The sequence below is a fragment of the Rhinolophus ferrumequinum genome, chromosome 6, assembly GCF_004115265.2.
Source record: "Rhinolophus ferrumequinum isolate MPI-CBG mRhiFer1 chromosome 6, mRhiFer1_v1.p, whole genome shotgun sequence".
NCBI lineage: Eukaryota > Metazoa > Chordata > Mammalia > Chiroptera > Rhinolophidae > Rhinolophus > Rhinolophus ferrumequinum.
In genome coordinates, this window is record NC_046289.1 from 34,564,555 (window position 1) to 34,680,200 (window position 115,646).

The following is a 115,646-nucleotide window of genomic DNA, read 5'->3' on the forward strand; positions in this document are numbered from 1 at the left end:
AAAAAGAGAGCTAAAAGTTTTCTTTTCTTTTTGAACTACAAGGCTTTGCTTTGGCCTACACATGTTAGCAATGTTCTTAGTTTTTATGAAACATCAGTGGAATGTGCTGCCATAATTGTTTTTAATAATTTTTATAGGTATATTCTAAAACTATCTTACTCTGGTTTGGACACCTGTTGGTATTTCAATTACCAAAGAGAAAGATGATTTTCTGAAAGATTGGCTTTCAAGTCCTAAATTTAACTGTACGCTATTAGCCTAGTAATTGGGAGGAGTGGGATGAGGATTGGAACTGCAGTGAGAAGTCTAAAGCTTAGTCCATCAGTAATACTCACTCCTCTTTTCTTCCACAATCATGATTTAAAGAAAAGGTTAACATTCCTGATTCCCGAATTACTACTCTGAATCCACCCAAGAGAGTTACCCCTGAGACAGTCTTGCTTACACCTCTCAAAAGAAATCTCAGCAATTTAAGTGATCCCTCAGGAGAATACCTGAGACTCCCCCTAACCTGAGCCATTCAATCCTTTCACACTGAAGCCAGTCATTACCCAAGAGTTATAAAGCCAAGCAGAACATAGATTCGGCCCCGTCTTCCTCCTCCTCCATCATTACCTATTTCATGTTTTTTTCTCACCAACATCCTCTTCCTCCGTCCTCTTCTCCCTTTTCTTTTAATCACTCTTCGTTCTTTCCTCTGGTCTCTTTTCATCTTCTTTACCCTTTTCCCCATTCTTCTTTTCTCTCTTTTCCTTAGCTTAACCCAAATTACAGTTTCTGCTACCTACTTTCTCTTGAAGCAATACATATGAGTGGATAATGCCCTTAAACTAATTTTGTTGTGGGGGGGGTGTATCCCCCCCACCTCAGTCCTCATTCCCCCCCCCACACACACACCATATCAAGTCATGAAAAACTTAGCTGTCTAAAGGACTGTCACAGAATGAAAAGGATTAGAGAATCCTGTCCTATGTGACATCACTAAGGCAGCCCCATTAGGATGGGGCAGAAGAAAGTCAGCAGTCTTCTGCTGCCATTCGGGCTCACGCTGTTCCCTGAGAGAAATGTGGGTCACCACGAGCATCACAGGCCAAGCCTTGGAGAGTCTTTAGGGTAGACTCTTGCCTCAAGAGAACTGTATATGGCCACAGCCTTAATGTTGGTATGGTTCTTATCAAACAAGTTCATCTGTTCAACAGAGAGTTATATTGGGTGCCAGGTACTGTGCTGGGTGCTGAAGGTAGATAATGACACCAGTAGGGAAAGGCCCAGCATTATAATATCATGTATGTTATAATGAGGGCTACAGACAAAGAAATAAACAAATAAGGAAATTGCTGATTGTGATCAGTGTTGTAAACGAAATAAATAAGGAACTAGATCAGGGAGATGACCTGAAACAAATGTTCAGAGGAGACCTTTCTAAGAAGATAGCATTTGAGGTGAAGGATGAGAGTCAGCTTTGCGAAGAATCAGAGGAGAGCTTTCCAGGCAAAGCAATCAGCACAAGTTTGATGTGGGAAAGAGCCTGTCTATAGACCAAAGAATTGTCTATAGAATTGTCTATAGACCAAAGAGAAGTTCAACAAACTCGAGGCAAATATTTTATAAAGTCGCTCAAGTTTAGAATTCCAACTTAGGATATTTGGGATACTTAATCCAGTTTACAATTAGGAAACCACCTTGAGCAGAAGGGCACAACCCATTCAAAATAACATAGTGAATTGGTCTGGCCCAAAAAGCAAAGCAGCTTGAAAAATAAAAATTAAAAATGAAAGGACCATTATGTAACTACTGAAGTTAAGAAGCATTCCACCACTCCATTGTTCTCTTCAGACAATCCAACAGCAGCTAGAGTTGAGTAAACTATGAGCTTTGAAAAAAATGTGCCCCCCCCCCAATATAGATAGCTGTTCTTAATGAGTAAAGACTAGCAATAGTTTGGACTTCTTGAGAACATATTTTTTTCTGGGTGTTTACTGTCTAATGGGGGTATCAAAGAATATCTCAAACTAAACCACACTTTTGAAAGTTGCAACACATTTTGCATCCTTAACAATGGTGGTCTGGTTGAAAACCAATGATGAAATGACCATCATCATAAAGGCTTTTTTCTATATCTCGCTCTGCACTGCCACATAGGCCAACCGATTTAATACAACAACTCTTGTGGGTAGACAGGGCAAGGACTGTTGTTCTCAACTTTAACAGAAGAGAAAACTCAGTGTCAGAGGGCTAGCAACTATCCAGAATCACCAAAAGTAATGACACGTTCTCCCCTGTATTCTGCTGATCATTCCTAACTCTTACATGCCAGTAAAAAAGCAGCAAAGAGAGTCAAGGAGTGGAAAGTGCATGTTGTGGTGTATGAAGCTTGCTTGTACTAGCTCATGAGAACAGACTTAAATTTTTAGGAATTTGTCAGCTATTTGTTATACACAGCCATTATTAAAAAATTAAATCATGTAAACTTCCAATTAAATAGTTAATCACCAAAACAGATCCTTTGCCTACAGAAAAGCTGCCATGGTCAGATATGAACTGATCTTATCCTTTAAATATTTGAGGGATTTGTTCAGTACTTAAATTTACTTTTAATCTTTATCTTGATTGTTACTTTTAAGAAAGAACAGTAAAAGCAATAATTTATGGTAAAAGCAATAACTGAATAATGAAATCATTTTAAGCTTAGAGCAATTAAATACAGAGATATTAATATGCATTTTATTTTCTTGCAGGAACTAGACAAACTAGAGCTCCATCAGAGAAAAAAGGTAACAAAATCCCTTTGTCTTTTGCTGAGTACAATGAGAACCAATTTATGGGAATTATAGAGAAGATAATTTTATTTATTTATTTATTCATTCATTCATTCATTCATTTGAGAAAAAAGTTCTCCAGTGATTTTTTTTTTCAATTGCAGTTGACATTCAATATTATTTTAGATTAATTTCAGGTGTGCAACATAGTGATTACACATTTATGTAATTTAAGAGTGATCCCCCTGACTAGTCTAGTACTCACCTGGCACTATACATAGTTATTACAATATTATTGACTATATCCCTTGTGCTATACTCTACATCTCCATAACTACTTTGTAACAACCAATTTGTACTTCTTAATCCCTTGCCCTTTTATCACCCTCACCCCAAACCCCCCTCCCATCTGGCAACCATCAAAATGTTTTCTGTACCTGAGTTTGTTTCGTTTTGTTTATTTTGTTCTTTAGATTCCGCATATAAGCAAAATCACATTGTATCTGTCTTTCTTTCTGACACTCCACTCAGCACAATATCCTCCAGGTCCATCCATGCCATCGCAGATGCCAAAAACCCATTCCCTTCCATGGCTGAGCAATATTCCATTGTATATACGGTATGTACCACCTCCTCTGAATCCATTCATCCATCGATGGACAGCCAGGCTGCCTCCACAGCAATAAACAATGCTGCAATGAACATATGGATGCACACATCCTCTCCAAAGTAATGTTTTGGGTTTCTTCAGATAATGCCCACAAATGGGATTATTGGGTCCTTCTTTGTCTCTTGTTATAGCCTTTGTTTTAAAGTCTATTTTGTCTGGTATATGTACTTCTACCCCAGGTTTTTTGTTGTTGTTTGTTTTCATTTTCATTAAATATCTTTTTATCCATTCCTTTACTTTCCATCAGTATGTGTCTTTCAATCTAAAGTGAGTCTCTTATAGGCAGCATATGTAAAGATTTTGTTTTCTTACCCATCAGCCCTATCCCATCCTATGTCTTTTGATTGGAGAAATCAATCCACTTACTTTGAAAATAATTGTTAGATATGTAGCTATAGCTATTGCCATTTTATTACTCATAATTTCCTTCCTTTTTTTTTCATCTTAAAGAAGTCCCTCTAACTTTCTTTGTCATACTGGGTTGGTGGTGATGAACTCCTTTAGCTTTTTCATGTTTGGGCAGCTCTTTATCTGTCCTTCAATTGTAAATGATAGACTTGCTGGGTAGAATACCCCTTGGTTGTATATCCTTGCTTTTCATCACACTGAATATTTTGTGCTAAACCCTTCTGGCCTGCAAAGTTTCTGTTGAGAAATAAGCTGACAGCATTATGGAAGCTCCCTTGTAGGTAACTAACTGATTTCGTCTTGCTCATTTTGGCTACCTCTTTGTTTGTTTCTGTGTATTTGGTAGATTTGTTATGTCTCCCAGTCTTGGCCAGGTGGCTTTATGTAGTAGGGGCCCTGTGGGGTCCTGGCACAGTCTCCAGGTCACCTCCTCCAGATGCTCCAGGGGTGTCCCTTGTGTGGGTTGTGTGTGCCCCCCTGTTAAGTTGAGCCTTGATTGCTATTAGCATGTCAGTGGCTGGGATTGACCCTCTGGCTGACTTGGCTGTGGGGTTTGGCCACATCCACAGCTTACAAGCTGCTGTATGGGGGCCTTACCCCACTGAGTAGAATTTGCCCCAGTGGGCTCAGGTGTCTGTTAAGACCCCCTTTGTGTGTGCCGCTTGTGGGGCTAATTGGGCTGTGCTCTGAAGCCAACCTGCAAGTAGTTGGTTCTGGGGCCTCTTGGGAGGGTCTCCGGTGCAGACCCAGGTCACTCACTGCCTGTGGCTGGCTGGGGACTATCTGGTAGGAGCTACAAAGTGATCTGTGGCGGATCGCTGCTTGTATGAAACCTGGGAGCACGTGGGAGAGGCTAATCTGAGAACCAAGGATGACTGCCATGAGTACCGGGCCTGGGGTAGCTCCACAAAAAGCCAGGACACCTTGAAGCCTGCTGCCACCTGCCAGCTTCCGTATGTTTCAGGCACTGATAAAGTCTCATGCAGTACACATTTGGGTAAGGCAGGGTCTCAGGGAGTCACTAGAGTGGGAAGAGATATGGTCACCAGGTTAATATAGACTCTGGTTTGGTGCAAGTGCTGAGCCTGGAGCTAACTACTCAACAAAAGTCTCAGAGCACCCCTCCCATCTAGCAACACTCAGTTTTTCCTCTATGTTTCTGAGACTGTTTCTGATTAGTTCATTCATTTATTCTTTTCTTTAGGTTCCACATATAAGTGAGATCATATGATATTTGTCTTTGTCTGACTTATTTCTCTTAGCATAATGTTCTCTAGGTCCATCCATATTTTTGCAAATGGTGAGATTTCATTCTTCTTTATGGCTGCGTAATACTCCATTGTATAAATGTACCACAGTTTCTTAATCCAGTCGTCTACCAATGGGCATTTCGGTTGTTTTCATGTCTTAGCTATTGTGTATAGTGCTGCAATAAACATAGGGGTGCATAAATTTTTTTGAATTAGAGTTTTAGATTTCTCCAGATAGATATCTAGGAGTGGAATTGCTGGGTCATAAGGTAGTTCCATTTGCAGTTTTTTGAGATACCTCCATACTGTTTTCCATAGTGGCTGCACCAATCTGCAATCCCACCAACAGTGCACAAGGGTTCCCTTTTCTCCACATCCTCGCCTGACTGGACCTTCTTGATGACTTTCTCTCTCAATGATTTCTCTCTGAATGATTGATTATTATTTCCAATGGTAGGTGCTTATGATTTATACCATCTAGTGCATAGGCTGAATTTGGCACCATAGGCAGAAATTATTGTTTGGCTCATCAATGTAGAAGTTACAGCTTCTATAGTTGTAATAACATATTCCTGAAGCTCCATGTAAAATCATCACTTTTCTTAAGAGTTTTTCTTCTAGCTGTTACCTCCTCCATTCTCCTGCTCTTTCCACTCAAGTAAAATGTATCTCTTCCCTTCTAACACTATCCTGTTGATATACTCCTTAAAAATCCCACTTAGCAAGACAAAAGCGAACACATCACCCATTGACCTGCACCTCACATGTCACTGTGGAGCCTGTCATCCTGCCATTGGTACAAACATGGCAGAGGCCTCTTTGTAGAGAAGCATCAGGTAGTGGGAAGAATTCAGGTTAGCATCTCAGAGACTGAAAACTCAAGAGACTACACTAGAGACCAGGCAGGTCTACTATAAGTGTGAGATCAGGTTGGTTGTGGGAAAAGAGTGTCTCAGGCAAGAGCAAAGGCTCTGTGGTGGGAGTGAGCCTTGCCTGTCAAGAAACAGACAGAACTCTGGGATGTCTGGGGCATAAAGTAAGAGGGGGAGAGTGCTATGTAGGCCGGGTGCCTATTGGCCACAGTACAGATTTTGATTTTAAGTGTTATGGAAAACCACTGGAGGTTTTTATGCAGGAGAGTGATGTGATCTGATTTAGATTTTGCTCTGGCTGAAGTATGGAGAACAGATTTTAGGAAAGCAAAAGTGGAAGTAGAAAAATTGTTTCATGTCAGTTTCATAAATCCTTAAAGAGGAAGCGAAATTGGCTTTCAACTTTAAATGGCATAGAGTGATTACGTTTTCACGGTAGAAATGTGGTCTTTAGAGAGGTCTTGTTACTAGGGCTCATGTTTTCATTATCTGGGAACTATACTTAGATATTTTTGCCAATGACTCATCAAGTAACCTTTCTTGGTAAGTTTAGTAAAATGTAGTAAGGAGTACTTTATAGAAAAAGCCAAGAGTCATTAATACCCATTTAAGCAGTTCAATACAGGTGAATACTTATTGTCCTTAAAAGTATGCTCTGAGAACCTCATTACTCTCTCCCTCACTACTCTCCCAACATACATCTGAAGACTGAAGACTAAAATTCTACTAATTAATTTATATCTTGTATATCCAGTGAAGATGATAGTTTAGGTGTTTTAACCTAAGGCAGACATTTACATCCTAATACGAAGGTCTTTAGATCTTTTTTTTTTTTTAGCTTTTTTTTTTTTTTTAACTAGTTTCAGGTACACAAGACAAAGTAATACTTAGACATTTATCATTTATATCCCTCACACTGTGTGAACACCCTTCCCCCCATCCATTATCCCTCTGACATCGCACTGAGCCATTACATTTCCACTGTCTCTATTCCTAATGCTGTACTCTGCTTCTTGTAAATATATACATACATATATATATATACATATATATATATAAAATTATAGTTGGCATTCATTATTGTTCAGCTTCAGATGTACAATGCAGTGATCATCCCTGAGGTGGTCTCCTAAATGCATCTACATCATCCCTGAGGTGGTCTCCTAAATGGGACACGTGTCCATCGGATGCCCTACAAAATATTTACAACATTATTGATTACATTCCCCAAATTAATTTTCAAAACCCCGTGGCCATCTTGTGGTTACCAACTGTTTTGTAATCCCCTCACCTTCCCCCTTATCCCCACCCTCCCGCCCATCTAGCTACCCTCAGTTTTTCCTCTATGTCTCCAAAACTGTTTCTGATTAGTTCATTCACTTATTCTTTTCTTTAGATTCCACATATAAGTGAGATCATATGGTATTTGTATTTCTCTGTCTGACTTATTTCACTTAACATAATGTTCTCTAGGTCCACCCATGTTGTTGCAAATGGTAAGATTTCTTTCTTCTTTATGGCTGCGTAATACTCCATTGTATAAATGCACCACAGTTTCTTAATCCAGTCATCTACCGATGGGCATTTCGGTTGTTTCCATGTCTTGGCTATTGTGTATAGTGCTGCAATAAACATTGGAATGCATAAAGATTTTTGAATTAGAGTTTTGGATTTCTCCAGATAGATACCTAGGAGTGGAATTGCTGGGTCATAAGTTAGTTCCATTTGCAGTTTTTTGAGATACCTCCATACTGTTTTCCATAGTGGCTGCACCAATCTGCAATCCCACCAACAGTGCACAAGCGTTACCTTTTCTCCACATCCACGCCAGCACTTGTTGTTTGTTGATTTATTGATGATAGCCATTTTGACTGGGGTGAGGTGGTATCTCATTGTGGATTTTATTTGCATTTCACTGATGGTTAGTGAGGTTGAGCATTTCTTCATATGTCTGTTTGCCATCTGTATGTCCTTTTTAGAAAAATGTCTTTTCATGTCCTCTGCCCATTTTTTAATTGGGTTGTTTGTTGTTTTGGAGTTGAGTTGAGTGAGTTTTTTATAAATTTGTGATATTAACCCCTTATCAGATATATCATTGGCAAATACATTTTCCCATTCAGTAGGATCTCTTCTTGTTTTATTTATGGTTTCCTTTGCTGTGAAAAAACTTTTTAGTTTGATGTAATCCCACGTTTATTTTTTCTCTTACTTCCTTCGCGCGAGGGGATATATCAGTAAAAATCTTACTCCGGGTAATGTTTGTGAAGTTTCTGCCTATATTTTCTTCTAGGAATTTTATGGTTTCAGATCTTACATTTAAGTCTTTAAGCCATTTTGAATTTATTTTTGTATATGGTGTAAGGAGGTGGTCCAGCTTCATTTTTTTGCATGTGTCGGTCTTTAGATCTTTTGCACTCAAGCTTTAATACTCGGAAAGCAAGTTGCTTTGACGTGTGTTGGTGAGATAGGGTAAAAGAAATTTAAGAAAGAATTTAGTAAAGACCTCAGTAACACCAAAGATGAATTCTGCTTCTTCCACAACCATGCCTAGGTTCAGTCTTGCTCATGGACCTATGAAAGAAATACATGTGTTTCATATATTTAGTCTTCTTATTGATACTGGGTTTTTTTCATTTACTTTGATGGTCATATATTAGTAGTCTTCAAAGTAAAACTAGAACAGACCTTTGGCAAAGAACCATGACTAATTTTATATTTAATCTTATGACTAGTACATTATAGGTATCCAAATACTATTTCATAGTAAAAATTATATGGCTATTATATTATAACTGTAGAAGCTGTAATTTCTACATTGATGAGCCAAACGATAATTTCTGCCTATGGTACCAAATTCAGACTATGAACTAGATGGTGTAAATCATAAGCACCTACCATTGGAAATAATAATCAATCATTCAGAGCCAAGTACTGAATAAGAAGCTACCATGTGTCAAACACCATTAAATGTAGAGAGGGATGCAAATAATAGCTGCTGTATTATATTGCAGACCTCTTACTTACAGACTCTTATAAATGTCATGTTGGTTCTAGTCAAAATATCTGTTAGAAACAAGTTACACTTTATGGAAATTATAAATTCTTGGAAGATATATTTAATAAACACGTGTATCTGTTCTTTTAAAGAATCATATGTACATCTCTTAGAGGTCAGTAAAAGTACTGACTCTTGTCCAAGTAGGCAAGGCATACAAAATTGTTTTGTGTTGTCAATCACAACAAAAGCATGGAAAGGTTAAAGGGAACATTGTGGGTACTTGAAACATGCAATGCCAAAAGAAAAATTTTGGCTTGATATAAAATACCAGTGATTTATGTGGCCTGATGAGTCATGTGTATCATATCTGGGATATGTACCCATAAACATTGGCTTAAAGGCAGTCAGGCTATTTAGACTGTCATCATTAAACTCATCACATGTCAGTCCTGCCTGAATTTGGAAAGCAAAAAGTAAAATATAGAAACACATGGAATGGACAACATAAAATTTCTGCTGTCCTACTCTTGGATTCCCAAACGCAATGCTGCAAAAGGGTGTTCAAAAGTCAATGAAATGCTCCTTCTAATTCTATATAATTTGGATTAGCTAGTTCCTTTTTGATTATTTAATATTTATTTGAAGACTGTCAAGGGCAAGAACTTTCACTGACTTCTCAATAAATGCTCCGGATGATATAACCCTTAACCCCCCACCTATGAAAAGAATTAAGTAAGTCAAACACCAAGTATGGAGTATGTGTCAAACCCTTTTGAACATGGCAAGATATACAAATAATAGCTACTATTTATTGAGCATTTTGTGTTTGCTAGAATCTTTTTTTCTACAGTATTTAATGTAATCCTGACAATATCCCTTCAAGGTAGCTGTTATTGCTATATTTTGCAGATGCAAAATGGAGGCTCAGGAGGTTAAGTCACCTGTCTGAATTAGTAGAGCAAATGACTGGGTAGAATACAAAGCCCATGTGATTCTAGTTTTGCCTGTTTTTTATAACACAAAACCGAAATTTAAAATATAATCTTGGTGTCTATTAAAACATAAGGCTATACAAAGAGAGAACACAGGGTTTTAGTCTTGGCTCTGATGCTATGCCAAAGTGTACAACTTAGGAAAGTCATATAGGAGGACTTTAGACTTATGGTTATGTCAGATTTATTTTTTGAAAAAAGGCCTTTGTAGTATTTCTTGTTCCAATTCTCTTCTTTCAAACATTGCCATTCTTTCATGAAGAGGTGGGAGAAGACCTAGATCTTTTGGGTGAGTTTTTGGAACTTCCTTAACAAATAGAATGAGATTAAAATGACTCCACATTACTTCAAAGGCTAGGTCATAAAAAGCAATATAGTTTCTACCCGGTTCTCTCTCTTTCAGGACGTTTGCCCTTGGAACCACACTACCATGTTGTGAGGAAGCCCAGGTAATATGAGGAGGCCATGTGTAGGTGTTCTAATTGACAGTATGTGTAATTAAAAAAATTGGCCTTTGTCCCCAATGCCTGGGAAGTAGCCTCTAAAACTCTGTATTTCTCAAATGATAGCAGTGTCTTTGTTATTCCTTATGTTCCCTGATAGTTTACGCTGACGAGGTGACAAATGGTGGGCCCTTAGTTTAAACAAATGGGATGACTCAGGACAGAAGCTGACCACACCATGTGATTATAGGGTTGGGCTTTTGAATTGAGTAATATTAGGGCAACCTATGGGGAGGAAATGGGAACTGGAGATTGAGTCACATGGCCAGTGATTTAATTAGTCATTCCTATGCAATGAGACCCTAATGGAAACTCTGGAGACTGAAGTTTGGTTGAGCTTCCATGGTTGGCAATACTCTGCATATTGTCACACATTGATGTGCTGGGAGGGTAGGCCCAATGTAATCACAGTGTCCTTATAAAAGGGAGGCAGGAAGGGCGGAGTCAGAGGAGATGTGATGATGGAAGTAGAGGTCAGAGTAATAGGAAGAGGTCACAAGCCAAGGAGAGCAGGTGGCCTCTAGAAGGTAGAAAGGGCAAGGAGACTGATTCTTCTCCAGGAGGAACATAGTGCTACAGACAGATCTGACTACTTCTGACCTCCAGAACTGTATGATAATAAATTTGGGTTATTTTAAGCCACACAAGTTTATGGTAATTTTTTACAGCAGCAATAGAAAACTAATGTATATATAGTGGTCCCCACTTATTCATGGGGGATAAATTCCAAGACCCCCAGTGGATGCCTGAAACCATGGATAGTATTGAACCATAATATATATGGGGATGCCAAAAAAAATGTATACAAGTGGACACTTTGGTCAACGTTGCTCAAGCAGTAGTTCGCGGTAGTCAGAAGTGTCTGGATGCTGATGGTAACCACTTCGAGCACCTCTTGTAATTAATTGCAGAAGTCAAATGTGACTTATATTCATCTTTTGTTGTCAGTATATATTATTATAGTTTTAAAAGTTTTTTTCCTTTCTTAAAATGTATATAGATTTTTTTTGGCAGCCTCTGTACATATTATGTTTTTTCTTATATACGCGTACACATACCTTTTCACTTAAAGAAAGAACTTGACGGCTTCTCTTTGGCATATCCAAATTGCCAGAATCATTGCTCTTGTGCTTTGGGGCCATTATCAAGTAAAATAAGGGTACTTGAACACAAAAACTGCAATACTGCAACAGTCAATATGATAATTCAAACAGCTATTAGGGACTGAAGGGCAGGTAGTGTATACAGTGTGGGTACACTGGGCAAAGGGACGAGTCATGTTGAAGGAGGAACTGAGCAGGAAGGTAGGAGATTTCATCACGCTACTCAGGATGACATTCAAGTTAAAACTTATGAATTGTTTATTTCTGAAATATGTATTTAATATTTTGGACTGCTTTTTCTTAGGGCTATCACAACAAAGTACCACAAACTGACTGTCTTAAACAACCAAAACGTACTGTTTCACAGTTTGGGGGCCAAAAGTCCAAAATCAAGGTATCAGCAGGGCCATGCTCCCCTTGGAAGGCAGTAGGAAGGATCTTTCCAGGCCTCTCGCTTAGCTTCTGAAAGATCCTTGGTTTAATGCAGCATAACTAAAACCTTCGCATGGCATTCTCCCTGTGTCTCTCTGTCTTCAAATGTCCCTTCTTCATAGGGACACCAGTCATATTGGGTGAGGGGCTCACCTTACTTCAGTATGATCAGATCTTCACTCATTACATCTGCACAGACCCTATTTTCAAATAAGGTTGCATTCTGACGTTCTGGGGGTTAGGACTTCAACATATGAATTTTGAGAGGACACAATTCAACCCGTAACGGGGATGTAAGTCCTGGGAGACGGAAAACAAGGCTTGTCAAGAAGATGGGGGAAGGTAATAATAACAGCTAACCTTTTATTCTCACAGGGACTCTCTACAGTAGATTTTTAAAATCTCTACCTCAGAGATGAGGAAACTGAGGCTGAGAAGGGCTAGGCAATTTCTCCAAGTTCACACGGTTATATGGGGCTAGAGCAGGGTGCATACTCAGATTTCTCTGGCTCCAAAGCCCAAGCTTTCAATCACTTTGCTCTGCCACCTCCAGGAATCGTCAAAAGAGCAGAAAACCTGGTTTGTAGGTGCAGTTCTGCCACATAATAAGCATGAGACAGTCAATAAATCATTTAACTTCTCTAGGGCTTAATTTTCTCTTTAGTAAAATGAGTCTAATAATAATATCTGGGGAAGTTCAAGTATTTCATAAACTGTAAAGCATCCTGCTACTGTAATAAAAGTTATTAAGAGGAGCAGCAGCATAAGGCAAAGACAATTAACATATTCTCTGTGGAGAATGATAATATATTCTCCGTAGGTTTTTAGAGATTGTGTTGCTTTTATAACCCTCCACCCTCCTTATGTGAGTCTCTCCCTAAGTCCATACCCCTATCTTCAGATCTTTCCCCCGATTCAGACCTGAATTTTCTTTTGTTAACCACCTGCCTTGAGTGTACAAAAGAATTCCAGGCTACTTTAAAAACAAACAAACAAAAAACAAGTTTTGTAAGTTAACACCATTGTTTCACTGAGGCAGTTCTTTGGGTGGTTGTGAAAAAAAAATAGTGTCTTAGTTTGGGCTGTTAAAACAGTACCACAGACTGGGTGGCTTATAAACAAAAGAAATTTATTTCTGTGTTCTGGAAGCTGGAAAGTCCAAGATCAAGACACCAACAAATTAGGTGTCTGGTGAGGGCCTGGTTCCTGGTTCCTGGTTCATAGATGGCCATCTTCTCACTGTGTCCTCAGTGGCAGAAGGATTAAGAGAGCTCTCTGGTTTTTGTGGGTTTTTTTTGTTTTTTTTTTTTTTTATAAGGGCACTAATCCTATTCGTAAGGGATCCACTCTCATGACCTAATCACCTCTCAAACTCCACTTCCGAATACCATCACTTTGGGGCTTAGGATTTCAACGTATGAATTTTGGGAGCATGCAAACATTCAGTCTATAATGTGCAGAAAACAGAGTATTAAATCTCTGCAGAAGCTTGTTAAATCTTCCGTGTCCTTTGCCAGTAGATATATTACCAAACTGCAAAAAGCAAACACACAACCAAACGAAAGACCAATTAACACAGCGGAAAATTGTACATAAATATTTTTTTCTAACTTAGCCCTTACTTTTTTTGATATTGGCAAAAAAATACATCTTCATTATAAAGAATTAAAAGATACCCAATAAGTACAAAGAAAATAAACCTCACCAGTAATCCCATATCCCATGTCTCTTTCCCAAGAGAAAGCAACTGTTAACATTTTGGTTATGAAGAATTGAACTTTTATGAACACTTTGCTTTTTAAATTCATTATATTTGAGTCTTTTCATGTCTTTTAATATTGTTTAAGAACATGATTTTTAATTACTATATAATATTCTATGTTATAGATGTATTACAATCCATTTAACCGATTCTCTATGGTAAAATATGCAGATTGTATCCATGTTTTTGTTGCTCTAATCAGGGTTTACAAGAATATCATTTTACTTAAATGCACACATTTCTCATTATTTCATAGGGCATGTCCTGAGGAGTGAAGATATTAGGTTGGGGAACTTTCTTTACATATTACTATATCAGTCAAGCAAAAGAAGACATTTCAGGAATTGACTGCAGCATGTCGGGCAGCCCACAAGTTTGTCAGGAAAGCTAGAGCCTCACGCTTAGAAAATGGGCAGAAACAGAGGAAGGCTGTGCAGTCAGAGACCCAGTCAAGGCCATGGCACAGATCCAGTGCAGCGAAGACTCCTCGGCCATTGCACTGAGGCTGAATGAGAGCTGTACTTGCTCTGCTGCCACTGCTGGCTCTGGGCCTAGACACTGGACACTGGACATCAGACACCATGCTGGCACGACGGCCCTGCAGCTCCTCGAAACTGGATGGTGCTACTGCAGCCAGAAAGAGTTCTGCTCTCTCCCAGCTTTTCAGTATGACAGGCAACAGATACACAATCTTGGGTCGTCACATCTGAGTGCCCAAGCCTAGGGGCTGGGACCGAGAGTACCTGGTGTGTGTACCTCCCATAGAGATACCTGAACCCTGCCTTCTTCCAACACTCACGAGGTGGGAAAGTCCACTCACTACTAGTTTAATAGGCAAAAATAGTACCTTAGTCTTACTTTAATTTTCATTTAGTTATTTGCTAGAGATGATGGACTTTTTGGATTGACCAATTTGTAGTTTGTGATTTTTTATTTTGTTAACTACCTAATCATATCTTTTGATGACTTTTCTATAGGAAAAGTTAACTTTCTACTGGGACATTTATTTATGTTTTTTGTAAGTGCTCCTTTAACAGTCATCTATGAATACTTTGACAGCTGCATATGTTTCATCTTTTCTCCAAGTTGACCTTTAACTTCATTTAGGAATTTTTAATTTTAGCCTGCAGAAGTTTGTCTATTTTATAAAGTTAAGCCTATCAGCTTTTCTCATATTTTTTTACTCTGCTTTTAAGCTTAGGCCTTCCCTAATCAAAAGTTAGATTCTCATTTACCTGTATTTCTGGCTAATCTAAGTAAATCTAATTTCTAAATCTTTAGGTGAACTAATCAAACTGTCAGGAAGTTGCAGAAGGAAGATCTGATCTGTATCCTGGATTATGGGAAGAATCCACCAAAATTCAGTAGTGACAGCACAGCGGGAGTGTTCTTTTCCCTTCATTACTTCTGAGGGCATGTGAAAGCCCGCTGAAGAAACTGTATGTTAGAAGTAGGTCGGTCAGTTAATAACACATTCTATCATGGCTATACTTTAATCAGTTTAAGTGTTGCCAGGAAGTGAAAAAAAATAATAAAGCGTCTTCTCATTCAAAGTAGTGGAGAGGTTTTTTTTAAAGAAGATATATTACTGTATAACTATCTGACATTTGAATCTCCATAGGAAAAACTCCCTTTCCTCTCAGAATATGTGTGGATAACCCTCAGAGTGGTGGGATAGATACAGTAAAATATTATAGAGAATTTGGAGTATGTTAATGTTCCAGAGAAAGAAAGTGAAACGCTCAATTAGTGCATTTTATTGACATGGAACAAGGTGCTTCTGAATCAGTCCCATGTGGCTGTTGATATTGTAAGAGTTGGTAACTTGCTGAGCATGAAAAACTGAAGGTGGGAAAGTATGGGAAAATGCAGCACATAGCACTTCAGAAGGGCAGCAGAAGGAGTTCAGCCTCTGCAAGGAACAGATGCGGCTTAGGAGTGCTGAGAAAGGGGCACGAGAGCTAATCCCCACAGGATTCACTTTAGGAACGGTGTGGGCATAGATGTTTCAATTGCCTGCTCTTCACCCCCTCGGTGATAGAAGGATTCCTGCTCTAGAATTATAAGGATGGCCAAACACCCAACACCGTATAGATGAGATCAACAGCAGTTTATTAATCATACATACTTACAGCCTGGGGAGGAGGACACATAATGCATGCAGGGCCACATGGGGGTTACACATGGGGACAGAGTGACCAAGCAGGGGCTGTGGAAGGCAGGCTTTGTAATATCAAGAGGGTGCGGTGCCCTCTTTTTCCCGCAGGAGGATGTGATTGGCTTGTCTGAATAACTCTGTGAGCTGGCAGGAACTGAAACCTGCTGCTCAGAGGTTAGCAGGCACTGTGCCTGGTCCATGTGATAAGGAGGGTGGTTTGGCTCAGAGACCGTATCCACAAGAACAGAACAGGGAGAGGAACTTGCAGTCGGGCCATCCAAGACCCTCTGGATTGTATAAGATATCAAGGCAGCACATAATATTGAGCCTGAATTTTAAGACTTACACCACAATAACGCTTCAGGACATTTGGTTGACGGTGGGCTCTGGTGGTTAGAAAAAGAGACAATTCCAGGAGAGGAACTCAGGTCCCAGGCATAAGTTACTTTATACCTTCAGAAATCAGAGACCTTAAAACGGCAGGAGGACGACAACTTACCAAGATAGGTTGGGAGCAGGGGTGTAGGGCGAAATGGGAGAAGGGGGCCAAAAGGTACAATCTTCCGGTTATAAAATAAATGTCATGGGAACGTTATGTACAGCATGGTGATTATAGTTAATAATATGGTATTGCATATTTGAAAGTTGCTAAGAGTAGATCTTAGTAAAAGTTCTCATCACAAGAAAAAATTGTAATTATTATATATATGATGGATGTTAGCTAGACTTATTGTGGTGATCAATATATACAAATATGGGGTCTTTATGTTGTATACCTGAAACTAATGTAATGCTATATCTCAATTATATCTCAATAAAAAAATAGGAGAAGAAAAATAAAAGAAGGGTAGGAGTCAAACGATTGAGCTAAGAAGGAACCCCCCCATGGCAGCAGGCGGGAGACTGCTTATTGCCCCAAATCTGTGCCCAGTGAATTGAGGAATGGAGAGAGTATCTATCTGTAATGTAACCTGCCCTCTAGGCAAAGGAGATGCCCTACAGTCAAGACTGCAATGTGAGGAAAAGGGGAAGAGAAAGTGAATCCCGAAGTCCTGGTCTCTAGAGACCCACATATCCTGTCATTCAGGTGATGACAGCTATAGAAAGCAGCCAGAGAAACTTCTGGGGGCTTCCCAGAGATGTTTTGTCATGTCTGACATGAGGTGCAGGATGGTATTTTCCAAACAAGCCAGACCTCTCTTGGACCCAAGGTCAGCAGCAGTACAAGGTCCCACATTATTCATTATTTCATCAAGTATTTGATGAGCATCTCCCAAACACCCAGAATTCTGTATCAGTTTGCATAGGACAGAATCCCTTCCCTCAAGGAGCTCTTAATCTCCTTGGGAGAATAGCACAATTGTATATAAAATGGCCATGTAAAAATGTGTGTAAATATGTTCCAAAGTGAAAAGCATGGAAAAAGAATGCTATAATAGAATTCAGTATCTTTTCCTGATATTACTTACATTCAATGCTTTAAATAACTTACTATACAAAACACATTAAGTGATGCAACACTTTCTTGACCTGAGATTCATGAGCTGAATCTCTCATGTACCCACAAACTAATAATGGCTAAACTTTCTTATTACTTTAGAATGTGTTCCTTTTAGTCCAAGTACATACAGGCACCAGTAAAGGGGGGTGGAGGACAGTAGAGAAATCTCCTCACTCACGTCTCACTTTGTTCTGAGTACACTGTTTGACAGCCCCTGAGCCTGGCTGTTCAGTTTCTTCAATGCTTTAGCCACCTTCGCTGTGGTCATTCTCCTTGCTCTTTCCCACCCCCACCCCAAATCACTTTGGAGATACCTGGAGGCAGCAATTAGAGGAAGAAATTGAGATTTGGTCTTTTGGAGGATATGTTTGATAAACCCAGAAGGTCTAAGCCAGTTGGAGAGTTTCCACATCTTTTCACACTCTAGCTGACTCCTGCCCAGGGGTAGTTTGAATCATACTGGGTAGTTTCCTGTCCTTGCCATCCACAGAACTTGATCACATCAGCGTTAGCCTGCAAGTTCTGCCCAACTCCAGGTCATTCTTGGTCTCTAGGTTACTGGTGGCTGACCCTCAGTCACCTGTGGGGATTTCAATGATACAAGTCAAGTCCTGTCCTCAGTGATTCTGATTTAGAGAGTCCGGGGCTTCTTCTACAACATCCAAATGTGTCAGAGTTGAGATGAAGAACAGGCATTTACTTAATGTAAAAGGAAAACTTGAAACAATCATAACTGATTGACAATGTAATCATCCTTTCTGTGAACTCATTGTTACCGGAAGTTTTCTAGCAGAGGCCATATTTATGAACCATTACTCGTCTTTCTCCATCATAAAACACAACTATACCCTAAAGCACCTTTTCTACATTATCTCATTAATGTGCACAAATGTCCTGTGGGATAGGTGTCATTATTATTCTCATTTTGCAAATGAGAGAAGTGAGATGTAGGGAGTGTAAATGATTTGCCTAAGATAAAATAGTCAAGAAAAAATGAAGGCAAGACTAGCGTGGGGATAATTCCTGATCTGCTATCCCATGTGACCTCAGTTCTGAAGACATGCCGTGACTCAGGAAGATGGCCAAGAGCTGGGCCTCTTTTCAGTTCATTCAGGGACCCTTAGATGTAATGCAGATCAAAGTAGGAAGGGGTGGGGTAGCCAGAGCCAGAGCCAGAAATTACACTGCTGCAGATTTTCTTTGCTAGTCCTTTCTGCTTACCCGTCTCTCTCTGGCCCTTGACCTCTGCTTGGTAATCACCGAGGAAATACTTGCTACCATTTATTAAAGACTTCCCATGTATCAAGGACTTTGTAAACTGACTTATATGATTTTATGTTATCATTACAACAATCCCAGCAGGAAGATATTAGCTCTATTTTACAGATGCAGAAACTGAGGCTGAATGTCTTGCTCAGGGTCACATAGCAAGCCATGAGTCAAACTCAGATGTATTTATGGTCAAAGCCTGTGCAGCGATGTTCTGAAGGGCAGGTAGGATCTACAGGAATTAGTGGTACCCTTGGAGTCTCCCACTATCTCCCTGTAGAGGCCAGTGGGTATTAGCGTGAGGGAGCACCCTGAGGGCTATTTCCGCCCTAAAGATAACATTTCACTGGGGCGTCTGCAACCAGAACAGTTATTAGATATAAGAGGCTCCAGAATTTCTGAAATTCAACTGGTTGTTAGGGCCACAGCAGGTACAACATGCAATGTGCTGAGATGGAAAGAATTGTGTGTGTGTGTGTGTGTGTGTTCACATGCACACTTACACACATATGCCCACAATTGTATGGTTTAGAGAATGTCAGAAGCATGGGTTCTGGCCCCATCTGCCACTCTACATTTATGAAAGTCCAGAGAAGAAATAGTTAGACCTAGGGCTTTTTGAGGACATGCTTCTACTCTACAGGTGAAACAGGTTACTAGACACTTGGATCTTCTAAAAAGCCTTGAAACCAACTCCCTTTCCCTTCCCCTCCAGCCTCATTGGAAGCTATGAATCTCCTTAGGCCACATCCACATCACCAACCCCTCTTCCAGAAGGGTCTGGTGTCGGCAGTGCTGGCATGGAGGTCCACAGGAAGCCACAAGCTTATTATAGCTCCTAGGATGTCTAAAGACCACGGCCACCTTTCAGGGCTCAGAACTACAGGGAAATCAAGACTTTCAAAGGGCACATTGGTCTTCCCTTCTGCGCGGGGGAGTACAGTTTAGCTTAAAGCATGAAATGGAAAATGGTGTCCACTTTCAGTACTCAGAATTGTACTTTGAGTCCGGAAGAGTGCCTTTTGGTGTCCTACTCTCATGCTTTCTAACACTGACTGTGGCGTCTATATTTGTCATCATCTGCTGCACCTTCCACAGGGACCAGGGTCTATACAGAAGCCTTCAGGAACTAGGTGCTCTAGGGAGGGAATGGGTGATGGCACCAGGCCTTTTGCATAGGTAGCTGCCTTCAGGAGGTTGTGAGTTTGGCACATGACTTTGGACTCAGGCAGACTTGAGTTTAAATCCTGACTCTGCCCCCTGAGTAGCTGTGTGCTCTTGGGAAGGTCACATGATGCTCTGACCTTAGTTTCCTCCCCTGGAAAATGAGGGCGCCAATGTCTGCTGTGCATTATATGCTAATATATATTATATACTAATGAGCATTATGAATATCCAGTAGGAGGATTGTCAAAACCGAACAAGGAGCCGCATTGATCATTTACGCCTTGCTGTGAATGAGTTTAATGAAAACCTTAGCAGGGAGTGAGCGATGGGGAAGTAGAAGCAGTTGTGGGCTCTGAAGGTGAGGAACACTGACTATCTCCAGCCTGCCCCCAAATGCAGAGTCCTGGGCACCTAGGAGCAAAATCAGGTCATGCTTGTATATCTGAGGCAAGTGGGCTGATCACCCATGATTATGACTCATCTTCCACAACTGAATCTTGGCCTAGCAATCTCAACCTGGTGGACCTGAGCTCTCTTCACTGCTATTCTTACCAAAAGACTTCTTTCTTATAGCAGCTGTGGAGGGATCTTATCTGTTTGTCATCTTCAATTAAAAATGACTCTGACAACGCAGTTAAGGTTGACGTGTCCCAAGAAACAGACCTGCTCTCTCTTGGGTTTTTTTTTTTCCTTTTATTGTTTTTGAAATCCAGCATTCCTCTTTTCGTTCCTGGCTTGGACTATAGGGCAGTCGTGGTTTCGCTCAAGTGGTGTATCTATTTGGAGTTGATTGAAAAAACAAAGCAGGCTAAAAGAAGGGTCAGGCTAGTCCTAAAGATAATTGTAACAGAAATAAAAGGGTGACACATAAACCAGCTGGGTTTCCAAACCTGGTTGGTTTCTATGTTTCAAAAATTGACTTCTGAGGAACTATCTGAATGTGAGCATGGGGCAATGCTGAAAACCCCGCAGGGGATGCAGTGTGTAAATGAGGTTGAATCTAAACGTTGACTGTGATTCCTGCTGCTTCCGAGATGTCCCCACAGTACCAGGCATAGTGTTTAGAGGCAGCACAAAACTGCTCAATAGGAAGCGCTTGTCTCTAGTCCTTTTCCACATTCAGCTGGGAACTCAGACTGCCTCCTCCTTAAAGGCACCATTGCTGCCTCTCCCTTCAGTCTGTCTAGGATCTAACTTACCTCCATCCCATTTCTTCAAGTCCTGATGCTACTTTCAAAATGAATGGTTTAAACATGTGACTTCCTCCTACGTAAAGCATTTGACCTTTAATGAGGGTCTTCTGGCTGGAACCAAACAAGTCACCCTAAGGGTGAGAAGTCAGGCAGTAGGATAGATACTTCAGAATAGACTGTCCCCTTCAGGTCCTACACAGAGGCAGCTGTCTGCTCTAGCTTGATAGGACTGGCACAGTTACAGATCTTTGCTGTGGAGTAAAGGTAGGTCAAAGGGCAGCAGCGCACCAAATGGAACCGAGAATAGAAAACAGCGCATAGAGATGGCATTTTGTCCATGGATTGGGGATTACTATCCTAAGCAGCCAGGATTTTTCCAGTAGAGTTTTATACAATAAAACAAATGTGTCCTGTACTTTTAGTGTTTAAATAAACATGGAGGATTTATTTCTAGCCATAATGTAAATTGGTGATGTGGAAAGTTATGACAAAAGAATGCATGCTAAAACTTCAGACCTCCTGGTTTCTGTCAGTGTGCTGCGTGCTTAAACAACACTGATTTTTACATAAATAACTTACCTCTTATACAATATTTGTAAGATATTTTACTTTAAGAATCCACCCCCAAATTTAAAAAAATTAAAGAATTTTCCCCCCTTTTAAAAAGGTACTGTTAATGGTTAATGTTAATAAACTTTTATGGAAACTAACATGAATAAACTAAGGTCAAAGTGCTTTTAATTTCTAATACTTGTGTTTAAAATTACAATTTAACAGGATGAAGCAAATTATCCATTCCTAAAATATACCCTGGAATAATGGCTTTTCAACACGTTTTGATTTTGACCTGCAATAGTTAATCTATTTTACCTTGTGATCCAACACACACACACACACACACACACACACACACACACACACACACACCTGACATAAGTTTCACAAAACAAAGCTTACACTTGTTATATGCAACATACTCTAGTATTTTCCGTTCTATTGTTTATTTATTTTTCTTCTTTTTTTTTTTTTTAAATGATATTACTACCCACCAGCAGGTTGGGACCCACAGTTTGAAAAACACTGCTTTAGAGAAACTCTTGAGCACATATGTAAAAGTGTGCATAGTGACATTGTTTGAAATAGCAAAGAAGTGGGATATGAATATGGCTAATGATAGACGTGCGTATATAGTAATTGTAGAGGTATAACTTGCATTGAGTATTAGGAAAGGACTTTCTTAGGAAATGACATTTAAATTTAGACCAGAAGGCAAAGCCTGGCAAAGAGTATTGTACACTGAGCAGGCCTTGAATTAGCAAAGAACTTGGAACCCTCAAGGAACTGAAGGAGGCTAATGTAGTTGGGTCACAGTAAGCCAAGGGGAAAGACGTGTGATGAGATTGGGATAGTAGGTGGGAGATAAATTAAGCAATTCTTTGAAGGCAATATTAAAGATAGCGGGTTTTTATCCAGATGCAATGGGTGCACACTGAACGGTTTTAAACTGGAAAATGACATGATTAAATTTATCTTTTCAACCATTGAGCTGGGCTTCTGTGTGAAGAATGGATTAGAAAATGGGTGGAGGAAACACAGTTAGGGAACTATTGTAAGAGTCTTCGTTTGGATTTGATTAGAGTGGAAACAGAGAAAAGGGTTGATACAAGAATATTTTACAGGTCTAATCTATAGGACTTGGTGATGACTTATTTGGGATTGAATTTGGGGTTAAAAGAGGGAAATAAGATTGAAGGCCTATGTCAAGGATAAATGTACCTCATATTTTAGCAAAAACATCTGGGTAGATGAAGGTATTTATTGATGTAAAAATCAAAAGGGGAGCACATTTGAGTGGGTAAAGTTTAAGAGTTTGGTTTTGTAAATCTTAAGTCTGAGGTGTCTATGAGCCATTCAAATAGAGAAGTTAAGTTAGCAATGATCTATGCAAAGCTGGAGTTCAGCAAGGAAATCAGACTGGAGATTCCCATCCGAGAGTTAGCAGCCTCTACAGTCAAGACCAGTCTGGGATGACAGAACAGAGCAGAGGAGAAAGACCAAGATAGAGCCACGAGGAGACCCGACTTTTAGAAGTGTCTTGAGAAGCAGAAATCAGACCTGGAGTCTGAGGAACCATGACCACAGGGGTAGCAGTAAATCAAGAGTGTGTGGTCTCATAGGTGCCAAAAGAAGAGAATGGTTTAAGAATTGGTCATTTTAGTAGTTTGGTTTTTAGGTGTTTAGTATAATTTTCTTGTATTTATTCTGCTCATGGTTTTTTTTTTTTAATAAAAAAGTTTCAGTGTTGGAAATTTTTCGTGCATTAGCTATTTATAGATGTATAAAAATTTACACCAAAGGGTACCAGATGAAATTAATAAACATTTATTTTCACACACACACACACACACACACACACACACACACACAAAGAATTGGTCAGTAGTCAACAGTGTCAAATGCTGTTAAGAACTTAAATATGATGAGACTGAGAAGTGTCTTTTGGATTTAGTAACATAAATGTCACGGTGACCTTAACAGGAGCTGTTGTTATAGATTGGTGGGAATAGAAGAATGAAAGGAAGGAGAGACAGCAAGTGTACATAACTCTAGTGAATGTTAGCTGGAAAGGAGAGAAGAGTGATAGGAATAATGTGTCATCAAAGGTGATGTTTTTGTTTGTTGTTTGAGGATAAAAGGTACAAGAGGATGTCTGACTACTGTTTGGAAGGCTTGAGTGGAGAATAAGAGGCTAAAGGTGAAAAATAGAGAGATTAACCACCAGAGCAAGGTCCTCAGATGGAAGGCAGATCATGTGTGGCAGAATGGCTTTCCGTCTGTGGTGGGATATCTCCTATTCTTGAAATGAAGGAGAAAGAGGGCTTGTTGGTTGGGAGTTCCTGTGTGATGAATGAGATATTCGCTGTGAGAGATGAGTTAATAGGGTGAGTCAGTTGGGAAGCTTTGGATGCAAGTAACAGAATATCCAACAAAGAGCAACTTAAAGAAATAAAGTTTTATTTTTCTCCTTTAATATAAAGTCGAGGGCTGAGTAGTTCCAGGGATGGATCAGTAGCTCGGCATCATGATCAAGGGCCCAAGCTTTCCCATCCTTTCATTCCACTGTGCTCAGTATGACAGGGATACCTCCCCCAAACCTGCAGAATGGCTGTATCTGTAAAAACAGTTGTATCATCACAAGAAACATTAAAACAAAAAGAAAGGGAAGAAAGATTCTTTTCTAAGGAAACCTGCTGCCAAATTCCTCTGAGGCCTAATTAGCTAGGGATTGGTCACATGCTTGCCCATAGACCAATCACTGGCAAAGGGAAGTAGGACTATTATGGTTGGCTTACAAGAGCAATAGTCTACCATTTTGCTTCAGTAGTTGTTAGAATCATTTTGAAAATTGGGTACCCCCTTTCATATGTTTAAGTTGACATCTGAACATTTTCAGCCAAAGTGTAAATGGTTAATAAAAATGTAATTTCTGCTACAATATAAAACTGCTATTAAGTAATAAAACTCATATCATTTTTTCAAATGTTATGGTACCACAAGTACCATAGTGATCTGATACTCACTATTATTCATTAAAACATAAACATAAAGCCCTTCTTTAACAGTTGTACATTTGATCAGTTATTTTTTTCTTGAAATCTTATTTTTATTCCAGTTCTATCATAGAATTTTATCCTAATATAATATGTTTATGCTTTAAAATCTTTAACTTGTCACTCTGTCACATGTCCCTGCAGTAACAATATTCTTATGCATTAAATTTATTTTAAAAATTGAATAAATGGGTCAAAATGTTAAAACATTTTTCTGGATTGAGTTATCATCACCATCATTATTAGTATAGCATAGATCAGAACAATATAAATATATATTGTGAATAATGTTTATTAAACATACAAAGAAAAATCTATTAGAATGCATCTTTTGATGAAATGGATAAGATCTTTTCAAAAATTAGTTTCCTTATCCATGGATGAAAATCATTTCTTTTTGAAAGAAACAGGGTTCAGCATCAAGTCTATTCCTAGTTTTTGTATTTATAAAAGTAAATTATTGAAAAACCTTGTTCATACAAATAGGTAGATGGTAATAAAAGGAGTTTTGGCATGCACTACTACACAACTCTTTGAATTCTTTCTGAGTTACATAACAAAATCCCAGCTACTTTATAATCAAAATTATTTTTAGTTATCTATCATGCTTAACTAGGTCCTCTTTCAGTTCTGTTGAAAAAAAAAAGAATTTGAATTCGTCTGATTTGCAAAGAAATTTGTTAACCAGATATTATTCATTCATTTTTCTCAATATCTGAGAAAAATATTAAAAAGGACTTATGAAATGTCTTTTACTAAATGACCATTAATTATACAACTACTCTTTCATTTAGCTTCACCTTGTTTATGGAGCTAAAATTGGCTCAAACCTGTTAAAACACTGTAAAATTGGAAATTGTACATTTAGATTTTTTTTTCCTTTTGACTATAAACAAAAACATATATTCATACCAAATATCAATTTTTTAGGTCCAACCAGAGGAAGGTGAAACAGGTATACCAAGAAGGAATGCTTGGGAATTACAATTTATAGATAAATAATTTTATTTCATAATTGAAAATGATGAAGTTTATAGCTATGCATTTGGCATGGTTAGACTTGAATATCTTCATCTAGAGGGTGAGTCCAGCTTTACACCCTAGGTTGCATTCAACGAACTTATTGTCCTACACTTGTACATAAACAGAAATTCTACTTTTTATAGTGCAGTTTAGTCTTCTTTGTGAAAAGTTGCAGAAAATAGGGAGAAAGAAGGCCTTTGCACAGTTAGGCTTACCAAAGGACTGTGAATGTTTGTTGTTAACAGGGATGCCCAGAAAGGTGGCCCCTGGAGTTGTGTAATTTTGCAGCACTAGTTGTTCAGTGCATAGTGGAATCTACTACATATTCTTGTTGGAATAGTCCAAAACATGTAAGAGGATGGTATGTATAAATAAACCAAAAGAGAAGTGTTTGATGCTGACAGCCAGTAGGAGAAGTTCACTTAAGGAAAAATAAATGTGAACTTATAGTAACCAGTAATGTTTTGGTACATATTAGTGAAAATGTTTTCATATTAGTCTGAAAAAATGAATAAAACATGAACTTTGATCCACAATCCTCTTATTCTGAGCAGTATTGTTTACCTGTCGGAAGTCAGCACAGAATTTTTCATCTCCTTATTACGCTAAGTGAAATAAGTCAGACCGAGAAAGACAATACCATATGATCTCACTTATATGTGGAATCTAAAAAACAGAATAAGCGAATAAACAAAACAGAAACAGACTCATAGATGCAGGGAAGAAGCTGATGGTGGTCAGATGGGAGGGGGATTAAGGGCGCGGGGTGAAAAAGGAGAAGGGATTAAGAAGTAAAATTTGTAGTTATAAAATAGTCATGGGGATGTAAAGTACAGCATAGGGAATATAGTCAATAATATTGTAACAACTATGTATAGTGCCCCATAGGTCCTAGACTAGTCAGGGGATTACTTCTTAAATTATATAAATGTCTAACCACTATGCTCTATACCTGAAATTAATATAAAATAATATGAATGTCAACTATAATTGAAAAGTTTTTTAAAACGGGGGGAGCTGAAGGGGAATGTTAAAATTTGCAGGTATAAAACAAATAAGTCAGTCATCCTGAAACTAAACAACAACAACAACAACAAAACCCCAAATAAGTCATGGGGATGTAATATACAGCATAGGGAATATGGTCAATGATATTGTGATAGCGTGGTACGGTGCCAGATGTTTGCTGGACTTATCATGGTGATCACTTCTTTAGGTATATAAATGCTGAATAACTATGGTTAACAACTTAATTCAAAACATCCCAATATAGAACCAATGCCCCATTGAAAACTATGCTTCATTCTTAATGGAAATATATTATAAACATATGAATCCCTATCATGCGATTATGGTGCCTTCATTAAAGAAAGCTTCTCTGAGAGCAAAATTTGAAATACTAATATTTAAAAAATTAGTACATCAGAGCATACATCACTGTACGGTTTCCTAGAGTAAGATTTAAGAATGGTGAAATGTATTAATTTCTTCCATAAAGTCAAAGAATGGCAATTGTAAGAGGGGCGGTGAGAACAGAGGCCTGGTAGGGCATTTTCAGATGGATCAGTTCAGAAAAACTTACAAAAGATAGTTGAGGGTCTGAGTTCATATCTCCTTGGAAAGTGTTTGTATTCTCCTGAAAGCTCACATAACACAGGTTAAAAACTGCTGGTTTAGCCCAAATGTGATTCAATCTCACTGACATAAAATTAGGATTTTGTAAACAAGGACAAACCTACAATGTATGCAATAGGTGTTCTTCTGAGAGTGAGGGGAGGAGGGGGTTAGAGAATGGGAACTCAGGCTTTCCTAGCGAACAAAAGTAAGATTTCTGGGCTATGTAGTCCACCTGCTGAAATCTGTAGTTAAGATTTTATTGCGATATCAATATGGATTGCTTTGTTATATTTATGACACTTATTTGCTGAGGCACTGACACTACGGTATTCACTACATGTAAACTATTTCCCCAGAATAGGAGAACATAGTTGAAAGAAGAAATCCTTTCCAATGGAGAAAGCCTGAAACAGTTTGTAGGCAAGAGAGAAGGCATTCGTAGAGAGAAAGAAGTGATATAGGTCTCATTTGCCCCTGGATTTTCTGCACCTAGGATAGGAAGAATGAAGGAAGGAAAGGGAGGGAGCCAAAAGGAGAGAGAAAGAGAGGACACAAGAGAACAAAGATGTACAGATTTACACGGTCTGCGGGAGAGAAGAGAAGTTCCAGTTGATGTTAGGCGCGTATTTTTGGGGTTCTCATCAATTGAATTTGTGACTTTCTTCAGCAGCCACACTCCAACACTGGATGTGGATGATGATGGCCCTAATTTGAGAGATTTTGAAGACCATCCTCCTCTGACTCTGCGAATTTTTAATTCTTTTTTCTTTCTCCCATTGATCTTACATCAATGGGCACATGGCCTAATTCTCAGCCCAGTCTAGCTCAGCCTGCAGTCCATGAACTAAGTGTAGTGCAGTGTGATTTGCTCAGACGTTATGCTGCGACTCTTTGAATGGGACCAATAGATCTGCCTTGGTGCCATCCATTTGGTCTTGATCAGGCTTCTCATAATCTCCAGCTCTCATTTATTAAGTTTGGCAAGGTTTGAAGGCACAATAGGAACCAAGGAAGAAAATGCAGCTAAGTGGCCCAGGAAGAGATAACACCCAAGACTTTGATCTTTTTATATAGTGTTCAGCACAAAGGGGAAGGGGCATTAGTTATTGTGCTCAGTAGCTTCTTTCCAGATTCCCTCATGTGGTTCAAGAAAACCAAAACCAAAAAAGTGCACTTTTCTCCCTAACTCATTTTAATCAGAACAATCATAAGGAAGATTTAATTATATGACAATGAATAGTGAGAATATCACTCCTTTTGTGGTAGTCTTTTCAAGTAGACTTTTAATTTTTCAGCAGCTTGATGTCTGATGCTCCTGAAAAGGTCTCTTGAAGATCTAAAGAATAAACGATGCCCCAAATTTGAGAATCTGTGAATTTCCTGTTAACCTAACCAATATTCTACCAATTGTGAAATGGAACAAGGGAACAATAGGACAAGTTTAAAATGATTCTTGAAAAAAGCTGAACACACCACTAAAGGTCATGGCAAAGGATATAAACAAGCAGTGGAGATATGTGGAGAAATATACAGTAAAATTTAATGTATCTGTCAATTGGCTTAGTAATTCTTTCCTTAGGAAATTAATATTGGAGACAATTAGTACAAGAATAATATATAATAGAGATTACAATGACCTAAATATTCATCAACTAGATTTTTTGAATAAATTATAGTACAGAAAACATAGTGGATTACTGTGGAGCCATTGATAAAGATGGTGGAATGCTACATTTATTGACACAAATAGGTGTCCCCAATATTATGTTAAGTAAAAATGCCCATGGCAGAACAGTGTGATACCATTTTGAAAAATCTGAAAGAGACATAATGTGGCATGGTGAGAAGAGAAGCTCGCTTTCTTCTTTTTCTATGTCATTGATTTTTTACAATAAGCATTCATTGCTTTCATAATTGGCAGAACCACTTAAATTATTCCACTCACAACCCTTATAAAAACAAAGAAACAAAAAGTATTTGGATGCGCTAGTAAGAAGAATTTACATAAAAGGTAATGTTATTGGACTGCCCGCCCCTCCCCCCCGCACCATACACACACACACTCCTTTTATACCCTGGTATTGGAATTTAAGGTCAATATCTCCATGGCAGTGACAAATGGGGGAAGGTTTGATAGAGACATGATGAGGTTTCAAGAACTTTGTTGAAGAAATTCACAGGCTTGAGGATTTAAAGAAAGTCTAAAAAGCTATCATCTCCTTTTATGGTGTGTGTGTGTGGTTGCATGTCCTCAGACATAGCTTCCTTCTCATGCATCTTTTCCAGTGAAACTCGGAGCCTCTGGGTGAATGTCAAGGTTTGGGACTCTTCATGTTCCCTTCCCCCCTCCCTGATTCCCCAGAGGAAGTCCTCCTTTTAGAATGCTCAGCTGTACCCAGCGCCAGTCCTGGGAAAACTTCCAGTAGAAGAGACTCTCCCCATGGGACACTCTTATTCTGCCCAACCTCCCTGCTCACCACCCTTTGTCACCTGAGTCTACTCTCCAACTGCCTGTTTTTGTCAGTTGTGTTCTCCCATCATGCATAGGTTCTTCTCACAGCCCTCATTCTCTCCGGGCTCCAGAATAAAGTTGCCTCTATTCCCGTCTTCCTGTTGAACCACAACTATTGTCTCAGGGCTAGTTTCTTAGTTAGGAGGACGTGAAATCACACCATGGTAGACATAATAAATACCCTGACAAGAATTATGTCACCTGAGCTAGTCACATCCTAGAAAGAGGTTAACCTGAAGCAATTAATCTGTAATAGTGGAATTTTAGCCAGAATTACATACTAATATGGAAGATATTTGGAGTGGGGGAAAGCTAGTTAGCACCAATATAAGGACTAAGAACCCTTTTTCCTTGTCGCCCAGTGCAGGACCCTTACAGCACTAATTCACTGCTTCTTGTTTTCTCCTTTATTAAGATTCACCACTTGTTGCACTATTTTATAATGTAAAGAAAAACCCATTTTCATCACTTTAAAGGGAAAAGATATATTGCTATAGAATATGTACACAAAGCTGGTTTGAACAGTATTTTTTGTCATTGTGGTATCTCAAAGGCTTATTATACTATAGGATTTCCAGTTTAAGGCAAAAAAAGTATATATATATATCAAGATCATTTAACCCCAGCTGTACTGTTTGACAGACAGTGAGTTCTGGAGCCAGACTACCTGGATTTAGTGAGCATATTACATGCAACAGGTAGCTTAGTCACATACTAGCTATGTGATTTGGGGCAAGTTTATGTAACCTCTCCATGTTTCCATTCCTTTTCTATAAAACACAGATAGTAAAAGTACCCACTGTATAGGGTCACTAGCATTAAATGAGTTGATGCACATAAAAACAGAACAGTACCTGGCACAAAGCACTCAATAGATGTTCCCTATTAAAATTAGCGGTTGGTGAAATGGAAATATGGGTCATAATCTACATATACATTTAGTTGGATCCTAAAGTCAGCAAGAAATATGTCAAATATATTGGTGAGAATAATCAGGAAAACTTTTTAAAAAACAATAATAAATAAAGGCTTGCATTTCCAGGCATTACAATTTGTAAATACAATCAACAAAATCAGTAAAACAAAGTGAGACTATCGCAACAATGGAACAGAATAGAAATCTTTGCAAGTAATCTTAAAGCACACAAGAATTTAGTATCTTACAAAATTGACATTTAAAATTTGGGAAGAAAAGTTGAGCCACCCTATAACTAGTGGTGAGACAAATGGTGAGCAATTAAGAAAAGTTGTCAGATCTGTTTTTTATAATTTACTCCCAAATCCAGGTGGATTCAAGTTAAATGTAAAAACAAAATGAAAATACACAAAGATGAAAAATAACCATAGATGATAAAGATGACTACTAATCAGTCACTAGGGTGAGAAAGGACTGAATAAGCTTGAAAATATAAAAAGCTCCAATGAAACAGCTTAATTTGAATATACAAAAATGTGAAACTTCTGTACATTAAAAAAAATAATGTAAAGATTTGGGAATAAAATTGCATATGAGGTTAAGAGCCTTAATGTATAAAGCTCATTTACAAATTAATAAGAAAATACAGTACCCACTGAAACAGAAAAATGGATAAAGGACATAGAAGGTCAATTCCTAAAAGAAGAAATTTGATGGCTAATATATCAAAAATTTTAGTTGGACTAATATTTAAAGGATTACAACGATTTAAAATGAGATAGCGTATTTCTCATAAAATTTTATTAAAAATTATTAACTTTTAATAAATTGTAGTCATTATTTGTGAGGGTTTGGGAAATAAATATTTTCAGTTTTTGTTAATGGGAGTGTATTTTGCTACAAACTTTCTTTAGGAGATTTTAGTGATAAGTGTCAAAGGTCTTAAAAATGCTTATACCCTTTAAATAGTAATTCCACTTAAAATTTATCTTGGGGAATAATCAGGGATGGTGGCCAACGTTTATTTGCAAAGATACTTGTTGAACATTTCTCATAATAAAGAAAACTAGAACAAAACAAGGCATTAAGTAAATAGATTGTGCTTTTTCTATATGAAGGGATAATATGTAGTCATTAAAAATAATGTTTTAGATGGGATATGGAGGACAGCACAGGGAATAGAGTCAATGGAATTGTAACAGTTATATACTATGTCAGATGGGTGGTAGGTTGGGGGGGTGGTTATCACTTTGTGAAGGGTGTAAATGTCTAACTATTACATTGTTTTGTACACCTGAAACTAATAAAAAAATAATAATGTTTTAAGAGACTATATAATGATATGGAAAGCTACTCACAATATGTTCAGTTAGAACACTGCAATACCAATATTTTTAATACGAATTTTTTAAAGCCTGGAAGGATATACTTTTTTTTTTCAAAATGTTACATGTCAAATTTATTCAGCAAAATTAAATTTAATGTAATTTTTAAAACGAGAAAAAAAAATAAGATTCCAAATTCATGACATTCAAGGCTTTTGAAAACTTGACCCCAATGTTCTTCCCCAGTCATAAGGAGGGAATCCAGCCACTCCTTATCATGCACCTTTTATTCCAGACTAACTCTCTCCTTCTTTAAAAATAAAAATTCCTGGCCCATATTTAAAATATCCGATATTCAGGAAAGAATGAGCAAGAATGAAATAAGAAAAAACAAACATGAAAGAAAAATCTTGACAAATAATATGCAAGAAGAAAACTAAAATACTACCTGAGGACCCAAAATACAAACAAATGAAATGAAATACCATATTCTTAGAAGGGCTCACATAATAATGCTAACAATTAATACTAAGTTATTCATTCCGGAAACTGAATATGATGTGGAAGGATATACTTTCAAGTCTTAACAGTTGTTTATTTCTAAGTGATGAGATTGAGGATTATTTTATTTTTCATCTTTATACTTTTTCTTTATCTTCTGTATTTTCTATAGAGAGCATGTATTAGTTTAGTTGAAATGTTAATTGAGATAATTATATGCTCACAGGCAATTGTAAGAAGTAAAACAAAGAGAGCCCAGATACCTTCTACCTAGTTTCCCACAATGGTAACATCTTGCAAAACTGTAGTACAATATCACAATGAGGGTACTGACATTGAGACAATCCACTGATCTTGTACAGATTTCTTATTTTATTGTACTCGTGTGTGTGTGTGTGTGTGTGTGTGTGTTTAGTTCTATACAATTTTATTGCATCTGTAGGTTTGTGTACGCATCATCACAGGCAAGACACAGAACAGTTCCTTTACCATAAGAAGCGTTCCTCTTGTTCTCTTTTATACCCACATCTACGTCCCTCTTCTCCCACCCTCCCTCCTGATCCCTCACCCTGGAAACCACTAATTTGTTCTCTATTTCTAAAATTGTATGCTACATAAATGTTTAAATCTGTTCAATAATTTAAAATATGGAATGTTAAATAAATGGACATTAAATGTTAAACATTAAAAGTTAATGTTTTAATGTTTCCATTTGCGGCTATTATGAATAAAGCCGCTATGAACATTTGTGAGCAGATTTTCACTTGGACATAAATATTCATTTCTTTGTGATAAATGTCCAAGAGTGCAATTGCTACATTGTACGATATTTGTGTGTTTAGTTTTCTGAGAAACTACCAAATTGTTTTACAGAGTGACTCTACCATTTATATTCTCACCAGCAATGTAAGAGTGATTCAGTTTTTGTTCATTCCTTGCCATGTTTAGTTTTATCACTAATTTTTATTTTCACCATGCTGAGAGGTGTACAGCGATATTGCATTGTGGTTTAAATTTGAATTTCTCTGGTAGCTAATGATGGTAAACATCTTTTCACTTGTTTATTTACCATCTTCATTGAAATATTGGTTTATGACTCTGACCTATTTTCATATATTTGGGTTTTTTTAAGTGTTGAGTTTTAATTTTTATATATTCTAGATACCAGTCCTTTGTTGGATATGTGGTTTGCAAATATCTTCTCTTGGTCTGTAGTTTGTCTGTTTATCCTGTTCATGTGTGTTTTTTTTTTTCTTTCCCCACAGAGCAAAGGTCTTTTTTTGGCCTATGAATATTTATTTGATTTTTAAAACCTCTCTGAAGAGCGTTTGAGAAAGTAGGTATTTTTGACAGTGCTAGTGTAAAATTGCTGGTTTATATAAAAAGCTAGTTAATGTCCAAATGTCCATACTCTAACCTTTAGGGTTATCTGTTCAACCAGACAGCAATAATCTGCATCTCTACCTGACGAGAATCTGTAAGTTCACCTCCACTCCTACAGAGTTGTAAATAGCCCAGACAATAGAAAGTCAAGCTCAGCACTACACTGCAAGAGCACTGAGTAATAATCTCTTTTGCTTCTTCCCATGTTTAATAGTATGCCAGGAACACAAAATTAAATTAAAGGCAGTGAGAATCCTCAGGTCTTGAGCTTTAAATGATAGATTTCAGGCAGGTAACGATACAAACTTCTGGTTCTTGGTAAAATGTTTAGTTTGAGAGAGACCATTCATGCTGACCAATCAATTGAACAAATTGCTAGGTATTTTGCTTTCCAAGTCAGTTTGAGGAAGGTTCAATAGGCTTAATTTAAATATTCCTGGGCAGTAGTTTATAACCAGGGGAGTAAGTCAGTGGCCTCATTGGTCATGGAAAAATGTATTGACCACACTCTCCTCACTATTCTGTCAATCTAGGTTCCATTTAAAATTGCTGGAGTCCTGCCTCCAGGCTAACAGTCCCTGGAATGCTATCCCCTTCATCTCAGGGCACATTCATGGGCCACCAAACCCTATGGGGATTGGCCAGTTAATAAACATGCCTGCGTTCATGACTCTTCACGACAGTGGTGGACAACTCTAATTTGCATCCAGAAGCTGCAACCTGGAGCTCTCAGTTAGCAAGAGAAAGTGCTGGCATGAGAGGACTCTTTTTGCTGGTGCACCAGCCTCCAGGGTCTGCACAGAGCTCTCATTTCCACCGTTTGGAGCCTTTCAAAAGCACAATTCCTGGTGGTCTAATACCTTGCTTTGAGGAATTCAAAAGAACACGTTTGTTCATTAAGTAGTGCTTGTAAACCCTTCTCCTGGATAACCCAATCCTTCTGGTGACTCTATTTCATTAATCACGGTTTCAACTAACTTCGCTACCCTTCAACTCCTACTGCAATGACCTGAAAGTGGTTTCTGTTTCTAGAAAAGGTGATTTCTCCACCTTCTCCTCAGATAGACCTTTTTATTATTCTCCTCTCTTTCTTTCTGCAAAATATAAACTATAACATCCACAAAGAAAGGAGCATAGAACACAAATGTACCACTGTTTCATGCATAATTATAAAGTGACAATCCGCAAAAGCACCAAAACATAAAGAACATTACCAGGTCAGAAGTCCCAAGTGTGTCCCTTTCCAAACACAACTCCTCCCTCCCTTCCCTCCCCGGAGGTGACTATTTTCTTGACATTTGAGTTAATCATTTCCTTACTTTATAGTTTTACCAATTTTGTATGCATCCCTAAATAGCATAGTTAAATTTTGCCTGTTTTTAAACTTTTTATGAAAGAAGTTGTATATCTTGCTTCTTTCATTAACGATTATGTTTATGAGCTTCATTCATTTTGAGTCTAAATTTAGTTGTATATATTCATTTTTACATAGTGTTATGTGACTACACTATATATTTACCCCCCGCCCCTTTTGTTTAATCCATTCTGTCGATTAACACAAGTTGTTTTCAGTTTTTGGTAAATAGGAATAGTGCTACTATAAATATTCTAGTACATATTTGCTGGTGCAAATGAGCCAATAGTTTCTGCAGGGTAAATACCTAGGAATGGAATTACTGGGTCATAGTGTATGGGTACCTCCAACTTTACTAGATTTAACCAAAGAGGTTGTGGGGACAGAGCCCCAAAAAGCAGTTTCCAGGCTCTCGGCCTCACATAGAAAGGTGCTGGCTCAGGTACCTTTACTCAGGTAGTAAATGGCCATCGACTGTGATCAAATGGCCATCAGCTGTGGCTAGTTGGCCGTCAGCTGTAACCAGTGAGCCATTGGGCACTAATATAACTGCCGTGGCTAGGCTAGCAAAAAAAAGGGGGCTAGCAAGAAGATGGTGGCTGAGCCTGCAAGCGACGCAGTGAGGGTTGAGAACTGTGTGGCTCCTGTTTCCTGTTTCTCCAACCGAGCTGCCAGTGAGAGTATAGTGGTGTGACTCCCCTACCTATGGCTCCGTGGGTGTTCCTTTTTGGCCTAGCCATATCCTGTGTTTTTGTGTGGGGAGCGGGAGCAGAGACCCCGCAGGCTGCCCCGCACGAAACCCCCGCATGACAGAGGTTTTCCAATTTACTCTCTCACCAGCAGTCCCCAACAGGTGTACTTTAGAGTTCTGGTGGAATGGCCTGTGTCTGGTGATTTCATAGAGCGATGCCTTTTTCCTTTGGTTCTGTGATATGTAATGCTAAATCACTTTACCTGTGGATCCGTGCACACCGAAAGTAGCCATGTTACCTAGCGCCCAGGCTGAGTCTAACTCTGCCAAAAGACAATAGGTGTCAAAGTCACCCTTACTGAGCAGATGGCGGTATTGCCATCATATCACTGAGATGTTGCCAAAGAAAAGATATAATTTTGAGCACTTAAGATAATTTTGTAAAACATAACAAGATTTGTTGAATTAAATGACATTAGCAGAAAACAAGAACCAAATCTTTATTGACAATCCTGTCACTCCACAAATCACACAGTTATTCTGTGTTTCCTTCCAGACCTGGCTCAATTTACTTTTTCAATGTTTTACATAACTGTAGTCACAACACAGATTAAATTTTGTGTTTTGCTCTATTCCCTTAACAAGATATCATGAGCATTTTTTACTACCTGCTACATAAGAGTCCTAATAATTATTATATACCGTTTAATATCTTGCCAATAGTGGCAGCTCCAAGGGAGATAGTTTGGGCATATTTTAGTGCCCTCCAATTACATTCTTCATTCATCACAAGGAACCCCAAATAAATATTCAGTCTAAAGAAAAAGAGCATGCACTCTGTTTAAATGCAGCTTTAAGACGCCTGGCCTCCCTCCAACAAAATTGTCTATCCCAACCCCTTACTGTGTAGAAATGCTGGCATTCTCCTGACTACCAAGGGTGTACCATAACTGATTTAATTGTTCCCCTGTTGGGGAGCCTTCAGATAGTTTCTAATCCTTTAAAATTTTAAATCGTGATCATTCATACGGCCATTTTCCTTCCTTTGGACTATTTCCTTAGCATAAATTCTTAGACGAGGGTGAATGGGTCAGGGATGTTTTCTGAATCTTTATATTTAATACTACACCACTTTACAGAAGTGGTGTTCCAACTTATATTTGTACCAATGTGTGAATGTGCACACTATACTCATCAGGGTCCTTAGGTGCAAGCTAAGAAATTTATTGGCCCTTCCAGAGGTCCAGAGAGTAAGGCTTGGAGGCTCCACTGCCATGAAGGATGTCCACACCACATTATGTTCAGAAAAGATAGTGTTGTCATCAGGAGACACCATTGCAACTCACCTGCTATGTCTGGGCACTGGCTGATGCCAGAAACTTCGCTGGCCCCAAAGCTTGGCACCTCTGCTGTCATCATTATCAGAAAATGAATTCTTTGCATCATCTGCTTCCTCTTGTTTCCCTCTTCTATGTGAAACTCTGAATTGGTTGTATTTATAGGTTACATGTTTACATCCCTGGAGCTTGGGAAAAAGAGTTGTGTATTTTCCTTAAGAGGCAGGACTCATGATTTGACAACTTCCCCAAATACAAGAAGGTTGTTCAAAAGATGCTGGGTGGCCACAGACATGATACACGTCTGTCTCACCTTCCATAATTGCTAGCATTAGATAATTAAATTGCTTTTGCTAATCAGTTATACAATAGTTCTTTTCATTTATCTGATTACTATTTACATTTCTTTTCAAGTTTCTATGTACTAATTGTATATCTACTCACTAAACTATCAGTCCACCTTCTTCATCTATTAGAAATATTATAAAGATTTCTATTAGAAATATCTGTGAATATATTTATATTTCTCATAGATGCGTAGGGACTTTTATATACCATAGAGGTTAACTTTGTCAATGTTTTCATCTTTCAACACCTCACTTTCACCATCATTTCTATGCAAGGTGAAGGTCAGGTAGGCTCAGATTGTCTGGCCTTTGTGTCCTTTCACCACCATGATATAATTTATTCTAAGAAGCAGGTAGTCTATTGACGTATGCCCACAGCATTCCAAGTAACTCTAAAAAGGGAATAAAAAAATGAATTCAGAATCACAAATATTTGTTTTATGCCTTTGCACATTTCATAAATCTAGTGATTTGGGGAAGCATAAGAACGTTATGTCTTTAAGTGGCTGAGAGAGATACTCATGTCTCAGATGGTATTTTTTGAACAAGAAAGATAGACTTGACCTTGACATTTTTCTCTCATCTTCATCATGGATTGATGAAACAAGTTAGGTAAATAATATTTGTTCTTTATGTCTAATCTTACATCCAAAGGATCATTAAATTTATAAACACTGACCTCAAACTGAACCCACGCCTAATTCTACATTCTATAAACGTCCATTTTACATATGGGGGAAAAACAGCTAAGTTATTTTATAAGGTTATAAGTACTTTACCAACAGAGTCAGAAGTTGGATATTTCTCAATTTTGGTCCCTTATTGTTACTATCTCATATGCCCTTTATACAGAATTGTACAACTGCCAAGTCACGTTCTCAGGAGCCAGGGCATTAGGCAGCATTCTTTGGGGCACCAAGCCATGTTCTTTTCTCCTCCACCAATAAAAGTACAAAATCTGCAGGTTACCTCACAGACCACTGGGTAAATGCCTAAATTCTTCCGGATCAATTTGCACATGCTTTCTAACACACACAGATTTGCCCTTGCTAATGCTGCCCACGATTGTGAATGTCTATGGAAGGACTTTGATGGATGAATGGCACTTTCCACTACTTGGTGAATTGTGTGCTCCCATGGATAATAAAAATAAATCCACCAACATGATTGCATTTCAGAGAAGGGGTGGCAGAGCAGAAATCAGCCAACCAGAAGTATCTAAAGCACCAAATTATGCCCCAGAGGAGTCATCTTTGCATATCCTTGGTTCTGTTTCCATGGTAGTAAGGATTGCTTGAGTTATTCAAAGGCATTTTACATGCATTTAGGCCACAGCTTACCAGAGGATATTCTTAGAAAAATCAGAAGTGAGTAAACAATAACGGCTAGTAAAATAAGCAATCTTAAAAATCGCACTCCATTTTGCTTGCTTTTTTATGCAGTGAAAAGTAAAATTTTTTTGACATCTGGAAATTATGTCTGCTTCTAACTTGGGCTTAGGATGACTCACTTCAAGACAGTGCCACAATTGCCATATGCTAGAATACAGAAATTTGGGCTGTTTATTTTTTAAATTTAATTTTTAAGCTCAAAGGTATGAATTCACATTACCATTCTCCCCAGGGCAGCCTCAGAAGCGTGCAGACCAGGCATGAAAGGGTCCCCCTACCTGAAAATACAGCTCCTCAATGACATGTCAGTATTGGAGATTCATTTCTTTAAGCTCTGGTGACTTTTCAGCCTTTCAGAGTCTCCAGGGGGGAATTCAAAGGCCCCTGGGAGAAGGCAGCTTAGGTTGGCACTTCAAATACCATTAGTTGTGATCTGCTAACACCCTGATAGGAACCTGGAAAGGGGTTCAACATGAACATAGAGAAAGAAAGAAGGGACAGAACAAAGAAAGTGTGGGTAGGAAAGACAAAAAGCCTATTTCCTAATTTTCTCCTATAGCATTGCTTGTTTACAACAATGGGGCAAAAGCCTCATGCTGCTTTATTTATTTTATAATTTTGTTTCACAAATACTTTCATAGCACTTACTAGATGTTAATAGATACCACTCTCTGCATTTTACAAATATTAACTAACTTATTCCTCATAACAACCTTAAGAAGTAGGCACTTTTATTGTCTCCATCGAATAGATGAGAAAAGAGGCATCCAGAGGTTGAGCTGAGCATCCCAAGGTCACTAGCTAGTAAGTGACAGAACTGAGATTCTGGGGCCATGTCCAGTTGTGGCTCCAGAATCTCACTTTTTAACCACTGCATTCTGCTCATATACAAACCGTGGATATTTGAACTCTCTTTGAAAGCTTTGGTATTAGGGGATGTAGATGAGGAGAGAGTTCAGCTTAACGGTAACTGCCAGTTCATAGAATTCAGCTTTCAGGTGGAGAATATCTAATAACGTCTACAGAAGACTCAGGAGATATGAGAACTGGAATTTGATTCCTTCTTCTGCTTTGTGTAGCATTTGGAAAGCTATACAGCAACTTGCTACCTCTGTATTCATCTTTGAATGGAGATGTTGAAGTTGATCAGATAAGAATTTTAATTTTCCTATAAAAGCAGGTTGAACTCCCCCAGGGGGCAATTGAGCATTAACTTGTTGGCCTGTGAAGGAAACTTCACTTTTTGTTCATTTGCAAGCAGAGAATAGTGGGATAAAAAAAAAAAAAAGTAGGGGACTCAAAGCATTTTGTAGAATCTGAAACTCTTCTATGTGGTTTAGCATCATGGGAATTTTCTTGGCCTGAGCTGTGAAGGTAGCATGACCCTCTGTCAATGAGGGGTGTGAGTTAGTCACTATTTCCAACCATACAATTGCTTCATTATGTCCACACCCACATTTTTCTGTTTATGGCCAAAGAAAAGGCCCATTGTTGATGCCAAATCACCATCTGAAAACAACAGTATCATAATTCACCTAAAATATCTTAGACTGTCCTGGGGAACAGTATATTTTATTTGAGACTGGAATGCAATTTTCAATCATCCCTTATTTAAGAAAATGGTGTTAAATCTTTCTATGTATTAAAAAGACCTAGATTTTTAACGGTATGAAATCTTTAAAGGTATTAAAAATTATTCTTCACAGCCCTCAGAAATTATGTTTTACTTTTTAAATTAGTAGTTTATCCACAGAAACCTGGGTTGCTGGCCTTTGAGAGTTGCAGAAGATGGAAGTGGTTGTAAGCTATTGTTCAGAGACCATTGCATTCCAAAGTCTCAATGGAGAGCAATTTCAGTCCACCAGGGAACCTTTCTTGGGCTATAAACAGAAAACTGGTGGTAGGATGTTGTTACTGGCATCTTGTGGATTGAGGCCAGAGATACTACTAGATATCCTACAATGCACCAAGTAGCCCCCTACAACAAAGATTTATCTGGCCCAAAATGTTAATAGTGATAGGACTGAGGTTTAATAGTGATAGGACTTTTTACACAGACCCTTCATTTTATGTTGCTTGTTTTATAAACCCCTTGTATGCACAGCTAGTCAGTCTATCTTGGAGCTTACCAGCTTGCGAGGATACCCAGTAGGACTCAATGTTCACAAAGGATCAGAGAAGCCCTATTTCAAGGTTTAAGGTTCCAAACCACACTAAAAACAATTTTGTGAGTTAGCCCAAGAACCTAACTTTCATTTAGAACTTAGAAAAAAATATTTGCTAGGTTCTAGTCTTGGAACGCACTTGTTTGAAAACTGGCTGCTACTTTGATAGCGTCTTCAATTCAGATCATTGGGATAGTAGTTTGTGTCTGCATTGTCAAACTTTATGCTCTTTAGCTCCTGGAAATACTAAAGAATAAGTCACTGATAGTAGGACCTTCTGTTGGAAGAGTAGAAAGTGTCAAGGGGTGGTGGTAGAATGATGGGCTTTGGATCCAAATGTCATCACTTTTGGATGAGTGGTCTTTTAGCTCTAATCCTCAGTATACTCATCTGAAGATAGTGATTTTTACAGACTTGTTTGAACGACATGAAATGGTTTATCCAAATCATGTGCTCCAGTGCCTGGCACATAGTTATGTTTTATTAACGGGAAATCTCATCTCCTCACCTATTTTTCTTAAGGAGAACACTTCCCTTCCTCTTCTAGCTCATAAAAATGAAATGTCTACCCTTTTGGAAGGACTGGGAAGGGAGCTTCTGTCCTTGCTCCCATCTGTTATATTCTTCTCCATGGGAGAACTCATAGGAGGAGGGAAGACTCATCTGATTGGTGAGATTTGAGGAAAGTGTATTTGGTAGAGCCCCATGAGTTCACATGGAGATTTTTTACAAATAAGACAAAGGTCCCACTCTGAATGGACACAGCCCTCTGACCACAGGGCTTAGTTAGCAACAGTATTTTTATGCAACGCATACTCACACCAGTGTGCCCAGCTTGGCTAGTGGAGTGTGGACTGGATTTCAGCCCCCACCTGCCCCTCAGCTGACATCCTGTTCAGGGAACAGCGTACACTAGTGTATGCATTTTCACTTTAGAACTGCCCTGCCTGCAAAGAGCATCGTTTTCCTCTGCCCCTGGTTCAGTAGGTAAGCACACCTGGGTCAAGCCCCAAGGACTGGCTTCCAGAGGCAGACCTGTCTCTACGCTGTGCTCGACAGGTATGAAGCAGCTGGCCATTTCCCCTGTGGGAAGGTGGCTGCTCACCAAACCTTGCCTGACTTCCAGGGTCTAGAATTCTAAAGTTGGGGGAAGGAATAGGAAGCCTGATCCTGGCTGCTGGTCCACGCAGCATTCTCCATCTGACTCCTAATTCTATTGCTTCATAGAGGTAAGGGAGGAAATTAGCATTTCAGAAACTCCAACAACATACTCATAAATCTATGCATCCATTTACTCATTTTTTCCAGAAATGTTTTTCAGCATCTTCTTGTGGCATGTACAATACTAGAACCTGGGGATAAAACTTTGAATAAGACACAATTTCTGTTCTAACAGCACTCACAACCGAGTGAGGAAGACAATCAAGTCACAACAACGTAGTACAACCAGTTTCTTAATAGACATATACATGGAGTGCTTTGGGAACATGAATTTAACTCATTCGGAGAGGAGCAGAAAAATCCAAGCTCTTCCCAGGATAGTTGACATCTGAGTTGAAACTTGAAGGCAGAGAAGGAGTTTTTCAAGCACATGTGAGATAAGCAGAATGGCAACTAGGGTAATAATGTTCAAATGTCTGGCTTGGACAACTGGGTGAATAATGGTGGCAGTAATTAGGAAAGAGAATTTAGAGGAAGAAGAGTTTTAGACAGGTTGCTTGGAAATGATGCCCTGTGTATCACCTGGAGTTGTCTAGTAATGGTGAACATAGGAGTTTGGAGGAGAGGGAAAAAAAGAAAACCAAATTTTTATTGAAAAGCTATTATATGCCACATACAGTGTTAAGTAATTTACATGCTTTATCTCATTTAATTTTCCTCAGACTCCATGAGTTACCTATTATTATCTCCACCTTACAGACAAGGAAAACAAAGTGTTTCTCAGGGCCACAACGGCACAGGTAGAATTTAAATCCAGATCGTCTGTGCTAAAGCCCATGTTCTTTCCAGAATCAGAGACTGCTTCTGAGTGAGATGATGCAGGTTAGGGCTGGAGAGTCTGGTATGGGAGTCTTTAAGTCACAAATGATGGCTCATTCTGCATTCGCATTTGTCTTATTAAAATTGCATTCAAGTGTCAGAGTAATTTATATCTTATAGTTTAATTTATATTAGGTATTCCTCTTTGTTCTTTTCTTCTCTCTTTTTTGTTTCTCTCCCTCCCTCCTTTTCTTCCTTTCTTTCTTTCTAAGAGCTATTTATGTAGTAGTATCTTTTAATTACTATTTACTTCTTCTTACCGTATAAGTCAAAATTTGGACTAGCTTTCAGTCATTTTTAATGCTGTTACTGTGTTGGTTACAACAGTTTGCTGGTTAACTATCAACCAACCACAATTTAATTTGTTTTGATAGGAGCATAACATTTTCATAGCAGGAGGACCAATACCTAACCAAGCTCACAGCTTAAATTTTGTCTCAAAGAGATAAAAGGTTTATCCCGTGAGATAGAATTCATATATGCACTATAAAAACTGCAGCTGGTGGTGTCATAAAGAAAGCATTCACTTGAAGTTCTTTTGGAGTTTGCAAAGTTGGAAAGCCATCCCAATTTACTCTGATGAGATTTGACTCTGTATCTCTTTCTCTCCCACTTCCTTATCTATTTTGCTGTATCTCTAACTCTTTCTTTCTCTTTGTTAACACGTTGGAATTTACTTTTTAAACTTGTAATACCTACAACTAGTAAATGAAAGCTTCATTTGAGGAACATTTTGTCTGACCATATTAATAGGCATGGAGGAACATCGAGGCAGCTCGGGTTTCCAAGCATCTTTCATTGAAGTGAAGAAAAAAGTATCAAAAATTCTATTTAAAGCATCGTGGACACAACTATGAGTAATAAACACAGATAATCCAGTAGAGGGCAGTGCTGACTTATTCATGGACATATTTAATAGAAGCAAAATTTGGTAATGAAAGCCTTTTTTTTTTTAAAGATTTTTATTAAAATAATCTAACATACAATATTATATTGGTTTCAGGTGTACACTGTAGTTATTCAACATTTGTATATCTAAAGAAGTGATTACCATGGTAGACCCAGTAACCACTTGATACTGTACCACGCTGTCACAATATTATTGACTATATTCCCTATGTTGTACATTACACCCCCATGACTTATTTGTTATATACCTGGAAACCTGAACCTCTTATTCCCCTTCACCCATTCCCCACTTTCTTAATTTTTCAATTACAGTTGACATTCAGTATGATTTTATATTAATTTCAGGTGTACAGCATAGTGGTTAGACACATGTAATTTAAGAAGGGATCCACCTGCCTAGTTTAGTGCCCACCTGGCACTGTACATAGTTATCACCATTATAGACTATATTCCTTGTGCCTTATTTTACATGCCAATGACTATTTTGAAACTACCAATTTGTACTTTTTAATCCTTTCACCCTTTTCAGTCTGTCCCCCAACTTCTCTCCCATCTATCACCCTGATAAATCTAGTCCCCATCTGATACCATACATAGTTATTATATTATTGATGATGTTCCTTAGGCTATGCCTTACATCCACATGAGTACTTTGTAACAACCAATTAGTTCTTCTTAATCCTTTTCCCTTTTTCACCTACCCCCCGACACCTCTGCCATCAGGCGACCATCAAAATGTTCTCAGTATCTATGAGTTTGTTTCTCTTTTGTCTGTTTATTTATTTTGTTCTTCAGATTCCACATATAAATGAAATCACATGGCGTCTGTCTTTCTCTGTCTGACATACTCCACTCAGCATAATACCCACCAGGTCCATCCATGCTGCAGCAGCTGGCAAGAACCCATTCCCTTCCATGGCCGAGCAATATTGCATTGTATATATGTACCACCTCCTCTTTATCCATTCAACACCCAGGCTGCTTCCACATCTTAGCCATTATAAGCAGTGCTGCAATGACCACATGGATGCACATGTCCTCTTGAAGTAGCATTTTGGGATTTTTTGGATAAATACCCAGAAGTGGGATTACTGGGTCCTTCATTGTCTTATACATTCAGCCACCCTCTCTTTTGATTGGAGAATTTAAAGTAAATGTTCATAGACATGTAGTTATTGCTATTTTATTATTCTTTTCTTTATCATTTTTTTTTTCCGTCTTAAAGAAGTCCCTCTAAGATTCCTTGTAATTAGGGTTTGGTGGTGATAAACTCCTTTAGATTTTTTCTTGTCTGGGAAACTCTTTATCTGCCCTTTGATTCTAAATGATAGCTTTGCTGGGTGGAGTAATCTTGGTTGTAGGTCCTTGCTTATCATCACTTTGAATATTTCCTGCCAATCCCTTCTGACATGCAAAGTTTCTGTTGAGAAATCATCTGACAGTTTTATGGGCGCTCTCTTGTGGGTAACTAACTGCTTTTCTCTTGCTGCTTTTAAGATTCTTTCTTTGTCTTTAACCTTTGCCATTTTAATTATGATGTGTCTTGGTGTGGACCTCTTTGGGTTCACCTTGTTTGGGACTTTCTGTGCTTCCTGGGCTTGTATGTCTATTTCCTTTGCCAGATTATGGAAGTTTTCAATCATTATTTCTTCAAATGGGTTTTCAATTCCTTGTTCTCTCTCTTCTCCCTCTGGTACTCTTATGATGCAAATGTTGGCATGCTTGATGTTGTCCCAGAGGTCCCTTAACTATCTTCATTTATTTTTTGGATTCTTTTTTTCTTTTTGCTGTCCTGTTGGGTCTTTTCTGCTACCTTATCTTCTAAATCATTGACTCTATCCTCTACTTCATTTAGTCTACTGTTGATTCCCTTTAATATATTCTTTTTTAAAAAAATTTACTTTCAGGTTTACAAAACAACAAAGTGATTAGACACCCACTAATATATTTTATTTTTATATTGAAGTTTATTGGAGTGACAATGGTTAGTAAAGTTACATAGCTTTCAGGTGTACAATTTTGTAATACAGAAATACGTCATCTCTATATTGCATCGTGTGTTCACCACGCAGAATCAGTTCTTCTTTCGTCACCATATATTTGATTCCGTTTACCCTCATCTATCATCCACCTCCCCCCTTACTCTCTGGTGTAACTAAACTACTTTCCATGTCTATGAGTTTTTGTTTCTTTGTTTGTTTGTCTTGTTCCTTTGTTGTTTTCAGTTTTATATACCACATGTCAGTAAAACCACATGGTTCTCGACTTTTTCTATCTGACCTATTTTGCTTAGCATAATAATATCAAGATCCATCCATGTTGTCACAAATGGCACTATTTCATCCTTTCTTATGGCAGAATAGTATTCCATTGTGTATATATACCACATCTTCTTTATCCAATCATCTATCGAAGGACACTTTGGTTGTTTCTGTCTTGGCCACCATAAATAAAGCTGCAATGAACATTGGAGCACACATATCTTTACGAAGAAATGTTCCTCTAATGTATTTTTCATTTTAGTTATCATATTCTTTATTTCTGTCTGGCTCTTCTTCATGTTTTTATATCTCCATTTTTATGTTTCCTATTGCTTCGTTGAAGTTCTCCCTGAGATCAATGAGCATCTTTTTTTTTTTCCCAATGAGCATCCTTATAACCAGCGTTTTGAACCCTGAGTCTGGTAGATTGCTTGTCTCCATTGCTTATTTAGCTTTATTTTCTGGCACTCTGTTCTGTTCTTTCATTTGAGACATGTTTCTTTGTCTTCCCAGTTTGCCTGCCTCCCTGTGTTTGTTTCTATGTATTAGGTAGGGCTGCTATGTCTCCTGGTTTTAGTAGAGTGGCCTTATGTAGTAGGTGTCCTGGGGGTCCGAATGGTCCAGTCTCAGTCATCTGAACCAGCTGTTCCATGTCTGTCCTTTGCGTGGGTTGTGTGTGCCCTCCTGTTGTAGTTGAGCCTTGATTTCTGCTTGGATGTTATTGGGAGGAATTGACCCTCAGGTTGATTTGTTGTGAGGCCTGGCCTTGAGTACAGTGTAGGAGCTGTTGTTGTGCAGGGCCTGACCCTATGGAGCAAGTTTCACTATTGCAGGGCTCTGGTGCCTGCTCAGTCTGCCCTTTGGGTCTGCCATCCTTGGAGGTGTCTAAGTGATGCTCTGGCTGCGTCTAAAACTGGCCACCAGGGGTGCAAGCCTCGGGGCCGTGTGGGAGGGGCCCCATCTCAGTCCAAGTTCATCTGCAGCCTGTGCCCTGCCCAGGGTCACCTGGCATGAGCCATGAAGCAATCCAAAGATGGCTGCTACCCGTGCTGGGCTTGGAGGTGCCTTTAGAGGCCTAGCTGCAAACTGAGGCTGGCTGCCATTAGTGCTGGGTTTGGGGCTGCTCAGCAAGAGGTATGGGACATGCCAAAGCCAGATGCTGCTTGTTTGGGTTTTGTGAACATTTGAGAGATTTTAGGAAATTCCGCAGCATAAGCCAAGATAAGCCATTTGTATGGAAAAGCTACTGAAAGTGGCTTGTGTGTGCCCAAATGTTGGGTGCGGTGGGGTCTCAGGGACTCACCAGGGTGGGGCAGACAAACAGTATTAGCAAGGTTGAGGAAGACTCAGATATGGCACTGGCCTGTGTCTGCATGCCTGGACGAGGGAGGACTCAACAAAGAAATAATGCATTCTACCAATACTTCTGTCTGGGGGAAAACTGCCCCTCCAGTTTCATACTGAAGCTAGACAACACAGTTTCTTTCCGTATGTTTCTGTCACCTTTTGAGCTGCTGCCCCAGGGGTGGAGCTCAGAGGAAGTGAGTCCATGAGCAAGTAAGGCCATTGGAGGGCCCTTTAAAAGGAACTCCTGAGATTGCAGCTGCCCTCAATCTCACCAGCCACCATCTCCACTGGTTTTCACAGCCAGAAGTTGTGGGGACTTCTCTCCCTGTCACTGGAACCCTAGGCTGGGGTGCCTGTTGGAGGGCTGGGAATCCTCACTTTTCTGGGGTGGGAACCTCCACAACCAAGATATCCCTCCTGGTTTTTAATGGTCACACACAGGTGTGGGACCAGCCTGTTCTGTGTCTCTGCCCCTCCTACCAGTCTCAAGGTGGCTTCTTCTGTATGTCCTTAAAGGTAGGACTTTGTTTCAGCTAGACTTCAGGTGATTCTCAGGGATGGTTGCTCTGTAGTTTAGTCATAATTTTGATGTGGTCATGAAAGGAGGCAAGTACAGCATTTATTTACTCTGCCATCTATCTTGACTGGAAAAATATTCCTTTTTTTTTTTTAAAGGAAGCCCCTGACAGACAACAGGTAGTTTTACCCAGAATGCTCTGAATTCAGCAAAATTGCCTTTGTTACAAAGGAGAAGTATAGCTATCAGCTTTGCTCTCTGAATATCTAAGTTTCTGTGCTGTTTCACCCCAGGTACTGATAAAAAAGTACATTTCTGACTGCTGAGCTAGACTAAGGTGGTGTAGACACCACATCCCACTCTCCCAGGCCCAATCCCCATCAATATCCCTTCATTGACTTTGGTTGGGAAGTTGTGCTGGGGAAGATGATTCAGGGTATCAATGGTGGGGGCTGTCCCTAACTGGTCCTTGGGCTGGTTTGCAGCTCCTACGGAAAGAAGGGTTTGGGCCTCCCAGGATCTAGTGGATTTACACTTTGTGAGACTGAGCACAGGGAACAGTACATAAGGCATCGAGTAGGGAGGAGATGCTTTCCTTCCTTCTTCAGGAAACCAGTGACAGATGGTCTTGCATCTTGCAAACTGGGAACCTTGGGGACAGGAACTTTGACACCAAACTTGATGTTCTTGTAATGGTGGGTGGAAACAGTGAGGTTTCCACAATTGATTTTGTGGGAATCAGTTATGGACAAGTGGGAGTAGAGGCAAAAGATTAGGGCAGTGAGTTGTAGGTGTTGCTGACACTCTGCCTTGTGGGTCCATTTGAATCTCCTCCTCAGGGACACCCAACTATGGATGGGAGACATTGTGATGAGAAAACAGTTATTCTGAATTGCTGCCTAGGCATTTTATACTATATTGTTCTGCTCAGATCCATGGTCTGGACATTTAGATAAGGACCCGAGCTTGGGATTCCTGCCCAAATTCCCACTTTGCTTTTCCGAGGGCACCTTTTAAAATAACCGTTTAGAGTCAAACCCTCAAAAAGTTACTGATCTCTTCCCCAACCACCTTATAAGTAATAGGTGCTTGTACCCTAATCTCTATTTCCTGCTCATTCATGACCTGGGACACATAACTGTTCCCCCAGCTCACTGTGCCCCTCTTCTGGGATCTGTGACTTTATTTCCTTTGTGTGAGTATATTGAAACTGTGGTTTCAATCAAAACAAGCCTGGGGTTTTCACATCTCCAAAGTGAGAGTTTGGATCCTGAGGGATCTCCCTGCTGACCCTGTAGGGATGGCTTGTGCTTTGTCATTCAGCAAGTAATAATCTGCACGTTCTTCTTTTGGCCATATGCTCAAATATTTATTAACAAACAGGCAAAAAACCGTAATCTTCATATTCTTAATTTAATACATCAGGTATGACAGACATTTTTTTTGATGAGTGCTTCATATTTTTAAAACTGAGATGTAATTGACATATAACATTATATTAGTTCAGGTGTGAAATAGTATGATTCAATATTTGTATATATTGAAATCACTACAGTAAGCCAACATCCATCACCACTTATAGTTATAAACTTTTTTCTTGTGATGAGAACTTTTAATATCTACTCTCTTAGAAACTCTTAAATACACAATACAATATCATTAACTATATTCACCATGCTATACATTACATCAATGACTTATTTATTTTATAACTGAAAGTCTGTACCTTTTGGCCACCTTTACCCATTTCACACACACCCCACCCCCTACCTCTGGAAATCACCAATCTGTTCTCTGTATCTATGAGTTCAAGTTTCCCCCCGCCCTTTTTAGATTCCACATGTGAGATTGCACAGTATTTGTTTTCCTCTGTCTAACTTATTTCACTTAGCATGATGCCCTCAAGATTTATTCATGTTGGTGCAACTGGCAAGATTTCCTTCTTTTTTATGGCTGAATAATATTCCATTGTACACATATATACCACATTTTCTTTATTCAGTCATCCATTGATGGATACTTAGTTGCTTCAATGTCTTGGGTATTGTAAATAATGCTGCAATAAATATGGAGGTGCAGATATCTTTCTGAGTTATTGTTTCCTTTTCCTTTGGATAAATACCTAGAAGTGGAATTGGTGGATCATATGGTAGTTCTATTTTTAATTTTTTTGAGGAACCTCTTGTTCTTGAGGGAGAATATTCTCTCCCTTGACTTCCTCAGTCCCTCTATTCACTCAAAGGGTCTTTCTTCCCTCCCCCCACCAGACACTGCCAACCTGGGAGGATCTGGATTTTTAAAATTATTTTTATATATGTTTTTTATATGTTATTATATATGTTTTTTATTATTATATATGTTTTTTACTATGGAACTTACTTACACACAACTGCTTTCATCCTGGCTGATCTACCCTGATAAGGCCTGGTCCTATACCATCAAAAGTGACCATTACTAAAACGAAGGAAGGTGGGGTACCATTCTTTCACAACTTGAATTAAAAACTAAGGTTACCAAGTATACAAAAGGCCTTGATTGGGACTTTACTCAAAGCATTTCAGCGACACTCTGAGAAGACCGAGTTATTAAATTCTAGTAACTCTCATTCTAATACCAATTGGAGTTGAGAATTTCAAGAGGTTTAACTTTCAAGGAAAGGAGATTCAATTCAATGTGGGCTTATTGTTTGTTATATTAATACTAAGCTAAGTACTGTAGACTTGAAAAGAAGCATCAGCTTTCCTACTTTATCTCAAAAAGCTTAAAGTTCCATTGGGGCAATAATATATTAAACTTCAAAATAATTTAGAGAACAATATGAGACATAGTTCCCATCATAAGTAATTGTAAAAGAGGTGAGACTAGGGAAGAAGTGATTATGTCTCCAGTGATTATGTCTCCGAAAAAGTATTCTAGTGAAGGATGGGAGTGGGGAAGGGGAGTGAAGGTTCGCAATGGAATTGGAAAGAGAAGGAAGAGCTGTTTAAGGAAATTTAATTATTGCAAGTAACATACTTCAAGACATTTCAAGATGAAAAGAAAGGAATGTTTGGTAGACAAGACTAGAAAATAAAATATTGAGGAGGGAAGGCACGATGTTTTTCACTTTCATTACTGTTTTAAAGTTATGTTTGGCTTCTGTCAAGGAGCAGCCTTTGACATCAGAGCATACAAGGTATTCCAGGAATTAGAGAGGATGGGAGTTCTGTTGCATCAACACCTAGAACCTTTTCCGTTTGACAGTTCATAATTTTCGGCCATGACCTACTTTCTGCACACTCTAACTGGGCTCCTATGAGGCTTGTGGATTGAAAACCCCCTTGCTTTTAAATGCTTAAAAATAAGAAAGTCGCTGCTGTTGATGCCTAACACATGTAGGTGTTTAGTAAAAGGCAATTCAATGTTTTGAAGTTCATTTCTGGTGGAAAATTCATCAAGAATAGCATCTTAATATTTTGTATAATTACACCATGGTGTTTTGATTTCATTCTCTGTTTTTATTGTGTTGTTTACTATTAAGATGTGAACCATGGCTTGGGTACGGGAGGATTTAGCACCAAAGTAGGATTTGGTTTGACAAAACAGATACTTCCGCTGAAAGTAAGTTTGTGTGTTGTCGCAGGGTGCTGAAATATAGTACATGGTTTCAGTCTTTTTTCTCTAATTGTGAAAGGACCCCGTCCTGACTGAGGGACCATTGCTTTGGCTTGCGGGGCCTCGCATGATGCCCACGTTCTTCGGCACTGCCCTGGCTTCAGGGAAAGATACCCGTACTTGAGGAGAGGGAGCAGCCAAAGCTCCTTCCAAGGGGAAGTAGAGAAGGGGGGCTCAACGCAACAGTGGTTTTCTCCTTGTCTCCTGGCAGTTGGTTAAGTTTCCCTGTTCATACAGGAAATAATGTAGCTTATGTTTGAATCAGTTTTTTAATTAGAATATTATACTTCAATGGTTAAAATTCTGTCAGCTCATGAGTGGACTGATTCAGGAGAAGCTGAAGTCCCATTGACCCATTGGCTTCAGGAGAGTCCTGCATTTGTTTGTCTGTCTTTTGTTTGCTTTGAGCACTTTGGCTCCAACTTCCGGGATAAATTCTGTGCAAAATGGGATGAGGCAATCCTGACAGCTGCTATTTGTGAAAAGAACTTGACAAATATCTTCCCCAGAGGCAGCAGATTCTGAAGCTGGATTTTCTTCACAGGTGAAGAGAACAAATTGAGGACAATTTTGCACTGCAAAGATATTAGTTACCATAGTTGTTTTTCTGATGATAGTAACTGATTCTTTAAACATATTAACTGAATTCCAAAATTATGCCTCTATTCAGGCAAAATGAAATTTCTGATGTTGAAATTTGTATATTAATTTATTGTTTTCATAGTTTATTAGGATTTAGTTTGTGTATTAAGATTCTCCATAGAAGCAGAACACAAACACACATGTGCACGCGCGCACACACACACACACACACACACACTGATGTTTATTTTAAGGAACTGGCAAGTCTGAAGTTTGCAGGGCAGGCTGGCAGGCTGGAGACTGAAGGGCGAGTTGATGTTGCAGCTTGAGTTGAAAGGTAGTCTGGAGTCAGAATTCCACCTTCTTCAGTGGGACCTCTGTCTTTTTTTACTTAAGGCCTTCAGGTGACTGGATTCGACCCACCCACATTACGGAGGGTAATCTGCTTTACTCAAAGTCCACTAATTTAAATGTTAATCAGGTCTAAAAAAAAATACCTTCACAGCAACATTTAGACTGGTATTTGACCAAAAACTAGGTATCATGGCCTAGCCAAGTCAACACATAAAATTAACCATCACAGCTTGTAAATTAATAAATTTACATATTAATTTACACAAATGTATGTATATAAGTTTACAACAAGTACATACATTGGAATGAATGAGAATTCATACTGGACCAAATCATCAGATTAAAAGACAAACATATTTTTGAGACTTAGATGTTCAGAACTCACCCAGACTTCTTAATCCCTAGGGTTGGATGGATCAGAGATCATAGTCTTTGGGCAAGTTTTTCCCAGTCCTGGGCCTGTTCTCCCTTCTCCCACTCCCATAATTGCCATTTGCAGCTCTGTTCCCCTTTCTCCCTTCCCACAGCTCGAGTTTGTGATGGAGAATTCAGTTTACCCATCCATGGTATGGTCTGGCTTGGGACACTAAATATTTTACAGAAGGGGAAACAGGCACAGAGGAAACTCTTGAATAGAGTTTGTTCATTGTAGTGAGACTCAGTGTGGTATTTTTAATCACCTTATTTTAAAAGTCATTTATCATAAGGAAAATAAAATCCCCGATTGCAAAAGTGACAAGTCAATAAGGGCAACTCTGGAGCAGTATTACCCAAGTTGTAATTAGGGTAAACAATAGAAATAAAATTTAGCTAGCCCCAGCTTCCTTGGGTTATCCAAAACCATATCACAGCAATTTCTGATTCATCCCAATTTAAGTATTTTTTTGCTTTCACACGCAAAGGGAACTCTATAAATACAGAATATAAAAGTTTATAAACAAAGTCGCCTGCCTTTTGGGTTGGAGTTTAAGAAATTATAAGAATGGAAACAATAAATAATTAATGATAATTAATACTAATAATTATAATTACAAAAAAATGAACATGGTTACTGTATGTGAGCCCCTGTGCCCAACACATCTATAGTCTCATTTAAATCTTCCTGCATATTCTTTGTGGGTACAGATAAGGAGATAATTTACTCAGAATCGCCAAAGGTGAAGCTACAAACTCCAGTTGGGTTGGCTCAGGTCCCCAGTCCATGCTCCTAGCACGCGTGCTCACGGGTAATCTTGGCTGAAGCTGCACTTTCTTACCCAACAACAGCGTCAATTGCAACATGCCTCCCAAATTTAAGTTGACACCAGGCCAATTCAACTCAGAGACGGGGTTAATTCGGTGTGTGGGGTTGGATGGGGTGAAAAACCATTTTATCGTTTGTTCCATTCACCCAGTTAAAGAAAGGAAGAAAGATGATGAGGAGGCCGCGTTCGTGGGCTTAACTATTGGTGCTCTTTCTGTTGACAGAACCGGAACTTTGAAAACTATTTGCCCTCATAACAACTGGTAAAGACTCATTCTTGCTATTACAAATCCTATGGCGAATGTACCAAGAGGACTATTACCAAGTAAGTCATCCGTGCCTTTTGTTCCTACTGTAACCCTTTATTAGGCGCACATGCAGGCCGCACTTGTGCTGTTGCCAGGCCGGCTGCACATGGGCGACGTGCGGGCACACCCACGCCCACGCGCGCAGCCCGGGGGGAGCTCCCCGCCCAGTGTGCCCGGCGGGGGCGGAGCCGGGCGGCGCTGCTCGCGGTCGGCTTGGGAGGCGCTCGGGCGGATCCTTGAACGCTGCTGCTACGCGGCTGGGCGAGGGCCGTCTTCCTCCCGCAGATCCCGGCGCGCGCGACCGCGATGAGCTGGGAGCTGCTGCTCTCGCTGCTCGCGCTGTGCGCGCTGCTCGCGTTGGTGGTGCAGCTGTTGCGCTTCCTGCGGGCCGATGGCGACCTGACCCTGCTCTGGGCCGAGTGGCAGGGGCGACGCCCAGGTGAGGACCCGCAGCCGCCCCTCCGGTGTGGGAGGCCGGGCTCCGCTGCGGCCGAGTCGCCGCAACCCCCGTATCTCTCTGGGTGGCGTGGAACTTCCGCGCGACAAGGCTGAGCCTTTCCCAGGGGCTACGGGTAGGGGAGGAAGAGGCGGTTCTGCCCTGTTTGTCTTCTGTCCTGGTCAGCTGGGCTTGCCTGGTGCCAAAGTAAGAGAGTGCCGGAATCGGCGGGGTCCCTCAAGACGCTGAATTCTTACCGAGCTGCCAGGGATTCTGACGCAGTGTCGGAGGATGGTATTTAAGGAAGTAGCGGGCATCCCCCCGGGTTCGTAAGGGAGCCTTCTTTTGAGGACTGGAGCTCGGATTTTCTGCTTCCTGAAGTTGTTTATCCTTCACTTCTCACTCTCCTGGACTTTTGCAAAAGTAAAATTTGACATTAAAAGGGAAAATAAGACCCGAACCTCTGTAAATTTAAGAAGAGAATTTTTTGGGGGGCCACGCTGAGGAGCCTTGAAACAGTGCTCTCTGGCTTGGAAAAGTGAGGGATGCTTATATAGGTAGAGGGATCAGCGAGAAGTACATACATTTCAGCAATGAACAATTTAGAACAAGAGTTTAGAAACATTTATTCTTCAAGGCAAACTTTTATCAGGATGCAGAAAGAACAGGCACTGCTTTCTATAATCATTTATTTCTCATGTTGAAACTGTTGAAAAGTATTCGTGATTATCCCCATGGAATGTGCCTGGTAAGGAATTTGAAAGGTTTTATATTCTCTTTTGGTTACTGACTTTTTAGAGCAGTTAAAATACCCTTTCTCAAAACCTGGAGTTATCCACCTACTTACTTATTAGAATACCCAACAGTATAATCCTAGAAAGAACTGGATTGTCATTTTTCCTGGAACAAAATCATTATTGGCATACTAAGGGGGTATTCTGCCTATCCTACTTGTATCTGTGCTCTACTTACTATTTGATGGTCGTTTACTAAAAACATTCTATGTACTAAGGTGTGCTTGGCCCTTTACACACTTGACTTTTGGCCTTTACAACGACTCTTACAAAGTAGGCTGTATTAATCTTTTCTTCCAGGTAGGAAAACTAATATTCAGAGAAATATAAAGACCTTCGCACTCTAGGCTTTGGATTCATAAGGGCTGGGAAAAGTGGGGTTTCCCTGGACCAAGTCTCCTGTATGAAAAGACTCATGTCAGGAGGTTTGCTTGGAAGTGATAGCTAAGTAGTAGTATGCTTTCAAAATGGGCCAGGAGGGAAGGGGAGTGGTATCGCTTTCATGGGGATGCAAATTGGTTCTTGGGACCGGAACAAAACAAACAACAACAAAAAACTTAGATGGTATAGTGTTTTGTGTTTCTCCAAAGCTCAACCCCACCCGACAAAATCTTATTCCTTAGTATTTCATTTCTTTTGTTGGATTTATTTTTGGGGGGAGGGGATATAACATGTGCAACACTGACATTGTTGAATTCATGGAAAATACACTACACATTTACAAGGTCAGTGCTACAAAACTATGGCAAATGTAGGTGGCTGTGATTGACTGACTGTCTCTTGATCATTTGTTGCATCTCAACAGATGGAATGCACGTGCCTTCTGGCTGCTTTATGGATGTTTGTGATTTATCCCCAGTGCTTTTGTGTTAACTTGGACTTTGAGAATTACATGAGAATAGTTTATATTTTATTATTTAGTTCTATAAAAATTTAGTTCCATTAATTATGTCAGGTGCTGAAAAAGAAAAATGTTGACAATATCTAGCACCTAGTTAAATTATTTTCACATACCAAGCAAAAGTTAAAAGTTAAGGTGACTCAACAGATTTTAAGATATTTATTTAATTTTTTCCAAGCTTTTCATTTTGCTGGAAAAATCAAATTTTGAAGAATTTTTAAATACATTTAATTACATTGCTATTATTATATAGTTATATAATTTGCTAATTTGCATATGTTATTTGATACATTACCATTTATCTAAGTAAATACATTACATTGAAAGTTATTCAGTAAATACAGTTATAAAGTTAAGTGTTAATAGCTTTTAATTTTTAATTTAACTTTTAACTTAATTTTTAAATTTAGCCATTCTTAAACCTGCATTGACTGAAGAGTAAACTTTATAGAACTCTTTATGTATAAAACACAGATTTATTATGTGCAGTACATAAACAGATACACAGTATATCTGTGGAAATAAAATTTCATGGGAGAGTTGTTAGGGAGAAAATGACTAAAAGGACTCCTGGGGATAATGAAAAAAGTTAAAGGAACAAAGAGATAAACTCAGGTACCCAAAACAGCTCAGACTGGAAAGGTGGGCAAACTCTATCAAGGTGAAAAATAATTTAACCCTCCTTATCTTCTCTCTAGGTTTATTATGTTTTGTCACTTTTAAAAATAGGCAACATCCTCACATAATAGAAAATTAAAAACAGAAAAGGATATACAGTGGAAAGTAAAGCTGTTTCCCACCCTTGTCTCTCAGCTCTCCAGCATGCCTCCCTGGAGGCAACCACCATTTCCCACATTTTATGTGTCCTTCTAGAGAAATTCTCTGCATTTCCAAGCATATATCTTACATGATGACATTTAAGGGTGACTAATTTTAGATATTGCACTTTGATCCAGAAAAGAAATCTATGGCACAAGTCCAGAGCAGGAAACGTCTCAACAACAGCATATGTGAGGAAAACTCAGGTTTTAGTTGACAGTTACTTCAATATGAATCAACTGTGAAGTGACTGCCAGAAAAAATTAGGTAAGCCTGGGAGATGTTTAGTGTCTGAAGCAACAAACTGCAAACAACAACAGATGTCTTCTATAACCTGCGTGCATCTGTTAGCCTCTGTGCTGGGCGCTGGGGACACAGCAGTGACCGGGTCAGCCACTGTCCAGGCCCTCACAGAGGTTGTCTTCTGGGGGACAAGGGAAGCAACTGAGTCACCTCACTCTGCTCTGAATTGTCCAGACCCCGTGGAAGTCCTGTGTACTGTTCTGGGCAGCTCCCTTCTTTAGGGACATTAACCAGTTACAGCTTGTGCAGAAGGGTGTGTGCAGAAGGGTGAGGAAACCTGATGCCATGTCATCTGAGAGAAGGTAGTGGACATTGGAGGTGTTTATTTAGAGAAGCAAGACAGAAGCTGACTTAGGGAGGACATAACAGCTGTCTTCAAATAAATGAGGGATTGTCACATGCAAGACAGTCTTGATTTATTCTTTCTGATGCCACAAGGCAGAACTGCTGCCAACTGCGGCTGGTTGGTAGAAGTTAAAGGTCTGTCACATCAGTATAAGAAAGAATCCTTGAACCCTTGAATGGTTAGAATGGTCCAAAAAGTAGGGGCTAGCTTCCTCATCCTCTGAGAGACTACTCAACAGCCTGAGGAAAGAATTCTCACACTGGGTTGAGTATTGAATATGTTTACTTCCAACTCTGAGAATCTGCTTTCAGAGGCTCTTTAGGGGAGGCTACTGTGCATGCCAGATTATGTAGAATTGGTAAACAAAAGTTGGTGCTAAATAAAAAAGTTTTCTTCTCCAGGGAGGGAAGAAAGTTGCCAGAACCGCAGGTGTCCTAAGGTAAACGTGAGCCTGGGGATTTTCATCATTGGATTTAAATGATACCTGCATATTTGGGTAAAAGTGAAATCTTTGTTAACTCTGTGCTAGTTAGTAAATAGTAACAAACAATATTTACCCTAGAGCCTGAGTATTGCAGAACTTTGCAACAATGACTAGTTGATGAGTAAATAAATGACTGTTTGAATATGCATTCTGCTATTCCTGAGAAAATCCTTCAGGAAGGTGGCTCGATTGCACCTTTCCATGAAAACATATCATATCCTAGGAAAGCATTGTACCCTAGACAGAGTATTTGGGATGTTTCTATCCTTAGTGCAGATATTTACATGAAACCTCTTTCCTGTGGACAAGTTACATTTTCTTGAATGGCTAAGAAACAGTCCAGTTTTAAAATATTGATCATCCTAAAATGTGAGTGCCATAAGCTAGTGGTCAGATTGTGGCCCTTGGAGCTAGGTACACCTGGGTACATATCCCAGCTCTGCTAGGGTTCATGAGTATTTACTCAGCAGTTATTTATGGAGTCCCATCTGTTTTCCAGTGTGCAAGGTACCGAGGACTCCAGGATCCCAGCCTTCAGGGTGCTTACAGTCTAGTGGGGTAAATTAATATCTGCAAACCTCAGTTTCTTTTTTTATAAAATTGAGATAATTTTTATTTCATAAGGTTCTTGTGAGGGTTTTAATGAGGTGAGGGTTTTAATGAGGTAATGTGTTTAAGTACATAGAAAGTTACATTTATAGTTAGTAACTCTATTGCCTCTGGCTGGAGAAATTGTAACACACGTTATTGCGTGAATATTCTATGTTTTGCTGCCAAAAAAATCCACTTGTTAAACAATTTTAGCAATGATTACAGTTGCTGTTTTATTAGCATGTGTATGTGTCAGACACTGCTCAGAATTTTACCTGTTTTAAGTCGTTTCTCTCAACAATTCTACAGAGAAGGTTTTATTATTAATCCCACTTTCCAGTTGTGGAAAATTAAGGCCCCACGTTCTCACAGCATCTCGCTGCTGTGTGTGATGGAGCTGGGAGTTGCACCCGAGCAGTCTCTAGAGCTCATACTGTCAACCTGACAGAGGTCTTAGCATTGCTTGACTAAAACAGTCAATTAGTTTCCTATTTTTAATTTTTCTGATGAAAAACCAGAATTGTGTATGTTAAGTGATACCTTGTTTGCTATTTTTGATAAATAGTTTAATAAATAAGGCACCCAAGAATATTGCACCACAGTGAGTCTATGAATTCAGATAGACCTATCATTTCCTGCAGTGCAAATAAGTTTTTAATTGTTCAAAAGGTAAATAAACCACTCTTATGACTTTATTACTGTAACATTTTTATGATCGTTAACAAGAATGTAATTGGGCAAGCAGAGTACAACATTTCATCTCGCTGTCGTATGCATTTCCTCTTGGGTAAACTACTAGATTCTCCTAAGATGAAAGCGCAAGCCCTTGGAGAGCACTTTTACAAAGTGACCTTTAGTTGATGGGCATCAGATATGATTGACAGATAGGGAGAACATGACTTTAAAAGTTCATGATGGTTCCACGATACCATAGAGTAAAACTTAGTATATTCAATTTCATCATCAGTACCTCCTTTGCAAGAAATTAGAATACTGGAATTAAAACTGGATGGGACCTTTTAGTGATCATTTTATCTGAATCCCTCATTTTGTGGAGAAGGAAAGAGATAGTGAGTCCAGGTAGACTTTCTATCTACTTAGCCTTACTTTCCTCGATCAGATACATAGATAAGTAGAGGCTTGACGTCAGACTATGGCGTTATAAGGCTTATCTTGAAGTAAAGTTTGGAAAACGCATCCACGAGTCTGGGATAGATCCACAAAATAATGGGTTGATAGCTGTTACTTATATGATTTGTAGCCATGCTTTTTTTTTTTAATTGGGTCAAATTTGTTTTCTTAGGGTATTTAATTAAAATAAAAAAATCACTTTGTTGAAGTATAATTATACAAAAAACTGCACATAATTAATACATACAACTTGATGATTTTGGGGCTAAGTATACACCTGTGAGACCATCACCACAATCAAGGCCATAAACATAGGATATTTAAATTTTTAAGCTCCACACATTATGTCTTCATATTTAGGGGTATTGTTTAAAAAAACCTTTTTTTTTTTTTGATAATCTTTGATTACGGGTATAGTTCCTAGTTTATTTTCTTCCCTCAACTCTCCTCTTTTCTCAATAGAATGGGAGCTGACTGACATGGTGGTGTGGGTGACTGGCGCATCCAGTGGGATAGGTGAGGAGCTGGTTTACCAGCTGTCCAAACTAGGAGTTTCTCTTGTGCTCTCAGCCAGAAGAGTCCAAGAGCTGGAAAGGGTGAAAAGAAGATGCCTTGGTAAGTAAATCTAAAACAGCAGCAGTGCTTTCTAGAAATAAATCAGAATCCAAACTCAGTGGTAAGAGTTTGGGAAATTTCAGTGATAAGAGAGGGATTTTCCTGGGCAGTACGCTCTGGTTTCAAATGTTCGTCGTGCTTTGACCCAAAGCCTCTTGCTTTTGTCATGTCTTATTTAGCTGCCTTTGCCTTTTTCTTCCTTTTTCCTGCTGCCTTTCTACTTTTATTTTTATTTTTTTTTGTATTGAGTCTTGGAATTAGGGAGTGACCACCAATTCTCTCAAATGCTGGTGGATTTTTAGTAACCGTATGCCTTCTATTTTTATCTTAGAGAAAAAATATGTTGGTTCTTATATATGACACACATGTATGTAGCAATAGAAGTTTAATTAGAAAAAAAATCATGGTTTATTTTGCCAAAATGTCAAATATTAAAGTCATATGGGATGGTGTAAGATTTTTGTTATAAAGGATGAAAGAACAGGGAATTAAGTTTAAAAAAATGCAACTTGAGATAATATTTTTCATGTTCATATATAGGGCAACAATGTTAATTTTTGTTTGTTTGTTTGTTTGGGTTTTAGTGTAGTTATGTTCACATTTCAAGCAGCCTCAAGTAATAAAGTTATTATTTCTCATGGGACATTTAGTATCTAAACTGAGATAATTTTGAATTTTCCAGCAGATCGTGTTTTTTTTGGTTTTTTGTCATCTACCTGTCATTCTTTACAAATCTTTCTTTCACTGTGCTGATGGAACTAACCACCCGGAAATGAGTTAGTTGCCAGAGCCACCATATTGCTTTTAAAGGCCCTTTGTGTTTCTGCTCTGCGCTGCTTCTTATGGCCGTTGCTCTTCTACTGTTGAGACTTGCAGGTCCTGCGCTGGCAGAGATGGACCGTATCAGCATTTCTTAGTTGGAGTGAGCCTGATTGTTTCCTTTTGTCTGTCAGGTCACTAGTGCAAATTTTTCTATTTCTTTTAAAACAGTTAATGTTTTACAATTTACTCCTTTGCCCAGGAAGCCTTTGTACCCCTTATATTTTCTTTACTTGCTTGTTTTTCTTATTGGCATTACTTGTTGTATTTCAAGGTTAGAGTCCAAGAAAATTAGTTTCAAAAACAAAATTTTTTTTTTTGATGAATAGCAATAGAAATACAAAGGGCCATTAGAGATACCGTGTTTCCCCGAAAATAAGACCTAGCCGGACCATCAGCTCTAATGTGTCTTTTGGAGCAAAAAATAATAATAAGACTTGATCTTAATATAAGACCGGGTATAATATAATATAATGTAATATAATATAATACCGGGTCTTATATTAATTTTTGCTCTCAAAGACACATTAGAGCTGCTGGTCCGGCTGGGTCCTATTTTCAAGGAAGCACGGTAGTTCACCATGTTTCTTGGTTGGGAATTTCAGAATTATGTCCTTCAACTGGTTTGCCTCCTGGAATCCTTAGTCTCTGGAAGGAAACTTCTATGTGTCATGTCACTGGAGGGCTCTGAGCTTCTTGCTAATTTTAAGCATAAATTGTTTTTGCTTTTTGATTTGTGTAAAGGAGCAACTAAGCTTTATGAACCCACCATGAAACAAATGTACCTCTGGACTTCTAAAGAAATTGCTCTAACATTTTTGCTTTTCCTAGCATGTAGTGTAATTTTGATTTCTTCCAGAATCTGTTCCCGTGTTAGACTATTTATGTACAAGTTAAAGAGAGCCGTTTTACTTCCTGTGTAGCTGGCCAGCTTTCTGTCTGATAAGATGTTGCCATATTACCACCAGTCCTCTTCTTGGTCACTGAGAGAAGTTCTTCTACAGGGCCACCCAGAAATGAGTTTGTTACTAAGTCTGGTTGTAGAGTGGGTATTAAACTTCATGCAAGTAGCCAGGAGCTTGATTGAACTATTGCATGACTTCCACACTAATTTTTAAGTGTCTTTATTTAGAAAATAGCAATTTAAAAGGAAAAGATATACTTGTGTTGCCTCTCGACCTGACTGACATAAGTTCCCATGAAGCGGCTACCAAAGTGGTTCTCCAGGAGTTTGGTAAAGTAAGTAGCATTTTGAATTGATGTCTTTTTTTTTTTTAAGAAATTATTTATTTTCGGTTACAGTCGACATTCAATATTATTTTACATTGAATTGGTAAGTCTTGCTTTGCAGTAGCTGCTAGAGAGATTTCCATCTGTGGTGCAGTAGGCAGATGGCTTCCTGCCGTGAGCGATATCAAGGCCCATGAGTTGGGCCTCTTAATCTCTTGAGTCTTTGTGTAATTAGTACTTTTCAGACCTTAACAAGTACTAACTCCTCCGTGTAGAACAAAAGCAGCTAAAAATTCATTGTGCCTTTTATTTTTATGACAGTTATTACTTAGTCACTTAAAATAGGAATTTAATTCTGTAGGTGAATTCTGGTTTTTATTTTATCTTTTTATTGCTGACTCCTGGAATTACACCATTCTATTCCAGTGTTTCTTCAAGTTAACAATATAAGCAACCATCCCAGGGGATTCATTCCCTCCACCCACCTACAGGTCATCCCCAAAGCGCCCCTTTTCTAATTTTGTTTAACTAGATCGACATTCTGGTTAACAATGGTGGAAAATCCCAGCGTTCTTTGTGTGTGGAAACCAACCTAGACGTCTACAAGGAGCTGATAGAGCTGAACTACTTAGGGACAGTGTCCTTGACAAAGTGTGTTCTGCCTCACATGATCGAGAGGAAGCAAGGGAAGATTGTGACTGTGAACAGCCTCCTGGGAATCATAGCCGCGCCCCTGTCTAGTGGGTATTGTGCCAGCAAACATGCTCTTCGGGTAAGGCTGCTCAAACTCAACTTTGTTAGAACTGACCTAAATGTATATGGGGGCTATGGCCACATCACTGAAAGCAGTCATTGGAACTGGGCAGTGATGTGGAGAGACAGAAAGAGAGACCCAAGGAAACCTGTGGCAGAGGACACCCCTAGAAGATACTGAAAAAGACTGACTTGAGTGTCACATGCCTCTTCCTAGTTCAACAGACACGTATTGAGCACCTACACTAATGCCATGTGCTGCAACAGATCCTGGGGGTATAAAGATGACAAGATAGGTCCTTGCCTTCAAGAAGTGTATCGTCTAGTCAACATGGCTCTCTACATCTTCTCATTTCTTAAAATAGGAATTTAACACATCTTCTTGCCACATCTTCGTGGCAAGTTTGGGGTCTACTCCTCATTTCTTCTACACGTACTTCAGGATGTAGTTTTCCTCCCCATTTCTGTGATTTCTCTTTCCTCCCCCCTAGTAGGTGGGGTTTATTTTACCTATCCTAAATATAAAGGCATGTCAGAAATAGGAACTGACCACTGGATGTTTAGCCCTGGGCTTTATGTCCCTACCAGGACTAGCTTTGACTCTATTTACGCTGGATTCATTGGAAGAAGAAAATTTGGTCAAGGCAGAGGCTAGGAGAAAAGCTTTACTTGGCTTGTTTAACTTTTGAGATGTGAGTATTAGAAATGAATGAATTTTTAATGTTGGCTTAAGAGTGGATATGAAGAATGTAATTAAGCTATAACATGGAACAAATTAAATCATAAGGCCAAGCGGAAGAGAATGATTCAAGGAGAAACATAATTTATAATTAATTCAGTTGAAGGTCAGTTTACATAGAATGTTTCACTGTCGGAATAAGGAAATACAATAGCTGAAAAATCATTAGTGTCATGAAAATATGAAGCTTTGGTTCCTTAGGACATTCTCTTTCTGCTGTGAAAAGCAGACAGTTGCAGAGTGATGAAATGGAATGCTATGCTGGTGTCCCCATCTTCGGTGATAGGGTACCAGTCACTTCTTGCAGAGCAATTGGGCAAGTCTCAGGCTGGTAGATGAAGGAAGGAGGCTATCCTATCTGTTTGGCACCAACTATCTCCTAAAACATGCAGGATGCTTTCTGTCAAACACGATATGAGTTGTCTGGCCCGCCCTCCAAGACTCATTCTTTTATTACTGGATTTGATCCTCTGATACAATGTGGTAGGTGGAGACTCTAGTTAGTTATACCAGTAGCTGAGCCCTGAGACCAGGAAGCTCTTTTGGAAGAGCACATTTCCTTCCCCGATTCCCGGTAAGCTATAGAGTGAGCTTGTTTATCATTGAAGAGTTCACACGTTGTACTAGATTTGATTTCAAACAAGGAGAGGTTTTGGTGTCTGATGTGTTGGCTCTAATGCTGCCTTTCTCCTCTTTTGCTAAAGAGGGGGCAGCAGGTTAAGGGTATGGGAGTTCATTCATTTAAGAAGCCTTTTTTCCTGTCAGTCTGAGTCAGGCACTGGATTAGTCTCTGACAGCAGGGACCCTCGTAGGCCCTGTGTTTAATAGGGGTTAGCATTAAGGACTGGTAATTATTTCATGTTTTGGGATCAGAAATGAATGTACCCTGGGTTAGCTGTTTAGGCTTTACAGTAGTTAACTCAGCTTGTAACAATGTAGTCTTGAAACATGTTCTAATTTAGAAACATAGATGAGGGTAAGCAGATGTTTACTCCCTATTTGGTTTAGAAACAGCCTATCTTTAAGTCTAGAGGGTCTTACTACCCAGAACAGGTGGATGTTGGCTGCAACTAATTGTCTGTTAAAATAGTAATAAAATAGAAATTGTTGAATTCTTCCTTGATGAGAGTTTCTGTTAAGTACTTATCCCCTCTCACTCCCTCTTGCCCCAACATGGGCACTTCAGACCACTTAGAGGGATGAAAAGAAACCAAACCTGAGTGACTCACAGTGGAGAACATGCACCCCTTTTGGAGTGAGGCATGGGGGGTTGGTGTAAGGAGGGTGTAGCAGGATCTCCAGGGGTAGTTTTTCACCTATTCAGTGCTTGCCTGCTGTGAAAAATCACTGATGGCATGAGTCACCACGGGTGACTCATTCATACCCGGAAAGAGCTAAGAATGCCTGTTCTAGATGCCTCCAGTTTTACGGTTAAAAATGTCTAATAAGCTTGCACGATTACATTTCCTGTCCTTTACTTGGGCATTTCAGAACATATTTTGATAACATGCTGCTATTGTTCTTCATGAAAAGTTGAAGTAATTTCATGCTAATATGTCCGTATTAAATTAATTAATTAATTAATTAATTTTTTCATCTGTGCCTGTTAGGGTTTTTTTAATGGCCTCCGAACTGAACTTACCTCATACCCAGGTATAGTAATTTCTAACGTTTGCCCAGGACCCGTACAGTCAAATATTGTGAAGAATGCTCTAACTACAGAAGTCACAAAGGTAAAATTTTCTAGTTGGGGTATAATTTGAATGCTTTCGTAGTTATATATTGATGTTGTTGTATCACTCTGTCTCAGCTTAGAAAAGCCTTGTTGAATTGTGATAATTAGAATTGCTTATGACTTATTTATAAAACTTAACTCATGGCATTAGGAAAATTGTTAGGGTTGGCAGCCAGTTTTAATAAAGGCTAAAGAAATTGCTAAGATATTGCTTATAAGTAATCTATTATGTGATTTTAAAAACCCAGTTTCTATCAATTCACAAATTATAGCAATATTGAAAGCTTTTGTGTGGCTAAATTTTAGTACATTAAATCTTACCGGGCTTTTAAAGAGGAAGTATGGTGAAAGAGCTTAGAAAAAGCCTCGTTGAAATGTGATAATTTCAGGTTAGCCTCCCCCAAGCCTATACTTTCTCAGCTCACACATTACACATAGTACTAATTTATCAAATGAATAGCAAATATCTCATGAAGATTCCAGTATCACTCAATACAAAATCCTTCCAAAGACCATGAAATTTTCCTTCTTCTCCATTAAGATTTATTTCTACCGAGACATAAATCTGTATATGCTTCTATGTAAATGTTCACAGATATATTCATAATTTGTAGTTTTCACATTTTTTGTGGAGGCTCTGAGGTAAAATAGAATAAGCACCCAATTATAGGAATCAAGGGTCTTGGGATGTAGACCTCATTATTATAATGATCTGTGTGAGCACAGATGATGAGTTACTACTTTTCTTGGCCTCAGTTTATTTATTTATAGAATGGTAGTGGGTTACCTAGATTTGCAGTACCAGATTTGTTCCCTACCAAAAAACCACTTTTATCTTTTTCCTCCATTTCACCTCCATGGACTCTATATTTTATAGAATTTCATTTGTTAAATGGATTAATAATTTGTTTAAAATTTTTGATTACTAAAGTGATATATAATTATCATTAAGGATATTAAGATATAATTCTAATTAAAAGCAAAGAACTTCCATCTTTTACTTAGCCTGTACAATTTTATCTGGTAAGTGTATGATTCCTGTTAGGCTTTTTGACATATTACAAATAGCTTATAGACACCCACTAGTACCTATGGGGCATTCCCCTAAGGGGCATGAAGTCACATTAAAGGAGTCACTCAGCTAGATGACTTCTGGGTCCTTTCTAGCTTAAAAGGTCTGTGAAATACCTTGGATAAATACTCAGCATTCTCTTAATTTTTAAAAAATTTCTTAGACTCTAGGTAGTGATGGAGACCAGTCCCACAAGATGACAACCAGTCGCTGTGTGCGGCTGATGTTAATCAGCATGGCCAATGATTTGAAAGAAGTTTGGATCGCGGAACAACCTTTTTTGTTAATGGTATATTTGTGGCAATATATGCCAACCTGGGCCTGGTGGATCACGAATAAGTTAGGGAAGAAAAGGATTGAGAACTTTAAGAAAGGTCTGGTAAGAACGACTTATACATTTTTTTGGGGGAGAACAGCAGTTACCTCTCTTTAATTAAATAGCAGTTTAATTTTGACTTTGGTTTTATATATTTCTTAATACATATCAACCTTGTAGGAATGTATAAAAGTTTCTAATGCTTAAAAACTTTTCTTACTAACCTTCCACCAACCTCACCATATAAATACAAAAGATGTAAAAATGACTCTATCCCCCAACCATATCTGTTGGTTTACTATAAATTACTACTGGTCTTGGAGAGAGAAATTTTCTACAAGGTAAAAACAAATCAAAGGTTGGCATTTTTTCTTCAATTTACTGTTCGACCAATGTATGTGCCAAATGCTCTTTCTCTTCACAAACTCCTACTCATCCTACAAGTCTCAGCTCTGGTGTCACCTCCTTGAGTCGATACCTGACCTCCCGTCTAATTTCTCCCCAGGACACTTTGAACCTCAGCCCCATGCTTACCTCTGTTGGAGCACTTAACTATGCTTTTAAAACAGATGCACTCTCACTGCTGGTTCTTTTGACTCGTTCCAGAAGTGCTCAGCATATCTGAGATGTGCCTATATCCATGTCTAAGAAAATATACTGGTCACTCATCCTTTGATCACTCATTCTTATAGAAAAGCAAGGAATATTATGAACTGCTTTAGAGAAAATTGTGACCATCGAAAGAGTTTAATGTATAAACAGCAAGGAAATACAATGAGTTAAGCCAAAAATTATAGACATGATTATGCAAAGAAAGGTTATTTCTGTAGATGGTTTTCATTGTTGAAGTATATCTTTCAATGATTACTACCTTCTTTTAAAAATAAGTTAGTAGGGCTTGATATACAAAGAGAATTACAAAATGGGATCATACCATATGTATCATTACATGCATATAACCTACCACTATTTAAGCAATCCATTAATTAATTGTTAGATGTTTAATTTGCTCCAGCTTTTTGCAGGACAGTAAAAATGAATTAGTGACAAAAACAAAAAACAAAACAAAACAAAATGCTTAAAGAGACTTAAAGGTTATAAAACTTCCATGATGCACCAACCTGTCCAGAACTTGAAAAATCATGAAGGTGGGGGGCTATACATTTTCTACCAACTTGTACTGTGGAGCAGTTTTGGGCCAGGTCATTTATAAATGTTTCGGTAATGTTAGGGCTTGGTAGTGTGGGGTGGTTCTAAAGGTAGAGTTTCATCAAAGATTACATCTGAGTTTTAAATTTGGAATACAGCTGATATACCGTGTTTCCCCGAAAATAAGACCTAGCCAGACCATCAGCTCTAATGCGTCTTTTGGAGCAAAAATTAATATTATTATGTTATATAAGACCGGGTCTTATAGTAAAATAAGACCGGGTCTTATATTAATTTTTGCTCCAAAAGACGCATTAGAGTTGATGATACTGCTAGGTCTTATTTTCGGGGAAACACCGTAGTGGTATTGTGTCCAGTGATGGATAAGAGTTGAGAGGGAAAGGCCACCTTTATGAGAGATGACACAGCATCCTGGTGCCAGACTACATAGGTTGAAATCCCAGCTCTACCCTATTAATAGAATTGTTCTGGGAATAGAATGAGTTAGTATATTGGAAAACTCTTAAAACATACCTTTGAATGTTATGGTTATTAATGATTAGCTGGTAATGCTTTCCTTTTGATGGTAGCAGGATACTGAACTAATAGGTAGTAAAGATCAGAGTTAAATGATAGAGCAGGGAGAAAATACATTTTCAAAATAATTGTTTCAGTGGCGAAAGAAGGATCAGGGGCTAGAGTTTCAGTCCCACTATAGCAGTTGTTCTTTCAGGAATGTCCATAAGAAAGTTAATTTGTTTTGTTTACAGAATACCTAACTGTAAAATATAAGCATTATACAGTAAATCTAGCATTTGATTACATCCAACCTTTGCTAAAAATGCCCTTTCTCTTCCTACCTCCATCTTTAATATATTGCTTATTACGTGGTCTTAATCATTTTATTTTTTGTTCTGATAAACTACGTATCCTTTCATTTGCCAGTACCATTTCTGAGATATACCACCTCATTCTTTACACAAAATCACAGAAACCCTAAAAAATATTTTTTTTTTACTAAATTCTCTCCTCGCTGCTTCTTTCTTCCATATCATTTTTTTATTTTATATATCCATCTCTTTATTGCAATTTGTTTATGGGTATCTAAGCTGAGAGAATGCCAAATTAGCTTATCCCAAACTGAATGTACTTGGTGGTAAGACTTGAATTTGTTTCTGTCCTTTAGGCTAGGAACAGTATGTCTGTTTGACATCAAACAAAACTTTGTTTTGATGTATCTTTTATTATTTTTAGGGATCAAGAACAATATGTAGCTGCACTGAATTTTGTGTTGTAATTTTTGTCTTAGTGCAAATTCTTGGAAGTAGTAAACGCCTACTTCCCAAATGAAATATCACATCTGAAGGATATCGCGTTGCCCTGTTTTACATTTTAAACAATATATTAAAAGTTCACAAGCCATTTGAGTTATCTGTCAAATATTTCTATTCTAAATACTCTGATTCTTTGTAATTATTAAGGCAAGTCAGTGTAGGTATGATATGCTGCTTTGAAGAGTAATAATACGAGATTTCAGCAATTACAAAATGACATGAGTAGATGCCTAACCAGTAATGGAGGAGATAATGATGCTAACTAAGCCCATTAAAGGTATTTTTGTGTAGATCTAGAATTTTAGCTATGACTTTTATTCTAATTTAAGCATTTGTTCAGGTTTTGTAAGGATTCTCAACAGTGAATCATAATGATATAGCTCCTCAAAAGAGAAGGAATTACTTGTCAAAAATTGGAGTAAATACAAGGAGGGACTGACTCTTGTCACTGTCACTGTGTTACAGGATGCAGATTCTTCTTATTTTAAAACCTGGAAGACAAAACATGACTGAAGGAGTACTTGCCTTTTTCAAGCCGCTGGAGGGATAAATGGAAAACATGAAAACAGCCATCTTCTTATACACTGAAGACTAACTTGTGATTTTACTTCTTAATAGATACAACTTTCCTTTCAGCATGCCATTAATAAAAGGTTGCCATGAGTCTTGCAATAAAGATAGTAATAACATACTGCATTCTTGGATAAAAGACCATTTTAACATAGTCTAGCTTTTATGCTTAAAATCTAGATCAGCAGACTGCTAACCAAAGAACTACAGCAATCTATTTAACATAAATGTATGGGATAATACACGAAGCAGAGTGCTGGGTAATGACCAAATATAAAGAAAACTCTGAAAGGGTTCTGCCTCCAAGGTACTTACAGTTACACTCTCTTAGAAGAATTGACAGGCACAAACGACTGTAATTTGAAGAAGTTGGTAGGACTCATAGTAGCCATACTTTATTAAATGCCATTTGACCTATTATATGCCATTTGTTGTACTGAGGTATTTTGTATTAGTTAATTCACTTATTCGTCATAATAGCACACTAACGTAGTTGGTATTATCCGCCTTTGTAGATGAAGAAAGAGATGCCCAGAGCAAGTAGGTGTTTCTTTCTCAAAGTCACAGAGCTAGTAAGGGGAAAAACCAGGATTCAACTCAGCTCAGGAAGACTCCATTGGCAGCTCCTTACTCTAGTTATTATAATTAATTTTACTCTAATCTTTAGCACCTTACAGTAGATAGCATGCACTGGCTGCAACAGAAAATCAACAAATATTCCTACTGTCAGGGGGGTTGTAACAGGAGAAGAAAAACATGGTTCTTCTTTAGAAGCAGTTAACAGTTTAGCTATAACCAAGGTGACATACATACATAAAGGTGACATACATAAAATGACTGGAATAGTTGTTGAGGAAGTTGAAGTCACCCTGGTGGCTATCCTTGGGAAAGGGGGAAGGTGATATGTGGTGGAGATATACCATGGGGTCTAAAATCAATGGAATAAATGCATACATGCATACACAACAACATGGATATGTCTTAGAAGCATGGTGATGAGTTAAGTAAATAAACTATAACAATTCTGTCTATATACACTTAATTTTATGTGCATAGAAGGTAGTGCTTGTTTTGCAAGAAAACATAGTGAAAAGTTAAACATTAGATGTATTATAATGATTGCTTATGGGGAGAAGAATAGGGTTGTAATATAGGGATAAAATGTAATAAGAGAGGGCTCTGTACAACCAGTGGTGCAAATTATGATTAATTGAATACACACTGCACCTGGGGTAATAACAAAAAAGACAAATTGTTGGAACAATTCTAGAATGCTACAAAATAACATATGTCATGTGGCATGTATGATACAGACTGTAAGTGTAAATAGTTCAGAAAAGGGAGAGATTTGCAGATAGATTCGTGTAGAAAGTCTGTGGAAAAGGTGTGACTTTCACTGAGCCTTGAAAGGGTGGAATTTCTACTGCAGCTTCAGGAGATTGGGGTCCAGGTCAATTTTACTTGTCATTGAATCTCCAGGGCTTGGCATTGTGCCTGCCAGTGCTTAGGCTTTGTTGGGAGTATGTAAGCCAGGCATTCTTTGCCTCCAGAATGTCATGAGTGAAAACTTACAGAGACTGAAATTAGCTAGTATAGGCATGAAGGAAAAATGAGTTCCGTTCGCTCAATTACTGCAGCCAATGAAGGGTAGAAGAGATATACATTAAAATGGTTTTTAGAAATTCATCTGTATGGTGTTTTTCTATGGTATGTAATTAATACATGCTGTATCTGTGTATAAACCCTCGCTCTTTAGGCTCTTTTGTCAGCAGCCCGAGATGGAAAGGAAGATTTTTGTTAAAGATGGTCACGAGCTGTGAAACCAAGTGTTCACATATTGACTCTTTAAAAGGTGGTTATTTTGCACTGACGTCTCATTTCCTAATTATTATCTCGAATGGCCCTTTGAAATAGGAAGGAAATGGTGTGTTCATTCTAGCTGTGCTGAAGCTGAGGGCGTAGAGGGGGTTGTGCAAGAGGATAGCCGGTGAGTTGGGAGATGAGTTCCCGGTAGAAGCTATGGCTTCAGGGTTAGACTGGGTGCACCAGTAAGTCACATGAGACCTCAGTCAGTCAGTTATTCAGAGGCAGATTCAATGAACATCCTAGTATTTTTAATACCTGTTCTGAAGTGTAACATGTACAATAAACTGCACGTATTTGAAGTATATAATTTGGTAAGTTTTATCTTTCTCTTCTTTTTTGCTTTATTATTATACTTCCCCCTCAGTTACTTTTTTTTAAAGTATAGTTACAGTTTTTTTTTTTTAAATTTTTTAGTGGTTATCTATAGATAATATAGCAAAGTCTAATTTTCTTGGCACTTATATCTTCTTTCAGGATAATACAAGGATCTAGAACTCTGTGTCAACTTCTGCACCAACGTATATACTATTTTTGCCATGTATTTTAACATTTATTTTAACCTCCAAACAATTTTTTGTCATCACTATTAATATAGTTAACCATATGTTTATCTTTTTCTATTACTGTTCATTCCTTCCAGTATCCCTGAGCTGCTTCTGGATCATTTCCCTTCTGCATGAAAAATATTCTATACTTGTTTCCTTTTATGAGAATCTGCTGTTGAATATATTGGGTTTGAAAGAGTCTTTACTTTCATTCTTAAAAGAGTTGTTTTGGGGGAAAGGCTGAGTATAGAATTCTGTTTGCAGTTACTGTTTTTAAGTGAATTTATCATTCCACTGATACCTGGTTTCCATATTTTCTATTGGGAAGTTAATCATCAGTTTAATAAAATTGTTGCTCCTTTGATAATGTCTGTTAGGGCTTTGTGGCTGATTTTATGATTTCCTTTTTATATATTTTTTCTTGATATGTGAGGGTGTGGTTTTATCATGCTTGGGTCTTGCAGGGATTGATGGCCCTTAAAAAGTTGATAAATTTCCAGTCATTATCTCCTCAAATGTTGCTTCTGCCACATTCTCTCTCCTTTCCTTCTGGAATTCCAATTACTTGTATGTTAGATTGTCTCAAGGCAATCTGATATACTCTTATACTCTCATTGTATTTTCCATTCTTTTCTGTCAGTTTTCATATCAGATAATTACTTCTGACCTAACTTCTAGTTCGCCAATTCTTACTTTAGCTGTGTCCAGTTTCTGTTAAATCTATTCAGAGTTCTTTAACTTGATTAATGTATTTTTTCAGTTTGGGACTTGTCATTTCTCCTGTCTGGTTTCTAATTCTTTGCTGAAACTTTCAATCTTGTGTTTTGTATGTTTAAATGTACCAAACAGAATAATTTTCAAGCCTGTGTTTAAAATCTCCATTATCTGGATCCCCCATGGGTCTGTTCCTATTGTCTACTGTTTCTCTTGGATTTTGATCATGTTGTCTTACCTCCTCAGGTGCTTTCTTTCAGATTGTCCAACATTAAATATGAAAAATTATAAAAATAACTTAAAAGATCAGTCCAGAGAAGATTTACATTTGCTCTGGGTAGTGGCTAGGTACACTAGAAATCCACGGTCACCTTAATCCACCTTTAGGGATTGTGAAGATTCAAACCATCTATATTTTTGTTCACCCTTAAAATTAGGATGTAGTCCTTGAGGTCTCAATCCAATGTGTGGTCAATTATTAGGGTGTCTCCCTCCAAAATTTAGAGGTAACGTAGAAGAGGAAAAGCAGCAAAGCTGCTTTTAGGCAGGGAGATAGGAAGAAAACAAGGAAGATATGGTGTCAGGGAAGGCCAAAAGGGGAAAAAAGATGATTCAAGGAATGGTCAAAAACATCAAATGCTACTTAGAGGACAAATAAGAATATAAAAGTAATTCGTTGGTTTGACAATATGAAGGTAAATAGTGACCTTAATAAAAATTTTATTTGGGGGAACAGTAGAAATGGAATCAGACTGGAATGGTTTGACAATTGAATGAAAGATGAGGAAACTTGGCCATGAATGAAATAGACATGGGAACAGTTTGAGGAGGATGCAAGGTAAAGGGAAAGCATGGCTTGGCATGATGATAATGAAAATCTTTAAACAACTTAAAATGTCCATTATTTGTTGTATCTATCAGTGTTACACAGTCATTAAAACTGATAATTACAGAGAGTGTTTTTAGTAAGAGAAAATGTTCACAGCAGACAAAAATACATAAAATTGTCCAGCTAGTAAATCTCAGTTGTATAAATCATAAGCCTAAGATCTGAACTCAGGTGTAACGCCAAAGCCTATCTTCTTAATAACTATATTGCTTCCCCAAAAATGACTGCCATACAAATCTCATGAATTCATTAATTGAAAATTAGTCCGAAAAGTTATTCTTTAAACATTGCTGGATTGAACTGTTCCACATACTAAATAAATGGAATAATAACAATAAAGATCTCATCAGTACATTTCAAATAATTTCCATCATTTTCGAAGAGGATGTATTACTGTATTCCCAACATAGGAGCCTACTGTAGATTTAATTGTAAATAAAGTAAGGGGTTGAAGAAATCCGTGTCTCAAGTAATGCAGAGTCATTCATTGTTCATCCTCCTTATAAGTACCTATAAAAAGTTCATATGCAGCTGGAGAATAAAAATAAAATCCTAATGACATTATGAAAAAATTTTCTCCCATCTCTTTCTGCCTTTAGTTCAGATACCTGAAGACACTAGTAACTGGTAGTCCTATTGGGTAAGTCTTCAGAAGCAGTACATTCAGTTGAAAAGAAACGCATAAGGAGCCAGATCTATGGAATGTCCTCTAGCAGTCAGTCTGCTCTCATGTTGCTAATCCTGTGAGTTGAATGATGAATGGGATAAATCCCTTTCCTTTCACATATATCAAAAGGATACTTGGAAAATATTTTATTGGAAGATTTTATTACATTTTTAAAAGGTTTTTGAATTATATGAAAAGAAAATGCACAATTATATAAAAATAATCAGACCATGTTAAATGGTAAAATAAAACACCAGTTTAAAAATACTATAAAATTTAATTGTGTTTCAAATAAATACATATACATTAACCTTCGATAGCATCCACTATGATTACTCCAAAACACTGATATGTGTGTCTTTTTGGTATGTGAAAATTACACAGCTGTTGACTTTTGTAAGGCAAGTCACCTGTCATCCATTTAAGAAAGCATTAAAAAATTTAATTTTATTAAATGTTTTATATTTACCAAAGCCTACCACAATCCATAGGGCACAAATATTGGCCAACAGTGCTAACTTTTATGTTGGACATAAAGTTTTTTTTTTTTTTTTTTAACTATTAAGATAGCTAAGAGAATCAACTTTATAGAGCTTAGCTTTTCTCAGCATCTGACATGCGGGAGAGAAGGAAGTTCAGTCAAGTTATGAGAAAGCACACTGTCACTTCTAAAATGAAAAAGTAGACATTTGATGACAATACATTTACAAGTCTCAAGATGAGCTCTAATATAAATGTATACGGATAGGTTTTGAAGAATAAATTGGATATCCCAGGGGAGGATCAGCTGCTTGTACTGTAAGGTTTCTTAAAAGTAGTGGATGCGCCTGTATACTGTAACGTTCCTCATCATCGTTTGTGGCGTAAAGCAGTTCCCATGAAAGATTGGCCCACTGACCTCTAACAGCTTCAGTATTTAACTTCCCAACTTGGATCAATAATTCTTGAAGGGTAAGTACTCTCCCAGTGTAAACTCCCTTTAAAGTATAAAAGGGGTGGGGGAGGGGAGAAAAAAGATTATATTCAGGACTTTATATTTTATTTATAAACTTAGAAAATAATTCCATTGTATCGAGGCAAATTTAAACAGAAAGTGGTGTATTAAAATGTACACACGAGTTGCTTGTCTTCAGAATCAAGAATCACCTCTATTTCGTAACTCTGAATAAAGTATCAGAGGAAAAACACCCGTACAGCCATTTCACTCAATGAACAAAACATCAAAATCTCACTACTTCTGTCCTTCTCTATTCCTTCATCCCACCTGGCCTCAGTAATGCATAAGTCATAAGTACTAGTCAGTAGACAATCCACATAGGCTCTTTTTAAAAACAGCTTCACTGAGATTAATTCATGGTCCATACAATTTACTCATGCACAGTGTACAATTCAACAGTTTTTTTTGGTATATTCAAGTATGTACAACTATCACCAGTCAATTTTAGATTATTTTCAAGACCTCAAAAAGAAACCTTGTACTCTTTAGCTAATACACTCCTATACCTTCATTCCCCCAGTCCTAAACAACCAGTAATGTACTTTCTATAGATGTGCCTATTCTGGAAATTTCATAAATCATATCTGTGGTCTTTTGCGACAGACTTCTTTAACTTAGCACGTTTTCAAGGTTCATTCATGTTGTGGCAAGAATCAGTACTTTGTCCCTTTTTATGGTCAAATAATAGTCCATTGTATGGATATACCACAATTTTTAAAAATTAATTAGTTGATGGACAGTTGGGTTATATCCTCTTTTCAGTAATTATGAATACTGCTGCTATAAACATCCACATACAAGTTTTAATGTGGTTCTGTGTTTTCATTTCTCTTAGGCATATACCTAGGAGTGGAATAACTGACTAACTCAGTCATATGGTAACACTATGTTTAATCATTTGAGGTACTGGCTGGGGACTACCTGGTAGGAGCTACAAAGCAATCCACAGTTGTTCACTGCCTGTGCTAAACCTGGAGGCTCATGGGAGAGGCTACACTGTGAACTGAGGACTGCCACCACCAGTACCGGGCCTGGGATAGCTTCGCAAAAAGCTAGGATACTCCAAGGCATGCTGCCACCTGTTGGCTCCCATTAAGTTTCAGCCGCTGATAAAGACTCATGTGGTAGGCATATTGGGTGAGGCAGGGTCTCCCACTAGAGTGGGAAAAGTTGTGGTCACCAGGTTAATGTAGATTCTGGTTTGGTGCCAGTGCTGAGCCTGGAGCTACTCAGCAAAAGTCTCAGAGCACACCTGAGGCCAGTTACTGCCCACCTGGAGCCCATGAACTCTGATAGCTTTTCAAGAAAGAGTGCAATGTGGGGAAGGGTAGATGATTGCTGAGAAAGGGCCTCCTGCGTTGGTGGAGTTGAGTAGGGCAGGGTCCCAATGAATTATTAGGACAGAGCAGCAGAGCTCACCAGACCAATCAGATTCAGATTTGGCCTGTGGGGGCGGGCTAAACACAAGAAAGATGGCGTTCGCCTGCTGGGTGCACAGCTACACGGGAGGACCCCACATAGGGAAAATGACGACTGTCCTCCAGCCTTCGCCTCAAAGCCACACACCTCAGTCTGACCCCCGCATGCCTCTGATGCCCCCTGAGTGACCGTCCCTCCGCTGGAGCTCAGGGTGAGTGCCTGAGAGCGAATGAGTCTGTGCAAGGCCCCTTTAAAAGGATGGCTAGGTTTCCCGCTGCCTTCTGTTTCACCAGGTCGGTCAGAATCCCCACTGTTTTTCACAGCCAGATGTTGTAGGGGCTCCTCTTCCTCTACACTGGGCTGGGAAGTCTGGTGTGGGGCTTGGGTCGCTTGCCCTCTGGGGGGAACCTCCATGCTGAGATATCCCTCCTGATTCTCAACCACCATATGGAGGTTTGAGGCCTGTTCTGGGTCTCTGCCCCTCCTATCAGTCTCGACGTGGCCGCTGCTTCATATCCTTAATTATAAAACTTCTGTTCAGCCAGACTTCAGGTGGTTCTCCAGGTTGACTGCTCTCTAATCTAGTTGTAATTTCAATGTGTTCACAGAAGGAAGCAGGCACAGTGTTTACCTATTCCACCATCTTGGATCTTTCTCTGTCTGTTCCCTTTTATTCATTATTTTTCTTTCTCTTCTTTGGTTTGCGTAATCTCTCTTGATCTAGAATATTCTGGTTCACTAATTCTTTCTTATGCCAGTTGTTGCTTCCCTCTAGTGAATTTGTCATTTGGTTCTTTTTATTTTTTTTAAAATAATTTCTATCTGTATTGATATTCTTTCTCTATTTGATGTGAGATTGTCATACCTTCCTTTATTTTTAAATTGAGATACAATTAACATGTAACATTACATTAATTTCAGGTATACAACATAATGATCTGATATTTGTATATATCGTGCAATGATCACAGTAAGTCTAGTTAATATCCATCAGCACGCTATTATAAATTTTTGTTTCTTCTTGTGATGAGAACTTTTAAGATCTACTCTCTTAGGAATTTTCAAATACACAATGCAGTATTATTAATTATAGTCACCATGCTGTATATTACATCCCCAAGACTTATTTATTTTGTAACTGGAAGCACATACCTTTGACCATCTTCAACTATTTTGCCCACCCCCCAATCCACCTCTGGCAACCACCAATTTGTTCTCTGTATCTATGAGTTATTATTTTTTAAATTTTAGATTCCACATGTAAGTGAGATCATATGATATTTGTCTTTCTCTGTCTTATTACATTTAGCATAATGTCCTCAAGGTCCATCATGTTGTTGCAAATGGCAAGATTTCCTTCTTTTTTATGGCAGACTAGTATTCTATTGTGTATGTGTCTGTGCATGTGTATACTGCATTTTCTTTATCCACTCATTCATCAATGGACACAGGTTGCTTTCCTTCTCGTGGCTATTGTAAATAATGTTGCAATGAAAATGTTGCAATGAAAATGCAGATCTTTCAAGTTAGTGTTTTCATATCCGTTGGATAGATACCCATAAGTGGATTTGCTTGGTCATATGGTAATTCTATTTTTTATTTTCTGAGGACCCTCCATACTGTTTTCAGTAGTGGCTGCACCAATTTACATTCCCACTAATAATGCACAAGGGTTACATTTTTTTCACATCTTTGCCAATACCTGTCACTCTCATTTTGATGAGAATGTAACAGGTATGAGGCTCACTGTGGTTCTGATTTGTATTTCCCTGATGATTAATGATGTTGAGCACCTTTTCCTGTACCTGTTGGCCATCTGTATGTATTCTTTGGAAAAATGTCTATTCAGATCCTCTGCCCATTTTTAAATTGGAGGGTTTTTTTTTCTATTGAGTTGTATGAGTTCTTTATGTCTGGTGTCAAATCCAAAATATCATCACCAAGACGTATGTCAAGGAGCTTACCATCTGTTTTCTTCTAGGAGTTTTATGGTTTCAGGTCATATGTACAAGTCTTTAATCCATTTTGAGTTAGTGTATGTGTTTGCTTCTCTGAGGGATATCTTTGCTTTAGGATATGAATGCTTGGTAGAGGGGGAGCAGTTACCTAAGGTCGTGTTGGCTTGCCCTCCCAGTATGGAAACTCCATCTTACAGATAGGCAAGGGTGATCAGGGCCTCAATATTCTCAGTGGCAACATGTCCATGTTAAAGCCTCTATTCAAAGAGTTGAGTTGGCTAGAAAGGAGTTCTTGACTACACATGCTCAGAACCTAGCCTCACAACAGGTAGCTGAGAATAAGATGAGAAATGCTGAAGTCCTGCCTCTCTCAGAGAAACAGTTTTCTCAACTGGGAGGTAAAGAGAGAGGGAGCTGTATTCTTGGCCATACCAGTCTGAAAGTTTCTGTCTTACTGAAGTGGAAGAAAATGTGTCTTGATTCAAATACTACAACCTTTCACTGTACTTACTGGGTTTTAGTCAATTTTCTTGAATAAATGTTTCTTCATTTGCTAATGCTTTTAGGACCATTTCCAAGACTTTAAATGGTTGTTTTTTTTTAAATAACTTTCATCATTTTCATTGGGGAGCACATCTGCAGAGCTTCTCAGGTTGTAATGCCAGATGTGGAACTCATAATAAGCTCATGACTTTGAATCTATCACACTGTGCACACTCGATGACATTTTAAATGCATGAGAACAAGTACTAAATCTTAAAAAAGCTATTCACTATTTGGAGTCTTTCTTAATTTTCACAGGTCAGTTATGCTTCAAATAAAGTATAGATATCAGCAAAAGAAATACTTTGCCACTTAAAAATTAATTTTTCTTCTAGGAGTCAAATCTAAAGTGATAATTCATACACTTGAATTTAGCATAGGAATACAATGCTTTTAGTCAAATAGCAAATTACATTTACTTGGTTATCTTATAGGTGAGTTATTGTATAATGGCTACACAACATTTTTAATTGGCTCCTATTAAATTTGTAAAAGCAAATAATTAGTCATTTTAGGATTGAACTGTTGACCATAAAATGATGATTATGAATGCCATAAATCTAACTAATGTATTTATACATAGAATATCATATCTCTATCACTTAGTTCAAATACTTTTTTAACTTACCATATTAGGATCATACCCCAGAGAAAATAAGCATGGTTTTTCTTGTAAAATTGCTTCCTTCCATTTTTCATCAGATACCACACCAATGTACCAGTCACTTTCATATTCTTCAAGGCAGTTAGTCAGTTCTTTAAAGTCTTCTATTGGACCTAAACTTGCTTTATCAATCATTAATTTCAGGGTATACCTAAAAAAGGGAGAAAGATTTTAAATTTTTTATCAACTTTATAGAAGAAATAGATTTTGTTCAATCAATATTTTAAGACATTAAACTGAAAAAATACGTATTTCAGATAGAAAGGAAGAAATGATGGCGTTTAAGTGAAGGAATCCACATGAAAAACAGGTTCTCCGCAGAAAGAAAACAAAAGGAGGTACAAATTAAAGTATATTCTTGATATAATCACAATACATACTAAGCATTTATTTTTTTCATTTTTACGAAAGTGATTATTTTTAAAAATTAGAAATGAAGGTGTATCTCCTTCTAGGTTATTTTAAAAATCAACATTTTTCTGCCAATGTTACAACTTATATATAATCAAAATGAATTACCTGAAAGCTTTCAGTGCTAACTGAAACAGTTCTGGCTTTTCCGTCAGCCAATCCAAGGCAACAGACCAAGGCAGAACACCATTGTAAACTCTCAGTATATGACTAGGGCTAGGATCCGTACTATCTACTCCAAATAAACTACAATAACAAGTCATTACTGCTCGAACATAAAAGTCTTTTAAAACCATGTCCTTTGCAATTTCTTCCAGTACATTTGGGACATTGTCTTCCAAATGAAAACATTCCAACTGCCTTAAGACAAATTGATACCATTCTTCTGGAAATAATGAGCTCATCTCCCTCATTTTGGAATTAGGCAAACAGTTAGACATCCACTCTTCAGGTAAGCTTAACAAATGAGAATGAGAACAATTGAACTCCATGAGAGGAATGTACACCATGTCTTCCTGTTTTCCTTTGTCAACAGCAGGATATCCCACTAGAACTGCTTTGTAAAGACTATTTTCAGGAACTTTGCCTGTAGAATGATCATCAACACTCTGTGATTCTACTGATCCTGGAATAGGCAGATTTATACTTTGCAAAACTTTCAACTGATCTTTTTCTTCCTTTCCTTTTTTGGTGGTTGGCTCATCACCAAAAATATCATCAGACCAGTTATCTGAAATTTCTGAATTTAAACTATCTGTGTCATCTGGGGATTGGGTTTGTGGTGAAGTATTCAAAGCAGGCAGGATTATTAGAGATGCTTTCCCTTTATTTTCAGTTTTGTGAACATTCTCCTGCATGTTGGACCTTCTGGAGCAGTACTGAACAAGTATCCACACAAGTACTTTAACAAGGTCACCTTTAAATTCTCTTAAGTTATCATGAGAATCTATTATGCCAGATAGGACAGTCTTTGCATCAGAATAGAGTTTCACAGGCAAAACAGTACAGGGTGTCAATACATTTCCAAAGTGTTCATTAATAGAACATATTCTTGTATATTCTTGTTCAAAGGCACCTTCAAAAACTTCATCAACTCTTCGAGCTTCAGCAGTGTGACAGGATGTCTCTTGCAATTCTAACCCCTAAAGAGGAAATTAAAAAGTACTCAAGTTTATGATCACTTATTACACAAAGAAAAGCGATGAGTTTTGTAAATGTCCCTGGGTTAGATTCTCAAAATAAAAATACCAAAAAATGTAAAAATTTTCTCTAGCTCAAGAGCTACACGTTAAGTCAAACTTAATGGCACTTAACATATCTGATGTTGGATACAGAGATAAAAAATAACCTCACTATTTCAAAAGAAATTATAAAAATTAACCGAACAATTTTATTGACTATGATCATAATTTTAAAAGACTGTATTTGTAGTCATCCTTATTAAAAACTTTTTAAATTATAAAAAATTTTGGAGAAAAAAAGTAAAATTGCAATTACATAATATGCACAGCAGTATAGTATCCTTTCCATCCTAGTTTATGTGAGAGCATTATTCTATTGTATGGATATGCATAGTTTTTTTACTATAATATAATAATAATAAAAATACAGATTTATGTATTTGATTATTGTCTGATTCTGCCAACTATAATGTAAACTCCATAAAGCATCTCTCTTTAGGTTATTACTATATCTGCAGTGCCTAAACCAGTACTACGTGGCACATTGTAGCTATGCAAAAATATATGTTGAACAAAAGAATATTGTGAATATTCTTATATGAATTTTAAACACATTTTAATTATGGTCCTGGAAGGAATCACTTGAAGAGGATGTACCATGTCCCTATTTATTACTACTATTGTTTGTTTATACGTTTTTACAAGACTATCAGTGCCTTTAATAAAAGGTAATCCTGTCAGGTTGTATTATGATCCATGGAGAAGACATGAAATATGACATCAGAATCCATTTTTGAATCATGACTCTACCAGATACTAGTCCACAACCTTGAGTAGGTCACATAACCTCTCTGAGATTCCTTTTCCTTCTCTTTCAAAGAAAAATAATCCTGGCACACAGGGTTGTGAAGAGTAAAGTAAGCAATGAAAGTGCTTTGTAAACTTCAAGGCATTATATAAATGTTAGTAGATGGTATAGCTAAGCAAGCTTCTGTCCAAAAAAATTGAAAAGGAAGAAAAAAAAGACTGCTACCAAAAGGTATGTCTTTATACTACATATGTCATGGAGCACAAAAGACCAATAAAAGGAACCACATTATTAGGTATTATAAAACCATACCACTTTAAAAATAGAATAAAAACATCCTTGAAATTTTACATGATTTTTTTGCCTTTTACTGGTACAGGTTAGACTAGAGCAGTGGTTTTCAAACTTTAGGTGAGTCAGAATCACTTGGAAGACTTGTTAAAACAAAGATTGATGAGACCTCCTCTAGAGTAGGTCTGGGGTGCGGTCCAAGAATTTCCATTTCTAACAGGTTCCCCAGGAGATGTTAATATATACTAATCTGGGGAACTGCAATTTGAGAACCACTGGAGTAAAGGAATAGCTTTTTAGTCACCAGCAATTTTATCCAATCTGTGCTAAGACAAAAAATTCACTCATTCACTATTCATTCGGCAAATATGAAGGCCCTATTATGTGCCAGGCTCTGTTTCAGGGGCTTAGAATATATACTCCGAATAAAAGCAAAGATCCTTAACCTTGTGAATTTACATTAGAGAGTAGAGGGACACAGGTAATCAAAAACAAAACTAATAAGTAAATTATATAATTTGTTAGAAAGTATAAGTGCTATGAAAATAAAGGAAAAGTAAAGCAAGGCAAGGAGCATTGGGAATGCTGGGTGGGAAAGTCATTTTAAATAAGATGGCCAGAGACCTCATCGAAAGGTGACATTTGAGGAAAGACTTAAAGGTGGTGAAGTTAGCTGTGTGGATTTGAAGGAAGAATGTTCCAGGGAGAGGGAAAAGCCAGTAGGCTGGAGTAGAGTGAGAGGGTTAAAGTAGTAAATGAACCCAAAGAGGAAAGAGGGAGCCTGGCCATTTAGGGCCTTGGGTTTTACTCTGAGTGAAAGAAGAGATTCACTGTAGGGTTTTGAGTAGAGAAGCGACATGATCTGACTTAGATTTTAAAGATCATTCTAGTTGAGAATAGACTATGGGGGGACACAGGTAGAAGCAGGAGATCAATTAGGAGGCTACTGCAATTATCCAGGGAAAGGATGAAGGTGGCTGAGACCAGGGTAGTGAGAAGGGGTGAGATGTAGGCTATGGCTTAAAGGCAGAGCCAATAGGAATTCTTGTTGGATTGGATGTGGGGTAGAGAAGTAAACGAGGAATCAAATATCACTGGACTAAAGCCTGAAGTTTTTTGGGCTAAGGAACCAGAGGATGGCCTTGTCACCAAGGACTGCTGGGGTCTAGGGTTCTCTGATGTTAAGAGGTCAAGCAAAAGAATACGAACCATCAAAAGAGACCAAGGAGGATTAACCCGTGAAACAAGTGAAAAGAAGAGATCAATTGTGTCAAATGCTGCTGACAGGTCACGTAAGACCAGGTCTGAGCATTGATCACTGGATTTAGCAATCTGACAGTCACTGGAGACCTTGACAAGAGCAGTTTTTGGTGGAGCAATAGGCAGACAATAGGGTCAAAAATATAGAGTACGTTGAAGAGAAAATGGAAGAAATAAAACTGGAGGTAATGATTATAAGCAACTCTAATAAGGTATTCTCCTCTAAAAGGAAGGAGAAAAACAGGGAATAGCAGGTAGGGGTAGAGAGGTTAAATTGAGAATGCTTATATGAAATAGGAGTGAAAATAATATTACTGAGTCTCACTTTTGAGATGTTTAACTAGATAGGGACAAAAAGAACAGGACTGGATGCCAAGAGGGAAGGTATATTTTGTTATTAGGCTCTATCACACAGCCAACACTAGTCTGTCCATCAATATGTGCATATTGAAATATACTTTAAAAATCCCTAGGTGTTTTCACAGGTCATTAAAATATACTCTTTCAAATTGAGCTATTAAATGTTTGATGTGTACACAACATGTAAAATTTTACACACATACTATAAAAATATTACAGAGGTTTCAAATGCTTATTGACCTTAATGTTAATACAGCAGTAAGTATAGCCACGTTCTAGAATCATTATCCATATTAAACGATCCTGAAAACGGCCCAAATAATGAGACCCAGGTAAGAGGAGACCTAAAAGAAATTAAAAAGAAAAAGTAATTGTTCAAGCTTGTTTTATTTTGTCATGTCAGTCTTCAAAATTGATAACACACTTGGAACTAATTCACAACTCCTCTGACCCTCCCTTTGTATCAAGAATAGAAACAACTATTCATTGCATATCAGGAGGCATTAAATTAATTCTTTACAGGAGCAGTTGGAAATAAAAATCCACAGGTGATAATGCATAAGAAGTCAAGCACATATTTTCCAGACAAATATATTAGATCCTGCAATATAAAATCCTAAATACATGTTAAATATATTAGGAAAAGTATTAAATAACTGTATATAAAAGTGAACTTCACATTAATGATTTAAAACACCGTGGACATTTTTATATACATGCATATAAAATGTTTTAATGGTGTTAAAAATTTACATAAAATACTATCTACTACACTGATCAAATTAAAACTTAGTTTTTCTCTCAACATTGTATCTCAGATTTGTTCATGTCGACTGCAGTCATTCACAGTAACTGCACTGAAAATTCATTGTATGCTTCCAATTGTTCACTATTTTCATAATGCTGCAGAAATCATCTTTGTGCAAGTTTGCTTGTACAGGAAAGAGTTAACATAGCAAAATTGACTGCTATCCTTTGAAAGGCCTGCTTAAAAGTCAGCTGTTGACTGGCATCTGAGAACTTGTACTTCAAGAGCATTCTCACCATGCTAACTGATAGAGCCTCTTGTGTCTAAACTGTTTGTGCAAACAATATAGTTTATACTGAACACTGGATTTCCTTTTGGGAGTATGGAATTTTGGTACGTGCTCGGCAGAGGGGGCCTACATAACCATCCCCCAATAAAAGCCCTAGGCGCTGAGTCTCAAGCTTCCCTAGTAGTCAACAGATCACACATTGTCAACATGTTCCTGGAGAATTAAGCACAATTAAGCACATTCTGTGTGACTCCACTTGGGGGGGAGGGGATGCCTAGAAGTTTCCATCTAGTTTCTTTTATCTCATGTGACTTCTCCCTTTGCTGATTGTGCTCTGTATCCTTTTGCTATAAAAATATCTTAGCTGTGAGTACAACCACATGTTGAATTCTGTGAGCCCTTCTACAAATCATAAAACTTAGGTAGGAATGGTCTTAGGGACCCCAAAACAGATGTGTAAGTGTTTCTCTAGAAGTGGAATCACTGGATCATGGATTCTAAAAGTAGAGTCCCTAGACCATGGGATATGTACATCTTTACTACAAGACTGAAAATTTACTCTTTAAGGTGGTTGTACAAATTTACATATTACCTTCCAGCAGGGTTTGCGAGTTCCTCTTCCCCATACCCTCATCAGTACTTGGTAATATCAGATTTTTTACATTTTTGCCAATCAGATGTGTGTAAAATGTTACCTCATTTTTTCCCCAGGAAATACTTTATAACACATTTCTTGGTTGAGTGTAATTGATTTGAAAATTAAGTATAATTTCTATTTTATTACTAAGGTATTATTTCATATGTGAATTTAACTTTACAGGTATTTTTAAAAGTGGCATTAGCATTGTGTAATAAAAATTAATTGGAACTGGATAACAGTATAATAAGTATAGAATATTTCCTATAAGAAAAATAATTACTCATAAAAAATTATAATACAAAGATAAAGATTTTTATACATTATCTAACATAATCATAGATAAATAGAAAAGTTCAACCCAAGTAAATATTTCATTCAAATTCTAATTTTTAATTGCTATTCTGCCTTGCATCAGTTTACTAGGAAGTCATGAGACATTTCTAAAACATGTTTCAGGGGCTAAGGCATATGGCAGGAGACAATACACTATTGTCATGAGCTTATACCTTTTCTAAAACCAACCTTCAGAAGTATAATATAGTTGAATTTGCAGTTAGTGTATGATGAAATTATAAAATTATAATTATCATGTAATTAGTTCATTCTCATCAAACATCTCACTAATTTGCATGGCATTTCATTCTGGGAGCCCACTCATCAATGATCAAAGCTTTTATGTTATCTTGCTCTGTAATCTTGTCAGACTGCTGAAGTTGCTATACAATAACTAATAAGACATGAACAAACTCCCTTAAGCTCTTCAATCTGATATTATATAAACCTAGTTTTCACTCTCTGTTTTAAGATATTGTATCTACTTGATATGAACTCATTATAAAATCATGGAAAATTTGGGAGATAACGTGTTTTCATGTTTCAATGGTGGGACTATAACCTGATTTTATTCAAGAAAATGTTTTCTAAAAATTGTCAAATCGCCTTAATGAAATTTTCCCTTAGTATTTTTCTTTTATAACTTCATTTATATCAAAATAAAGAGGAGATATATTTCTATTTCATATTTAGTCTTTCTGCCTACATATCAAAGTATTAGAATCTGTAAAATGCTTGGATTAAAAAAAGACTGTTTCTGTGGGTTCATTTTTTGTACTTTAAATACGTTAGTGAGGATTTCTTAAGCACAAACCCATTTACTTACCTAAACTTCCAGCTACCATTGCAGATTGCAGTGCAGCGGTCAAACCTGGGACCATCTGGTAGTAGTAGACAGTATCTGCACACACGCAGGCTGCAGTGCCCACTACTCCTGGCCAACTCTGAGTAGGTCGGGGAAACCCCACCAAGAACAAAGGAAGGGTGAAGAGGGGGAGTAAAGGAGAAGAGAGAAGTGTAGAAAAAGCTATGAAGACCAACACGAAGGGAGAGAAGACAATGTTGAGTATACATAAAGGGGTAGTTGATTTTCTACGGTTTTTCTCCATCCATGATGCCAAAAGTACAGTCACAGCAAACTGTAATTTAGAGATGAATTGAATCAGACGATCATGGATGACACCAACCTGTGGAGACATAAAAATTTCTTTATTCTTAAAGAATCTTTTTTATTCTTAAATATGATCTTGTTTTCTTATTCTCTATTCTATTCATTTCATGAATTTTCAAGATCATAAAAGGAAAACTGTGTAATTTTTTATTGCCTCAATATTTTTGAGGAAATAACCTTTGAGATTCTTTGTTATAATTTGCTCCAACTTCACAATTAATAAATGAGACCACCTTTTTAAAAGTTTTGGCTTCCTTAAAAAAAAAAGTAGTACAAAGAGAGCTCACAGAGTGTTATCTATACCTTAAGATTGACTAAGCTTCATATGACATGCTTGCTAAGTCATGAGGGCTAAAAGTGGTAAATAATTAAGCAACTGCCCTTAATTTATCCCTATTTTAGAGAGTATTTTACAGATTAAGAAAGAGAAGTGTCATAAGACAAACCTCAACAGATTGAAATCATACTAAGTATGTTTATATAAATCATGTACAGTATGGTTTTCACCCAAAATAGAATTAAATCAACAATAGAAAAAAATTTGAACATTAAAAAGACATATTCCTAAATAAACAATGGGTCAAAGAAAAAAATCACAAGATAAACAAGAAAATAGTTTGAGATGATGAAACAAAAACAACATACCAAAACTTGTGATACAGCTAAAACAGTGCTCAGAAGGAAAGTTATAACTTTAAATGCCCATATTAAAAGAGAAGAAAGATCTTAAATCAATAACCTAATCTTCCACCTTAAGGAAACTAGAGAAATAAGAAAACAAAGAGCAAACTAAAATTCAAGTGAGCAGAAGGAAGGAAATAATAAATAAAGATTAAAGTGGAAATTAACAAAATAGAGAATAGAAAAACTGAGGAAAGCAATGGAACCAAAAACTGTTTACTTGAGATTAACAAAACTGACAAGTGTTTAGCTAGATCTACCAAGAAAAAAAAAAGAGAAGACTCAAATTAATTAAATCAAGAAAGAAAGATGTAACATTAACATCTTACAGAAAAAAATAAAAAAGGATTATAAGAGAATACCATGAGCAACCGTATGCACTTAGATGAAACTGACAAGTTTCCAAAAAGACATAAATTACTGAAACCAACTCAAGAAACAGAAAATCAGGATAGACCTATAACAAGTAAAGAAATTGAGTTAGTAATTTAAAAGCTACCCATAGAGAAAATTTGAGGCCCAGATTGCTTTCATACTACAAAATATTTATGATACATACTGAATACTGCAAAACATTTAAGAATAATTAATATGAAATTCCTAAATCATTTTATGAGGTCTGTGCTATTATAACATCTAAACCATAAACTAAAGACATGACAAGAAAAGAAAGCTACATATATATATATCTTGTCATACACACACACACAAACACACACACACACACACACACACACATATATATATATAAATATATATATGTATATATCATAAAAATGTTCAACAAAATACTAGCCAGCCAAATCCTGCAACACATAAACAGGATTATACAGCATAACAAAGTGAGATTTATTCCAGTAATGCAAAGTTGGTTTAATAACCAAAAATCTATGTATTATACCATGTTAATAGATTAAAGGACCCAAACCACATGACCATTTCAACAGACAAAGAAAAAGCACTTGACAAAATCCAACGATCTTCATGATAAAAAGACAATTAGGAATAGAATGAAATTTCTTCGACTCGATAAAGAGTATGTATGAGAAACCAATAGTTGATATATTTAATGGTAAAAGACTGACATCAACTTAATGGAGAAAGACTGGATGCTTTCCTCATAGGATGTCCATTCTTACCTTTTCTATTCAGCATTATACTAGAGGTCCTAGCCAGGGCAATTAGGTAAGAAAAACAAATGGAAGACATATAGATTGGAAAGAAAGAAGTGAAACTATCTTTACTATTTCTAATTTGCAGATGACATAATCTTATATACAGGAACATCCTAAGAAATCTAAAAATCTATTAGAATTAATAAAGGAATTTAGTGGTATTTCAGGATACAAGATTAATATTTTAAAAATCAATTGTATTCTATACCATAGCAATAAACAAGCCAAGAAAATGAATTAAGGAACAATACCATTTATAATATCAGAAAGAATATAATAAAAAAAGAATAAAATACTGATACATGCTACAATATGGGTGAACCTTGAAAACAGATAAGTGAGAAGCCAGATGTAAAAGACTACATAATTCCATTTATGTGAAATGCCCAAAACAAGCAAATCCACAGAGACAGAAAGTAGTAGATTAATGGCCGCTGGGGCTGGATGGGATGGAGAGTAGGATTGGGGAATAACTACTAATGCATATGAGGTTTCTTTTTGGGGTGTTAAAATTTTTCTAAATTAGATTGTGGTGATGGCTGCAAAATTCTGAATATATACCACTGCACTACACACTTGCTTAAGTGCGTAAGATTATGGTATATGAAATACATCTCAATGAAGCTGTTAAAAAAGACATTTACCAGTAAGAGTCTGATTCCTGTATCCAGGCTTCTATTCCACCAAACATCTGTACTGGAGATCAACAAGTGTACTGCTGATACAATGACTGTCTCCAATAAAGCATTTTCTGTATTCTGCCATACCTGCCATACACAAATTACCCACTTTATTAGGTAGAATTTGATAATCTAGATAAACAGAGGAAACAAAATCACAATTAAGTTTAGGAATAGGAAAATATTCTTAAGTGCATGTTAGGATTACCATTCTAAAAGCTCTTGTGAATCCAATGGAGACAGACACAGAGTGCAGCCCTTGTAAGGAAGTGTCCAGTGAAAGAAATGCTATCATAGCAAAAGGTGACACTAAGACAAACAGAAAAAGACAAATCTAATTAAGGCAAAGTAACCCCTTCTATAATATTTTATTTTGGCCAATACGAGGTTTTTTAAATGTACATTTAAGCAAGTAACTGAAAATAAAAAATCCTAATAAACGAACAAACCAAACCATAAAAGAATAAACACTGTATGAAGTATAGTATTACACAAATGTGGGAATTTCATGTTTCTGTATACTTCACAGATATAACACAAGGTTAGTAGATTTTACCTTCCTACCTAGATTTAGCAAAATCCGTCTGACAACACCAATCTTCATGAGCCTTGCTTGCTTCTCTAAGAATAACGTCACAGTTTGCACATCCTTTGGATAGAAAGGGTTTCGGAAAATTCCAAAGATATAGACACTCTGAATTTCTCTAAGTATCCATAGTGTTATAAGTAATACCATCAAAATATAGCCAACAATAGCTTGGGGACTGTTTTTAGAAATCTGTGAGCAACAAGCAAAGTGATGCAGCAAAATACTTTCTAAAAGAGCCAAGACTAATATCATGATGTAGAAAAGGCATTCCTTCCAAGTAAGTTGTTTTTCTGAACCACTGGGTAAGGCCTTAGATTTGGTTCCAACTCTGTGTCTTGTTATACTGCATTTGAAGATAAAACCCATCTCACTCAGGTTAAGACTCAGTAGGAACCCAAGTCCAGTCATGAAAAGCACCACTCCAACAGTACTGGGAATGAAATACGACGTTATAGCTGTTCCAACAGAAACGATGAACATTATTAATAACCTGCAGAGAAGAAAGAAAATTTGCTTTAAAAGAAAAAAAATTCTTTATGAATATGTTACATATAACTTAAATATTTGAAATAATTACCGTGGATGGGTTGACATAGATGAGCCTCCAAGGCCAAACTCTAAAACCTGCTCCATTGCCCATAAGAAAAGTGCATCGGGCGGGGGCAGAGTGCCGAGTGCCCACAGAAAAGGTAAAAATATAAACAGAATGTGTAAAATCTGATTCATTTGTTCTAGAGCTGGTACATTTACCATAAACCTGCAGGAAAAAGAAAACAATTACATCATAAGAAATTATAGAAGAGGATCTTCCCAGGAAAAACAAAACAACACATACACCCCCTCCACCCCACACACCATCCTCCTATAAAGGACATTTACAGAAAGGTCCTAGTCCCAATTTACAAGAGCTCAACACACATAAATTGTGATTATTGTCCTTCCCCTATTTCAGGAACTACCCCTACTCAGTTGTGTCTAATTTTAACACTTAGAGAGTATGTGGATTCAAATGTGGAAAGAAGGATGATGTAATTAAAAATACTTTTCTAAGTAAAATTGAATTTAGGAATCTGTAAAACCGAACTGAGCCCAGAGAAAAAGTATTTCTCCCTTAAATGTCTAAACTACATTGGCTGAAATTCTATCAATGATGCTTTAGAGTATAAAATTTTTAAATGTAAAGTTGCAAGTAACTCTGAGAAAGCCAACACCTTACTACTGTTCACACATTAGTAGCTAGCAAAGAGAGGAAGCTCTTCCCTTTTTCCTTCTCTCTCCTACACTGTCTTGCTCCCACATTCCAGAATTTGAAGTCTGTATAGATAATATCAGAAGTTAGCAACCTTAGAGTTGAATGTGTCTCTGTGGCTTTGCCTGGAAACTTAACTATTAATAGCATTTATAATATTGTTTCTATTTTGTACACACAGTGGTAGGGACACAATTTCAAAAATTAGAGATGGCATCTCTTAAGTAAACAAACTGGTTCTTGACTCAACACTAACCAGTTAAATGTAACATCATTAAATGATTTTAAATAATTTAATAAGAGAAGAATAAACATTGCCAATACGTTACTAATTTTTTGGAATGAAGTTAACCAAACACCTTGTCTGGAAACCAACAATGTCATAGTACTTATGGAGTTCAAGAGATAACTTCCAAAAGAGAAAACTAAATCTCAACAAAATTTATAGCATAATTGTACTTGAATACCTGAGCTGCTAGACATCAAAGTCAAGGAAAAAGGCGACTTCTGAAATAATCACCACTTAAGTGTATGTTAACAATCCAGAAGCAAATGTATAGCAAGTATGGATATAATAATGACATAATGTGTTTCCTCACACACACCAGAACTATGCCAGCTAATGTACTGTCTCATAATGTATGTCCTTCAAATTTTTATAAGCAGAGAATGAACACAAGGTTAACAATGTGATGCTAAATTAGAAGACAATACTTTCTGTAGCATGGTTTTAAAATAAAATTCATTTCTTTCTGTGAAGAAAACACTGAAGAAGCAAAGAAAATCAAATCACACACAATAAGCCACAGGAGGTCAAGGAAAACATGTAGATTTGTATAGCTTTTTTTCTTTTTAAAGACAACACTTCTCTTGTTAACATATTCAAGGATAAGATAATTTGTGTAAAAATAATGTACTCAGGAAATATTTTACCCACATTCCATTTACTACCCAAATATTTTTGTTCTTAACGTAAATGATAAGCAATGGCACAGAAAAATATTTATACCCAAGGATATCATAAATAAATATAAGGATCTGTGACTGAAGTAACCAAACACTGGTTACTTTCCTGAGTATATTACTCAGCCCAATAGATGATTATTGTGGTTAATTCTTTTATATGAAAAAAATGTTTAAGTTCTAATTTTTCTGATAATGTAACAGGAACTTTGTACAGCAAAAAATCTAACCCTCGAGAAAAAACAGTTTGTTTTGAATAGAATACCCATAAAGATATTTCAACTTCTACACACTTGCTATGATCCACATGCCCAGAAATAAAGATATTTTTTTATAGTGGTTAAGATGATGTAAATATGCATCATCCATTCAAACAATTCCTTAGAGTCTATGAACAAAGCATTGTAGCTTTAACACTTATCTTTGATAAAACTGCACTGAAAGAGTCATTTAAGTTATTAACATACAACTGTACTGGGTAGAATAAAGAATGGGAAAAGAGAAAAAAATGACAACACTGTGGAACTCATCTCTTCAACGTTCACATTCTCTGAAATAAAATTAAAACACAATTTGATATATTTGACACTGTCCAAATTTGAACTATACATATTTCATATATTACCTATCTGCAGTATCATACCTACTGTATAAAGATCATTTTGATTCTTTATTAGTTTGTTAATCAGAAGCTAAAAATTTTCTAAAAGTGAAGTGTGAGGTAATTTTTCTACACAAAAATGTCATTTGAAAAAGTAGATTTGAATACTGCTTTTGTCTTTTTACAGTTAAAATTTTTCTTTGTAATTATCAAACTGTATATTAAATCCAACTACAATATAGTGAAAAACATTTTATGCTCTTTTATTTAGAAATGAGTAATGCATAAAGTCAAGGTAACCAAATTATAAATTAACTGTCTGAGATTTTCTTTTAATTGAAGAACCTAGGGCATCATTTTAGATGCAAAGATGTATTATAGCAGGTATATAATTTCTGATTTCAGAAACGGCAGTCATATAGTAACTTAATCTGTATTCTGAAAATAATAATCCTATAAACTTAAATCATTTAAAAGAGGTCAAATGTATATACATACATTTAAACTCAACTTTATTGCTAAATTTTCAAAATCAACCATTTAACTAATATATTTTATAGTTAGTAAATGGTAGTGGTACTAAGAAACCAATATAAATGAATTTCTCATAAAGTAATTCTCCCCTTGCACATTAAATTAGGGGAAGAACTACAAGGGTATTATAGTGTCCAATGGTCCGTAAATGTAGCACAATGAGAGGAGATTAAGAATTAAGAAATAGCAGACACCTAAGAATAGGTCAGTTTCAGTACACAAACTGGCTAAATATTTTGAAATGCCTTGTTTTATTTTGGGCTGCCATAACAAAATACCAGAGACTAGGAGGCTCAAACAATAGAAATTTCTCCCAGGTCTGGGAGCAGAAAGTATGAGATCAGAGTGCCTTCATGGTGGGTTTCTAGTGAGAACTGTCTTCCTGGCTTGCAGACAGCCAGCTTCTCAGTGCATCCTCACACGGCAGAGGGATCAGGGTCTCTGGTGTCTCTCCTTACAAGGGCTCTAATCCCATCAGACTCGGGCCAACCTGATGACCTAATCACCTCCCAAAGGCCCCATCTCCAAATACCATCACATGGGGGCTTAGAGCTTTAAACATACGGGAATACAAACATTCAGTCCATAACATGACAGTACATTTCTACCTAGATACTAAACTGAAAGAGAAAGCTGCAATCTAAAGAAACAGGGAAAGAAAAGTCAGATTTAGAAAAGGCAAGCAAAAGGGTTTATCAAACAATTTTGGAAATAATTTTCTATATAGTTATATAACAAAATTAGAAATAAATTATTCATCTTAAATGCACTCAATCTGTACATAATATTTATGTATATACATTTTTAATTCATTTTCTCCTCACAAAGTTCCATCTCTTTTCATAGGCTTCAGTCAGGCTATCTTACAGATTCATTGCTCCTTATTTAAGTGAAACACAGTACTGAAATTTTGCTTATTTTATCTTATAAAGGGTTTACTTTTACTCTTCAATAAGATTTAATTACTGCTTTAGTATTATGTTTAACAGCGATTAGTCCTAAGAGATTAATCATCGAAACAACCTACCCCCAATGGTTTGGTCATGATGACTTCCAATTCACAGATTCATTTTTTTTTAAATACTATGGCTCTTATTATATATGCTTAAAAACAAAGCAAGTTATTTCATATTTGATAGCTTATTACCTGTGTGCAAGATCTACAGAAACAAAGAAAAATATATAAAGAGGTCTCATAAGAGGAGTGATTTCGTAAGTATCCTGGGTTTGGAAAGTTGCAGTCTCTATAGCCGTATTTACAATTAATGAATATTCTCCTGTACATAATGTTATCCATCCAAAAAAAACCAGTACAATAGTGCCTCCTGCACTGCCATACAGCAAGGTTATTCTTTTCGGGAGCAGATACCACGTTCCAAGACCACACACTAACCCAGCAAGAACAGAATGAAAAACCGTATTGGCTATATATTTCTTGCCAGGAATTAGAAATTTGATAGTCTCAGCACCAGCACAACTTGTAAATTCATGTTCATCTTCCTCTGCTAAGATATCTGTGGTTAGTATTCTTTCTACCATCACTGATTTGTTTCTGGCGTATAAACTTGTGAACTGGATGACAAATGCAGTGAAAAGCATTAGTCCACCTGAGAGTGCTGCTGTGTAATAATCTTCCAGGATGCCTAACTGGTACAAAAGAGTTCCTATTCCACCCAAAGCACATGGCATCAGAAAAAGGATAATTTGATTAACATAGATGTAAGGAGGGGCATAATAGCCTAATTTGAGTCGTGGGCCTCCAAGAACAGTCTGTGGAAAGCGCTTCAGAAAGAAGTCCTTTTTGTAATCATTCAGCAGAGGCACATCTGGACTCATCCTTCTCGCTCAGGATTATTCTGAAAGCACATCCTTTTCTGTAACACAGCAGTCTCTAAAAAACAAAGGAAAAAAGTCATTATTTGAAAATGTCATACTTAAAACATGGCGGGGGTGGAACCCCACATTTCTATTTTATCTCCTTAGTTCCTTCAAAGTCAGGACTTATAACTTTACTTCTCTAGCTCCTCCCCATTACTTGACACATACTTGACACTAAACAAAGAACTGCTAAATTGTTTTTTATTTGAAAAAAAAAGTATATCCATTATTAAGTTATCAAGAACTTAATCTTTGGAAGTAGATTTTAAGTTAACTCATATTTTTAGATTTTGAAGACAAAGTAAAGTTCAAAAACCAATACTTTCAACTCACATCTGCCAGTGGTTTAACATTTCCTGAGAGCTTTTGTTATTTGTTTAATTTTTTCCTCTACTATGTGGTTCAGCAAACTTTTTCTGTAAAGGGCCAAAAGTAAATATTTCAGGCTTTGTGGACCATGTGGTCTCTGTTACAATGACTCAACTCTGCTGTTGTAGCAGAAAAGCAGCCATAGATAATAGATGTAACATAATCTATTACATCCAACATAAATGGATGTAAGTGGTTGTGCTCCAATAAAACTTTATATTTACCCAAACAGGCTGTGGACCAGATGTAGCCTGTAGGTCATAGTTTACTAACCCCTGTCCTAGAAAATAGGGGTATTCTCTATAATTCCCTTGAATTACAATGGGCATAGAAGTGGAAAACAAATAGGAATACTAGGTGTTAGTCACATCACTTAGTTATAATAAATTTAGGATTTTCCAATAATTTAAAAAGTCAAATCCTGTTAAAATAGTATCATTTCAATAAAAAGCGATTGGCAGCTCAACATGTAGTACAATGAACTGGACAATGAACTGGAAATCAAAAGACTTCAGGTGTCAGAGTAATTCTTATTATTAGCTATATTACCATAGGCAAACCTCTTCATGATTCAAATTTCAGTTTCTTTCCATTGTCACTTTCCAAAAAAAATCTGCCAGCACTAGGGAAGCATTTGAAACAATAGCAGGACCTGTACATGGTTTAGTCTAGATTATTTTAATTTAAAGTCTACAAAAATCTAAGAATCAAGTAATATGGATTCTCTACTTTTCCTTTTCCTGGGATATACTCAGTAGCTTATTCTGAAAAATAGCTGCTTGACACAAAGTCAGCTAGCAAAGTATTACCTCAGGGATATACTCGGCTAGAAAAGAAAAATTATGTTTAAAGCCATCTTCATATAGACCAATGGAATAGACTAGAGAGCCCAGAAATAAACCCTCACGTATATGGTCAAATATTTGACAAGGGTGCCAAGACCATTCAGTGGGGGAAAGCACAGTCTTAGCAGCAAATTGTGCTGGGCAAACCGGGTATCCACATGTAAAAGAATGAAGTCAGACTCTACCTAATACCATATACAAAAATTACCTCAACATGGATCAAAAGACCTAAATGTAAGACCTAAAACAATAAAACTCTTAGAAGAAAACACAAGACAAAAGCTTCCAAGATTGAATTTGGCAATGACTTCTTGGATATGACACCAAATGTACAGGTAGCAAAAGAAAAAATAGACAAATTGGACTTCATAAAAATTAAAAAATGGTGTGCATCACAAGACACTACCAACAGCATGAAAAGACAACCCACAGAATGGGAGAAAATGTTTGCATATCGTACACCTGATAAGGGATTAATATCCAAAATATATGGAGAACTCCTAAAACTCAACAACAAAAAAACAAACAACCCAATTCAAAAATGGGCAATGGACTTAAATAGACATTTCTCCAAAGATGTAAAAATTCCAATAAGCAAATGAAAAGATGCTCAACATCACTAATCATTAGGGAAATGAAAATCAAAACTATAATGAAATAATACCTCATACCCATTAGAATGGCTACTATCAAAAAAACAAAAAACAAGTACTGGCGAGGAGCCGGAAAAATTGGAACCCTTGTCCACTGTTGGTAGGAATGTAAATGGTACATCCTCTGTGGAAAATACTATGGTGGTTCTTCAAAAAATTAAAAATTGAATTACTATATGACCTAGGAATCCCACTTCTGGATATATACCCCAAAGAATTGAAAGCAGGGTCTCAGAGATATTTGTATATCCATGTTCATAGCAGCATTATTCACAATAACTAAACTGTGGAAGCAACCCAAATGTCCATTGAAGGATCAATGGATAAACAAAATGTAGTATATACTTACAAGGGAATATTATCCAGCCTTAAAAAAGGAAGGAAATCCTGAAATATGCTACAACATGGATGCACCTTCAGCATATAATGCTAAGTGAAATAAGCCAATCACAATAAGACAAATACTGTATGATTGTATTTGAATAATTAAAATCCTAGATAGATAGTAGAATGGTGGTTAGCATGGGCTGGAGGGAGAGGAGAATGGGGAGTTATTATTTAATGGATATAGAGTTTTACAAGATGGAAAAAGAGTCATGGGGATGGATGGCTGATAAGTGGTATTAAGTATGTGATAATGTACTTAATACCACAGAACTGTACACTTAAAATGATTAAGATGGTAAACTTTGTTATCCGTATTTTTACCATGAACAAAAAACTTAAAGCCATTATAAAATAGCCTTTCTTCCAGTCAGTTTAAAATAGTCTTTCGGCATGTCAGTTCTATCCAAACAAAATCAGCCCTAGAGAGAGCTTTTGGGCATCACAGAAGATTTTGGGGTGACCATTAAGAATTACTGCCTTAGAACACCTCTTGTTATACTGTTAACAAGTTCTTAAACTGTGAACATTTATTGTCTTGTATTTCCAAGCCATTGGTCTAGGTTCTCACAGCTTTTACTCACATGACAGTCCTCTAGTAAATACTCACAAAGGAGCAGAACCACAAGGCCAAATGGAACCTTAGTGGTTGACAGTTCAATCCCAGGGAATGAAGATTGCCTCCCTCCCCTCTGAACGAGCTTATCTCCTGTACTGATGTCAGGTTCAGTATACTGTATTGATATGATTGTTTTGTAGAAGCTATACGGTAAACAAAGGCACACTCCTGTGATTGGTGGTAAACATTCTGATTTCAATTATCTATGGAAGATGCCATCGGACAGGAAAATGAACTGGGATGGCTGGGGTTTTTGAAGAGGGTGGAAGTGCCTGAAATGCCCTGGGGTAGTTAGGAAAAGCTGGCCCCTCCTGCCCCACTTAGGCAAGTCAGGAACAAGGGTGACATGGCTTGCTTGGAAAGGAAACCAAAAACTGACGGGTACCTTATAAGCCAGATTATCTACTTGCTGCCTGTTACCACCCCTATTCTTTTAACTTTTAGTACGTCTGAGTCTTTTGTAAAGTTTAATTTAAATGTTCTTACCCATTAAAATACCTTGTGATTGTATTCCAAATAGAATATTGTGAAGATCTGTTGATGTGGAAACATGGAAAGATGCCCACAATATATTGAAAACCAAAACAAATACTGATGATTACATGTTTTTTTTTAAAGAGTACATACATTTGTGTGTATTCATTTGTGTAGTTTGTATTTGAGTAAAAAGATTCAGAAGGCATACACACTAGGCTGTTTGTGTATTTTACATACAACATTTTCACACCTCTTCAAATCACCAAATATCCTCAACTCTCAACCCCATGCCCTGCAAACACATCCTGCGCTTTTCATTCTGGGTGCCTCTGCTCAAGCCCTCTCCTTTGCCTAGATGTAAGCTACTCTCTTCCCTAATTAATAATCTTAGTCAACAATCAAGATTCAGTCTACTCCTTTCTGAAAATTTTGCAGAACACTTAGGCAAAATTGTGCCTCTCTTCTCTCTGTGTATCAAAAACATTGCTTGTTTATACTACTCACTTTGTAACATATATCAATTTACGGCATTTCTTGTATTGCTCACCTCTTCACATATTCTCTTCATATGTATTTTTTCTCTCAACTAATTTGTGGGTAGGGGCCAAATCTTGAGATACTTCTAATTCTCCATAATACTTAGTAAAATACCTTGGCATGGAATGGCATTGTTTAAATAATATGATTTAAGTTAGAAAACATTAAGTATTGCTGTTTAAAAGGGAGGTTGAGTTTTTACTGTTTTTGAAATCTTCCAGCACAACTTGCCCCACTCCAAATAGTAAACCCATGAATTCTTTATTCCCAGTTTTTAATTGTTTGCAAAGTATCTTCACTTATTTTTTATTATGGAATAAATAATGGTATCTACTGATAGTATTATTGTCTCAGAGAAGATTTTGCATAGAGCAATATATCCCGAAGCAGTATAGGAGCAGCATGGGCCTGAGGGATAAACATGGCTGAGTTTCTCCCATGGAGAAGGAAATGGCTGGAGAATTTTAACATGTCAGAAGTCCAATTTTAATTTGTTCCCTGTCCGATGCTACACTTTAATTTTCTTCATTGTAAGTAAGGATGGAGGAGCTAGTTCATACCAGGAGAGAAAGGCCGAGGTAGAACAGAGGCACAAGAGGCAAAATAAGGCAGGAGCAATCAGTAATGAAGTGAGAGCAGACCAAGAAGTATGAGGAGAATGTAAGTTCCCTCAAGAAGCCTTAGAAGCATGGGGAAGGGCACTGGGGTAGTGACTTAAGTTATTTTAATGGGGTATTAAAAGAAAGGCTGAAGGACACAGGATTACTTGCCCTACAGAATGTTTCTTGAAAAGCAGTCTATGGTCAAAGAAGTTTGAGAACTTATACACTAGATTATCATCTTGAAGAGTCACAAAGGGTATCAGTAAAGATTTTGAGACATCTTTGAAGTTAAGAATAAAACCATAGCAAACCTGCTTAAAGTGGATCATTTGAGTTTTCCAAACTTATTTGACCATGGTACTCATTTTTCCCCACAATATCCAATAATAGATCATGTGTCTATACACGTTTTATGGAAACTACTTTGAGAAATATTGGTCTGGGCTTCAAACAGGATCTTACTAAGCCAAGGAGAATTAAAAAGATAAATACCTACCAGTCAAGGAGGAAAGTCACGAACAAAGGTACACAAGGAAAAAAATTATGAGGGAAATTTGACAGGTAGCAAGTACATCAGGTTGCTGAAAGAGTAATTTAAAGTATGGGTATTTTTTCCTAATATCTTAAGGATAAAAAAGGGTTACATGACAAATGCTGGAAATTCATTAAAGCAAAACTTATGATAAATTGGTATTGTTTGACTTTTAATTACAGATCCTGGAGTATTTAAAAAATATTTTGTTTGTAGGAAACAACATAGAGAGATCTTCTAAATCCTAATTGGATTACTATCATGGAAAATAAAACCAGAATAGCTAAAACTTAATCCCTGAATGAGAATTTGCCATATTCTTTGGAAGACTGTTAATTCCTGGACAGATTGATGCATTTATATGGCTGCTACCTCCATGTTAAAATGAAAAACGGCTCAAGGCTTAAGGGGGAAAAAGCTGTGAAAAAACAGGTTAAGTGATAAAGATGGCATTAGAACACTAATTTAGGCCATATACTTTCTTTATATAGTTCTCTGAAAGTGTGAAAACAAAACCACCATAGAAATGTTACTGTATTTGGAATTTGGGCCACGTTTCTTATGGATTATCCAAAAGGGTATGAAACAGAGATCAATTCGGCAGTGTACTAGGAGGGAATTCTTAGATACCAAAACTTTAACTTGGCAATCACGCAAGACACCAGTATGAAAATCCCCTAAAAGAAAGAAAGGAATCACAAAAAGTGGCATTTTTTTTTTTGGACTTTACTATAGTTGTAGTTTCCTAAGTTTGGCAAATAGAATTCTTAGGAATAGAAGTTTTAGCAATTGTTTGATTTTTGTTTAGCAAAAATTACTTTTAAAACATCTATCTTATTTTTATTGATTATTTCATTCATTGAATACATATTTTTTCTATTCTATTAGATTTAGATTTTTTTTTTTTATGCTGAGAACACTTAACATGAGATCTACACTCTTAACAAAATTTAAAGTATACAATAGAGTACTGTGAACTAGCAACACAAGGTGGTACAGATTTCTAGAATTATTCATCTTGTGTAACCGAAACTTTATACTTGTTAAACAACAACTCTCCATTTCTTCTTCCCCTAATGCCCTGGCAATCATCATTCTACTCTGTGTCAAGGAGTTTGACAATTTTAGATATCTCATATAAGTGGAATCATGCAGTATTCATCCTGTGACTTGCTTATTTCACTTAAAACTATAATGTTTTCAAGACTCATACATATTGTTCCATTTGACAAGGTTTTCTTTTTTTTAGGGCCAAATAATATCTGATTGTATGTGTATACCACTTTTTTTCTATCCACTCATCTGTTTAAAATTTTTTTTATTAAAATATAGGTGATATACAATATTATTTATATTAGTTTTAGGTGTACACCATAGTCATTCAACATTTCTATACCTAAAGAAGTCATCACCATGATAAGTCCAGTAACAATTTGATACCATACCACACTATCACAATATTATTAACTATATTCCCTATGCTGTACATTACATCCCCTTCACTTATTTGTTTTATACCTGGAAATTTGACCTCTTATTCCCCTTCACCTCAGCCCCTTTAAAAATTTTTTCAATTACAGTTGACATTCAATATTATTTTATATTAGTTTCAGGTACACAGCATAGTGGTTAGACATTTATGTAATTTACAAAGTGATCCACCTGACTAGGTGTCCCAGAGGTCCCTTAAATTATACTCATCTTGACTAGTACCCAACTGGTACTGTACATAGTTATTACCATATTATTGACTATATTCCCTGTGCTTTACTTTACATCCCCATGACTATTTTGTAACTACCAATTTGTACTTAATCCCTTCCCCTTTTTTCACCCACCCGTAACCCCCTCCCATCTGGCAACCATCAAAATGTTCTGTGTATCTATGAGTTTGTTCATTTATCTTGTTCTTTAGATTCTACATATAAGCAAAATCACGTGGCATCTGTCTTTCTCTATCTGACATGCTCCAGTCAGCACAATACCCTCCATGTCCATCCATGTCCACAGATGACAAAAACCCATTCATTCCCTTCCATGGCTAAGCAATATTACATTGTGTATATGTACCACCTGTTCTTTATCAATTCAATCCAGCGATGAATTGATAATGCTGCAATGAACATATGGATGCACATGTCCTCTTGAAGTAGCATTTTGGTTTTTTTTTCAGATAAATACCCAGAAGTGGAATTACTGGGTCCTTCTTTGTCTCGTTATAGTCTTTGTTTTAAAGTCTATTTTGTCTGGCAAAATATTGCTACCCAGTTTTTTGTTGGTTTTTTCATTTCCATTTTCATGAAATATAGTTTACCATCCCTTTACTTTCAGTCTGTTGTGTGCCTTTCGATCTAAAGTGAGTCTCTTGTAGGCAGCATATGTAAGGGTCTTGTTTTCTTATCCACTCAACCACGCTATCTTTTGATTGGAGCATTTAATTCATTTACATTTAAAATCAATACTGATAGATATGTAGTTATTGCCATTTTATTATTCAATTTTTTTGTTTTTTATATTTTGTCTTAAAGGAGTCTCTCTAAGATTCCTTTAACTCTGGTGGCGACGAATTCCTTAAGCTTTTTCTTGTCTGGGAAGCTCTTTATCTGTACTTTTATTTTAAATGATAGCCTTGCTGCATAGAGTACCCCTTGGTTGTAGGTCCTTGCATTTCAGCATTGAATATTTCATACCAATCCCTTCTGCAAAGTTTCTGTTTAGAAATCATCTGACAGTCTTATGGGAGCTCCCTTGTAGGTAACTACTTTTCTCTTTCAAGATTCTTTGTCTTTAACCTTTGGCATTTTAATTATGATGTGTCTTGGTGTGGGCCTCTTTGGGTTCATCTTCTTTGGGACTGTGTGTTCTTTCTGGGCTTGTATGTTTATTTCCTTTGCCAGGTTAGGGGAGTTTTCCATCATTATTTCTTCAAATAGGTTTTCAATTCCTTGCTCTCTCTCTTCTCCTTGTGGTACCCCTATGATGTGAATATTGGTATGCTTGATGTTGTCTTAGAGGTCCCTTAAACTATCCTCAGTTTTTTGGATTTTTTTCTTTTTGCTGTTGTTTGGGTGTTTTCTGCTACCTTATCTTCTAAATTGCTGATTCGATCCTCTGCTTCATCTAATCTGTTGATTCCCTCTAATATATTCTTCATTTCAGTTATTGTATTCTTTGTCCAGTTCTTTTTAATGTTTCCTATCTCCATTTTTATGTTTCCTATCACTTTGTTGAAGTTCTTCATGAGATCAATGAGCATCCTTATAACCAGTGTTTTGAACTCTGAGTCTGGTAGATTGCCTGTCTCCATTTTTAGTTTTTTCTGGAACTTTGTTCTGTTCTTTTATTTGGGACATGTTTGTCTCCCCATTTTGGCTGCCTCCCTGTGTTTGTTCCTATGTATTAGGTAGGGCTGTTATGTTGCATTCTTAGTAGAGTGGCCTTGTGTAGTAGGTATCCTGGGGGGCCCAATGGCCCAGTATCCCTGGTCACCTGAGTCAGGTGCTCTATGTGTGTCCCTTGTATGGGTTGTGTGTGCCCTTCTCTTGTAGTTGAGCTTTGGTTGCTATTTGCATGTCAATGGGAGTTGCTGCTGTGCAGGGTCTGACCCTATGGAGCAAGATTCGCTTTTGCAGGGCTCTGGTACTTGCCAAGCTTGCACTTTGGGTGTCATCCATGGTGGTGGCCGAGTAATGCTCAGGATGGTCTGAAACTACCCACTGGGTGCCAGCCCCAGGACCTCCTGGGAGGGGCCCCACTGAAGGCCAACTTTAGCTACAGCCTGTGCTCTGCCTGGGCCCACCTGGCATGAGCCACAATGTAATCCAAAGATGGCTGTTGCCCGGGCTGGGCTTGGAGGTGCCTCGAGAGGCAAAACCATGAACTAGGGATACCTGCCATTAGTGCCAGCCTTAGGGCTGCGCAGACAGAGGTATGGGACATGCTGAGGCCAAATGCTGCTTGTTTAGGTTTTGTGAACCTTTGAAAGATTTCAGGAAAGTGTGCAGAATGAGCCAAGACAGGCCATTTATATGGAAAAGCCACTGGGAGCTGCTTTGGTGTACCCCAAAGTTGGGTGGGGTCTAAGAGAATCAGGATGGGGCAAATGAAAGGTGTTAGCCAGGTTGATGGAAACTCAGATATGGCAGCTGCCTGTGTCTGCACATTGGGTTGGGGGAGGGCTCAAAAAAGAAACAATTGCTTATACCAGCTTCTCCATCTGGGAGAAAGTTGCCTCTCCAACCCTCGCTCTGAAGCCAGACAACTCAGTTCCTCCCCATATGTCCCTAGTGCCTTTTGAGCTGCTGCCCCAGTGCAAGTCCATCAGCAAGTGAGTCCATGGGTGGACCCTTTAAGTGGAGCACCTAAGACTGCAGTCACCCTTGTCTCACTCAGCCACAATCTCCCCTGGTTTTCACAGCCAGAAGTGATGAGGACTTATCTCCCCGGCACTGGAACCCTGGACTGGGGGGCCTGGTGTGAGCCTGGGATCCGTCACTCCTCTGAGGGGGACCTCCACAGCCAAGATTATCTCTCCCAGTTTTTGATGGTCACACGTAGGTGTGGGACTAGGTCATTCTGCATCTCTGCCCCTCCTACCAGTCTCCAGGAGGCTTCTTCTGTATGTCCTTAGTTGTAGGGCTTCAGTTCAGGTGATTCTCCATGATGATTGTTCTATAGTTTAGTTGTAATTTTGATGTGGTTGTGAGAGGAGGTAAGCATGGCATTTATTTACTCTGCCATCTTGACTGGACCCCTCCTAGCCATTCATCTGTTGATGGACACTTGTTTACTTCTAGTTTTTGGCTATTATGAATAATGCTGCATGAACATGGGGGTGCAAATATCTCTTTGAGATACTGATTTCCATTCTTTTGGATAAACATCCATAAGTGGAATTGTTGAGTCATATGACAGTTCTATTTTTAATTTTTTGAGGACCCTCCATACTGTTTTCCATAGTAGAAGCACCATTTTGCATTTCTACCACCAGCATAAGGGGCTCCAATTTCTCCACATCCTCGCCAACAGTTATCTCAACAAAAATAAATATATATATAAATTAATCATCCTAAGAGATGAGAGGTTATATTGAATCCAAACATATATACCGAGCACTTCCGCATTGTGCCTCAATTGTATTTTTGTTTACTTTCAGGAAGCTTACTATTGTCAAATTTTATTCAACTTTTTCTTTCTTATTTTAAATTTCTAAGAGCACTTCTTTAAACCCTGGATGTTCCTTTTTATAGAATCCTATTATTATTTCATGAATATGGTCTATATCTCTGAGAATACTTGTTACATGTATGTATATCTGTTTTCCAAACATCAGCACCTTTACTAGTTTGGAAAACAAAAAAACTTCACGTCTAGAAAAGAAACAAAATGGCCTCCAGCTAAGCACTCAAAAAGCAAGATATGAAACAACTTAATTCTCAGTTGCTCTGGATAAAAGAGCTCTGGATAAAAGTTGCTCTGTTACTATCAGAGCAATCCTAAAAAGTATGCACATATGGACTTTTTTCATAGCCAAGTACTAACTGTTGAGGGTACTAGTAGGAATCTAGAGATGCAAAGATAGCTACCCCTATAATTCTGAAAGTACTCTATGGGATCTTAACTTGAATGCATGCCATGGAAAAACAGCTAATTTCTGAAGGGCCTTTTGAAAGACATTTGGTCTTAAACATGAAAAATCCATTTCATGTTACAGTTTATCAATTATGAAATGAAAAGAAAAAGTCTTAAACAGAAAGAACAAGCACATCAATATCTCTTTGAATCTACAAAATAGTATTTATTCAAACTCAATATTTTGGAGGGTCTCTGAATCTAAGAGTTTTCTGTACATTTACCGGAATTGGTTTGTTGAGAGAAATATTATTAGATGGGAAGGGTGCTAGACATCTCAAAGGGTCTATTTATTGCAGGTATTGTCAATGCTTCAGAGGTGGAATGATGAGTTGGCTCTAGGATTCACCCTTTGGAAATGTACAACACTAGAATATGAACTGATAGCATTCCATTACTTATGGAAAACTAAGATGGTAGGAAATAGCCAAAGTTCACATCAGAGCATGATAAATGTACAGCAGGGCCAGCCAATACTTCTATTCCTACCTCAATCTACTCTTCTCATACCTCAAACATCTTACCCATTATAAATTCAAGTAGGTTAACATGCTTTTCTTTCAAAATCAAGTATTAGGTGAATAAACTATATACCACTCATATGAATTACCAGAAATAAATCCATTTATTTTACAGAAAAGAAAATGGAGAACCGGTAATATTAAGTGATTTAACCAATATACAATGTCAGTTGGTAGCAGACTGAGTTTTTCAATCACACCAAGCTATTGCTAAATGAAAGGGAATTTTATTTTGAGGATAGAGAAACAGAAGGCTAAGAGAAAGCGTTTTCAGGGAAAGGTGGGCCTGAGAGAAAACTACAGATTGTCAAAATGGGCAACTTTTGTTAGCTAAGCCAGTAAGAAGGCACTGTCACATAGGACTCCTTGGTAAGACATAAACACAAGTGGGAAAGTGTCTAAAAGAAAAGGTTCTCACTGTCAAAAAAGTGAAAAGCAACCCACAGAATGGGAGAAAATTTTTGCAATTTATATATATATGGGACTTTTATCTGGAATATATAAAAACTCTTACAACTCAATAATGAAAAAACAAGTAACTCAACTTAAAACTGGGCAAAGGATCTGAATAGACATTTTTCCAAAGATAATATACATATGCCAATAAGCCCCATGAGATGGTGCTCAATGTCATTACTCATTAGGGAAATGCAAATCAAAACCACAAGGAGATCCCACTTTAATCCACTTGACTGGCTATCAAATAGACAATAAAAAGTATTAGTGAGGTTGTGGAGAAATTAGAACCCTCAAGTGGTAATGTAAAATGGTGCAGCTGCTTTGGAAAACAGTCTGGCAGTTCCTCAAGAGGCTAAACATAGTGACCATATGACTTACCAATTCCATTCCTAGGTATTTACCCAAGAGAAATGAAAACATAAAAGTCTATACAAAAATTTGTACATGAACCGTCATGGCAGAAATATTATTAATAGCTAAAAAACAGAAACAACCCAAATGTCCAGCAAAGAATGAAATAAAATATGGCATATCCGTACAATAGAAGATCATTAGGCTATAAACAAGAGTGAAGTACTGATACATGTGACATGGGATGAACCTTGAAAACAGAATTCTAAGTGGACGAAGCCAATCACAAAGGCCACATATTGTATGATTCCATTTATACAAAATGTCCAAAAAGCGAATCTATAAAGGCAAAAAGTAGATTTGTGTTTGCTTATGGCTGGAGGGGATAATGAGAATGGGAGAGCAAGGGAGAGTGATTGTTTAAAGGTACAGGGCTTCTTTCTGGGGTGATGAAAATGTTCTAAATTTGACTGCACAGTTCCGTGACTATACTAAAACTCCCTGAATTGTACACTTTTGATGGGTGAATTGTATGAAATGTGAATCATATCTCAATAATTTTTTTTATTTTTAATTTTTCAATTACAGTTGACATTCAATATTATCTTATATTAGTACTATAAAACAAAAAAGGTCCCGACCTGGTATTTTCTGTGGCAGTTAATAACTAGTAGGCAGCTTTTTAAGTAGGAAATTTAAGAGTAGCTAATGTGTACCCCCAAAATGTAAATTACTGAAATGGCAATATCTGAACCTTGAATCTGGCTCTGGATGCTATCATAAAGATTTGGGGATTTAGTATGGTTGGCAGAGGACACGGAATGATATATAAAGGATGGTCTTTGCTCTAACTGCAGGAATGAGTTAACCAAAAACAAACAACAAACAAAAAAACACCTAATAATATACAGCAGAATAAGAGAAAAAATAATAATTGAGCAGATAATTCAGAGGTCTGATAAATAACTTCTGACGGAGCAGACTTCATGGAAGTAAACGCTCATCCTGGACAGACTTGTGGTGAGAGGGAGCAGATCAGTGGGTAAAGAGTAATTCATGTCCACGGTGCCATGAGTTGATGGATTTGGGGCAAATGTGGTTTAGTTAGAGATAAGGAGAGAAAAAGTCCTGTACTAAGGGCATACATAGTATGTGAACTTTATTGGGATAAAGGCCACCCCTAAATCAAGGCTCAAAAATAACATTTTCCATTTCACAAGTGTGTCTTAGAAACAAAATACTGTAAGTCAACAGGCTAAAATAGTCTTTCCTAAGAAAGTTAAAATCACACCGGATTGATGCCTCTGGCGACTTGAGGTCATCTTACGTCTTAAAATGTGCAATAAATGCACATAAAGGTTTTATAACAAAGAACGATAAATCTGTCGCAATTAAAACTGCAAGAGCAACGTGGCTGAGCAGCCTTGGAAATTAAAGCGACCAAGAAGTCCCCATGTGAGTGCCGGGGATCAAACGTACCTCTAGTCACCCGAGGGAAGAGGCAATACGAAGGCATCCCGGGAACTGCATTTTTGCAGGTAATCCCGGGTTGGGCGCTCCCGCAGGGAGGCTGCCTGCGATCCGGGCACGGAGGCAGAGAAGCTGTGGCGGCCTGGCAACCGGCTCAGCTCGATCGTGCCCAGGCACTTTCCGCGTTTCCATAGCTAACGTCAACTCTGGCAGCCGCCACCCGGCGCGGAACTAAGCGCGCGCTCGGGGGCGGGCCGGGCGCCGGACTCGCCACACCCCCGGCCTCCGCTGGCTTCTGGGTGCCTCCCTTCCCGCCGGCCAGGCGGGGCGGATCGGGAGAAGAGCTGCGCTTCGTCCTCTCCAGGCCTGGGCCAACACTTGCCTCGCGGAGGGCCGTGGGAGTCGCTCACGCCCTGGCTCCACCTTGGGCCCAGACGCTGCAGCAGCGACAAGGGGTCCCGACACCTAATCCTGAACTTTCACCCGGGCCGCACCCTTACGCAGGAGCGTCGTTGCCTTGGTGACGTGACGTTCCTCCGCAGGGTGGTGCTCTCGCGCAGATAGACGGCGCTGCGGTCGCCATTTTGCGAGTAGCAGGCCTTGGGTGGTCTGACTGCGGAGTGTGCATCTCCAACCACTCAGGGTCCTGCGACCCTCATTAATTAACCACACCCGCTCTGTGGCCGTCACCACCCAACATACCGAGGGTAATAAATATCTTTGAGTGATACTTCATACATCCTATTCAGCTTGGAAGATTTGGAATTGCATTTACCATGTTTCCCTGAAAATAAGACCTAGCTGGACAATCACCTCTAATACGTCTTATAAGCAAAAATTAATATAAGACCTGGTCTTATTTTTCTATTAGACCATGTCTTATATAACATATAAGACTGGGTCATACATTAATTTTTTTTCCAAAACATACATTAGTGCTGGTTGGCTGGCTAGGTCTTATTTTCCTGGAAACACGGGTAAGTGCGTGCTAAAGTCCCATTATTGCATCCCCCCCCCCCCATGAGTGGATTGTGACTGCATACTTAAATACAAAGAACCAAACTGTCCATCAATGAAACATGTTACTAAAGTGTCTGTTCATTAATAAAATAAGGTGAAGTTCCCATGTTCCAATTGGGGGGAAAAAAAAGTGGCGAACTGTTATTACTTAGCATCAATTTCAGATCCAGGAATCTTTACAGGGTGTCCACGAAGTCTCCAGTTTTGCTAGTTTAAAAGTTATCCATATGCCCTGTTCCTCCTACAACCTCCATTTTCCGTGATTTCATTTCTACCCTTATTCTGGACATCTTCTGGTTGGAAGTCTACCAGTAATCCTCAAGCACCTATCGCCTGAGAGTTTTAAATTGGTCTCAAATGATTTAGAGCGGGGGTGTCCATACTGCACCCGTGGGCCAACCGTGATCCATTTTTTCTTTAAATTTATTGGGGTGACAATTATTAGTAAAATTACATAGATTTCAGGTGTACAATTCTGTATTAATTACATCATCTCATGATCCATTTTTAATTGGCCTGCAGCAAATTCCAAAAATATATTTAGTTTACTTAAATAAACCAGGTGAGGCAATACATACTTCACCTTGAGTGAGTGGCCCGGCTGTTTGTATATTATATCGCATATGGCCCTTGGTGAAAAAAGTTGAAAAAAGTTTGGACACCCCTGATTTAGAGGCTCCTGTAAGGGATCTTTGAAGCCAATGTGTCAGTATCAAGGTACCCGCGGTTTCCCCTTGCGATTGATACCTTAGCAATTCTGCATACTTGGGACTTCTGAATGGCTTTGGATTTCCTTATCTCAAAGTTATACATGTGGTCTTTTTTTTTTTTTTCCTGGCTTTACTGGAAATGATGGCTTAGTTCTTTTAAGCTTTTAGGTTTTCAAACCATAATTGGAAAAACTTTTGTTTTAATATTAAAAGAAACCCAAGGCTTATAAAAAAGAAGATCCAACTCTAGCCAGAGGAAAAATGTAGTTTATTGAAAAAGTGGAAGAAAACCCACATGCAGTGTCAGTGATGTACATAGACTTGTCAGGGGCACAATTTAGAGATAGAACCTTTTATAGTTCGATATGAAGGGAAAATGTGCTCTTGGTCCATCCACAATATTGTCTACTCTTGGGAGAGACATATCCCCAGTCATCCTGGGTCAGAGTATCACACTAAACATCTCTGAAAAATCAGCTACTTGTAGGAAGTCAGTGTAGTGTGGTTAAGAGTAGAAGCTCTGGAGTCAGGAAGCCTGAGTTGGAACCCTGATACCACCGCTCACTACTTGTGTCATCTTTCAGCTACCTAATCTTTCTGTTGCTCACTTTCCATATCTTGTAAAAGAAAAGGGGGGGGGGGGCAGGGCCTAACAATGGAGACAGAACTTAACCCAGAGGGAGTTAAGGTAAATAGGATTAAATCAAATAACTAAACGGCTTAGTAAGGGACCTAACTGGCACAGCTTAAATGGTTAGTGAGTATGAGATATTATCCTTATGTAGAGAGCTGTGTATATATATGATGCCTGTGTGCATCACCTTGAATTACACATGACCCAACCAGAATGAACATTTTTGTTGTTGAAATACCTGCTGTAGATATTTGGTAGTTAAATTTCTCTTTTTTCCCAATATGTTTGTACTTTGCACTATCTTAGAATAAAATTAGTAAAGCTTATGGTACAATGCTTTTGGTTACTTTGTGTATAAAGTATTCATTCAACATTTATTGAAATATAGTGGATGCTATTTGCCAAGCACCACACTAATTGCTGTAGATACAAAGTCAAATAAAGTATGATCCCTATCCTCAAGGAATTTACCAAAATATCACTTGGGAGACCAACAAGGACATCAGTAGTTAGAGTGTGTGATAAACAGATATGTACTGGAGCTTAGAAACACAGAAGTGGGACCCATAAATCATTTTTGGAAAATTCAGATGACTGTAATTGAATTTTAAAAGACAAGTAGAGGTTAGCTGGATAAAGATGTAGGAGAGGAGGTGTTCCAGGTAGGGGTACATTCATACATTTAACAAATATTTAGGGCATTTATAGAGTAAGATACGTATATACCTTATTTAATCTTAACCTTATGAAGTAGGTCATTATTGTTCTCATTTCAAATATAAGGAGTCTGAGTTTTAGAAAAGTAAAATGATAAGATCTGGAATTGAGTACATCTGTACATCTCCAAAATCCATAATTTTTTGTCACCCTGCTGATTCACATAAAACGAAACTCTCCCCAAAATCTGGAGCTGCTGCTTCAGTCAGAGAAAATGTTTATCCAGGTATATTAAAGGCATACATGTTTTTGTGTAATGGTAATGCCCATTTTCAATTCATACCCAAGTTACTCCTCTCACCAGAAAGTAAAACAACAACAATAGCAACAACTGTAAAATCCTCACTCTGCTCCCTTGCCCACAGACTATTTACCAGAGGGCTCTGTAAATAACCATGCGGAGCTGCAGCACAGAATCTGATGAGTTAAAGAAGGCGTGAAATGGCCTCAGGGAATTAGGAAGCTGAATTTCCAGGGCAAGGCAGTAGATTGCTAAAATTTGGTAAAGGACTGGATTGGGGTGAAAGTGGGATATGGTGGTAAGGAGACTAAAGAAAAAAGATGAGCCCAACCTTCAAGCTGGGTAACCACTAAGTTTGAGGTACCCTAAAATAAGCAAGCACAGGAGGAAGACTAGTTTTGGGAAGAAAGATAATCTGCTTCGAGACATTATGTGTTACTTGTGGGTTATGTCCAGTTAGAAATAAAGGATTGGACCTTGGGGGAGAGGTCAAGGCATAGACATTTGCGAGTATTTTACATTAAAAAAAAAGTTGAAATCATAAGATTGGAAGAGAATACCAAGTTTTGGATATTAGTAGGCATGAAAAAAATAATCAAGAGAGAATAAAGGCATTGTAAAATAAAATAATCGACTTCTTACATGGCTTGTTGAAATTAATCTCATTGCTTTATACCACAGATACTGATATGCATATAAATGAATGGGCATGTGGTGGGTAGAAATTTTAGTATGTCCCAACATGTTCACAGGGATGTGGGTTGGGTGACATTGAATTATGAGGATATGAAAGATCTTATATGAAAGGGAGTGACCAATTGTTAATCACTAAGTTTCATACTGAAACTGCTTTAATATAGAAAAAAATTGCAGACCAGGTAAACATTCATACACAGAACCATCAAATAGTGTATAATGTAATCATAGCTTTGCCGTTAATTTGGTTTTAGATACAATTAAATACAATTTGTTGTAAAATACAATATATTTTCAATTATAATTCTGAAAAATTTACAGTAATTCCTGATGAGTGTAGGGTAAAAGGATAGAATTTCTCAGATTTTGGTTTTGATCAAGCATTTTGAATTTTCTTCCATAGCTATTAAAAAATTTTATTATTGTTTCACATCAATAACTTCACAGATTAGATTTTTAACTTTAGGAGTGTTTCAATTATTATTTTAGAAAGTTATCACCACTGGAAACATTTTGGTTTTTTTATTGAAGTATAGTTGGCATACAATATTATTAGTTTCGGGTGTACGATATAGTGATTTGACATATACTTTATGACGTGATCGCCATAAATCTAGTTGCCATCTGTCACTGATAGAAACTTATTTTGGATGTTTAAAAAGAGAACACAGAATTAGACTGAAAATTAATCAATTGGAATCTTTAAAAGGCTAGAGTTTCATTTTTTAAAAAGTATGTTAAATTTTGTAAAAGTTTGTGAATATAACTTCAATGAAAGATCAAATTTTAAGAGTAACCAAACTCTGTAAATATCCACAGGAATATTTACAGTTTGACTCTTTATAAAAATTTTTACACACAGATCTGAATTAATTACAATAATTCCCCTTTATTTTGGCACACCTAATTAGGAGTTGACTAGGCAGATTTCATAGTGTTTATCCTCAGTGCCCTATACTCGTTTTGGAATATCAATTAACCTCTTCTATTGACAGTATTATCAAGGATATGATATCTTCTGATTAGTAATATTAATATCTAAAGCTGTAATTGAAGTAGTAACCTCAAATAGGTGTCCTTTTCCTGGCATTTGCTCATTAATTTTCTTTGTTTATAAATGTACCCACTGTTTAGAATGTGTGAACATTATCTTCACTGTCCTATAGATGAATATATAAGGAAATTCGATGAACATGTTGCCTGATAAAATTTCTGTTTGAAGTTGTAATTACGAATGTGGGGGTAGGGAAGAGAGAGAGGTTTTGCCTAAGGTAGTGGAAAGCTTATACACCCTCTTAAAATCTTTGCAGGCTCATGGATACTATGCTGTTGAGTGGAAAAGTCCACACTGGTTAGAATTATTTCCTACAGCCTACATTATGATTATCTCTTCAGGTTAATATATTTAAAAATATGAAAACTAGAGGTTACTCACAGAGAAATATTTAGGGAAAATGAAACAACATTTGGTAAATAAAATTTATACATAAAATGTAAATAACAACAACAATA

General features: G+C 37.6%; 2 protein-coding genes across 5 annotated transcripts; one reads left to right on the top strand and one right to left on the bottom strand.

Moving 5' to 3' along the window:
- The first annotated feature begins 54,331 nt into the window (after nt 1–54,331).
- On the top strand, nt 54,332–70,989 carry DHRS7 (dehydrogenase/reductase 7). Of its 2 annotated transcripts, none has more exons than XM_033109181.1 (7): nt 54,332–54,442; nt 60,693–60,845; nt 62,797–62,903; nt 63,427–63,666; nt 65,997–66,119; nt 67,357–67,572; nt 70,458–70,989. In XM_033109181.1, the coding sequence occupies exons 1-7, from the start codon at nt 54,412–54,414 to the stop codon at nt 70,503–70,505; spliced, it is 918 nt and encodes a 305-aa protein (XP_032965072.1). In that variant the 5' UTR covers nt 54,332–54,411; the 3' UTR covers nt 70,506–70,989. The 2 variants fall into 2 exon arrangements, with proteins under 2 accessions (XP_032965072.1, XP_032965071.1); XM_033109180.1 differs by lacking the exon at nt 54,332–54,442 and adding an exon at nt 54,605–54,864.
- A 1,987-nt stretch (nt 70,990–72,976) lies between these two features.
- On the bottom strand, nt 72,977–110,592 carry PCNX4 (pecanex 4). 3 transcript variants are annotated; one of them, XM_033109177.1, is made up of 11 exons: nt 110,126–110,592; nt 95,936–96,679; nt 92,019–92,198; nt 91,813–91,931; nt 91,061–91,161; nt 90,817–90,939; nt 87,972–88,332; nt 85,376–85,479; nt 81,344–82,377; nt 80,789–80,975; nt 72,977–76,220 (listed from the first exon to the last, which is right to left on the bottom strand). In XM_033109177.1, exons 2-11 carry the CDS (start codon nt 96,622–96,624, stop codon nt 75,969–75,971), a joined length of 3,150 nt encoding a protein of 1,049 aa, XP_032965068.1. In that variant the 5' UTR covers nt 96,625–96,679; nt 110,126–110,592; the 3' UTR covers nt 72,977–75,968. The 3 variants fall into 3 exon arrangements, with proteins under 3 accessions (XP_032965068.1, XP_032965067.1, XP_032965070.1); XM_033109176.1 differs by having other exon boundaries at nt 91,417–91,931; XM_033109179.1 differs by lacking the exon at nt 110,126–110,592 and having other exon boundaries at nt 91,417–91,931; nt 95,816–96,078.
- Nucleotides 110,593–115,646: the final 5,054 nt, after the last annotated feature.

What these genes read in the sequence shown, in the direction of transcription:
- DHRS7 (XM_033109180.1), top strand. Translation starts at nt 54,732, where the DNA reads ATGAGCTGGGAGCTGCTGCTCTCGCTGCTCGCGCTGTGCGCGCTGCTC. An exon ending in GGTGAAAAGAAGATGCCTTG is followed by an intron (nt 60,846 to 62,796) that starts GTAAGTAAATCT and finishes GTCTTTATTTAG; the next exon opens with AAAATAGCAATTTAAAAGGA. An exon ending in TAACTACAGAAGTCACAAAG is followed by an intron (nt 66,120 to 67,356) that starts GTAAAATTTTCT and finishes AAAATTTCTTAG; the next exon opens with ACTCTAGGTAGTGATGGAGA.
- PCNX4 (XM_033109176.1), bottom strand. Translation starts at nt 96,624, where the DNA reads ATGAGTCCAGATGTGCCTCTGCTGAATGATTACAAAAAGGACTTCTTT. An exon ending in TCTGTAGATCTTGCACACAG is followed by an intron (nt 92,199 to 95,935) that starts GTAATAAGCTAT and finishes TTTTTCCTGCAG; the next exon opens with GTTTATGGTAAATGTACCAG. An exon ending in TCTATGTCAACCCATCCACG is followed by an intron (nt 91,932 to 92,018) that starts GTAATTATTTCA and finishes TCTTCTCTGCAG; the next exon opens with GTTATTAATAATGTTCATCG.